At 41.8% G+C, this 105,797-nt stretch overlaps 4 protein-coding genes across 6 annotated transcripts in view; 3 read left to right on the forward strand and 1 right to left on the reverse strand.

Moving 5' to 3' along the window:
* The window catches only part of LOC311057535 (protein FAM168A-like), a 45,315-nt gene extending 43,739 nt beyond the window's left edge, over positions 1-1,576 (forward strand). For all 3 annotated transcript variants that reach the window (XM_084074508.1, XM_084074510.1, XM_084074509.1), the window contains one exon: positions 1-1,576. This exon is cut by the window's left edge and continues 3,103 nt beyond it. The gene's annotated coding sequence lies outside the window, so the exon portion shown is untranslated.
* Positions 1,577-4,667: 3,091 nt separating this feature from the next.
* On the forward strand, positions 4,668-62,378 carry LOC311057937 (F-BAR and double SH3 domains protein 2-like). The gene is made up of 21 exons (XM_084075147.1): positions 4,668-5,000; positions 9,648-9,745; positions 17,046-17,091; positions 28,895-28,977; positions 29,627-29,771; positions 30,629-30,762; positions 31,448-31,502; positions 31,590-31,718; positions 31,833-31,955; positions 32,796-32,891; positions 40,505-40,621; positions 42,283-42,381; positions 52,302-52,454; positions 53,226-53,360; positions 54,692-54,775; positions 56,164-56,350; positions 57,235-57,458; positions 57,914-58,139; positions 58,645-58,712; positions 59,871-60,143; positions 60,848-62,378. The coding sequence occupies exons 1-20, from the start codon at positions 4,980-4,982 to the stop codon at positions 59,952-59,954; spliced, it is 2,307 nt and encodes a 768-aa protein (XP_083931273.1). The 5' UTR covers positions 4,668-4,979; the 3' UTR covers positions 59,955-60,143; positions 60,848-62,378.
* A 1,638-nt stretch (positions 62,379-64,016) lies between these two features.
* Positions 64,017-84,457, forward strand: rsf1b.1 (remodeling and spacing factor 1b, tandem duplicate 1). The gene is made up of 16 exons (XM_084073425.1): positions 64,017-64,313; positions 67,137-67,228; positions 67,497-67,589; positions 67,954-68,159; positions 69,638-69,774; positions 69,974-74,019; positions 74,284-74,562; positions 74,658-74,762; positions 75,315-75,394; positions 76,677-76,731; positions 76,829-76,938; positions 77,046-77,113; positions 77,889-78,105; positions 78,500-78,708; positions 79,110-79,289; positions 80,655-84,457. Exons 1-16 carry the CDS (start codon positions 64,148-64,150, stop codon positions 81,230-81,232), a joined length of 6,621 nt encoding a protein of 2,206 aa, XP_083929551.1. The 5' UTR covers positions 64,017-64,147; the 3' UTR covers positions 81,233-84,457.
* Positions 84,458-89,149: 4,692 nt separating this feature from the next.
* LOC311058015 (aquaporin-11-like) lies at positions 89,150-93,088 on the reverse strand. Its single transcript, XM_084075276.1, has 3 exons — positions 92,366-93,088; positions 91,006-91,122; positions 89,150-90,922 (listed from the first exon to the last, which is right to left on the reverse strand). The coding sequence occupies exons 1-3, from the start codon at positions 92,961-92,963 to the stop codon at positions 90,819-90,821; spliced, it is 819 nt and encodes a 272-aa protein (XP_083931402.1). The 5' UTR covers positions 92,964-93,088; the 3' UTR covers positions 89,150-90,818.
* Positions 93,089-105,797: the final 12,709 nt, after the last annotated feature.

Here is a 105,797-nt window from a genome sequence, read left to right on the forward strand (position 1 = left end):
ACTATAGCGACCCCTACAGGATGGTCGGGGATCCTGTTAAGCAGGGAGCGGAACTGGGAGGGATAGTGTGTTCCTCCGTATGTGTTACGCCCTCCTAGTGAAACTCCTCACTGTCAGGTGAAAGGAAGCTGGCTGGAGACTTCATGTATCGGAGGAGATGTAATTGTCTACACACCCTCCCCAAGACCAACCAGTAGGGGTTGGCAATGACAGGGACTATACAGCAACAACAACAGTTCATCAAAAGAACTCAAATTAACAACATAATTATTGTGCTAAATATTGAGCTATAACAATGACTCCAGGCATTGTCACTTAAATTCAAACCATTATTATTTGTTTTGCTCCTTTCAGAAGTTGTAATGTAATGCAAGACCGAACAATGCATAAGACTCGTTGCACAGACCGGGGTCTATATTTGAATGCTATGCTGATTTGTGGATGTTAAAAACCTTGTTACAATTCAAACTCACCTGTTTGTATAGCCTTGTGTTTAAAGTGTAGGTTGAATTCATAAATAATGATCTTTTCTTCTCTGTGACATGTAATGCAAGTGTTATTTATAGTTGTACCGATCAGTTGACTGGGCTGAATTCTTTTTTTTTTTTTTTTTTCAAATGGAGGGCACGCGTCATGTTCAAACTGTGCTGTAGTTCCTTGCATCAGTGATTTCAGGGGAGTGCATTAGAAAGCAGGTATGCCAAATGATTGACGTCTGGGCGGGGTTAATTGCGTGACGTGGAGGTGTGGGGCGGGGGGTTTGGGGGTAATTTTCTTGCAAAGCATCAGCAACTGGTATGCATTTCCCCACTGTCTACTCTGTTCCTCTGCACACTTAAAACACTACATAACATAATCAATGTTTATTTATCACCTACACTACAATGACTGCAATGACTGAACAGAAGATGGTTGAAGCCTGATTCATCGTTTGTACTCCGTCACACGACAGTGTCCCCTGTCGAGAATAGCAGATCTACAAGCCATTTTCGCTACAGAGCGGCTGTTTTTGAAGAGCGACACCGTGGCGCGACAAAGTATAAATTAGGCTTAATTTAGTCGTGTGATGGAATATAAATTATGCTTAATGCTCTGAAGCATGGATTTATATTCTGTGCTTGCATTGGAGATAATGTATGTTATATGTTGTTCTAATGTATTGTTTTCAAGTTTCCTTTGATTATTCAACCTTGTTCAGTTCTAATTTAAATACTTGTTTTCAGAGGGAAAATATACGAATATAAGAAATGTCCCTTTCCCCACATTGAGTTAAAACTTAGCATCTTGAAATGATGAACTTCCCAACCCAAAGTTGTTGCAATGTTTTGTATTAAAAAACAAAGCAACAATGGTGATAGAATATTCTCTTAACACTGGGTCAGGACCACATTAACGCAGATACTGAGATTTTATTTGACATATAATTTGTGTTTCTGAAGTGTACATTTGTTTTTTCGTTTTAAGTATTGTACATGACTATCAGTTAGTGAAGCCGGTGACAGAAGTATGGCAAGTTTGTACCTGTATAATATTTACTGTACTATGTTGAAAATAAAATAAAAAAATATTAAAATCTTTCCACAAAAGGCGTTGTGTTTCCTTAGCAGCAATAATGTCAGTTTGTGTCAAAGGTCATTTTAAAACGCTAACAGCTTATGTATATTAAGTAGTTCTGTTTGACAATCCAGACTATAATGTCAGACCTCAAACAAATGATGAGATAATCTGTTGTGTAATTAATTGGTTTGCTTGTAGCATAACATCTGAATTTGGTACTGATGTGTCACGGTGCGGGGCATAGAGGTGTAGGACCCAAGCGCAGACTGTGAGCGGAGACAGAGCGATTCAGATACAGGGGGGTTTATTAACTAAACAGGGAATACAAGGCAACACTAGGTAACAGACAGAACACTGCAACAACATTAATGAACCAACACAGACTAGAAACAGAGGGGCATATAAATAGACAGGGACTAACTAGGCACAGGTGAGAACAAAGGACAATTAACACATGATTGGTTGGAACAGAACAGGACACAGGTGAACAATTGCAAAGACATACTGGTGAGACAAGACAGGAACCAACAACTAGGGCAGACAGGAAACACCCCGACAACACTACAAAATAACGGTACAAGGAGAACAGGGAACAATACAACAGAACGAGTGGCCAAAAGGGTCCAATACCATATAAGGTTAGACAAGGGCTAAATAATAAAGTCACAGTCCACGGTCCGAGGACACTGATGATTCTTGACAATAATTATTGGGTTTAACCTCTCTTAATAGCATTAGATGCATCAGGTCAATTCAGATTCAGTGTTAAGTAAACTGGCACCAGTGAAAATAGGCCTAATTTAGTTTACAGTCACTGTCCAATTGAAGTTATTGTACTGACTTCCTTTGCTAAACTTGTCCATCTGGGACATATGTATGCTGTCAGGCAGAAACCTCATAACTCCATATTTAAACTTTTGTATGTTTTTATGTGCTGCACAAAAGTAGTGAAAATAGCAGATCTACAAGCTCAAAATGCGTTGTGGTGCGATGTATTGTGAGCTTAGACTATTTTCTCTATTTAAAAAAATATGATTTAAAAAGAATAATAATAAAAAGTAACGTTCTTCTGGACATACAAGGTTTCCACCCGACAACAATGATATATAATGATTAATTGTGTGCTATTTGATGACTGGTTCAAATAAATCCTACAGCTGATTTAATATAAGATGAGTGAATATACACATATTGTCAATGATGGATATATTAAATTTATCATCATGTATCGTCTATGAATATATAGGCCTATGAATGGAAACATGTAGTCCATCACTAGTGAATGTGAGAATTACTATTCTGATTACTATATCTACAAGCTCTGGGGGGAGCTTGTAGATCTGCTATTTTTGGTGAAAGTTCTTCTCAGAATAGGGATGCTCGGGTTGAAATGGTTAATGTAAAACAAAAAATCATATAATCACTCAAAGATTTGGCCTAAGGGGTTCCGCACCCCACGTTGAAGACCCCTGGCCTACACAGTCTATCAACAGAACCATGCATTAATATAATGAAGCAGTCTCTCATCAGTTATCTGGTTCTGACCCCCCACCCTGACAAGCAGTTGTTTGACTTGGTTCCACAGATAAATATTGTGAAAATAGCAGATGGAAGCATCTTCGCTCTCTCCACAGGAGTCACTCCATCCGGTGTCGAAGGACCATTTGTAATGTAGGATAACTAATTTAACTGGTTGGGAAGTAGTGACCACTGTGGTGCATGGGTAAGAATGCAGAGGCTTCTTCTCATCTTTGAGGGTGTTTATTCCAAACTGGGTTACAGAAAGTATTGGAACGCAGTCCCATGTCGCAAACAATAAAAAAATAAGTATCTTGGGTGATATAGTCCAAACACAATCAAATAATATATCAAGCAGAGAAAAATAGATCTTCACACATTGCCTGCTGAAAAATACTGAGCTCCCAGCCTAAAGCCCCAACTGATTAAACACACCTGGCCCTGTACTCTAATTAGCTGCCAGTCTCTCTAGGCTGAACATAATCATCAATTAAGTGACACAATACACATAAGGTCAAAGTGACCCACCTAGCTAAAGAGACAGGGATCCGTCATCACAGTGAGCTTGTAGATCGGCTATTTTCACAATTTCTGCCTCTTTCTTATATTATTTGACAATTTGGATAATTTTTATAGTATAGTTTGTTGATTAGTTTTGATGCAGTAATGGTCATTTTTCTTTTCTTTCTTTCTTTTTTTTGTTTTAGGTATTAAAAAGGTCTTCAAAGTCCTTAAATTGTCACTTCACTGTCATCTGGGGACCCCCCCAAAATCATGTGGGCCTTGTGGTGATCCCCCTGGGAATCACGACCCACAGGTTGAGAACCACTGCTGTAGTGTAGGAAGCCTATCAGTCCATGTGTGTGCATGTTCGCCACAGTCAAGCAGGGGTCATTATTAATCCCAAAAGAGCATTGGTTGAACATGCCTGCATGGGCAGGATGGAAGGATATGGTTTGCTCCATTAGGATGTCATAATATGATATGGTATTATATAGTACGCCATCATTTACATTATCCAGGAGGAGAAGGAGATGATGATAATAATATCACATGCACACACACAGATGTGCAGGGTCAGGGTTTAATCCCCCCCATAATACACGTGTGGCCACTAGAAGCCGCTAGACTAGGGGCCCCGTCCATTCCATGGTTTCTATTCCCATGTATTTCTTGGACATAGCCGGGTAGAGGGCTGTGTCTGTTGTTCATTCCAGGGTTTTGAGCACCTCTATGGGTTTTTTTAGGCCTAATTTATGCTCAAGAAAATAGCAAATCTATCGCGACAATTGCAGGTCTGCTATTTTCGATTATTTTCGAATTTCAAGTATAAATCGTTTTTTAAAATGTATTATTCCCATTTGCATTTCCTCAATACGGCCGCTAGAGGGCTCCCCGTTGCTTTGCCAGGGGGAGGGTTTTTTCCTTTTTTTTCTCTTTTATTTCCCATGCATTTCCTCCGTGTGTCGCCATCATCCTCCTCCTCCTCCTCCTCCTCCTCATCATCATCCTCACCACCCCCCCCCCCCTCCAACGCCCCCCCCCCCACCGGAAACCCCGCTTCTCTTGCTGTGCTGAATGGTGAAGTTGGAGGCTGCTTAATTTCTGCGCCCCGGGGCCAGCCAGTGTGTAGAGTGTAGTGTTGTTATTACACAGGGACTGTATGGGACGCTCTGCTAGTGCTGCTGGTTAAAAAACCTCCTCCAACGGTCATGGCCGCTTGATCCAAAGGGCTGATCGCGTCCCGTTATCATCATCCTCCTCACCATCATCATCTATTCGAGGGAGAGAAAAAAAAACCTTCGCACGCACAAGTTTCCACCAACGGATTAAACTTTCTTTTTTTTTTTTTGCTGAGTTTTTTTTTTTTTTTTGTTCTTCTTATGTGGAAGAAATTATAGAAAATGCAACCCCCACCGAGGAAGGTAAGCTTCATGATCCCCCCTGATGTCTGTCTGTCTATAGTGTGTCTGGGATTGGATTCTGGAGGATATATAAAAGCCTGGTGCAAAAAAATGTCTCGACGATCAACAAACGCTGCTGCATTATTTAATTGTTGGGGAAAATGTTTTTGTTGCCGAGCAACTTAGTAAGAAAAACTACTTAGAAAAAACAACAATAATATGCAGGCTAAAATGCCCCTCAACCTAAGGTTGAGAGGCATTTTAGCCTGCATATTATTGTTGTTTTTTCTTTCTTTCTTTCTCCCCAGTCCCCCCCGACGATCCCGTGCATTTTCCTCTCACTGATCATAGCTTTGAAGTAAAGAACATTTTGAAGATCAAGTCCCATGTGTGTGTTATAAGTGCAGTTTTCTTTTTCGGGGGGACGGGGACAGGGACGGGGACGGGGGGGAGTAAAGGAAACTAACAGTGTAATAATGTTGATCAAAGTGTTTGCGTGGCTTCTTTTTGCCTGCAGAAAGGGGGAGAAAAAAAGTCCACTTTTAATGCGTCTAAAGTGGTTGGATCTAGAGATCTAGTATTATTGGTACGAAGATGTTTATATGGGATCATATTTCAAAAACACGGCTCACCATCGCTGCTGTGTTGTTGGCCGTCTGGACCTCAGTGTTAAAGTTGCTTTGTTGAAGGAGACAGACAGCCAGTGGTGGAAAAAGTACTCACTTTTTTTTTTTACTGAAGTTAAAGTATCAACACTGCAATGTAGAAATACTCTGTTACAAAGTAAAAGTCCGGAATTCAAAATGTGCTTGAGTAAAAGTACAAAAGTATTGGTATCAACATGTACTTAAAGTACCAAAAGTAAAAGTAATCATTGTGCAGAATTTCCCATTTCACAAGTTTTCAAATGTGTACAAATCTTTTGAAAATAGCAGATCTATACAAGCTCACAATGCATTGTGAGCTTGTAGATCGGCTATTTTCAAATGGCCAAAATGTATATAGGGCTGAAGTGGTTAATGTATGTTTTGTAATAATAATCAAAATCTACAAAGTAACCAATAACTAGACTTTTCAAATAATTGTAGTGTAGTAAAAGTAAAAAGGTTACCTTTGAGATGTAGTGGAATAGAAGTAAAAGTACTGAAAATTGGAAATACTCCAGTAAAGTAAAAAAATACCTATACTTACACTGGATATGTTTAATTTACATTGATGTTAAACATCTGCCCACTTGCGGGACTTAAAAAAAATAAAATGTGAGAGTATTTTACAAGAGTATGACTGTACATACTGTGAAGTATGATTGATTTAAATGCCAGGCCTCCCCTGCTCATTTTTTTCACAGCTGTAGTAGCCTACTGTGTTGTTATGCATTGTTTTGGATCTACAAATTGTATTAGGAAGATGTGTTTGATCACAACACACTTCATGAATGTGCTATTGGTAGAATTCAATAGTCTTACAACAAGTTGGTAAAGAAACTATTGATCCTATATTTGGCTGAAAATAATGTTTTTGTTATGGTAGCGGATATTACATAGCCAGCATGGACGCGTACTCACGAGAAAGTAATCTAAACTAATATAATCATAGGCCAGTCCAGACATTAGTGTGAGCTTGTACTTTAATAAGTAAATCATTCAGGTTCGTTATGGACAAAATGTATCATCTCAACAATCTAAAATGATTGAATGACTATAGTGAAGACTCTCAAACAATCCTTTAAGCTGAGCCTTTCCAACAAATAATCAAGTCTCTTCTGTATTGCAGAAAGATAGTTCCACAGCATTTAAGATGCAGAAATGAATGATGATCTGCTTTATATCCCCGTTAGTCACTAATCAGTACATTGTGCCTGCAGGGCATGGTTTGAATGGCTGGGAGCAGAGCATGTGAGCCAGATGGAAACTCCAAAATTGTGTAATGTTGGTGTCCTTTAATGAATATCAGATTAGTAGCAGAGTAACGTAAATATATTGCCTCGGTCCAGTCAATTTAAGCTGCTTTAACATGAGATTCAACAGCCTTACATAGAGGGGTTCCCTTTATGTGACACCGCTTGCTACAGGTACTGCATGAGGTATCCTTGTAATAGTGCTTCCAGTTCTACATTCACACATTGTGTTGAATTGAAGAATGCCACTTGCCAGCATTGCTATAACGTTGGCATTTTGGAGTCCAAATGCCCCTGTGCAAGCAGAATCATTTCATTTCAAAAAGGCCATTTTCTTTTAGCGCACCATACTAAATGTTTGCCCTTACAGTTTTCAGTTTACAGTTAGGCATTTAGCAGACACTCTTAATCCAGAGCGATTTACAGTGAGCAAGGACACAAGATAATACATCAATAATACATCAAATGCATAGACATAGTAATCTAATAATAAAGTAATACATAAGTAAACCAATAATCTAATGATAACTAATACATACGTAAACCAAGAACCTATCATCAGCCTACATTGAAACTATACACACTATAGGATGCCGGGTCAACAATGACCTGGCATCTGTCTACATAACATGCTATCTAAGTCATTGGTTCTCAAAGTGGGGTCCGGGGACCCCCAGGGGTCCTTGAGGGAGTTCCAGGGGGTCCCCAGCTAAATGATAGATAGTTAGGAACCAAATGGACCCTTATGTGTCTGTAACTCTGAGAGTTACATCAACATTGATTTTACAATATAAATTGGGGTCCCAGAGATAGAAATGCCATTAAATGGGGGTCCGTAGCCCTAATGCATGTCAAACTGGGGGGGTCCTTAAATTACAATGATTGAGAATCACTGCTAGAGCCGTAAAAATATTCTCTTATGAGGGTCCCTGGCTTATCTTTTCAAATGGGGGTCCGTGGGCTAATAAGTGTCTATTTGGGGGTCCTTGACATGAAAAAGTTTGAGAACCACTGATCTAAGTTACATTTTAGCCGTTGCATAATCCTGGAAGGTTGTCAAGGCTAGGGCAAGTGCTACAAGTGCTCTTGCATCTCTCAACTTAACCATATCTATAAACACATCTTGCATTGAAACACAAAGGTTGTTGTAAGACTAATTGGCGCTTTGGTGTCCCAATGTAATTTCCATACGCAGAATAATTTGTATCCTGGTATTGGTTTTTACAGCAAAACAATTAAAGCCACAGAAATGCAGCCACACTAAAGGCCCTCCCCCGTGTGTTGGTTGACACATTGAGACGTTCAGGTTTAGTGATGTCGGAAAGACGGAAACGGAAGGATTCCAGAAGTTGTTTGTCATTGTGATTCCCAATGTGTTATATGCCATTTAAAAAGTAATCCTACTCACTCGAGCAAGTGAATATATTTAGAAATAAATGCTTACATTTCACCTTGAACTTGGTTTTCCACTTGACCAAACTCCCAATTAGCAGTAGTGACACACTGGGATTCATCATGCAACTCTCCATAGCCAATTAGGAGTCAGTCCTCCAGAGCAGTGGTGTAAAGTAAAAAAGTACATTTACTCAAGTACTGCACTTTACTTCTACTCCACTGCATCTCAAAGGCAAATATTGTACTTTTACTTCACTACAATTATTTGAAAACTTTAATAACTAGTTACATTGTAGATTTTGACTATTATTACAAGACATACATTAACCACTTCAGCCTATATACATTTCTGGCCGATCTACAAGCTCACAATGCTATTTTCAAAAGATTTAAAAGTTGTGAAATGGGACATTCTGCATAATGAATACTTTCTACTTTTGGTGCTTTGAGTACATTTTGATACCAATACGTTTGTACTTTTACTCAAATACTCATTTTTTTTACTTAAAATTATTTCTATGTTGCAGATTTGATACTTTTACTTAAGTAAAACATTTGAGTACTTTTTCCACCACTGGTCCAGAGAGCTTGTTCCGCCTCTTGCACAGAGCCCCCCAGAGACCAGTGTTTTACCTGGGAAGGGCTGCTTGGCTCGCTAATGATTGGAACTGATTAGCTGAGCTGTTGCTTGTCATCAATGCTGCTAACCTCAGCTGAAACAACACACTGTAGTTTAGCAATTTTTTTTGATCATCTTCTTCACCAGTATCCATAGCATCACATACATCAACATAAACAAACTGTTGCATAGTTAAAGGTGATCAAAAAGGAATATGGCTGAAGCTAAAAGCTTATAAATGCCTATCCTACGACACATAACCTTATGTTTGGCAAAAACAAAAAAGTAGTTGCAATGAACGAAAGTCGACGGTAAACAAGCCAAACAAACAAAATAAATTCCAGATTTATATACATAAAACAAACAAAAAAAAACAACCCCACACCCATCAATAAGCATGTTATTATATAGATCTATAAGGATCCATCTATGCTATTATACACTACATAACCATTATTATGCATTATGATTATTATTATTGTTATAATTATTACCATTATCATCATTTTAATCACATTATATTAACATCATCATCCTCAACACCACAACCATTACCACCAGGCTCTTCCTAGGCTTCTAGAAACACTCAACTCAATCTCTTAAAGCTGGCATTTGAGGAAAAGTTTTTTTTCTGCTCGTGTGTGTGTGTGTGTGTGTGTTGTGTGGTTTGTTGACTGTATAAATGAAGGAAGATTGTTTTTTTTTTCTTCAACGTGCCTGTTTGAATTGTTTTCCTTGTCCTTTCCTCTCCGATCAGGTCCGAGTGACCCAGGAGTTGAAACACATTCACGCGGAGCAGTTGGGCAGGCTACACATCAAACACCAGACAGAATGTGATCTCTTGGAGGACCTCAGGTGAGAACCAATGTTGCGCAGGTTTTGCGAGAGAAACTATGAATACAAGCCCAAAAGAAGCGACTAGGTTACATGAGACCTTTAAACCTATATCACATCCACTATTTGAAAATAGCCAATCTACAAGCTCACAACGCGCTGTGAGCTTTTAAACAACACAAATCTTGTATTGGGGTCCCTGGCGTAAAATATTTTCATTTGGGGGTCCTTGACATGAATATGTTTGAGAAACACTGGTTTAAACAACATTAGGAAGCAAGCCCAAATAAGCAACTACACTTTAGAAACAAGCCCCAAAACCACTACCAATATTTACAAGCAACTTCACAGAAAAAACATCCCAAAGTCGCTTATAATAAGCGCACATGGCAACGCTGGTGAGAACCTATAGAGCAGCATTTCTTTTCCCAGAAGGCCATACTACTGACTTTGATAAAGTGAGTGAAGAGCCCTACGCATTAGACAATTGAATGGAAACTTGAAACACATTATAGCTTTATGTGTCACTCTGGTTTAATAGGTTACAATGAAGAGATTACTGCGTACATACAATTATCCATTCTAATGCTGTTACTGATCAACTTTTAAATCAGTCTAGTACTATGTCGCCAGTTGTCTGATATGCAGCACTTCAGATGTCACTGATGAAACACATGATTATGTTTTAAACATGGACACAGACAGACTGACTGTTTTACAATTATAAACATTTACCATTTACAGTAACTATTCATTTGGCAATAATTGGAATCATGTTCAATTCATTTGCCTCCAAGGCCATTAACATAATGCTGTCTTTTGATCATTTTGGGAGGGGGCGGTAATTCTTTCCTTTGAGGACGTTGTGGGCCGGATTCTGATAATGTCTGTGGGCCGGTTCTGGTCCTCGGGCTGTGTATTGCCCACCGGTGACAGTGGTTCTCAAACATGTTCATGTCGGACCCCCATCTGAAAATATTTTGTGTGAGAGATCCCCAGAAGAGAAGATTTTCAAAATATGTCAACAATATCAGATATATAAGCTCGCAACGCATTGCAGTGCGATGCATTGTGAGCTTGTAGATTGGCTATTTTCGAATAGCCAAAGTATGACATATAAGCATAAAGTGGTTAAACAGGTTTTCTTATGCTAAATTCACTGATTTGGCTGGGGACACCCTGGGACCCTTTCAAGGACCCCTGTGGGTCCCCGCCGGACACCACTTTGAGAATCACTGAGCTAGAGGGTCAGGGAATATCCACAGGGAGGGGTGGGATGTCATTGTGCTGAACTTTGAGAGGTCTAGGCATTACAATTTCAATTCACTTCAAAGGAGCTTTAGTGGCATGAGACAAAATGGGTTTGCATTGCCAAAGCAAGTGTCAAAACATAATGAAAACAATTTAAGAAAAAATTGGGAATGTACAGTTGGAGGGGGTACAGCATTGTTTTAAACGGAGCTATGTCACATTGCAACGTTATATGATACATGCTGGCGAGGGTTTAAAGCTTTTTGAAACAAATAGCAGCAATCTTTCGCAGTCACGTCTGGGACATTTTTCCCCAAACTATTTAAATAGTATACGAAAAAGCCTCAGTCAGAATTCAAATGTGTTTAAAAGTAGCAGCTCCGTTTATATGTGCAGTAGGTCTATGTCCGAGGTCCACTCGGTGAACACTATGGTTAGTAGTCCTTAGGGTGGCTGTATTCCAGTGGTGGAAAAATAACTCAAATGTTTTACTTAAGTATCAATACCTGAATGTAGAAGTACTCCGTTACAAGTAAAAGTCCGGAATTCAAAATTGACTTGAGTAAAAGTACAAAAGTGTTGGTATCAAAATGTACTTAAAGCAGCAAAAGTAAAATTACTAAAATGTTTGAAAATAGCAGATCTACAAGCTCACAACGCGTCGCGACGTGACGCATTGCGAACTTGTAGATCGGCTATTTTCAAATAGCCTATGATGTATAAAATAGGGCTGAAGTGGTTAATGTATGTTTTATAATGTAATAATTCTGCAAAGTAGCTAGTAAATAAAGTTTTCAAATAATTGTAGTGGAGTAAAAGTACAATAGTTGCCTCTGAGATGTAGTAAGTAAAAGCATTGGAAATTGGAAATACTCCAAAGTAAAGCACAGTACTTAAGTAATTGTACTTAGTAACTTTCCACCACTGGCTCGCACATTGTTGTATTTCTCCGGAGTTTTTCGTCGTTGGTCATGTTTTCAAACTCACTCTGGGTGTATGCAATCTGGGCATTACCTACCGTATGTATTCCGTAGGGCCTTTACCACCACAGCAGAAATGGACAGTGTGTGCAGACGCCAAAAAGGTAGACATTACCAGATGCTGTGGTGGTTGTGTTTTCAGCCGTAGTCTTTGGGTTAAGTTGACAGACCATTGGCTCCCAACTTCCTGTGTGTGGTTGGTGGCAATAGAGCTGTGATCTGGGCCCCCAAACAGCTGGAAGTGAGGAACACGGAGGGGCCTCCAGATGTCCTGTCCTGACTACCTTGAATTGTTCAACCGGGGGAGGCACTGTGTCATTAACCACTTAAAACCCTATACACTGTCAAGTCGCGAAAACAGCTCGATCTTCGAGCTTTTGTATAGATGTGCTGTTTTTGCCAAATGTTCACCTATTTTCACAGAACGTGTGCCTAATTGTGACATGCCCAGAATAGGGATGCTATAGGGCATTGGTTCTCAAAGTGGGGTCCGAGGACCCCCAGGGGTACTTGAGGGGGTTCCAGGGGGTCCCCAGCTGAATGATGGACAGGGACCAAATGGACCCTTATGGGTCTGTAACTCTGAGAGTGTACAAATGGAACCAAATGGACCCTAACGGGTCCATTTGGTTCCATTCCAACATTGATTTTACAATATGAATTGGGGTCCCAGAGACATACATGCCATTAAATGGGGGTCCGTAGCCTAATGCATGTCAAACTGGGGGTCCTTGAAATTAAAATGGTTGAAATCACTGCTAGAGAGCCGTAAAAATCTTCTATTATGGGGGTCCCTGGCTTATCTTTTCAAATGGGGGTCCGCGGTCTAATACGTGTCTATTTGGGGGTCCTTGGCACGAAAAAGTTTGAGAACCACTGCTATAGGGTTCATGTGGTTAACAAAAGAGGGGGAACAAAGTGAAACCCAAGCCAGAGGGGAGGGCTGCTTGCCGATCTGGTTGGAGAAAGGGTTCGTCAGAATTCAAAATGCTGTCAAATAGACAAGACAAGGAGGCATGTGATGAGCAGTGGTGGGAAAAAAACGTTCATTTCAGTGAACGAACGATTTCGTTCACGCTCAATGATTCGCTCAAATGATTCGTTCCAGTTCTCGTTCAGTTGCGCTGTTTTCTAGTGAAACACACCATCGCGGGAGCGTTATTATTACGTTGCGCGTACAGCCCGCCCTCCCGTCCTGTGTACGGGGGGGGAGGGGATGGGGGGCATGAACGATAGCGTGAACGTAACAGTTGCAGGACACGAACGAGCTCGTTCACGTTCACGGCAATGAACTAGTTCTTTTGAACAAATCGATCATGAACGACCCATCACTAGTAATGAGGTGTGGGCACCTCATTACTCCCAGGGGTCCTTTAGGGCAGGGGTCTTCAACGTTTTTCAGGCCAAGGACCCCCTAGCTGAGAGAGAGATGAAGCAGGGACCCCTACACATATTGTATAACATTGTGTTGTGTTTAAAAAAAAATAGATAGCTTCATAGACTTGACAGCGCTATCATCAGTGTATGTTGGAATCATGTTAATGTGTATTTTCAGATATTTAACCACTTAAACCACTTAACCACTCAATCCTTGGTAAACTTGACTTTTCACTCTGTACTTGGTCTTCTCTTTTTCCCCTCTACACCAAACCTCTTTGCCGAAAATAACTACGATCTACTACGAAGCGTAGTGGGCTTGTAGATCTGCTATTGTAGGCTAAAGTTCTCCTCAGAATAGGGATGCTAGGGTTCAAGCGGTTAATGTAAAAAATAATAATCCTATTACACAAAGATTTGCCGGCCCCCCTGTAGTAACTCTGAGGACCCCCTAGGGTCCCGGACCCCCTGTTGAAGACCTCTGCTTTAGGGGGTTTCAGTGGGTCCCCAGCAAAATGAGAAACACTTAAGCCCTATTAGACTTTTCGGCTATTCAAAAATAGCTGATCTACAAGGTCACAACGCTTCGTGATGCGACTTGTTCTGAGCTTGCAGATCTGCAATGTTATGGAAAACGTTGACAAATCTTGACACATTTTTACATTAAATCTTCTCTTATGGGGGTCCCTGCCCTGGCACGGAATCTCTTCAGATGGGGGTCCCCGTGGCCAAATTACATCTCAATTTGGGGGGTCCTTGACATGAAAATGTTTGAGAACCACTGATCTCTAGGGAATGCAGAGAGAAAGGGGGAAAAGGAGAGCGGGCTCAGAGACGAGAGGCAGACGGAATGCTAGAGCCAGTCCTGACATGATTTAATGACCTGAGACGAATCCCGCTGCACAGAGGTTTATCCTACTAGGTCACTGACCCGTCTTCGCTTGACTTGGATTATTCTATGTGCAGATGAATGAATCCCTCATGGTATATGGCCCTCGTCGAGTCGTGGTGTAAAGTAACTCAAGTACTGTACTTTTGAAGTACAATTTTGAGGTATTTTCTTTAACTTTACTCGAGTGTTTACACATTTCAGTCTTTTACTTCTACTCCACTACATCTCAGAGGCAAATATTGTACTTTTTACTCCACTACAATTATTTGAAAACTTAGTTACCGGTACTAGTTAGTTTGTAGATTTTGATTATTATTACGAAACATGCATGAATCACTTCAGCCCCTATTCAAACTTTGGCCATTTGAAAATAGCCAATCTACAAGCTCGCGATGTGACTCGTTGTGAGCTTGTAGATCTGCTATTTTCAAAAGCTTTGTAAACTTGTGAAATGGGACATTCTGCATAATAAGTACTTTTACTTTTTTATTTTGATACCAATACTTTTGTACTTTTACTCAAGTAAATTTGGAATTCCAGAGTATTTCTACATTGCAGTATTGATACTTCTACTTAAGCAAAACTATTTGAGTACTTTTCCCACGACTGCTCGTCACATCCCCACTGACCGTGAGGGGGTCCGTGTTTACACACCCAGAGTTAAAGCTGCAAGTGAATGAAATGTTATTTTAACCAATCTGCATGGTAGAGTTAGAGTATGTTAATACAATATAACTAACACGACTGCGGTGGTTGGACTCGGTCTGCCAACCTGGTCCTCTATCGAGCCATTTTAGATCCTGTGGTCGGGTAATAATAATAAACTTTATATATATAGCACCTTTCATGACATAAATGCAGCTCAGGTGCTTTACAGTGCAAAAATAAAACAATTGCAAAAAACAATGGCATAAAAATAATGGCTAAAACAAAAGGCAGTGAGTCAAGCAAAACAGTAAAGACATGAATAACAACAGAGATTTAGAAGAAAAATAAATCTGCAAAAGACTTGAGCTTTGCTTTAAAACTGTCTACAGAAGGTAGGACCACTACAGGTTGACGAGAGGTATTGCAAGAATCACTCGCCTTCGCAAACTTGCTCTCTGTTGTAGCTCAACGGTAGAAATGTTGACGCTTGCACGTTGGGGCCCGGGTTTCGAAAACCCGGGTAGAACATGAAAGTTACGGATTGCAGCTTTAAATGAACACTCTGGGACTTTTTACTCTGTAGCCACGAACAACAGGGAAGAAAAGTAAGACTAAACATCCTACTACTTTAATTGAAATGCCCACGCTGTGGTGTAACGTCCGGGGTTGGCCAGCACACTTATCTTTATTGATACCCGGTTTGTATGTTTTCACAAACGGGTACAACTAAAGATAACGTTTACAAAGACTGTTATTACAGTGCAGGGCTTTACTTTAGATTCAAAATATCCATATGTAGAGTGAGTGCCACAGGAAGAGGCAGGCCAAGCCTGGGAGAGTCTGGTGAGGAATGACAGAGAGAGAGAGAGAGAGAGAGAGAGAGAGAGAGAGATAGAGAGGGGGGAAAAAAATAACTCTTGTGAAAGAATTCTGGATATTTTTCTTGCTGGCAGGAAAAGATGTAGTTTCTCACAGAAGGACATACGGGTCGTTGATAGTTTAGTTTCAGGCCTAGAGTAGACCAGTCCAGACATCAAGAGCACGGTCTCTCCCATGGGGGAAAACATTTTTTGAAGGAAGATAACAGGATGAAGGGAAGGATGGGCGATTGCCGCGCTGCAACTGGTCCCTGTGTGATTAATTATATCAACGGGCAAACCTGCTGAGAGCCTGTGGTCTTTTAGGCTTTGTTACGGTCTGAACGTAAATCCGATTTATTTCTCAAATCTGATCTTTTGGAGGACTGACTGTCCACAGTCTCCGCACTGTTACTTGCAAGCGATAAGATCGGGGTTTGTGTATGTTCAGACATCGCTGACTTATCTACATCGGTTGCTGTGGTAATGACGCAGCAGCATAGGCACGGGGTCATCATGCTTATCTTATACTCTGTCGTGACGACTGTGTCACTCGCCGAAAACGGACGATATAGAAGCTCACAATGTGGCGCATAATTGTGGCGCGCTGTGAGCTTGTAGATCGACTATTGTCGGCAAGCCACGCCGCCGCATGAGGAAGTATATAGCCTACTGCAGAGGTCTTCAACGTTTTCAGGCCAAGGACCCCCTAGCTGAGAGGGAGATGAAGCAGGGACCCCCTCTATATTGTATAAAATTGTGTTTCAGATAAACCTTTGCTGCTTTTTTTTCCCTCTACACCTATAACTCTTTGCCAAAAATAGCCGATCTACAAGCTCACAACGCCTCGCGCTGCGAGGCGTTGTGAGCTTGTAGATCTGCTATTTTTTGGCTAAAGTTCTCTTCAGAAAAAAGAAAATCCTATCCCACAAAGATTTGGCGGACCCCCTGTAGTAACTCTGAGGACCCCCTAGGGGTCCCGGACCCGCTGTTGAAGACCCCTGGCCTACTGTATATCAGGCTTCAGGGTCCAAGTGTCCAGACTGAGACCAAAAAAAAGAAATAAATCAGATTTAAATTGCATTTCAAACCACAAAGAATGTGGTTCAAATCTGATCAGCAAAAATCCCTTTTCTTGTGATTTTTATTTTATACTGTTCAGACTTGATCAAACCAATCTGACTCCAATTTGGATGGGCCAAAAGTCGAATTTGGGTCCGTCAGTCTGAACATCGCCTTATTAGCCTGTTTTTAGTAGCAACAGATGTCTGGCCGAGCTGTCCATTCATACCTCACTGTGCTCTTCTTTTCTGTAGGACGTTTAGCCAAAAGAAGGCAGCGGTAGAGAGAGACTACGCTCAGGTGAGTAACGCTTCACTCTCTCTCTCTCTCTCTCTCTCTCTCTCTCTCTCTCTCTCTCTCTCTGTCTCTCTCTCTCTCCACTTTTCTCACAGTGCTTTTGACGCTAGTGGAGGCCGCTTGGTTCCTGCCTTGTCATTTGCGACTCCAAAAATAGACCCCGTGTTTCACAGTATTGCCCCACAAAGACGCCATATGAGATTCAAGTCTGGGTTAAGGCTATATGGCGTTGAGGTTGTGGTCCGTCCGTGGGACGATCATGGTTGGGCTTGTGGTCCGATAACTCATGGATGGTGACATGCCACAGGAAAACACCACATCAGAGGGACGTGCACGCATTAGTGATCCTCTCTGGCTCGGTTCCTCCTCGCTGTGTTGTTTTGCCCACAGCTTCCTGGGGATGTCAATTGGACTGTCTAGAAAATCCCCTCTCTTCTTGCTTGGCTCTGTTCCGGCTTTGCATCCCGGTGTGGAATGTCCGCCACCGCTGTGAGAAAGAGAGGGGGCCACATGGCACTGGACTTATCCAACCTGTAACCTTATACGCGCTTGTTTACACATGTGCGTCTGATCGCCGTCTAGGTTGACTTGAAAGGCACCGTAAAATACGCGGCTCTCTCTCTAGGTCGTCCTCAGCACATACAGTAATTGGGGGTGTCATCAAGAGCCACACATTGATAACCGTCATACTCATGGATGCGTATGTCGTAAAATAAGGTTTATTTTATCAGGCTGTACAAATAGCAACACCACACAGATAAAGGCAGAGAGTGACGTTTGCGCTTCCTGCCATATATCCCACCTGTTGGAAGAATGACCTGTGCAATCCTTAGTACTTGTCGGTTGTTCTTGTGGTCAGTGTCACCTTTCATTAAAGTCAGTACACTGCAGTTAAAATGGAGTTAAACCAAAAACCAAATTAAAAGATCTGGATGACTGTACTGCAGACGGAGCATACAGTGCTTTGCTTTGTCTGATATTAGAGGAAGCCATTAGACTCCGTTCATTTCTGTACGCTTTACGGTATGAAAACAACATGCAGAGACTTTAAACTTGCTTGAGACAGGTTGTCCTACACAGTGAACCTTATGGCACCTTTATTTTTGTCATATTACGTTGTCATTGCCTTTAAATGCATTATATAGTCTAAATTAAATAATACCTGCCGAAAAAGATTGTTTTACATGTTCAAAATGTGTCCATAATGACCTCTTCGCTGATGTTTAGTCAACATTGACTCGATTATTCTGGTAGGTTCTGTAATGTCTTAATTGGGAGGAGATGTAAACACAAACTCTAAAAAATAAATGCCATTAACAGCTGTGCTATTACTTTTTTGTTATTGTACTATAGTTATTAATCAAGGATGCAGTTGATACATTTCCTGTCATTTTTCACCACTACCTATAACTCTGAAAAGTGCTTACTATAAGGAATGCATCCGTATTCGCACACATTTCATGGCACCTACATTCTTGAATCACGGTCAGCCCATTTAAAATTATGAGCACATCTGTCAGCTGAATCAACTGTCCAGTTTTCAACTGCAAGTTGAATGTCCAAGGACTAAACTGGATTTTAATTGTCTCAAATCAATTAGTTTTGTATCGTCTTTCAATCTGCCTTAATCTCTCCATCACAGCTTTTAATAGATTTTAATTTGACACATTTTTAATTATTTATGATTCTTTAATATTCAAGCTATTTGGGGGGAATAAGTGAAAGAGCAGGGCAGGCCTACTGTATAGTAAATTCGTATTTCGTAGGGTAAGTGGAACATTTGAGTATATTCAAGTTATATGTTCTGGGATAATATATTCAGACATTATTTTTTACCTCATTGTCTTAAGATTTTGCAAGTGCACATGTATGTCACACCTACTTTGGTAATTTAATAGTGCTTTTTTTATAGAGCCAGACCGATACCACTTTTTTCGAAAGATTTTCAAATATTTGCAAAAACCTTTTGAACATTTTCTATAATGACTTGCCCGAAGCAGGGACACCAGGTTGAAAGTGTTTAATAATACGGACACATCAGCTGCATAATTGCGGATGCCTATGTCGTCATAATGGCCGATATATCAGCCAAACTGATATAACCGTCAGGCTGGTACTTTATTGGTCACCACTCACCATGATTCATCACTAGATTAAACTGAAACAGTGAAATGGCACCGCTTCAGCGGAGATTGCCTCAGTGGACCTGTATTTCTGTTGTATTGTTCGAGTTTGAATATTATTATTCTCACTGACTTTTTGGCATAAGTTGGAGTCCACGAAGTACCAATGAAAATGCAGTGGTGTAAAGTAACTAAGTACATTTACTTAAGTACTGTACTTAAGTACTGTGCAAATATTGTACTTTTACTCCGCTACAATTATTTGACAGCTTTAGTTACTTTGCAGATTTAGATTATTATCACAAAACATGCATTAACCACTACAGCCCTATATATATTCCGGCTATTTGAAAAAAGACGATCTTCAAGCTCACAACACACCGCAAAGCGACACATTGTGAGCTTGTAGATCTGCTAGTTTCAAAAGATTTTTAAACATTTGAAATTTTGAAATGAGACATTCTGCACAATGAGTACTTTTACTTGATACCAATGCTTTTGTACTTTTACCCATGTACATTTTGAATACCTTACTTTTACTTGTTAGAGAGTATTTCTACACTGCAGTGTTGATATTTTACTTAAGTAAAAAATGTGAGTACTTTTTCCACCACTGTGAAAATGTCTCTGTTCTGTTTACAAGTAAGAGACTATGCAGCTAACTCTCCATCGACAGATATTTGACCAGCCAAGGTTAGTTCAGTCACTGTCCAGCCTTCTGCTCTTCACAGCTGTGTGTTGGTATCCGTTAAGAGGGTAAAGGTCACCCCGCAGCCCAACTATTGTAATCCTGTGTGTGTGTGTGTGTGTGTGTGTGTGTGTGTGTGTGTGTGTGTGTGTGTGTGTGTGTGTGTGTGTGTGTGTGTGTGTGTGTGTGTGTGTGTGTGTGTGTGTGTGTGTGTGTGTATGTGCGTGTGTGAGAGATCAGCAATACACCAATAATGCCAGTCTGCAGTAAATTATTAATAGACTGGAAAGGTGCACTTGATGGAGCGCAAGTCTCTCACTCCTTTGCCTCCCTCCATTGCCGTGGGGGGGGGGGGGGGTTATGATCATTTAAAGGATGCTTATCATTAATGGCTGTTGATTATGTTTGTACAGGGCCAGAGTGGGAACACAAATCAGGCCGGGAATGTAAAAGACATCAATCCCCATCTCTGTCCAAATGTATATACAAATAATAAAGTAGTTGGATGTTGCGTTTGTGATATATGGTGTTTTTTGTAAAAAAAAAAAAAGAAAAAGAAAAGAAAAAGCCAGTTACAGCTAAATACATAGAATATCAGAAAGCAGTTTGACGCTAATTTTCCACATGACTCCCAAGATCACATGTACCGAATTTGGTGAAGATTGGTCTAAAGAGAAAAACAACAACAGTGGAAGTTTTCACATTTGTGGAATATGAGTCAACAAAAGTGAAATGGCTTTTGGCTCTGATTACAGCGACAAAAGAAACATATTTCGTAAAATAATTATATTAGTTTATTAGGGCACACAATATACTTGACATTAATAAACCATTTGAAAAGCATAGCGTTTGTAAGATTGTGGAATCATTTTCAGATTCCCCATTCCGGCTATCGTTGTTTTATCCAGGGACTGCTTTCGGTTAGACTTTTCGATTCAATCAGTGCTTTCAACTGCATTAAAAAGCGACAATAATGTAACTTTGACAAAAAAAAATATGCTGACAGAAATGTCCGTGTTGGATTACCCATCTCAAGCAAGTTTACAGTCTGCAAATTGATTTTCATACCATACTGAAATGAATGGAAGCAAATGGCTTTCTTGGAAGAGGAAAAAACAAAAGCAAAACTTGGTATGCTTTGGAAAACGGTCTGCAGTATTGCCAAGTATACCTTGAGTCATAGCCAGTGGGCTGCATGCCAGACCGCTGATATGGTTTAATTTGTTAAAAAGGCTTGCTGGACTAGGTCATGCAAGAGCATCATTGTAGATGGGTCGGCTCCATTTACAAATGTCAGTGATGTCACTGGGACATCTCCTGGCTGAAGATGAATGGGCTACATCACCGGCACAGTAGTTTAATGATCTTGGCATTACAAATGGAGTTATTTGAGGTGACCGGTTGTTCGGTACGTTTGACCACATGGGTCATACTGTCCCCGGTTGGATTCCGGCTGGAGGCTTGTATTGAAAGCCCCCCTATCCCCCGCCCTCTCTCTCTCTCTGCCCTCTGTTTCCTGTCTCCCGGCTATCCTATTTAAATAAAGCCATAAACCTGAATGGCAATCATTTCAGGAGGTAAGTTAGCCGTCTGGTCTGTCCCCTGTCGGGTTTTGGTGGACCAACGGACATAGTTTACCTTTTTTTAAATGGACTGAAAATTGTTTTTGAGAGAGTGGTATTGTGGTCTGGATTTTGTTATTCATTAGCTATTGCCAGAATAACAAATCTAAAAATGCTTTCCAGCCAAACATAATATCTATAAGTGAAAGCAGAACCAAAATAGTTAAAGTGTAACTTTAAAAGCAGTGACGATAGACGATACTTCCTCTGTACCAGTTTACCAGCCATCTCCCGGATTGGAAGCTATCTATGATTGTGGTGAAGTATTAGACTTTGTGTACTGTAAGAGCAGCAGATGCATCTCTTGCATGGCCACCGGTTGAATAGCAGTTTGTGTGTGTGTGGGCCATTATGTTGGGGGGCTGAGGCAACGTGAGTAAGGCTATAGCTCCGTAGCTGGAGATATGACCTGGACAATCTAGAGGTGGTGTGCGGAGGGGAGGATGAGTAGGAAGCTGAACGCTTTCCTGGGGAACCCCTCTCTTCATCTCTATGATGAGCTAGTGATGATGAGGAGCACATTTAGCCACAGACTCGTGCCTCCTCGACACACCACACAGTGACCTGGACAGCCCTTTGTGCCAGTAGCCATCAGGCTCCACAACCAAGCTTGAACCCATATGAAACTAGAACATGTGCTCCTCGGAGCACAGGTCTCCGCCAGTACTTTTCCTGATTAATCCTGTCTTACCTATTTATATTACATATTGTCACGTGTCACTTGACCAATGTTAGCTTGGCTGAGACGGACACACACACGGTGGGTAAAACTCTCCTGGCGGAGACAAAAAATCACACCCCATTCATATTTAGAAACAACAGTGGTCATCACAGTGATGGAAGCTCACTTCAAAAAATATAAAAGATTTTTTGAAGTGCGTGGTGCTATTTATTGGTTTTTATTTCATCATGCATCTCGCTAGCCAATCAAAGCATTGGTGACAACATATTGTCACGTGTCATGTGAAGCTTGACCAATGTTAGCTTGGCTGAGACGGACACACACACGGACGGACGGAGACGAAAACATACTCTCCACCATACTGGCGGAGACAAAAAAGACCCACACTGATTGACCATCAACTTTTGACTGCTGTCTCCTGCATGGACTCTGGTACACTTGCACATGGACTATTAGGATGTACATTGCAGAACCTTTGCCTGTTATGGATAACTGTTGAGAGACTGTACTTATTGCCATATTGATTCACTCATATATTCACTCAGATATTCACTGTTGATGGTCTACACAGTACGCACACGCACACGCACAGACAGACAGACAGACAGACAGACAGACAGACAGACAGACAGACAGACAGACAGACAGACAGACAGACAGACAGACAGGCAGGCAGACAGAGCCGATCTACCAGCTTACAACGCGTCACTTCAGACAGACAGACAGACACACACACACACACACACACACACACACACACACACACACACACACACACACACACACACACACACACACACACACACACACACACACACACACTCAGTCAGTGTTGATATCAATATAGTGTCATTCATTCATATTCACTGTATGATTACATGTATTGATAGACTCTATATGTCACTCATTCACTCATTCAGATACTGTACGTATCTAGGGTAAGCAGCTCAGTATGTTATTTTATCTTTATATCTTGATCTTGCCTGTACCTCTCCTGTTTTCCATTCTTGCTGCCATGTACCTGTGTCATGGCATGCAGGGATCAAAGGTTTATATAATCTTATATTATTATATAGTCCACTAGTCATGTATATAGTCCACTAATCAGAGTGCCGGCCATTGAACCAAAGTGGGTCAGACAGGCTCTGAAATGAATCACTTCTTTCACTTTGATCGCCCCCCCCCCCCCTCCCCCCCACTGCCCTCCAAAATCTACTTCTTCTTCTCCTGCCCTCTTTCTCTTACACCTGCAAGCCGCCATGGCCATTACCCGATTGATATTCAAATCACAGAAAGTGATAAAATGTCCCCCTCTGTGCGTCTCTTCCTCCACCGTCTCGCCCTCCCTCCACACCATTCAGGCATGTCCGCTCTGCTAGATCAGTTGGCCATTCTCTCTCTGACTCCCACAATGGCCGGGCTTGTGGTGGGCTTGGGCCTTTGGCACCCAAGCCCACCGAGACCAATGGGTTCAGAAGGGGAGGCCAAGAGTGCACCAGGACAGGATAAAGAAACGATAGATGAACTAATTTACTTCAGTTCAACTAAACCGCTGCCTTCACTCAACTTGCTGATGCCAGGAGGCAAATCCATTCTGTTGAAACTAAATAAAAAGGGGATTTTTTTAAATATAATTTAGGGCTGAAAGTTATTCCCCTCATTTTCCTGATTCAGTCAATTCTGCCCAAATGATGGCTTTAGCTCCACTAGTGACACAAGGGTCTATACCAGGGGTCTTCAACGTTTTCAGGCCAAGGACCCCCTAGCTGAGAGAGAGATGAAGCAGGGACCCCCTCTATATTGTATACAATTGTGTTTCAGGTTAAAAAAATAAAAATAAAACTCTTTGCAGAAAATAGCAGATCTACAAGCTCACAACGCCTTGCAGCGCGAGGCGTTGTGAGCTTGTAGATCTGCTATGTTTTTGGCTTAAGTTCTCCTCAGAATAGGAGGGTTCAAGTGGTTAATGTAAAAAAAATACGATTTTGTGGCCCCCTTGTAGTAACTCTAAGGACCCCCTAGGGGTCACGGACCCCCTGTTGAAGACCCCTGGTCTATACGGATGACAATGTTATTCCATCCTTCCATCCGCCACGCAGGTCCTGAACAACATACGTCGAATATGACTGGCTGGATTGATTAGAATTTGCTGTGCACCTTCATGTTCCCTGGAGCAGTGGTTCTCAAACTTTTTCATGTCAAGGACCCCCAAATTGACACTTATTAGCCCGCGGACCCCCATTTGAAAAGATATGCCAGGGACCCCCATAAGAGAAGATTTTTACGGCTCTATAGCAGTGATTCTCAACCATTTTAATTTCAAGGACCCCCAGTTTGACATGTATTAGGCTACGGACCCCCATTTAATGGCATTTCTATCTCTGGGACCCCAATTCATATTGTAAAATCAATGTTAATCTAACTTTGAGAGTGTACAAATGGAACCAAATGGACCCGTTAGTCCATTTGGTTCCATTTGTACACTCTCAGAGTTACAGACCCATAAGGGTCCATTTGGTTCCTGTCCATCATTTAGCTGGGTACCCCCTGGAACCCCCTCAAGTACCCCTGGGGGTCCTCGGACCCCACTTTGAGAACCAACGCCCTGGAGGTACATGTAAGGTGAGGTAATGTAACTCTTGTGGTTTTGGGTGGGAAATTAGCAGTGTGAACAAGATGACACTGGACTTCACTGTATTGTGTAATAATCAGTGGCTCAGGGGTAGAGTGGCCGGTAGAGCGTCCGGATGGAAGCCGTGAGGTTTCCAGGTCGATCCCGGGCTCCCCCAGAAGAGTTACTGACGAAGTGTCCTTCAGCAAGACACTAAACCCCAATTGCTCCCGGTGAGCAGGTTGGTGCCTTGCATGGTTTCCTCCGCCATCGGTGAATGGCGAATGTAATGCACAATCTATGTAAAGCGCCTTGGATAAAAGCGCTATATGAATGCACCATTTACCTTCATGAAGGCGTTGAAAATAGAGCTTATCTACTCCTCAGCTGGATCTCACCTTTGACCATAGTATTATATATGTTAAAGGTTAGGGAGTATTTTGAGCTCTGGTTTCATTTGGTATTATTTACATTACTTACCTCCTCCAGGGCATGTTGATATTATTCACTTTTCTCAGTTGGTATGGACCTGCTAGCTGCTGCTTCTGTGTTGAAATGGAGTTTACAGAGACCACTCCAAAAACACCATTAGCAAAAGATTCCACAGAAATGAAAACATTGCTGCATTAACCTTTTAGCATTATTAAATATTCACAGTCATATTGATTTTCATTTTCTATTTTATTTATGTATACTTCATCAAACAACCATTTCTGCACAACACAAATGATTACAAAATGTATTTGGCTTTAAGGTAGCTCTATCTTTTGACAATATAAATTATATAACTAGACTTTCAGGCCTGAAATCTAGTCCTGTATTGTGCATATCAGATCAATGGTCACAGAGTCATGGCCATTTCAAATGTTAAGTACTGCTGTAAACTGTGACTATTCTCAATGCAAGACCCCTGAACAGTGTTTGTGCCAAGTTTGGTGTGGATTGGAGCATCGGTGCACCTGTGGCCCCTCGGAGCCTCTGGGTGTGACTATTGCCATGGCAGAGCGCCGCTGAACACTGTTTGTGCCAAGTTTAGTGTAGATCGGAGTAATGTTGTGCCAACGCAATGGCCCCTGGTGTGGCTATTATCATGGCAGACCCCTGGACAGTGTTTGTGCCAGGTTTGCTGCGGATTCTTGGAGCAACCAAGTAGCCCTGTTGTGTTTATGACAGACCCCCTGTAGAGGTGTTTGTGCCAAGTTTGGTGCGGATCGGAGCAACAGCGTGCCTCGCGAGTCCGTGTGATGATAAGTTTGTGACGTACACGGTCCACTGTGAATTTAAAACAAATTGTAATCATTTTATTTAGGTTCTTTCCTCTAATAAGATAGGTATCATAGTTAGTTGGGTTGGTAGCTTTGAATATATCTCACAGTTGCATTAGCTCACCTGTGCAAATGATGCCAAGTTTTCTGTCAGTCTGTCACTTTATTTTTGTGAAAGCTGAATATCTCCTTGACATACCAAAGTATACACTGAAAAACGCCAGAAATATTTCTCCCCTCTTTTTTCTTCCTCTCTCCTGCTGTTTACTCTGCCCTTCTATTTCAGCTCCTCAAAGGCTAACCTCACTGTTGGCCTGGGAGGAGGAACCTAATATATCTCCGGGGGAGAATGTGGTCAAAATAAATTACATTTTTTTCTCCAAAAATGAGCCTACCTCAGCTTAAAAACCCAGCAAGCAAGCGGGCCAGTAAACTGTGCCCTTGCTAACAGGTGAATGAGTCCGTCGAGTGCTGAATCACATCCAAATCTAGATAACTGTAAAAGATATTGTGAGATAGTCTAGCACACAGGTTTTCAAAGTGGGGAACCACTTAAACCCCATATGGTTGAGTCCCTCAGGGCTCTATACTAGTGACTTTGTGGGGGAAACCTTTAGCTGAAAATAGCCGATCAACAAGCTCACAATGCGTCGCAACCATAGACTGTATAAATGAGATGGACAAACCCACTCCGCTGCTTTCTACAGACCGAAAATGAAGCCGATTGTTCCAAGACTGTAGGTCCGCCATCTTTCAAAACGCGTCAGAATGAGACCAGACCATTATTGGTTGGGTAGCTTGTCAATCAAGAGCGGGGGGCGGGGAATGAATGCTATTGGTTGTGTAGCTTGTCAATCAAATCATCCCGCCCCTCCTAGAGAATAGCCTACTTTATCGTCAATTTTATAATAAATAGGACCATAATTTAGCAAAACGCATATCCTGATGATTGAAAGGAGACTTTAAACAAGCTGGAAGCATATAGAATTTATGACAATTTTTATTACAGTAAGAAAATCTAGTCTAAAGTTTGTCAAAAAACCCATTCACTTGCGTTAAAATAAATTCTTTCTGACACCGCAGGTCGGCGCAGGGTAAAACAGCGCCACTCTGGCCATTTTGTCGGCCTCATCGTAAATATCTAAGACTTGCCCCTTGGTCGCAACACATTGTGAGCTTGTCGATATGCTATTTTCTGCAAAAGCTTTCCCCACAATACGAATGCTGGGGGTTAAGTGGTTAACCCCCCAGCCATGATGTATAATTAAGTACACCCCTGGACATGATGCCAGCAAAGCAAAGCAAAGCAAAGTTTGTTGTTTACCCAGGGTGTCGGACTAAGTACGAAACTTGTTTCCAGCCGGACCCTGCATGGAAGCCTTGCTCAAGGGCTATTCAGCGGTGATTCATGATTGATGTGATGAATTGGGGAATCGAACTAGGGACCTTCCGGTATCAAGGCCGCCCCTCTAACCACTAGGCCACCGCTGCCACAATGTTGCAGGGATTTAGCCCCCATGTAAACCTGTGCAGTAGGGAGGTATTGGTTCCCATTTGTGTTGTGTTTGGTATGACCCAGCGGGGGAATTGAACCCCAACCTCCCAATCTCAGGGCGGACACTCTAACCACAAGGTGGTTATATATCCATATCTTGCCTTAATGACTAGCTCATTCTCAGTTAATGTTTTTCTTTATGTAAACCACTAATTAAAACATGACAGAGAGTCCATGCGTCCCGTGTGTCCTTGTGTCGGAGCTCTATGACCACTGTTGTTAACTGTTGTCCATTGAGAGAAACTGATAAAGAAAGCCATTAAGAAATGGGTTCATGACATTCTTACAGGATGAGAGGTATTTGCAGATACCAGCTATAAAGTGTAGGCTACTACTAATTGAAATCTAGTTTTCTCTCCCCTTCTCTCTCCCTTCCTTTCTCCTCACCTCTTGCTCCGTGCAAAGAGACCCGGCGCTCACCCAATGCAATGCAATATATTAATAATCTGGCCCAGATCATTCATTATTTTTCCTTTATTAAAGTCCCTCAGAAATGTCATCTACCGTGATGGACAGGAGTGTTATTGTGTTGAATTCTTATGGATTTTGATTGAAACGGGTGGACCAGGTGGCCGTGCTGCTGGTCAGAATTCATGTCTTCTTCCTGCAGCCTAATATCTCCTCATGTCCATAAGACATCTGTGATATCTTGACAAATCAACATAATAATCACATGCTCATTCTCAGTCAATTTCAGCTATTTTTTAAACCACCTATTAAATCATGATGGACGGCTGCGTACTCCGTGCGTCAGTAGCCCTGAATATGATGATGACCTGTTCCTGTGTCTAAATAGTCAGGAAATATCATTCTACACCATCACCATCACCATTAGTGATGTTAAGTTGGAGCTTTTTTCCCCCTCTCTTCTCAATATAGCAATGCACCAGACCACAGCTCATTTTAAGACCATGGGCGCTCGATGGGCACAAAATAATTTAGTATCTAAACAACCTGGGCACTGGGTGTGAAAATTGCCACTGCATCGATGCCCCTTTGCACCGTCTTGCCCCGGGTGGAAGACGGGGCCCTTAATGTTTTTTTTCTAGAACAAACCATAGCATGTGTTTCCATGTGTTGTGATTTACCAGCTGTCCTGTGGTTCATAGGCCATGGCCGCCAGGTCACAGACTTCTAAGCAGTCTTATCTGAAGATGAGACACGGGACATAGGCCGTGGCCTCTAGAGGTCAAAGTTCACCCCTTCTCTTTCTCTGTTTTTTTTCCTGACACTTACTCCTGCCCCCCCTTCCCCCCACAGGCTCTTCAGAAGTTGGCCAATCAGTATCTAAAAAGGGAATGGCCAGACAGCCTATCAGAGGTAGAGGATCAAGCAGATCACAGGTAAGTTCACGTTTCAATATATTTATGGCGTCTTTTGTTCTAACATGACGTGAAACATGTAACATGGTAAAATGTAGTGCTGTGTGAGAGCGGCCTAATGTATACAGGATGTCACGTGACAAAAATATAGATCTACAAGCTAATAACATGTTCCACCGTGATACGTTGTTAGCTTGTAGATCTGTTCTTTTTGTCACGTGACACCTTCGCTCGAGTCTGTCTTGGGGCATTGATAGCACACATTTGTAAGAGCCTCATTATTGCACCTTATGAGATTACTATAGGCCTGGAAATGGGGTAAAATACTTGTGTGGGAACCCTGTCTAGTTGACATGAATTTCATGTCAAAACCTGTGACCCACTGTGTATGTTTATGGCGTATTTCATGACATGGCATATTTCATGTCCCTAGAGTGTTATATTAAAGCGGTCGTGAATTGACCATATCAAAGCTTCAGTCTGCAGTGTAATGTCTGAGGAAGAAATTGGTTGTTGGCCAGTGAGTGAAATAAACCTGTGTGTGTGTGTGTGTGTGTGTGTGTGTGTGTGTGTGTGTGTGTGTGTGTGTGTGTGTGTGTGTGTGTGTGTGTGTCTGTGCGCACGCATGTGTGTCGGTGTCGGTGTCGGTGTCCGTGTTGTGTTTGAACAGGAACATTTATTGCGTGTGGAGGGCCTACTTGGAGGGCACAGTCCAGGTGACTCAGTCCAGGATCAGTGCCTGTGACAACTACAAGACCCAGGTCGCAGACCCGGTCAAGACGGCCCGGCTTCAGAAGGAGCTGCAGCTACGGAAGGTATGGCCTGAGTTTATACAGTACATCGTTGCGTGCGGGCGTCGCGTACTGTAAATAGCCGAGCTTGTAGAATCGGCTCTTTTCGCGACACCGGTATGCAACTACGTATGAATATGGCATATGACGTTCAAACCCAAACTGTTCGCACGTTCATACAGCCGTACCCAAAGCAATGTAGAATCGTGCGGGAGCATCGGGGGTGCATGAGCTCCGTCTAAGGTCTGAAAGTGCATTGCCCGAAATGTTGAGTTGGGACCAGGGCATGTTCTCTGGTTACTTACAGCCACGTTCCACTGCATTCAGTGCCCACAATGTAGCTTTTGTCCCGTCCCCCCCTCTCACCTCTGGAAGCCACTGTCATCGTAGCTTTCAAGTCAGACATCCCGTAATGGAATTATTCTGATCTCACCTGATCTATAGCAGCTGTGTGGTTCATTTGTTTAGAGCTGCAATTTGGGACTTAATTTTATTTTATTTGTATAAACTTATGGGTCTATTTGGTTTTGACGTTTTTCTCTTCAGTGCAACTGATGATGCACAACACATTTTTACACTCTCAGTTAAATTAACACTAAGAATGTTACTGTGTAGAGGTACACAAAATAATCTTTAGTCAACGTTATACTTTATATTAACGTGATAAATAAAATAGGTGAAACACATCACAAAAAAAAAAAAAGAAGATAGAATAGAAATAGAATAGTAAAGAACGGTGTTCTACCTGACACCAGGGTCAACATTTCTCAATGGAAGAGTAGGGAGACCACTGAAGATAGTTACAGCATATTGTATAGTCAAATGCCTGCGTACCGGTATGTTTAATCTCTTTCCATGTGGTGCTTGTTATCTCCCTGCAGTGCATTGAGCAGCTGACAGTGGTCCAGGCAGAGCTGCAAGACTCTGTTAAGGAACTGAGCAAGAACAGGAAGAAGTACCAGGAGACAGAGACCATGGCCCAGGCCATACGAGAGAAGGCCGAGTTGGAGGCAAAGTATGAGCAGTTCCTTAACAGGTTGCCCTCACGCAACACTTGAACTGTGCAAAGCCATTTGATATAGCAGCATATATTTCCCTGAACAAGCTGTCGTTATTTCTAGCAACACAGTATCTGTGCATAATACAATTGGCATGCAAATACAGCGGATATTCAGCTGCCAAACCACATTTGTGAAGGAAGTGCCATTAAGCTGTCAGGCACTCTGAATGCCCTTCACCGATTCTTACCCGAAAATTAAAGGACCATATCACCACTAATACATGTGAATAGACATGTCGTTGTCTATTCACAGCTTCAGCGATGTATATATATCATGCATAAACATAGACCACTTTCATGTAAATTGCTTTTTTTCTTTTAGATTTGTAAAATTGTCTCAGTTAAAACATAATTGCATAATTATTGAGCTAACATAATAATTGAGTAACTATGTTAGCTAAACATCATTGTATGGCTAAGAAGTCATGGACACTTGAATTTTGTTTGTGAATCAATCTTTTATCCGTCGACTATTTTTGGTAGACTTTTAAAATCAATCCATGCTTTAAAATGCATTAAAACTCAACAATAACATAACTTTGACCGCAAGTAATGGTGCAATAAAGTGCACCGTGTTGGATTACCTATATCAAGCAAGTTTCAAGTCTCTGATTTGCACCCTGTCTTTCCCTCCCCTCAGGTCCAAGCTGAGTCTATTCCAGTCTCGATCTAGTCTGCAGAGAGCAAGTGTAAAAGTAAGTATAGCCATATATTTAAAACCCTACCTTGGGCAGTGGATATTTATAGTGGCCCAGACTGCAGTGGTACATTCTCTGTTGCAGCTGAAAGCCAAGAGGACTGAGTGCAACTCCAAAGCCACCCATGCCAGGAATGACTACCTGCTCACGCTGTGCGCCGCTAACGCCCACCAGCAGCGCTACTATGAGACAGATCTCATAGACTGCATCAAGGTGAGGATGTAGTAGATAGATGGCTGGATGGTGAAAGTTATTGATGGAGAGATGGTGATAGCTGAAGCTATAATAATACAAATTGTCAAACGAGTTTCCTTCTGTGCCCTCAAGGTGTTAGACGGTAAGGTCTATGAGCAGGTAAAGGACTACCTAGCATCCCTCTGTCGGACCGAGCTGGAGGCCTACCAGGCTGTCCACGACACCTTCAGCCACCTCCTAGAGAGCTCCAATGGGGTACGTCTTCAAAAGTGAATCCATGACCGCCGTTTGTCCCAGTGTCATTTTGAGCACAGGAGGAGGTGAACGCTAAGGCCAACCTTCATTAGTTTGAATGGCTTGAGTTACTCGGGTACCGCGGCACCTCCTAAGTTACCTGCTCCCGAACCACGCGGTGTCTTTCAAGTCCCATGTCGTGGAGGTCATCTTGCCTTTCTGAAACTGGAGTGGCGTTTTGTTTTCGTCCCAGGCCAGACTATGTGGAGTAGCGGTGGTGGACACGGCTCTGTTCTACAGCATGGCTCATATTTCGGCCCCATTGACACACATGGTTCCTGTTTCACCTCTCGTTAAAGGGGTTGTATAATCACGCTCTATATTTGTGCGTGCTAACACCGCTAGTTTATTTACTTAGTGTTCCCCCACACAACTGTGCATGTGCCCGTTCCAATCTCTGTTGCATCATCCTGCGACCTCTTGAGGTCGACCGTGACTGTACCCTAATGACCTCTCCACTTCCTCTGCTACTTGTCTCTTCGCAATGTTCCGTCCAGTCCCTATTGGTCTAATGGGAACAGCATGATGGCTCTCACATGGCCTTATAATTCCCTTTCAAAGCGTTGAATATAAAGACCGTACACTGTTAATAATGGAGGCTTGTTTTTAAAACCTTTTAATCTTATTGGCTTGATACATGTATCTGTCTCTGTCAGATGTGTTTCACAGTGTAGTTTTATTAGCTTAGATTTTCCAGTTGAGTCATGGATGTGATTGTCTTTTCAAGTTGTATTTTTATAATGGATGTATACTGTGTATGCTCACTGATTTGCATCTGTTCCCTCCACTATCTTGTTGTAGGTGTTGCAGGAATTCCACCAGCAGCTGTTTGTGCAGAAGAACCCCATGTTCCACAGAGTCCCGGACTTCCTTTTCCAGCCCAGTGACACTGACACGGTGAGACCTTGTACTCTGTTACACCCACTAAATGATTGCCACTTCTGTGGTGCTCCTTTTGAATATACTGAGGTGCTCCTAACATTGACTGGCTGCAGACCTTATGGTCTCATAATTGTGGTGAAGTCATGAGGGAATACTGGAATTAGCCACCCCCTGACATTCCTAGTTGCCTAGTATTTAGATGGCCTTTAGGACAGAGAGAGAAAGAGCCACAGCATTCAGAAAATGCTGTTGTTACATTTGACATGCGAGCTGTGCACCAGGCATATTTGGACATGAACCCTGTTTTTGGCACCACTACTGGCAATGTGCTTACATAAGAGGATGGCTACCTGAACCGGACCCGGCGGTACCTGATGGTTTTTGCTGTGGTTTCCGAAAGAAATCCTATCCTACGAATAGAATTGACGGCAAGGGCCATGCAGTGCCATCCAGCGTCGTGAGAGAGCTTTGTGCCGGGTCTCACAGCACACCAGTAATCCAACCGGGTCCACACTTTACAAAAATGGCTCAGTACTCTGGCAAGGACCTAAACTGCTTTCAACGCCTTCAATACACTTACATGTAGTACAATTTGTATGAAACACATTTTTGCCCGCTATGCCCGCCCTACTGCGCAAGCGCGACTTCTTCTGCTTCTTCTCTCTGCGTATGTTCCGTTCTATGACTCAGCCACCGTTGACTGAGTTGGCACAAAACCCTGTCTCAGAGTGCTGTCCAGCTCTTCCGCACTTATATCCTCCTAGCTGCGTCCTATACTACGTACTATTGTTTATAGGTAAAGGTAGACCTTTTGATCCTAAATGGGGGAAATTCACTTTCGGCTTCACCCAGCTGATGGTTGCTCAGATGGTCATGTTGAGCACACGGCGGGTTAAGTGTCTTCCTCAGGGACACTTAGGCACATAGAGTAGGCGGGGGGCGATCCAGTGACCTTCTGATTCCCAGGCGGCCTCTCCACCCACTCAGCCACTGCCACCCTAGATTGTATTGTGTATTGTGTTGCTGATTCTATACAAATAGCCATTGTGAGCCGGCAACTTTCCTGTAATGCTCTAGTCTACAGGAAGCTCTTATTAATCTTAAACTGGTACTTGAAGCTACACTCTGTAACATATGTAGTGAATGAAGTTGTATTGTGACCAATCTCTATGGTAGAGTGTACAACACACAACTATATCCTGTGGTCTGCTTTGACCACTACTGGTTGACAAGTGGTACTGCCTAAAGGTCAAAATATAGTTTCACCCACGAGCAAGCAAGCAGGCCCAACTTAGCTCAGTGGTAAAAAGTTCAGCACTTCATGGGGGATTGGGAGTTTGAATCCACAAATTCATGCTGTTTACTAACTAGAGCCAATAAATATTGATTAATATAGATCATATATCCACTGCAAATGGTTCTAACATTGAGAGAGTCACTGAATACTGTGGCATTTAAGTACTACTGTATATAGACAATCTTGTCAGCAACCGGCAACAAGAAAATTGGCTTATCTTACAGAAAGATAACCAGCTTCCCTGTGATTAGTAGGAGAAGGGTTGTTGAAGCGGTTTCCCTATCAGTTTTGGATTGAGGGGAAGTAATTTATAAAAATGCAGCTCTTAAACCCAAAGACACAGTCTGTCATTCTGCCCTTCAACGATGTACTCAGCATTGTGTCCTGTACAATTGTGGTTCCCAAACTAGAACCAGAACCAAAAGAGAAATAAGACGTTTGCCCGGGACCCAAACTAGTGAAAATAGCAGATCTACAAGCTCACAACGTGCTGCTTCGTGCCTCATTGTGAGCTTGTTGATCTGCTATTTTCAATATTCTTAAAAGTTGTTTTTTTCAAATTTATGGATTTTCTTTTCTAATTTATTTATGAAATTAGTTTGAAAAATGTTTTAATTTGTCATTAATTCCTGAAAAATGTTGCATTTTTAAGGGGAACATTTTTGAAAATCTTTTGAAATAATAATAATTAAAAACAAAATGTAGGAATCGAGAAATAAAGGGATGTTTACTCGCGACCGTCCACGACCCAAAGATGGGTCCCCGACCGACTGTTTGGGAAACAGTGCTGTCGAATACGGTGGGTTGGTCTTCTCTGGCAAAGAGGTGTAATAAACATTGGTATCTGTTTAACTATAAGGCCAATGTTCAATAGTTTCCACCTTGTATATGTAGCAATGATCCTGGAACTTTGAACCCTATCTAACTCGCTCAAATGCGTGTCTTATTCGTAACTTATGGTCAACCAAGCATGGTCTGAATTGAAGCTTTTATTTTAGTGCCCCAACTTCTTGGAATGATGTTCAACACAACCAATAAATACTTTTCTAAAAGCTATGAACAATTTAAAACCATGATAACAAAGGCCCCTGCCTCAAGTTTCCATCCTCCATGTATTCCTGAGAATTCATTAAAGGTTGAATGAATGAATAAACATTACAGTCCAGTGTCCTGAAGAGCTAGAGTTGTGTGGATGAGTGAGGTTGATGAACAACAGAAGTGTGTCCAATATGTCCTAATGCTGCACACAATACTGGCTGTGTCGGTATTGGTGATAACACTTCTCCAAGTATACAATTGTATACTTGATTGTATTCAACATCAGAACTCAATGCAGTGAGTTTTCACTGAATTTGATGATCTTGCAGTGTTTCCAGTATAACACTCTTCAATTATTGTTTTCTATTCTTTTTTAATACCATTTTATCAAAATGTTGTGCATTGTTCATGTTACATGAAATTCTATATGATCTCTCATGTGCCTAGTTTTATACAGTTGGTATGGCAACTGTGAGAAATGGACTTTGCAGACTTGCTCAGTTTCTTTCCTCCCATCATCCGGTGATTATTTGGAATTATTTGGAGGTATTCAGAATTTGATTGCAGACATTGACACTTGTCATTCAAATGCACAGAATCTCTGTGTGAGTGTGTGTCCGTGTGTCCCCCGCATATCTCGAGAACCGTCCGACCGATCGACTTTAAAACATGCCCTGTGCATCGCCAAGCACCCGAGGGAGTGCAGTACCAAGTCGGTGGTTGTCCAGAAATATCTATAAATACACACATCTCTGTATCTGTCTGTCTGTGTCCCTTTTATGCCCACATATGGTGATCACTGTTGCCATCAATATGACATCATACTGTAATAATGGGTACGGCAGTCAGTACTCTGACAAAGGGCATTACATAACCGGAGGGGCATGCGGTGTGTGGTCATCACAACATGACTCACTTTAAAAAAAGGAGTTTTTTTAAAGTCCATACTGCTATTCATAGGGCTGCACATGTGTCATGTGTTTCGCTAGCCAATCACAGTCCTGAATTTGCAAAGTCAGCCAATCACATTACAGTTAGTGGTGATGACACTAGCTGTAATGTGATTGGCTGACTTTGCAAAAGTATCGATTTGCATTAACAATGGAAGGGTTAGGGGGTATACACATTTTTTGGTCGGTGTCCAAAACTCACTTATAGGGGGTGGCTACACCGCACCAAAAATCACAATTGAGGGTCCACAGCCAGAGCTATATGGCTATTTGGGGGTCCTTGGCATGGAAAAGTTCGGGAACCCCTGACCTGGCCCGGCCCATGCCAGTCATGACAGCCATGCCTGACTTTGCCCGCCGTCGCCCCTTCTCTCCTCCCTCCCTCCATCCATCCGCCCCTCTGCTCCTCTGGACTACACTGGACAATTTGTTCAAACTGCAAGCGGCTCTTGTTGTTTTCATTGGACGTCAAACAAGCAGCAGCCTGTTCCTAAAGAAAACATTAGTGGTGGAGTGCCCCCCACCCCTCCCCTCCCCTCCCCTCCCCGCACCAACACCACCACCACCCTTTGCACTAGACAGAGGGATCCGGTAAAAGAGTAGTACTGAAAGAAGGAGGGAGGGGCCAGGAGGTAGGCACTAGGCAGAGTGCTGTGGACTGCCCATCTGTGAAAAGCGGGCATTGTGAGAGGGCTTCATCAGAGTGCGCTCAAGCCCCCTCTGCTCTCCCTCTTACCCACACACACATACACACACACGTTTGTATTACTATACTTGTGAGGGCATCTACATTTTAGGACGGGCGATTTTTATTAATGCCATTTACTGTAAACAAAAACATGCCGAAAACAGCAGAGCCCATTAGATCAGCTATGTTTTGACACCGACACGCAACTTGGTATAAATCAGGCATGACTCCAAGCCTAACCCTAACTAGCCCCAACCTGAATCTTTTTAAGCCTAACTAGAAAAAATAAATGTCTACCCTAAACCAACCATTTCTCTTGTGATGAAAATTGTCCTTGCAATGTCTCAAATTCTACTAAAAATAATTGTGGGGACCTCACAAATATAGTAACACACACACACACACACACACACACACACGCACGAACCTACATGCACAGGCACACGCACACGCACACACACACTCAGATACATGCATAGAGGGACTCAACGCAGCTTACAGTGCTTCTCAGTCAGAAATGCTCGGTACTCTCCCTCCCTCCCCTCTTACATAACATAACACGACTCCACCTGGAGCTGGGAGGCCTCAGGACACACGAGCGGAACGCGTTCACGGTTTCTTAGACGACAGGCCTCTCGCTATGAGATGACGTTAGCAGAAGGAATGATGATAAGCACGCCCGTTTCGCTCGGCACTGCCCCCAGTGCGGTGTTGCCAGATTTTTGCGAGAGAGACAAGCTGCTTGGTCTGTGAAAACGAGCCCAAACAGAAAAGCGGCTAGACCGCATGATCACACATGGTTAACTTGGCATCAAAATCAGTTTCACCTCTTGAACCCTTTATACGTTGGCTATTTGAAAATAGCCGATCTACAAGCTCACAAGATCAGATATTTTCAAAGAATCTTGAAAAAAAAAAATATATTTGGAATATATTTGAACATTGTAACTACACAAATCTTGTATAGGGGGTCCCTGGCACAAAATATTTTCACATAGGGGTCCGCGGACAAATACATTTTAATTTGAGGGGTCCTTGACATGGAAATGTTTGAGAGCCACTGGTTTAAACAACATTGGGAAGAAAGCCCAAATAAGCAAGTACACTTTAGAAAACATGCAACCTGCAACTTCAAATATTTACAAGCCACTTTACTGGAAGACAAGCCCAAAGTTTCTTATAATAAGCCGACATGGCAACATTGCCCCAGTGCTGTGCCAGTTACAGGCCTGGTGGTGATGTTGGGCTACGATGATTTCATCGCTATCGGGCAGAACACGTGTATGTCCAAACACGTTACTTTTCAGGAAATGGAAATATAGAACCTGTGTTTATGGATCCAATTTTATTATTCAGTCACAAGCTCCTGTTGATACTTCTCATTGATAAAATATTTTTAAAACCCAAAGACAGACTTAACAACTGTAAACCTGGTGTCCCTGTCTTGGGCATGTCACAGGCGAACATTTTTGAAAATGTATGTAAAAAATATCTACAAGCTCACAATGTGTTGCGGCACTTTGTGAAATTGCAGATCAGCTATTTTAGCTACTTATGCACTTCATACAACAGAGTATAAAATGGGGGATTCATTTATGAAAGAAAACAACCGTAAAAACATGAAATAGCACTCTGGAATTCCCTGTGAAGATACTTCAGTGACAATATGTTCGGTAACCTTTTATTTATTTATTTAAATAATCTTAGAAAAAATACAGATGGGAACAAACAGAGTTCCCATCTTTTAAAGTTTATTTACTTCATAGTACTTTATACTTTATTACCTGGAAGTAAGACTAGCCTAACTATTAAACAGTGGGTTAGGTAGTGTTGCTCAATGACCACTAAACGTTATTCATTAAATAGGACCGTTACGCGTGCCATTACAAATAGAGAAGTGGTGCTTTTTAAAACCTCTGGCCCTGCCACACCAACCAGAAGAGAGACCAGGCCTAGCTAGCCTCATTCCCAGGCGTTTCCATAGATATACTGTATACACACGTATCTATTGGCTGCTGCTGTTCATTGGAGCGATGCGTCAACGGGGGGGGGGGCGCCATATTGATTATGGCAAGCCATACCTTCTAATGCATGCATGTCCTATGGAAGCAGAAGGTCTCTCCACAATTTAAATCATAACATCATAACTCACTGAATTCCCTGATTTACAAGCGGTTTGGTTTGTTATAAATATTAAATACAGGATATTTGTTTAATTAAAGATGGGGTAAAGACTGTCTGCCGTGCATGTTTATGGTAAAGACACACAGGTGCGCTCCTCTTCCCAGCGCCCAAGCATCACGCTTCAGCGCTCTCGACGCCCAGCGTTTTTTGGGCGCAGAGCCCTGGGCGCTTCAAGCAAGACGCGGTTCGACTTTTGGAGAGGAGTGCAGATCATTTGATCCTGTGACAACCCGGTAATTTACGACCCAACGGTGAAACGTTACCACAACCATGAAAAGTCCACTATGTGTGCTAATGACACAGACGACAGGACATTCGAGCACAGCAATGGTTGAACGTTGCGGGTGTCAATAGACGCTGCGTGTGAGTGCTATGGACATGATATCCAAAGCGCTCCACAGCGCATAAAAAGCAAGCTGCCCTGCTTAATATGGGGGTGGCATTGATGTGCAGCCCAGTGGCCAATGAGGCGTCTACGTATGTACAGTATACAGTATATGTCTATGGGCGTTCCTACAAGGAAAGGAAAAGGCTGTGAACAAAGTCCAACATTCCTGTGTCAAAAGAGAGGGAACATACAGCATACTCTGACTGGTCTGTTGTGTTGTCAATCGAACGTGTCAACAGGAAGTGCAAATACGATACCACTTTAGTTTTGCTAGTTTGGTCTATTGATTCATTGAATGTTGCCTCTGATACAATGTCCTCTTGTCTGTTGATTTTGTCTCCTCTACGTTTCCCTGGGGAATGTAAACACGAGAGTGTGAGGAGGGAACGGAAATCCCTCAATGCCACCAGAAAGAACACTTCTTAAACTAGTTTTCACTTTTCCAAGAAAGTCTGGGACCTTGGTCAAGCCTGGACTAGGCCAAAGGCAGAGCTGCTCTCATTGGTCATGCTGTTCCACTATCTTAAACATTAGGCCTCAGCTCGTAATTGAAGTCAAAAAGACATCCGAACCGCTATGCAACAAGTTTGATGTTATGGATTTCATAGTTCTACACTCGTAACCTCACATACAAGGATTAGGTTGTTTGTTCCACTGCTGTGGACATCTACAGGAAGGGCTCTCCCATTGGCTGTCTTTGTTTAGATAAACAACTGTTTTGTATACTGAAAAGCCAGCTTGCTCAGTTACACAAGTTCCATCCACGCTTGCACCATCAGGATTTGTATTTGTCTAAATCTAATAGGTCAGTATTAACCACATGAACCCTAGCATCCCTCCCTATTCTGGGTATGTCATAAAATAGGGCAACATTTGGCAAAAGGGGTGAAGGATCTACAACATCTGTGTGTGTATACAGTATATAGCTATTTGACATACAGTACAACAAAGCATTGGGTTTAAGTGGTTAAACCATTAGCTCAAAGTCTCTCCTGGTAATGTCTTCCTGAGAGAACTTTGGAATTATTGGTAGATCTTGATTGCGGTATGTCACATTCTTGCCATTTCCTGTCCCACTTGTAGGTCGCGCAGCTGCAGAAGGAGAACGGCACGTCAGAGGAGCACAGCCTGGACAAGGAAGCACGGAAGTGGGCGAGCCGAGTGGCACGGGAATACAAGTGCATCATCCACACGCAGCGGGTGAGAACACAAATGGACTCCCGAGATAGGAGAGAGCATTGCGTGCTCAGAGATAAGAGACGATTTTATACCTGTATGTACTCTGACTGATCAGTTGATAAGTTGCCCACTAGAATGGGCAAAATCAGTGATCCGAGTGATTTTCTGAGCACGGCGTGATTGATGGCGCCAGGCACGCTGGTTACCGGTATCTCAGAAACTGAGGTTTTTTGGGGGGGTTTACTGAGAATGGTCCTAAACAGCTTTAAACATCCTGTCAGTCGCATGGGAAACAGCTCATTCATGCGCAAAAAAAAATAATCCTAAGCAGTGGACCACACACAGGTAAAAATAACATGTGTTTACACAACCACGTAGAAAGCACAATCTCTATATGAACTAAGTGAACATCCTTGCTCAAGGACACTCACCCAGGGGGAGCTGGGGATCGAACCGGGAACCTTCCTATTCTCAAACGGCCGCTCTACCTCCTCCTGCTCTACTGCCTCTGTGCGTAGACTCACTTATCTGATTCATTAGCCACCGAGTCGAGTAAATTCTATAATTTTTGCTAATGGCCTAACAGTGAAATGTTTGGGAAATACATCTGTGGGGTGAATCACGGATATCTTTCTGTCCAAAAATATTGCTCGGCTTCACACTTGAAATAGCTTTAGGCTGGCCTGGGCCGTGGCGTCGCGGTCCAGGCACCCTGGTTGAAATCCCTTAACAGACAGCGTGCCGCGGGTTCGCGTCCCGTTCCCGACGGCCTTTGCTGCGTGTCTTCCCCCATCTCTCTCCCCATTTCCTGTCAGCCTACTTTCACTATCCCTCTCCCAATAAAGCTATAAAATGCAACAACAAAAAAAAAGAAAAGAAAAAAAAGAAATAGCTTCAGGCGATATGGACAAAATCAAATAGCACAATAGTTTTTACCAAATGCCCCAATATTGATATCGGAGGTATATTTTGTTTTGTTTTTACCGTTTTGGTTTGTTTTTTTCTTTCAAAACTTTTTTACTTTCAAAAATAGCGAAAATAGTTCTGAGCTTGTAGATTGATATCCCAAATACCAGACAATATCTAGTCTCATATTACATGCTGTCAAAAGTAATTATTTGGCCGTGAGAGTGTAACGTTTGAAATGGAAAATGTGTACAGTAGGACCTCAGTCTTTGTTGCACTGCATTTGAATATGAGGAGTAAAGGCCTCGAAGCAGAGAATAGAACAGAGTCTGTAACCAGGAAATCATATAATCTACTAATGAATGCCATGTGTCACAAGGAAATGATAATGTGTTATGGTAAGAATGTATGACGTGACGTAACATCAAGACTTGACTATTATTACCCTCCTGGCCCAGTTGTGAAACTTAAGTAGTGAAGATAACGGTTCTTGCCAGCCTCTATCATTTTCCAGTAAACAAGACTGAAAACATCTGCCCCACGTTCCGGGAAATGACTGGTGTGTGTGTGTGTTTTTCTCCCCTCTGATGTTGCGCGCTAAAATATTTTATTGTTTGTGCTCTTCTTCAAAACTCATTGTGTCATTCTTAGAACGTTCCTCATTCTCACAGCTTTGTTGATTTTACAATTTCCTTTTTTGTTCTCTCTTCGTTGTGCAATTATTAATCTGACGCCAGTCATTGTAAGGTTATTCTTTGTCATGTGACTGCCTTTAGGCTATGGAGGAGTTTGGGACACAGGAGGCTTCAGAACAGAACCACGGTGATCTGGAAATCAAGATGGAAGCGGCCAAACAAAATCTTCGCAGGGCAGAGGTAATGTGTGTGCGTGAGTGTGTGTGTGTGTGTGTGTGTGTGTGTGTGTGTGTGTGTGTGTGTGTGTGTGTGTGCGTGTGCGTGTGCGTGTGCGCGTGCACGTGCGTGTGTGTGCATGTTTGTGTTTTGGGTTTGAAACGGCTCAGTTTTCTGCTAGGGGTCCAAGCCTCAGCCTCAAGCCACATGCGCCCCCTAGTGGCTCAGAAAAAGATGAGGTTTACTTTTTTTCCCCACATGCCAGAGCCTGTCATGGCCCTACTACAACACTATGGCCCATTATCAATATCCTTTTGGTTTTCCGTTGTATTACTGAAGGTGGTTGGTCCTATTTTACGTAGATGGGGGGGATAATGGCCCGGTTGCTCACAGAACCTTTTTGAAGTGGGCCACACCACAGCCACATGTTTGTATATCTTACCACATCATTTCTGATACCTTCACTGAACATAACTGAGAACAGAGCCTAGGGGGGCTATTCCATTACTGAAGACATCTACCCTCAGCCAGTGGTGTAAAGTAACTAAGTACTTTTACTCAAGAACTGTACTTATATAGTACAATATATGTTTTTTTTACTCCACTACAATTATTTGAAAACTGTAGTTACTCCTAGTTACTGTTAATAATTAATAAAATTATTCTTCATTCATCAATATCTTTCGAAATTAGCTAAAGTTTAAAATAGGGTTCAAGTGGTTAATGATCAATAACTATAGTCCAATACCATGATGTACTGTACGTATATGGTCTGAAATGGTTATTCTGCATAATAAGTACTTTTACTTTTGCTACTATATATAAGTATATCTAGCTGGTAATACTTTTGTACTTTGACTTAAGTAAAGACTTTTACTTGTAACAAAATGTTTTTTACACAGTGGTAAGTCCTCCAAACTCTGAATACTTCCTTCCAATACTGCCCTCAGCATTAATTTATTTTTTAGTAGCAATAGCACACAGCAGAAACACTGTTACAAGTAAAAGTTCTGCATTCAGAATTTTACTTCAGTTAAAGTACAAAAGTGTTGGCATCAAAATATACTTACAGACTGCACCAAACTAAACGTGAAAGTACTCATTATGCAGAATAGCCCATTTCACAATCATATTATTGGATTGTAGTTAGTAATGCATTAATGTGTTCACTTTTAAATTTGGTGTAAGTGATATAGTTTTGTTAAAATTAGCGTTAACTAGCTATATATTCTCGATTTCTCGTAGTAATCATTGCTATATAGAGTGTAACAATTTCTCCAGATCTTTAGTAAGCAGAAAATACATTTTGAGGTCGGGATACCAATTTTAAACTCATACAGGAGGAGGATACAGGATAAACAGATGAAATTGGAAGTGATGAAACAAAAAATATGAGCAGAACAAATATTATATTGAAGCTGATACAATATTGTTCTCGCTCCTCATTTGACAGAATTGATATACTGACCTAAACATGTACATCTACCTGTATTCTGTTCACTAGAGCGATGTGGAGATCGGTTTATAGAGCCTTAACCCATTAAGACCTGGAACTGTGTCATTTTTAGATTTGAGCTAAAAAGCATTATTTTACACTTTGGCTATTCAAAAATAGCAGATATACAAGCTCATAGCGCGGCACCGAGTGCCGCGCTACGAGCTTGTAGGTCTGCTATTTTTGAAAAATCGTGAAAATGTGTGCAAATATTTGAATATATATTATTTTAAAGTGAACATTTTTTTTTTTTTTTTTTAAACTTTGTTTATTGGGTTTTTCCATAGCAGATTTCAGCATTAAAGGCATATATAGCAAGGTACAGAAAAGCTTTTTAAAGCAACCAATAAAATAAAAAAAAGATCAATACGGATTACATTATCACCCCAAGACATGAAAACATAAAATTAAAGACACAAAATTAATACAACATATATATACATATAAAAGGATATATAAACAAACACAGACCGAACAAGACAAAAACAAAAACAAACACAAACAGAACTAGAACAAAAACACCAGTCAAACAATACATATCCATATCACATCCAAAATCCGCTTTACAGCACCACACCCCCGCCACAGCAAACCCGACATAAATGCTCCACCAGACCTCATATATCCGTATCTCTGATCAAAGATGGATTCAAATTCCGGACAAATTGAAAGAATGGACCCCATACTTTCTCAAACCTACTGGAGGAGCCATTCAATGAGAGTCTTATTTTTTCCAGTTTTAGACAATACAAGATGTCTCTCAACCAATGAGTGTGAGAGGGGGAAGTAGGTGATTTCCAATTAATTAGAATGAGTCTCCGAGCCAATAAAGTAACAAAGGCCAGAGCATCCTTCTCCAATTTAGAGAGGGAGGGCAGTGAGGGGAAAACCCCAAACAGCGCACCTAAAGGAGTAGGCTCCACCGTTCTCCCCACTATCCCAGATAAGGACTGGAAGACCTCTGTCCAATACTTGTGTATAGATGGGCAAAGCCAGAACATATGGATGAGGTCTGCCGGAGATTGATGACATCTATCACAATCAGGAGAAACAGTATTATAGATCCTTGACAATCGGTCTTTGGTATAATAGACACGGTGTAAAAGCTTACATTGAATGAGAGCATGTCTCGCACAAATAGAAGACCCATGTACTCGTAGCAGAATCGCATCCCAAACCTCATCTGTTATTTCCTCCCCCAGGTCCCCCTCCCAACGAGCTTTTATAGAGTTCAAGTTTTCAGGCCGTAGACAACAAATGTCATCATAAATACATGAGATTGCACCCTTCAAAGATGGTAACGGAGTTAAAAAAATGTCTAAAACAGAGTCAGCAGGTAGATTGGGAAATGTGGGAAATGTTCTTTGCACAAAGCTACGGACCTGCAAATATCTGAAAAAATGTTGTCTGGGGATTGAATATTTGTCCAGAAGTTGCTGGAAGGATGCAAAAACATTATCAACATATAAGTCTTTGAAAGCACGAATGCCCAAGCCTGACCACATTGAGAAAGCACCGTCCACCAGAGAGGGATGAAAAACATGGTTTGCTGCCACTGGGGAACGAGTAGAGAAAGACTGTAGACCAAAGTGGCGTCTAAATTGGAGCCAAATTTTTAAAGATTTTTTAACAATAACACTCTTAGTGTATGGAGAGGTAGAGGAAAGAATAGGGGAATGTGCTAAAGCACACAATGTTACGGGTCCAGCCGAGTTTGACTCCATGACCAGCCACGTTGGGGGGGGATCAAAGGCTTCATATTGGATCCAATATTTGAGAATTCGGATATTGGCAGACCAATAATACACCCCGAAATTGGGTAGAGCCATTCCTCCAAGATACTTGGGTCTTTGTAGGTATTGTTTACGCAACCTCGGCACTTTCTTATCCCAGATAAACTCGGAGATCATGCCATCCAATTTACTGAAGAAGGTCTGGGGGAGAAAAAGGGGAATACATTGAAACAGATAGGAGAACCGAGGGAGAATATTCATCTTAACCGAATTGATCCGTGCCGCAAGAGATAGATTAAGTAAGGACCACCGATCGAAGTCCGCTTTGACTCTTGTCAGTAAGGGAGCAAAATTTGTCTTATGGAGATCCTCATATTCCCGCGAGACATGGATTCCAAGATAGGTAAACCCATCCTGAGCAATTCTAAAGGGAAAGTCATGTAGTGAGTAGTTCCTAGCCTCATTATTGATGGGAAATATTTCACTTTTGTCCAGGTTCAATTTGTACCCTGATATTTGACCAAAAGATTTAAGAGTAGCCAGGGCAGCAGGGACCGAAACGGGTAAGTTAGAAATATACAAGAGGAGATCATCAGCATAAAGTGAAACCTTCAACTCGCAACCATATCTAACTATACCAGTGATGAGCGGGTTAGCCCTAAGTGCTATCGAAAGTGGTTCGATGGCGATTGCGAATAACAACGGACTCAGGGGACAGCCCTGTCTGGTGGAGCGGTGAAGACGGAAATACTCAGATTGAACATTGTTTGTCCTAACCGAAGCCAGCGGAGATGAATAAAGCAACTTAACCCAGGAGATAAAACGTTCACCAAAACCAAACTGCCCCAGGGTATGAAATAGATAGTTCCACTCCACCCTATCAAATGCCTTCTCTGCGTCCAATGATATCAAAGCCTCTTGAGTGTTGGGGGGGGAGGGGTTATATATGGTGTTAAACAACTGCCTGAGGTTAGAGAATGAATGCCTGTTACGAATAAACCCCGTTTGATCTGGAGAAATAATTGATGGGAGAATAGATTCCAGGCGCGATGCCAGCAATTTTGATAGTAATTTAAAGTCCACATTCAATAAGCTTATTGGGCGATAGGAGGTACACTCAAGAGGGTCTTTGCCTTTCTTTAAAAGAAGGGAAATGGAGGCCTGGCTAAGAGTCTGGGGAAGACATCCAAGCTCAAGTGCTTCATTGAACATGTCCAGCAGTAACGGGCCTAACTTATGAAAGAACTTCTTATAAAAGTCAGATGGGAAGCCATCCGGACCCGGACATTTCCCGCTCTGTAGGCTCGACGCGGCTACACTAAGTTCTGTCAAAGTGATTGGTTTCTCCATTTCCTCAATTACAGGTGGCTCAATGGTGGGAATGTCTAGATTATCAAAAAAGCCAAAGGCAGTGTCAGAAACCTGGTCTGAAGAATACAAAGTGGAGTAGAACTCCTTAAAAACGTTGTTGATTTCTAATGGTTTGGTGGTAATGCCTGAATTGGACCGAATTTGGGGGATCAGGTTGGAGGTCGAAATTTGACGTAATTGATGCGCCAACAGTTTACTAGCCTTATCCCCCTGTTCGAAAAACCTGGATCTTGTTTGAATCAAAAGTTCAGTGGTACGATTTGTAGTGAGAACATTGTATTCTGCCTGTACAATAAGGCGCTCCTTATAAAGCTCTGGAGAAGGGGAGACAGCATAAACAGCATCAATTTGAGATATACGTTGAGACAAATGAACCAATTTATCCTTTCGGCATTTCTCCTCAAACCTAGCGTACGAGATTATCTCCCCCCGAATATATGCCTTCAAACTCTCCCATAACAAAGAGGCTGAAACATCAGGTGTTTTGTTGAAACTTAGAAAAAAATCTATTTGTTTGGAAACAAAATCGACAAAACCCTCGCTAGTGAGCAGCCGAGTATTAAGACGCCAAGGCGCTCTTGTAGTTGTAAAGTTCTTGAAATATACGTTCATGGAGACAGGCGCATGATCAGATATAACGATGGCATCATATTTACACGCAGAAACATCTGAGAGTAACCTATCATCCACCAAAAAGAAGTCTATATGGGTAAAAGTGTGATGAACATGTGAGAAAAAAGAGTATTCTCTTTTAAAAGGGTTGAATAAGCGCCAGGCATCGGACACCGCAAACTCAGACATGAAGGACTGTATTACTCTAGAGGACTTTGAGGGCGCGCGGACCTTGGTAGACGAACGGTCCAGACGAGGGCAAAGCCAGCAGTTGAAATCACCCCCTAAAATCAAATGGTGTGAGGACATATCAGGCAGCTTGGAGAAAAGGCGTGTAAAAAAGGCATCATCATCACAGTTGGGAGCATAAACATTAGCCAAGGCCACACGAGTATTATGAATCTGTCCAGTAATGATCACAAATCTGCCATTAGGATCAGACGTAATATTTGAAAGCTGAAAAGGAACAGACTTATGTAGCAAAATAGCTGCACCTCTTGCTTTGCCTGAGAAAGAAGAATGATAAATCTGCCCAACCCAACTCTTCTTAAGTTTCGAATGATCAGAGATCTTAAGGTGGGTCTCCTGTAAAAAAATGACATGTGCTCCCAACTGATTAACATGATGCAATACCTTACTGCGCTTTATAGGATTGTTAAGCCCCTTACAATTAAAGCTAGTGAACCGAATTTCACCCCCACCAGATTTTGCCACGAAATTAGATTGGGCCATAGTTAAACCAGAGGGATGCTATGTATATCAGGGGCACAGCACTGCAACGGATCACAAGACCAATGTTAGACTGATGAAAAAAAACAAAAACCAAAAACACATATACCCCACCCCCACCCACAACCCACCCCACACACACGGCAGAAGCAACCCCCCGAAAGAGATGCGCGCCCCCCACCCCTAACACTACTAATACCCTGTTACGCAACATAGTAGTTCACCTTACCTAAACTACTCAAGCGTAGACTCCAAGGGAATGTGACAATAAGTGAAAAGTATAAAAAAATACAAATGCACATTAGTGTAGTAACCTTTACAACCAAACCAAATATTGGATGTATCAAAAATAAAGATAAAAAAGAAATGGTACTTAGTGCAAAAATGAGCCAAAAAAAGACCATCAAAGGGTACACATGAGTGGCACCATTAGACCACTGTCCACCGTAAAAGCTCAACTCACAAAGGTGCAAATAAAAAACACTACACAGATGGCCCATACCCAGTAACCACAGAGAGAGAAAAAAGACAAGAAAAAATAATAATTTTGAAAATTTTGACTTTTTGAAATTTTTTGAAAATTTTGACTTTTTGAAAATTTTGATTTTTTTTTTTTTTTTTTTTGAAATTTTTTGACTTTTTGAAAATTTTGACTTTTTGAAAATTTTGATTTTTTTGAAAAAATTAAAAATAAAATAAAATAAATAAAAATAAAAAATAAAATATATATATATTTTTTTTTGACTTTTGAACATTTTGAAAAAAATAATTTTTTAACTTTTGAAAATTTTTGAAAAAATAAAAATATGAAATATCAATTGTTATTATTTAATCAACAACAATGACGAGATCCAAACTATTGTAACCGCAATCGAGAAGGAAACAAGAAAAAATATATAATACCCCCCCCCCCTTAATATCAACCTAAAATAAATACATCAGTCCTTAAAACAGTTAACCTGCATGTATTAGTTCAAGAAAGAACAAAACCATAATGAGACCAAAAAACAAAACAAAAACGGGGGGAGACAAGAAAGCATAGGAGAGAAGTCAAGCCTCCTCACAACCATCCAACTGCAGTCAAGGCAACTCACGTGATGAACAAAGGATATAATCCAGGCGTCAAAGCCACTGCATCCGAGGCACATGGGAAACGTAGTCATTGTGAATATGTAGTCCGTCCTGTTGTGGCACCCGAGGCGCCAGGTAAATGTAGTCTTTTTGGCGAATGAAAGTTGTAGTCCGGTATTCGCGGCTCCAACGCCCGAGGCGTCTGGGCAATGTAGTTTCCATGACCAATGTTTTTCCGGTTGAACCGGAAGTAGTTCTTAAGAGTCAACCTCGACTATCTGAATGGGAATTGTAGTCCTTCTCGAAACGGCCAGTTAGCGGCTAACTAGCCAGTTAGCCTAGCCAGTTAGCCTAGCCAAACAGCTAACCAGCCGGCTAGCTTATACAACTTCGTCAGGAACGACAACTTTTTTAAGAGTTGTTACAACAAAGTCCATTGCCTGATCCGCATCTTCAAATCTGCGCGTCTGGCCGTCGGTAAGAGTAATGCGCAAAACTGCGGGAAACATTAACCCAAACTTCACACCAGGGCATGAGTGTAATTCTTTTTTCACGGCCGCAAATAGGGCCCTCTTCTTGAGCACAGCCTGGGTGAAATCGGGGAAGATCGACAACTTCTTACCGTTGTATGAGAGAGGAGAGCACTCCCCAGCCCGGCGCAGAATCAGGTTACGGATCTGAAACATATTCACCCTCATGATGAGAGGGCGAGGATTTTCGCCATCTTTAGGTTTGGCCCGTAGGCTGCGATGACATCGGTCCAAAACGGGTAGGTCGTCCAGAGCCAGCAGATCTTTCAGGATTTTCGCCACAGTTTCAGTGGGACGGGAGCCTTCTTCCCCTTCGGCTAGGCCTACTAGCCTCACGTTCTGCCAACGACTGCGCCCCTCCAATTGTTCGCATTTATCGGAGAGAGATTTGACCAGCTCGGTTAGCATGGTAACAGTAGCTTGTAAATGAGCCACCGTACCGTCCTGGTCCGTCGCCGAGCGCTCCAGTTCCATAATAGATTGACTTTGTTGGTCTATTTTATTCTCCATGGGCTGCAGAGCTCCACTCAACTCTCTCTTGACAGTATCCGCGATGATGGAGTCAAATTTAGAAATAATGTCCGACCGTAGTTCGTCCATCATTGTCTTGATGCTCTGCAGCATAGCTTCGTTAGCTTGTTGCTCCACCATCGCGCTAGCTTCCCCGCTCTCTGTCGTCTGAACTTTAGCCCGGTCGGTGCGCTGCTTACGCGCATTCTTATCGGCCATTGCTCGTTTTTAAATGAAAAATAATGTGTCAAAAGAAAAAAAAGGTACTAACGATGGTTTATATTGGTCAAAAAAAAAGTTAGATAGTGCAAAAAGAAAGTTTAAGTCACATTCAGACGGAGCCGCTGAGAAACACGTCCTACATGCTTCCTATCCAACAGCGCCCCCCTCTTAAAGTGAACATTTTTAACTCAAAACTTTGCTTCTGGGGGGTCCCTGGAACAAAATATTTTGATGGGGGTCCGCGGCCAAATACATATCATTTTGGGGGTCCTTGACATGAAAAAGATTGAGCACCACTGATATAGAAACATACGTTTTTCAGAATACCGTTGGGATTAGGAAACATGTAGAATCGGCTTCAGGTCTCAATGGGTTAAAGGACGACTTCACCCACGTTCAACCTATCTTCATATAATTGGTCCTCACTAATGCTCATGATAAAACGGTGCCATTTTTTTTCTACTCGGTCTGTGTCTCAGAGGAGGGCTGTGGACACTTCAGAAACCCGCCTACCAGTGACATCATCATTAGGGCAGGTTTCTTTTTTCAAAAAGGATTTTTTTTTTACGCGAGAACAATGGCTTCCATTATAGCATGCTACATTTCCAGGAAGAGAAAGCATGGTTTCTATTAGCTTGGATTCCCCATCAATGATCAACCAATATTTACTAGCGACTTTACCGGGAAACAAGCCCAACGTCGCCTATAATAAGCAGACATGGCAACACTTACAGTGTCCTGTTAAACGTGCTCGAACACCACATTCCAAGTATCGTGTTTCTTTGCCTCTCTACTTCTCATCTCAATTCATATCACAGTGATTCTCAACCTTTTGAATTTCAAGGACCCCAAGTTTATCATGCATTAGACCAAGGACCCCCATGTGATACTTTTTTTTTAAAGTAATCTCTGGGACCCCCAAACTACACTGTAAAACCATCAGTGTTTATTCAAAGATATAGTGTGCTCATTTTCTTTGTGTCATCACTACCAATTGCATTTGTTTATCCTGTATCCTGTATGAGTTCTCTCTCCTGATTGGATAAAATTGGTCAACTGAAAATGTATTTTCTGTTTACTAAAGATCTGGAGTGATTCGGTCGACCCCTGAAGAACCACTCTAGTCTATAGCAATGATTATTATCAGAATGTAGAGAACACTTATTTTAACAAAGGAATATGACTTCCTGCACCTTTAACTTTAAAAGTGTACAAATGAAACCCATTAAAGGAGTAGTTCACCCAAAAAATGACTTATTTTCTATCAATTACACACCCCATGAAGCATTTAATTCATGAGTTATTGTCACGTTCCTAAGCCAATAATTTGATTACAGGCGGAAAGATGCTAATCTTTGATGCTAATCTTGGTGCTAATCCGGTAGGAGACTCAAAGTAGACTCTTTGAATCTCTTACCAGAGAGACCGCCGGTCATCAAATTATTGGCTTAGGAATGCGACAAAAGCAAAACAAATCCACAAATTCAAGGCTTCATGGGGTGTGTAATTGATAAATAAGTAATTTTTTGGGTGAACTACTCCTTTAAGTTTGGTTCCATTTGTACAATCTCAGGACCCGACTTTGAGAACCAGTATATCAGTCATCTCAGATTGTCTCTGCCATGTTATTTACGGTTGTCTCCTGTTGATGATGTCACTGTGGCGTCACAGACGGTGAAAGTGAAGGCGGAGGCACGCCTCGACCTCCTGCGACAGGCTGGCGTTGCCGTGGAGACGTGGCTGAAGAGCGCCATGAACCAGGTGATGGAGGAGCTGGAGAACGAGCGCTGGGCCAACCTCAACGCCACAGACCCCTCGCTGTCCGTAAGTTCACGCATCACTGCACTCGTTCTAACATATCGCCGATGACGATGTCAAAACAATTAAAATAGTGAAAATAGCGGATCAAGCGACACGTTGTGAGCTTGTAGATCGCTTATTTTCACTACATTTGTGTTACACTTGTGTATGATGAAGTTGGGCATTCATTTCCAAAAAAACATAACAATTCTCAGACAGCGAAGATATGCGGTAAGGGTGGGACAGGTAATCGAACTAATCAATTTAATCGAAATTCAAATAAGGGACATCCAGCCGAGTGTCCCTTATTCTCAAGAAAAATAAGGCACGCCCAGCTAAAGATGAAATCTCTCTTTGTATATGTACAGCTTTAGAACATTACCTTTACCACTTGAACCCCAGCATCCATATTGTGGGGGAATCATTAGCCAAAAATAGCAAATCTACAAGCTCACAAAACGTCACAATTGGCTATTGGCAAAGAGATTTGGTGTTGACAGAAAAAAGTGGTTCAAGTACAGACACAACTCAGGACCAGTTTACTAAGTCTAAAGGGTATATGTGGTTAACAACCTGCATTATAGTATATGATATGTACATATGATGATATGTATATGATATGTATATGAGCTGTTTAAAAAAAATGTGTGTCATTGATTAACTCCCAAAAACAACGAACAAAGTTTGTCCCTTTATCAGTTCAATAAGTCTTTTAGTTTCCAAACAAGGGACGATTCCATATTTCAAGGGACGGTTGGCAACCCTAGACTCACATCTGCCGCTTTGTTCCCCAAGGGCACAGCGGATTTAGAGCGAGAGGACGAAGAGGAGACGGAAGACAGCGGAGAAGTGTTGGACGACAGCAGCTCCAGTCCGTCCAGCACACTGAGGAACTACCCTCTCACCTGCAAAGTTCTCTACTCCTACAAGGTAGAATCACTGTTCGCATGCATTTGTGACTGAACCCTGACTTATCCCATTCAATCCGGGAACGCATCTCTGTCATTTTAGATTTCTTTGGCTATTCAAAAATAGCAGATATGCAAGCTCATAGCGCGGCACCGAGTGCCGCGCTATGAGCTTGTAGATCTGCTATTTTTTTTAATTCGTGAAAATGGGTGCAAATCTTTGAATATATATATATTTTTAAGTGAACATTTGTACAATATTTTGGGACCCCTAGAAACAAAGATTTGCGGTACAAATGTTCGCTTAAACACATATATATATTCAAAGATTTGCATTTTCACGATTTTTCAAAAAATAGCAGATCTACAAGCTCATATGAGATTGTAGATCTGCTATCTTTTGAATAGCCAGAGAAATCTTAAAATGACACAGATGCTTTCCTGGTCTGAATGGATTAAACTTGGCTGTGCAGTATGTCTCGCACCAAAAAGATAGCCGGCCGACAAGCTCAAGCCCAGCTTGTCGATCGGGCTATTTTCCGTGCAAGACAACCAGCACGCAGCCAAAGACAATGGGAAACCAAGACTAGCCATCTTCGATTGATTTCCTGTATCCGTGTGACGTGGTGGGTGCCTGCCCCTTTAAGAGACTGGGAGCATTAACAGATACTATTGGCTTGAGCCCAAGACGAAAAAAAGAAAAGAAAGGCATACCATCTCTGGTTTACTTCCAGTATCTGCGTGAAGTAGGTGGACGCCCTTTTAGGAGACCGAAAGCAGGTTTGGAGTCTGTTATTTCCAATGGAAGAGTGAACGTGAACGCAGCTTCTGAACCATTCTTTAGCCCCATGGTTACTGAATTAAAATGGCTTTTTTCAGAGAGACAAATCAGGAGAAAATCGACTTTATTATCTCTGTCCCAGCAACACTCTCGCAGGATCTAGCACCATGAACATAGGACGTTCGCGAGATTAGACAGCGCCCACTTAGGAGATCATTTGTGTGATTTGTGTACCATTTTGCCTCTAGTGGGATGGCGTATCTTTAATAATAATCTTTGCTTGAGCTCACCAAATGGGATGGGGAGTTGAGGGGCTAATAAGTAACGAATAAGTATTCCATTTTATGTTTTATTGTACTCTGTGTGACGATTTGAGGGTTCCTTTATTTGATGTAATGCAAAAACAAAAACCTGAGCTATTCTGGGAAGATGGCGGCCAGAGGTTGGAGTGGTTGTTTAATTATGAGGTATTTAAGAAGGCACATTTTGTTTCTAGTTGGGGATTGCTGCTCTAGCCATTAAAGTTAACGTTTATTACATGAAGCCTTGTTTGTTTCCTTGTGCCTTTACAGTCATCTCAGCCAGACGAGCTGACCATTGAGGAGCAGGAGGTTCTGGAGGTCATCGATGACGGAGACATGGAGGATTGGGTCAAGGTACACTACACCTCTGTACAGGGTTGGATTAGCTGGGTGGGGATGGAGGGGAATCCATGCTTCTGCTTTTATCCCCCCGTGGTCATTCATTTTTATGGCTAGTGGCGATGTGTGTTATCCCTGCTTCTGGTTAGACTGAATTAAATGCATGCATAATGATGATATCACAATTGAATTTAAAATGTATATTTAATTAGTTAACCCTGGCATCCCTACTTTGGCCAACATAAAAAAAAGGAGAGCAAAAACATTCACACACTGACGACAGGGGAATACATGCAAGGCACCATTCTGCTCATCGGTGGCAGTTAGGGGTTCAGTGTTGGGCTCAAGGGCTCACTTCGACACTAACCCAGGGGGAGCCAGGAATCAAACCGGGAACCTTCCAATTCCCAAACAGACCTCCTGAGACACTTGTCTTATCTAAATAAAGCAATCATTTCCTAAAAGAAATACAAGGTTCTTAATTTGGAAGAATCTGCTCAAGGATACATTAACACCAGCAAAGTCCAGGGGAATGTATATTATTTTCAGTGTAAAATGTGTGAGGTAAAAAAAAAAGAAAAAAAGGAGGGGAACAAGTACAGACTCCTGGGGGACCCTGTTCAACAAAGTAGGATTTAACCCATTAAGACTTGAAGCCGATTCTACAAATGTCTTCTAAATCCCAACAGTATTCTGAAAAACGTATGTTTCTACATCAGTGGTGCTCAAACTCTTTCATGTCAAGGACCCCCAAAATGATGGCCGCCGAACCCCCATCTCAAAATGTTTTGTTCCAGGGACCCCCCAGACGCAAAGATTTGAGTTTTAAAAAATTGCTTTAAAATAATATACTGTATATATTCAAAGATTTGCACACATTTTCACGTTTTCTCGAAAATAGCAGATCTACAAGCTCTACAGGCACTCGGTGCACGCTATGAGCTTGTATATCTGCTGTTTTTGAATAGCCAAAGTGTAAAATAATTAGGGATGTCCGATATTATCGGCCTCCCGATATTATCGGCCGATATTAGCATAAAAATTGATATCGGGAAAATATCGGTATCGGTTTTTGAAAAAAAACATTTTTTATTTTTTTTTGCTTTATAAATGAGTTACAGGAGTTCTTACTGTATATGGTGTGTGTGATATGAAATTTGAGCTTACCCTAATCACAATAATCCCCGCATATATCGGTATCGGTTGATATCGGTATCGGTAATTAAGAGTTGGACAATATCGGTATATCGGTTATCGGTAAAAAAGCCAATATCGGACAACCCTAAAAATAATGCTTTTAGCTCAAATCAAGAAATGACACAGATGCGTTCCAGGTCTTAATGGGTTAAGTGGTTAATATTAATAAATGCACATGCTATACTATGCATTTCCCACTTTTCTAGGCCAGAAATCGTAGTGGGCAGGTAGGCTATGTTCCAGAGAAGTACCTGCAGCTGCCCTCGTCCAACAGCCTTCTCAGCATGCTCCAGTCCCTGGCTGCCCTGGATGCACGTTCACACTCCTCCAGCAACTCCACAGAGCCAGAGACAGAGCTCCCCACCAGCCCCTCTGTCAATGGAGACTCTAATGGTGAGCCTTAAGTCCAATTCATACTTCATCAGACTGTGAAGACAAATATCCCTTTGGGGACAATAAAGCAGTGTTGATTTTGACAGCAAATTTTTATTTAGCTTTAGTCATAGTCTTTTGAATAAAATTTCATTCGTTTTAGTCATATTTTAGTCATCTGAAATGTTTAGGTTTTGTCTAGTTTTTGTCGACTAAATATGAAATTATAGTCGACTAAATCTACAGTTGATTTAGTCGACTAAAATGTATTTTGGCGGTGCCTTGATGGCGTCGTAATGGATAATTTTACACTTGGTTGCATGCCGAAAATAGCCGATCTACAAGCTCAAACGCTGTGAGCTTGTAGATCTGCTAATTTCAGAGTGCAACACCTGAGTGCAACCAAACATAAAATGACTTGTCTTTTAGTTCTACTGGATCTCTTCTCCACTAGTCCCTCACTAACATTTACTTTTTATTTGTTGACGAAATTGTCAATATATTTAGTCTCAGTTTCGTCAGTGAAAAAAGGTAGTCGACGAACATTTTTCGTCATAGTTTTAGTCGACGAAATCAACACTGCAATAAAGACAATTATTATTATCATCGAACAACGGTGTCGTGCACAAATATAGCCGAGCTATAAGCTCACAACGAGTCATGGATGCAATGCTTTGTGAGCTTGTTGGTGTGACAGTGTCATATGACAGAGCATAAATTGGCATTAGTACATTATTTTGAGTTAGTTCATGCTAGGTGGCGTTAAAAAAAGTCTTAAATGTAACTTCTTGACACCTGCAGACACTGTGTTTATACTGACTTCTTAGTCTTCATATAGTTTTATTTTGTAAGCATGTGACAACAAAACCCTTGAACATTGGGGTCTCTCTCTCTTGGTGTTGCAGTGTCGTTCGCCAAGGCCTTGTATGACTATGCGGCGCAGACGGACGACGAGCTGTCCTTCCCGGAGGGCGCCATCATTCGCATCCTGAGCAGGGAGACCCACGAGGACGACGGCTTCTGGGAGGGCGAGTTTAACGGCGTCGTCGGCGTGTTCCCCGCCGTTCTCGTGGAGGAACTGAACTGTGCTGGTGAGAACGGAGACAACCGGAGAGATGGAAGTGCACAGGTACGGACGCGCGCGCACACACACACACACACACACACACACACACACACACACACACACACACACACCACATTGATGTGAAAGTATATACCCCCCAATGTTCATGTTGATTAATCATCCACAAAATGAGTGATATTAATTTGTTGGCTCTTTGCGCCTACAAAGGGTAACCCAGGACCTTACATAACCATTTATTTCCAGAACCTGTGAGGTTCTGTGATGTTTTTTTGTTAAAAGCCCTCTACAAAGCAAACATAGCTCAAACAAAGCTCACAACACGGCGCAATGTGACGCGTTGTAAGCTTGTAGGTTTGCTATCGTTGTAGTATAATTTCTGAGTTCTGGGTTCCCAGTACTCAGGGTTAGTACCACCTCCTGAGCAGGGCCCAATTTAGGTTCTGAGAACCTTCTTGGTGAGATTGAGCTAAACTTTATTGCATGTCGTTACGTTCCAGGCTTCTCCTTCCACGTCGGTTCTGTCGGACCGTTCCCCTCGTAGCCCCTTCCAGGCGGGACCCTTCCACAGCAGCCCCTGTCAGGGCAGCCCACTCCAGACGCCTACCTTAGGTTCCCCGCAGTCCAGCCCTTCCAGCGCCACAGCCTCTCCTATAGGCCGACCACCTGCCTATATAAATGGACACCACAGGCCACCACCGGCACCAGCGAAAAGCCCCTATCAGAGTAAGGTTCCCAAACCTTTTCAGATCGAGACCCAACAGAGATGTCTGGTGTGTCCCCCGGGACCCAAAAGCTCTTTATATTACTTATTTGTTTGAAAATAGCAGAGCTACAAGCTCACAGCACGTCACGATGTGATGCATGGCAAGCGTGTAGATCTGCTATTTACAAAATGTTCCCCCTGAATTTTTTTTAAAATGTTTTTTAGAAGAAAGAAAGTATGGATTTATTTAAAATGTTTTAAGAAAGGTTAAAACCTCTATATTTACTTGCATATTTACAGTATCCGTGACCGTGGTCGCAGCCTTATGCTTGAGAAACACTGGAGTAATATACCAGGGGAAGTGAGGCAATGAAAGAGATTTGAGATTTGAATGAAAATTTTATGAAAACACTGATGAACAAATTTGAGTTGGAGGAATGAACTCATTTGTACATGGGTAAGAAAAAAAGCCCATTTGATAAATATTGCATTTACTGATAATAATGACTGTGTCTTACTCCTCAGGTCCAGTCCAAGGCTCCTCTCAGCCTCCCAAATACCCAGGTGAAGGAGGCTCTGGAACCATTCGCCCTGTAAGTAATTATTATGTATTATTTTAGAATTACCCAAATTAACTTGTTTTAAACATAGCCTTCTGCTCTGAGGAAGTATGAGGAAGAGCCTTAGTGGGCAAAAGGTCACTTATTACTATAATAAATCTTTGCAAACGGTAGCTATCTTGTGTGCAGACATTTTCTTTTTTATTCTGTTACTTACATACCTGTAGTTGGACCTTCAGAAAAGCTACAGAATGAGCTGTCGGCTGGAACAGGGAGCTGTTGGGGTACTACAAAATAACTCTAAAAAGGCCATTTTAGGCTCCACGTGGGAGTTGGGAATAAACAGAAAAGTGGCAAAATGCATTAAACACTGATTTCATGAGTCAACTCCACCACACGTTTACTAACGCATAACAACAGAACTAACTTTATCCACCTCAGCACACACTGCTGTGGATTGAAAGCATAGTGTAAGTGCGCCACTGTAGGAGTAGGTCAGATTGTAAACATTAGCACATGGAGCCAGGCCGAGTTTGGGATAAGTGTAGAGAAGAAATGGTGGCGTGCTGCTGCTTTCCAGGCTAGGTAAAGACGTGTCAGCTGACAGCTGACTCTGGATCTAATATTCTCTGCAGGTCCAAGTACTATAGGCATGCAAGAGACAAATTATGGGCTGGTGGCGGTGTCAGGCAATATATATATTTTTTTGATAATAAATCGGTAAAATCAGGCAAAAATAAGAATTAAATAACCTAACCCTAACCCTAAAACCGAAATAAAGTAACCAAAACACAAAAAAAAACTAACAAAATCCGCCCGAAAAACGCAACATTTTGAAAATACAGAATTTGTTTACATTTGACTGTTACAAATGTTTTTCACGCTTTTTCAAAAATAGCAGATCTACAAGCTCGTAGTGCGGCACTCGGTGCCGCGCTATGAGCTTGTAGATCTGCTATTTTTGAATAGCCATAGTGTAAAGTAAGGGGTATAGTCCACCGAAAGTCCATCCCCCCCACCTTCTGAGAGCCCGTGACGTCCCTGGTGTCAGGTGCCTTGGGCAGGATACCTGCATGTCTTACCAGCACACAAGCCAGCTAATCATCGGAGCACAATAAAGATGTTGTAACATGCCAGATGATCACTGTACATTGAGTTTTAAGACATAGTCTTTTCCACGTGTGTTGCTAGGTTCGTGCTGCCCCGCCACCACCTAAGCAGCATCCCCGTGGGCAGGTGAAAAGGAGAGAGGAGGTGGAGATCACACTGGTGTAGGAGTGTCACCCCGGTGGTGGCAGCAACCTTCAGTCCAAACCTGACGGGAGCCTGGTGGATCTAGGCTCCCGGTAAACGTGAGGAAACCCCCAACCCCCTGCGACGGGACCATCCCCACTCCACAGCAGCAAGGCGGAGAGGCCCTTTCGGATGTTGCCTTCTCCCTTTTCCATTTCCCCACAAGACAGTGTACCAGCTAGCTAGCCTGGTTAAAGCCCCTCCCTCCGGAAAATCTCATTTCCATTTGATTTCAGGAAGGAGTCTGGCCTGAAGGCTTGTCTGGGCGTTTCTAGCCCGTTCACCAAATGGACGAGCCTATCAGCGTCGTCGCTCATCGTTCTGTGATTGACAGCGAAAGTTGGCCAATCAGGTGGCGAGTTCGAGTGAGCCCGAATGGAACCGAGTGCAGCCTGAGTGCAGCCGACCAAAAACGAACGGCAGACATCTTTTTTGACCGCAGTGTTTTCTACTCTGTTTTAAACTTCCAAACGCTCTCAAACTTCTATTTTGAGGCACGGAATTTACTTTTAAGATATCGTTTGGATAGAATTTAGTTGTCTAACTTCATATATGTGGTCAATTAATCATGACAGAGCCTATTTAAAAATACAAATTCAGAGAACCGGCAGGGGCGGGCAGTGACACGCATGTATCCGAATAAGGCAACCTATTTTGGGCATGGCCGTCTCAAAAGTCCTGTTGCGTCACATTAGTCTGGAGGTGGTAAAAATGCACTGGCTGAAGGGGAACACTGCTGATTGGCTGAAGGGGTTGTCAGTCAACGGTACTACTCCCGCCCAACTCCAGCCCACAGCCAAATTGCCGAATGGGCGTTGCCAGACTCACTCCAGAAATAAATTACAAATGAGATTTCCGGAGGGAGGGTTTACCAGGCTACCAGCTAGCAGTGTGGTGGAATAAACTCATGTGCCTTTCTGTCTCTAATTCGTCTTTCTCTGTCATGTCCTCTCTTGCTCCGTTTGTATTTTTCATTGTTTGCTCCTTCTCTTTGCTGTACAACCGTCTGCAGCGTCTCGGTTTCTGTGCCTATTTGTTAACACTATTCTTGAAAGTTGGGCTCTGAGCTGTGAGAGTCCCGCCTTGGTTGGGAAATTATTACAATTGGATTACTATGCAACAACGTTATGCTGGGAATGGAGGTGCATACATATTATATACAGTAATTGTTTTCAAAATGTAGCTTCAGGCCAAACCAAATGTCTGGTTGTCTCCATATACAAATTCAGTGTAGAAGAGGCTGGTCCTCTCCTTTTTTGAGTAAAATACAAGCAACTAGTCTAAAAGTTACATTAACAAAGGGAAAAGTGGCAATTTTAGCAAGAGGTTTGTTATTTCAGTAGGGAGAATCTCCTGATGGGGAAACGTAAAATAGAAAACTATTTCCCCTTCATTTATGTTGAATTTTTAAACATCTTGGGGATAAACGTAGTACCTACAGTATGAAACCACATACTCCGTGTTTGCTATTGTGTTGTAAAATAAGTATTTAGCTACTTCATTATCAATAGTAATCTAGGCCTAACCTGGCCAACATTGGCCGTCGATGAGGAAATTCAGTCAGAAATAAAGGAAAGGGTTGCCTTTTGTGGCAGAGGATTTAAAAGCAGCATATTATGGTGTGGAGAGGTCAGACATGCCTTTATCTTCAAGGAAGAAAACACCTTGAGCTGCTATAGCTACCCAGTGGAAATGTATACTGACTGAAATACTGAAGCACTTTTTAAGGTCTTTTTATTCCTTTTCAGTATTGTTGGTTGGTCTCTTTTGTGGATGCTTGTTCAATTCAATGTTTGTTACATTTTCTTGTTTGACATTTTGTTGACCAACTATATTGGTATGAATAATTTTCTCTTTTAACTGCTCTTGTTTTATTTAGCCTTAAATAGCTGTTGTAGTGTCTTTGGTTGAGAGTGAGGTATGATCATTGATCATATTCTTTTTTGAAATATCAATAGTTTACAGAGCTTGGAGCGGATGGATGTCTGTGCAAATAATAGGACGTAAATTTTAGAATTAGGATAAAGCCTATTGAAATGTTGTTTAATTTGATCACAGGAAAAGAGATGTCTGTCAGCCTCGTTGCTGTGTTCTCATTGATCTCCTTGAGATCTGAATGTCATCAAACTTATTTTTGAAGTTTATGTTTACCCTGTTCTGTTGAAAAAAGATAGTTGTCAGACTCAATTCTCTTTTCCCAATAGAGAAGTTGATTTTTAGTCTACTACTGGTCCTGGTTCCATTTGCATTATATTGGGCCCTCTTTATCTGAAACTGAAATTCAGTTACAAACTGCCCGCGTTTCCACCATGTACGTTCTACAGAGGTTATTGAGCATCACAGTTATATACCAGTGGATATTAAACAGTATTTATTGTGTACAAATAAATGTGAAATAAAATTAGTTGAAATAAAACACCAGTGTGTTGTGTTGTATTAATGGAATCATATTAAACACATATATATATATATATATATATATATATATATATATATATATATATATATATATATATATATATATATATATATATATATAGTGTGTGCGTGTGTGTGCGCGCGCGCGCGTGCGTGTGTGTGTGTGTGTGTGTGTGTGTGTACCTTCTTTTTATACAGTCTATGGTGTGTACGCGTGTGTCTACCACTCCACATACGTATGCGCCAAAGTAAGAAAGTATCATGGTGGTGACACCACCTATAATTGTCAGAAATCAACATTGCATACATTGCTGACCGTTTCCAAATAATTGAGATTTTTTTTGTATTCTATATTTGCATTAATTGTTTTACATTTTGTAAAACAATTGCCAATTTAGCATTGAGGTACCCGCAGGTGCGCACTTGACCCAGTGTAGTCTACCTACTGTATACTTATTTTCAGCAAGCTGACACCGTTGTACGGATGCAGCATAATTACGCTCACTGATGATGCAGTCGCGCGCGTGCTCGTTTTTGTTTACATTCGTGCGTGCGTCGTTTGACTTTTTTTCTCCTTCTTTTTTCAACCACAAAGCCCTCTGGGAAACAACGCGGGGTGGGGGCATGGGTGGGGGCGGCAACCATCGCACGACGGTGCATTGTGGGATTGTAGTTCTATCTCTCCACACAGAATACAGTTTGCTGTATGTTGATGATGATTATGACTGACTGAGCTGAGCTCCTCCTGCTATATACAATGCTGCACTTATTTTCGAGTTGTACTCACAGTACACTAACACGTTTTGAAAGGATGTATCACGGTATATTGTTGATAACGTTGACTTTGACTTTTGTCTTTACTGGCAAAATGTACTGTTTGGCTTCAATAATGATATTAACCCTTGCATTGTGTTAGAAAACTGCATCCACTTGTGGTGTTAGCGGGTCAAATTTGACCCGTGATTTAAATCAGCCCCAAATACTCAAAAAATAAGTATTTTCATTATTTTTTTTCTCCCACCTCATAGCTGACGTATAATGCATTCATATCCATGTAAACACTTTTTAAAATATTGTGTTGGGTTAGGGCTAGGGTTTCATCTTTCAAAATATCTCGTTTTCTATAATAAAAATGTTAAAATTCACTCATTACATTTCCTATAATGAAGGCAATGGATAATGATGTTATCTAATCTAGCTATAATAGAATAATTAAGAATAATAATTAGAACACACTTCCAAAAAAATAAATACAAAAATACTTGTTTTGGTCTTTTAACTTTAAAATGTTTTAAAATTATTAAAAATAGTGACACTAGTGGTGTTAGGGTCCGAAATGATGTTGTAAAACAGCACAGTTACATTTAAAAATCAATACAAAAAAACTGCAAAAAATAACACTATGTACAACAAAAAAATAAAAAAGGGGGGGGGGGGATATGTACAAGAACAGGGGGGGGTCGGCGGCTGTCTAACGGGAAAATGGTACTACCTCCTCTTTTGGTATTAATAACTTCTGTGTTTGTTGTTTGTGTTGTATTGTATGTCATGATTGTTAAAATGATGATAAATAAAGATTAGTGAGGAGAAAAAAAAGAGTCTGCTCTATCTACTGTCTATGCTGCGGTGCATTGTGGGATTGTAGTTCCATCCCCGCACCACGGCATACAGTCTGCTGTATGTTGATGATGAGCTGAGCAGCTCCGGTCCTCTGCTCTGCTGCCGCTCCGCTGCTGCCTGCCTGCCTGGTGGAAAAGATGGCTGCTGCTCCTCCTCCGGCGGCGGCAACGGCCGCTTCTTCCCCCGGTCTGTGTCCGAGTTACGCCGTCGTTTGCTCCTTCCTGGAGCGCTACGGAGCCCTGCTGGACCTGCCGGAGCTCACCTTCCCCCAGCTGGAGCGGTACCTCCAGGACACCGCCTCAGGTGAGGCTACCAAACCCCAGAGAAGAGAGAGAGAGAGAGAACCTACCGTTCTGGTTCACGTTAAGAAGGGGGGGGGGTGTTATTGTACTTCGCCGTACTTCGTCGAAAATAGCAGACCTACAAGCTCACAGCGCGTCGATTCCTCGACGCGCTGTGAGCTTGTAGGTCGGCTATATTCCTCGCCTGCGCGACACCGCTAAAGTACAAATCCGTAGTAGCTCGTAGGAGCTGTCGTTAGCATGCTAGCCCTAGTAGCTACTGGTGTGTTATTGTGTGTGCGTGTTTTTTTTTTCTTCTTCTTTCCGTTCTTGTTTGTATTTATGGGTTTTGTAAACATTTACGAGGCCATCATTCGAAGTGGCGCTCGTGCATAATTATTGTGTCGTGCTGTTTGTTGTTGTATTGACAGAACGGTGTTTGGTTTTCTCGCAGTTTGTTTGGAGCTTCTTTTTTTTCTTTTTTTAATTGAGCTTAAAAAAAATCCCCCTTCTTCTCAGCAGCCTTTATCTGCTGTTGGACTGGTTGTTGCACACACATACACACACAACACTCACACATGTTGTGTATTAAACTGATACATTGTAGTCACTATGATGGAAGTGGTTATCAGTTAAACATGCGTGCGTGATTACGGGGCTTTTGTGTTTTTTAAGTGCCACATTGTGTACTTTATTTACAGTTACATTTCTGCATACAGTGGTGGTCCGCTGCCTGGGATGTGCGCACGCGCAGTGCAATGACTCCGCTATGCAGTGTTGCCAGGTGTTGAGGGAGAAACAAGCAACCAGGTCGAGGAAAACAAGCCCAAAAAGAACCGACTAGGCCACATGAGCAAATAATAATAAATATGCTGTGGCTATTTGAAAATAGCCGAGCAATCTACAAGCTTGTAGATCTGCTTTTTTTTTTTTTTAAAAGCTTGAAATTAAATGTGGAATATTTGGGAAGATTTTTTGAATGTTCTAAACACATCTGTTAGGGGGGCTCTCTGGCACAACATTTTCATATATGGGGGGGGGGGGGGGGGGGGGCTAGGGAGGGACAAAATAAAGCATAATAATTTAGGGGTCCATGTCATGACATGAAAATAATTTAGAACCACTGGTTTAAAATAATAATTAAAAACATTTTGAAGCAAGCCCAAAAAGCCCCCCAAAAAAACGCACCCACCAATATTTACAAGCTACTTTACAAAAGCCATAGTGCTTTCTTGGGTTTTAACCACTTTAGCAGACCTTGTATAGAACTGTACTTTCTGTGCTTTTTTTTTTACAAACTGTTAAAAGTATTCAATCAATCCGAAAAGGAAGGCCAAATCGCTTATAGTAAGCGGACATGGCAACCACGCTCCTCTGTGTTCTTCCCACAGACTTCCTGAACGTGTGTTGTTGTGTAATTACGGTGGTGCAGACGATGCACGTTCAAATTAAAGGGCGGAATGAACGTGTCGTTCACCCTTCACGTGCCCCCCCCCACCGATCGTTTTGTTGTTGCCATTGTTTTGTTTTTTTGTTTTGATCCAATGTGTTGTTCTTATTTTATTCGATAAAAAGGCTGCTTTCGGTGGCCATCTTGTAGAGAAAGGGGATGGAGGGGCAATGAGACTACAGTGATAATCAACTCTCTTATTATTTTTTCAAGGAGCACAGTTTTATATGATTTTTTTTTTTTAAATCTCTGGGAATCCAGTCTATTCTACACTGTAAATCCCTCAGTGTTAATTTAACACTGAGTGTGTGTACATTTTTATTCCATTTGTACACTGAGTTATACAGACCTGTAAGGGCCATTTGGTACCTACTTATCTATCTTTTATCTGGGGACCCCATGTTGGGAACCACTGATCTACTACACAGTAGATCCTGTGTTAATTTAGCTATGAGAGTGTATAATGTATACCCTCTCTCAGACTTACAAATGGGTAAATTAATACTGATTTACTGACTGTGTAGATAAAGAACTTAGTGCTTCATCTCTTTATGAGACACCGACTTGAAAAATGATCAAATAGTACAAATAAAATGAGACCCAGTATGTGGTAAATGTCGTTTGTACTTTGTAAGATACGTCGCAAGATACGTTTGGGTGACAGCATTATGTTATATTGAAATATTGATTATCCAACTTAATGTAATACATCTTCTCAAAATATGTTGGGTTTAAATTGGGACCCTTCAGCTTTTCATTTTACTAAGCTCGTTTTGCAATTGATGACTTTGGCACTGCAGCATATATTTTAATAATGGAGTATTGGATCTAATGTTACTTTTGTTGTCACCAGAATCTGTATATCTGCTGACAAAGTTGCTTGTAATCTATTTTAACTCGCATCTCACCCAAATAGAATTGAAAGCTTTCTGAAATGTTCACACAATAGCAGCAAAGTGGCTTGCAAATGTACCTTAGCTGTGAAACCAGTGAGCCAAAGGAGATATATATATATATATATATATATATATATATATATATAGATATAGATATAGATATAGATATATTTTATTATTATTATTATTATTATTATTATTATTGTTGTATCAACTTATCTGTTAATGCTATAGCCATCAAGTAACATACCTTTTCCCCACCCAACACTATTTACAACTGTGTAATATGTTCAGTGATCCATTTATTTTCTGTCCAATGGGATTACAATTGAACATGAACCCTAGGGCATCACAATTCTGGGCATTTCATAATAAGCGAACAGTCGAGAAAATAGCAGATCTGCAATTTCAAACGCTGTGCACTGCAACATGAATGACTTTGTATACCGGTAAAGTATATGGTGTTGGCGTTTACTGAGTGATTGTATATCTTCCTCAGTCCCAAAGCTCTTGGTGGACCTTCATGTGAAGTTGCTGAGGAAGATTGGCAAGTCAGTGTCTGCAGATAGATGGGAGAAACATATTATAAAGGTATGTTGTTTTTGCATAGTAATTACACATTAGTAAGACAAGTACTAATTTTCTCTGTAAACAGGCTATGAAATGCCATTCATGAATTAAGTTTTGCAGAACAAAGTGGTATTAAAAACAATATATTGTCATTAACATACTTGAGCCAACAACATGGCATGTAGAGTAAAAAAAAGAAGAAAAAAAGGATGGGACCAAGTACAGATCCCAGGCAATTAAGTATGTAGTGTTTAAGTGGATATGTGCTGATACCAAATATTCTTAACAGATATGCTCAGAATTCAACACTACTTGGGCATGGGAGCTGGAACAGAAAGGATACAAGGACATGGCGGTGGAGTGCAAGATAGGAATCCTTAAAGTAAGTCACACTCTTTTCTGAGCATATTATTTGCTGTTATGTGATAGCAGTCAGTGTGAACTGAAGGCCATGCATCTAGATTAATTTCACAATGTTTGCCCAAATGGACATATCACCTATAGTGAAGCAAAATTAGCTTTAAATCCATCAAATTCACTGTAACATCAGAATAATACTGGCAGGATTGCTAATCACACTATTCGCTGTTTGCTTTTACAAAAGTAAATAAGGAGCCTGAATCTAAAAACACCCGAGAAGGTTCTCCACGTCCCAGCCACAAAAGTGGTGCAGTGTGTCCTTTATTCACGGTATCAGTATTGTTGTATTAATGGTTTATTTTTTTCTTTTGTTTGTCTATATACAGTATCTATGTGAGTGTCAGTTCGATGACAATGTTAAGTTCAAGAACACGATCAATGAGGACGATCCAGATAAGAGCAGACAGCAGCCCATTGGCCGGGACAAAGATGGCCAGATGTACTGGTTTCAACTGGACCAAGACAACAATGTGCGGGTCTATGTGGAGGAACAGGATGACTTGTCTGGGTTGTCTTGGAAGTGTATTGTCAGGTAGGCCTGCAACATTTGGGATTGTTTTGTGTGTGCATTTATTTTGACTGGAAGATGGGCTGTGCTTAGGGCTGTCAATGCTACAAATTCTAAGTTGACGATTAATTGTCACACAAATATTTGTGATTAATTAATTTTGTTTTTGGCATTTAACATTGGAATATATGGATACAATATTTTTTTCTGTTAAAAAATTGCACAGGGAAGATATGACGAATAACTGAAATATGCAAACATTTAATCATTTTAACTTTCAAAACATTTCAAAATAGTGGTTCTAAGTTTGTAGATCAGCTATTTCTCAAATACTTGTGATTAGATGATTACGTAATAATTGTGACAGGCCTAGCTGTGCTGTCAACCTTAAATGCTGACTGTCTAAGTTAGTAACCAATCGATAAATGACAGGATTCTCTATATATCTGTGTGACCTTCCTTTGAATATGTTGAGAACCTTTCATCGGATCAACACACTTGGTGGTTGTACTGCCAAAGATCCAAGGGATTGTTGTTGTCAAGTGTGAAGTCGATCAGACCAGATGAGCACGCTTACCTTGAACCTCTCATCCGATCAACTTCACACTTGGAGGGTGCATCGCTGTAGTGTTAACCCATTAAGACCTGGAATTGTGTCATTTTTAGATTTGAGCTAAAAAGCATTATTTTACACTTTGGGCTATTCAAAAATAGCAGATCTACAAGCTCATAGCGCGGCACCGAGTGCCGCGCTACGAGCTTGTAGATCTGCTATTTTTGAAAAATCGTGAAAATGTGTGCAAATCTTTGAATATATATATTTTTAAAGCGAACATTTTTAACTCAAATCTTTGCTTCTGGGGGGTCCCTGGAACAAACTATTTTGATGGGGGTCCGCGGCCAAATACATATCATGTTGGGGGTCCTTGACATGAAAAAGATTGAGCACCACTGATATAGAAACATACGTTTTTCAGAATACTGTTGGGATTTAGGAGACATGTAGAATCGGCTTCAGGTCTCAATGGGTTAAGTATGAATTCAATCGGATGAGCAGTTCACCATAACCAGCCTGCTCCAAATTACCCTGCATTCTGACTAGAGGCCCTAATTATTATTACACTAGTAATAATTATTATTATTTCAAGAATGACTATTTATAGAGCACTTATAAAAACTGGGCTTACAAAAGTGAGGAAATACAATCAGAAACGTAATTAAAAATATAATGTGTAGGGAGAAGTAAAACATTTAGAGAATCTTAACAAAATGGCTGAAATTATGCAAAGTCATTCGGATAAAAGTATATTTTAAGAAGTGAATGAAAAGAAAACTGAGATTTATTAAGCCTAAACTCCTCAGGCAGGTCGTTCCAGAGTCAAGGAACCCTGATGGCAAATGCCTGTCATCCTTTGTCTTCAGCCTCAACTCAGGAAGCCAAATAGACTGGTATCATGGAAAGAGCAATCACATTTCCACTATCTGTCCTTTTCTCCATGCAGAGACAGAAATGACTTGGCAGAGATTTTGGCACTGCTGAAGACTCAAATTGACCCTGCAATGTTTGCAAAGAAGGAGAAAGAAGAAGGATCCAGCCCCAAGTCTGAAGATGCTGAAAATATAAAGAATGGGGAAGAAGGTAACAATGACAAATGGAATGTGCTGTGTAATTATCGATTTCCATGTTGTTATTTCATTATAATAGTTTATGGTAATGCATGTTCACTTTTTTCTGTTAGTTATATTGTATATGTACTATGCGCTTAGCTTACCAAATGGACCTTTCATGGTAACTTCTATTACATATTAAATGCTTAACTGATCCTTATTTTTTTCAGTTGTTGTAAAAAAGACAGAGACCGATGAAGAAGGTACATCTTCCAAAGATACTGCTTGCCCAGTCTCACCAAAAACGGAGAGCAATGAAAACCTGCCCCCAAAAGACGAAGTAAGATCAGATTTGATTGAGGCTAAGTCACCAGTGAATGGCATCAAAGACGAAAAAGATGAATTGGATCCCGGTGTCCAATCAGAAAAGCCTCCTGTGGATAACGATGGCGTTTCGATTGTCCAGACCATCAAAGAGGAGCCTATGGAGTTGTCAGAAAGTACGGCAAGTACTGCAAAAATTGAAGCCCTGCCAAACTCAGAAAAGTCTTGTGCATCACTGAAAACGGATCAAGCTGAGGATGCCAAGAAAAACGCTGCAGAGGAACTTCAACGGGCGATGAATGACCAGCAGGCCAAAATACCCTTGAAAAAAAGAGGGATGAAGCTTAGTGAGGGCTTTGACACAAGTGGCGGGAGTCGCATTATTGTGCAAAATCCATCTGTCTCTCAAGTGAGGGAACCACCTAAGATTGAACAGAGGACAGAAGAAAAAAAGAGTGAGCACAACGTTGCTGATTATATCAATGGAGATGACCAGCATGCAACAGAGAAAGGTGTCCCACGCACAAATTTGTTTGGGTCAAATACAGATAGCGAAAAACATAGAAACTCTGCTGATGGCAAACGGCAACCAGCTAAAATCATCTCGGATGAAAGTAAAGCTGCTGAAACTAGTCAAAAGGAGATTCCTGCCACCGGCAATGAAGGGATTCAAAATCAGACAATACAGGGAGGTCGCAACACACACAAGTCTATGGAGTCAGAAACATCTCATGAAGCAGAGAAAAAAGTTCTTGCAAAAAAGGTAGAAAGGGAAAACACAGTGGTTTCAGGTGGGAAAGAATCTTCTATAAAATCTGCAGAGTCTCCCTCGCATGTTGTAGCAGCAGAGCCACAAACACCGTCCAAGGATGCTACGAATGCACTTTTGGCATCCAATCATAAAGAGGCTGAAAAGAAGAACAAATCTAAAACCACTGACACAACAGTGGCTTGTACAGCAGATGGGCCACCAGCAGTAAAAGAAATGAACAAATCAAAGTCTGATTCCTCAGACAACATTGTTTCTAATCAAGAAATGGATTCATCAGTTGCATCGAAACAGGCAAAATTGAAGAGTTATGAAAAATCTGCAAATAAAGTTGCCCCTGCTGAAATGGCCATATTGGAGAAGAATAAGCCCGGAAAACCAAACATAAGTGAGATTTCAGAAAATGTTGCTGATCCTAAAGAAATGTCAAAACGGGAGATGGGTCCAAAGAAGCCAGATAGTCCTGCACTTACAGTGATGTCAGGAGTAATTAAAAAGACAGACACACTGCCCTCCGACAGGGACAACACACATACGTCCAATGATCCCAAAGAGATGGTAGGACACCCTTCTGTCATTAAAAAGACAGAAGTAATAAAACGCAGTAATGATACAGGTAGCCTGGTCAGCCCCATAGACACAAAAGAATCATCAGTCATTAGAAAGGAAGATAAGCATTCAGAGAGACTGGAAAACACTCAACAAATGGAGGGGTCCTCCGTTATTAAAAAGGCAGAAAAAGCAGATGCACCCAAACAGGCAGAAAAAACACATGCCCGTAAACAGGCAGAAAAAGCAGATGCACCCAAGCAGGCTGAAAAAGCAGATGCACCCAAACGGGCAGAAAAAACGGATGCACCCAAACAGGCAGAAAAAGCAGACACACCTAAACGGGCAGAAAAAACGGATGCACCCAAACGGGCAGAAAAAGCAGATGCTCCTAAACAGGCAGAAAAAACAGATGTGCCCAAACGGGCAGAAAAAACACAAGCCTGTAAGCAGACAGAAAAAACGGATGCACCCAAACAGGCAGAAAAAATGGATACTCCTAAACAGGCAGTAAAAACGGATGCACCCAAACAGGCAGAAAAAACACATGCCCGTAAGCAAACAGAAAAAACAGATGCACCCAAACAGGCAGATAAAACAGATGCACCCAAACAGGCAGAAAAAGTAGACACACCTAAACGGGCAGAAAAAACGGATGCACCCAAACATGCCGAAAAAGCAGACGCTCCTAAACAGGCAGAAAAAACGGATGCACCCAAACGGGCAGAAAAAACAGATGCACCCAAACAGACAGGAAAAACAGATGCACCCAAACAAGCAGAAAAAACGGATCCACCCAAACAAGCAGAAAAAACGGATGCACCCAAACAGGCAGAAAAAACAGATGCACCCAAACAAACAGAAAAATCTGATGCTCCCAAACAGGCAGAAAAAACACATGCCCGTAAGCAAACAGAAAAAACAGATGCACCCAAACAGGCAGAAAAAACAGATGCACCCAAACAGGCAGAAAAAACAGATGCACCCAAACAGGCAGAAAAAACACTTGCCCGTAAGCAGACAGACAAAACGGATGCACCCAAACAGGCAGAAAAAACAGATGCACCCAAACAGGCAGAAAAAACACTTGCCCGTAAGCAGACAGACAAAACGGATGCACCCAAACAGGCAGAAAAAACAGATGCACCCAAACAGGCAGAAAAAACACTTGCCCGTAAGCAGACAGACAAAACGGATGCACCCAAACAGGCAGAAAAAACGGATGCACCTAAACAGGTAGAAAAAGCAGACACACCTAAACGGGCAGAAAAAACGGATGCACCCAAACAGGCAGAAAAAGCAGATGCACCAAAACGGGTTGAAAAAACAGATGCACCCAAACAGGCAGAAAAAGCAGAAGCTCCTAAACGGGCAGAAAAAACAGATGCACCCAAACAGGCAGAAAAAGCAGACGCTCCTAAGCGGGCAGAAAAAACGGATGCATCCAAACAGACAGACAAAAGTGATGCAGACAAAATTAATGCACCTAAACAGACCAGAAAAATGGATGCACCTAAACGGACAGAAAATAATGATGCACATAAACAGGCAGAGAAGAGTGACAGCCTCCAAGATGTTGCAATGTCTGAACCCAAGGAGGAAAAAACTGTGGCAGCTGATACGGCCTCTGAGATGATCCGAACTGAAGAGAAGGAAAGGCTTTTACAAAACAAAGAACCCATTACTGTCCACTCCCAAGACAAGGAGATTGCTAAGATGTCCATGGAGGTGGAAGTAAGGAAAGAGGATCAGTCTGAGCCTAAGTGTGACAAGGTCAAAGCAAAAACTACTACCGTTAAGAAGGTTGAGGAACCAGCTGAAGAGAAAGGCAAAACATCTTGTTCTGTAGAAACAAAACACGTTTCTAAAAAAACTGTTGAGAAATCGGATGGCAGAAAAGAAGACAAAGAACAAGTATCTGAAAACCATCCCGCCAACAAGGAGCCAGAGACCTCATCTGCTTTACCCAAGGAAGATGGAGAAGACGAACACAATGAAAATGTCAAAGGCTCAGACAAAGAATCCCCTAAGAATAAAAGCAAAAACCATCCATGTAAAGACAAAGAAAGTGAAAGGGATTCCAAGACAAAGGATCATACCAATATGGATGATGAAAAGGAAACCCAAGAAAATAACGATGACAAGACATCAAATGAAATAGAGAAACCAGAATCCTGTACAAAAGCAAGCAAAGAACCTGTTGATGAGGAGCTGAAAGATAAGGAGGGAGAAGACGAGAGTGAAGAAGAGTCTTCTGGAGCAGAAAAGAAGGAAAGGGTCTCTCGTGTTTCATCTAAATTTCGGAAGGAAGGTGTCTGTCCTAAAAGCAAGGTCTCAACCAGCCGGACGAAAGCCGAACTGCTGCGGGAGGAGAGACAAGAGGACTCAGAGTCTGACACAAATGTGGGGAGATCTCTTAGACGGTCTGCAAGGATCTCTAGGCCAAGTATAAAGGCGGTGGAGATCCAGGACCGGAGGCTGGAGAAATTACAGGCGACGCCACCAACTGAGAAGCATGACGAGGACGTGGGTGACAAAGACAGCGAAGAAGAGGATAAGGATGATGGCGTGAAAGCTGTGCAGAAGAAACAGAGGGAAAGAAATGTCGACCCGGAGTCTCAGTCTAGATCTAAGGTAAGCTCCTTTCCAACCTCTTAACCACTTAAATCCCATGCACTTAGTTGACTGGGGTTCCCCAGGGCTCTATACTTGTCTGCTCCTTTTTTACACCAAATCTCTTTGCTTCACGTCCCTAAATATTTGGGCATGTTTTGTCCAAGGCAATCTCAGTGGGCTTATTGTTCAGTAGGAAATGACTCCTGTAAGCATGTAAAGAGCCAACTGTCGTCATCATCAGTGCCCCGAGAATATCAGTTAACACGATCCCTTTTTCTTCAGGGGAGAAAGCGGCGGAAGGTACGGTGGACCAGGGCGCGACGCAAAAAGAAAGGCTCTGGGGATGACGATGACGACGACAGTGGTGACTTTTCCAGCGAAGATTGGGAGACGGAAGAAGAGGACGACAGCGACGAAAGCTTCAAGGTTGAGAGAAGCAGGAGGAGAAGAAACCAGAACAGAGAACGGCGCAGCGACGCCTCTGAAACATCTTCTGAGGATGACCTACCTCCAAACGATGACCCCTGCAAACATTGTGGACTCCCCAATCACCCCGAGCTGGTGGGTCTCTCCACTCAGTCCATTTTTTTCAAGTATCAACGAATCCATATGTTTTAATGGGTCAAATGCCACCAACTCTCTTGTTTCCTTCCCAGATCCTCCTCTGTGATTCATGTGACAGTGGTTACCACACAGCCTGCTTGAGACCTCCTCTCATGATCATCCCCGATGGCGAATGGTTCTGTCAGCTGTGTCAACACGTATGTAACGTTCTTTAAAATCTGAAATCTATTGAGATGATTGAAAACAAAAAAACATATTTTTTTTGACGTGCATAAAAGAAAAAAAAATCAAGATGGTCACTTTTATTATTTATTATTTATTATTAAATTATTGACACATTCCTTGCTATTCATAATAATACAAACATAGAATAAGTCATTCCTTTTAATAATAATAACCTATACAAGTAGTGTTGATTTTCACTGTATGGCACTGGGTTGTCACACCAGCAATGGAATACGGCTGAGTGATCATGTGTAGTTAGATACAAAAATAGCTTTACTATTTTATAATTACTAAAACATCATCATTTGACTTATTATTGTGTTAATTGTTTAGGAGTCGCTAGTGTGGGGGGTTCCTTTAATGTCCCATAATGTTTCACAAATGACACACTAGGACTTGGTCATACAAACATTTTCAGTTGTGAGATTACATTTTTGCTTTAATCCATGCATCTGAAAACAATCGTTTGAACAGTATGCAATGTTGTTAATGCTTCTTCCCCATGGGACCCCTTTCCCTTGTAGAAGCAGCTCTGTGACAAACTAGAAGAGCAGCTCCAGAACCTCGACGCGGCGCTGAAAAAGAAGGAACGTGCAGACAGAAGGTGAGCTGTTTATGAAAGAACTTGCAGGATCAATGGAAATTATACAACAGGTAGTCTATAACTAAGCAATCTGATTGGTTGGAATAGGCTCTCCAGCCGTGCTCAAATGAGCATGACAGCACACATATTAGCCAATCTCGAATGTTCTTTTAACATCACTGTACCACTGTACTTTTTGCAAACTATTAATCAAGTATTCAATCAATCAAAACAATTGGAAATGGCCTAATCACAGTATAAATATTACTCCGCTGCTGTTCAGCCTTGTTGAACAGTAAAATCCTCAGTGGATTTGACTGTGCGCAAGAAGCTCCTCCCACTCTGACATTGTCATCAGCTGTGCTGGTCAGACGGTGTCAGTGAGTTTTGTGTCAGTGACAGCTAGTTTTGCATGGGAAGTTCGCAGATGTAGATACATCTGTCAATTTGCTTTTTTTTATGCTCTTAACAGTGAAGTTTTGATTTTCAAATCTATGTGTGGTATTGATTCAGTTTAGGAAAGGTTAGCTGACACACAGCCATCTCTATGGGTCTGGAGTGGACTGGCTTAGTAAATGGGGACTAGTTCTCTCTCACAGACCTCATGTATTTCCAGGATAACAGAGATAACACTTGCAAAAAGGTTATTTTGAGAGTGAATGCCCCCACAATATAAATACATTTTAATGTTTTATTTTGATGGTAGCTGTTGTATAGTCGCAATATTACACAAGAGGGTGGCACTCCAACGATGCTTGCGGGAACTCTGTGCAGGCACCTCGTTCCTGACTGCATCACTGTCGTGCCAGTGATGATGGTAAAGCACACCCTCATGTATAATATTGCTTAATTACACAACTGCAGTGCGGTCTAGCCAACACCAGCTTGGGACTCCTGAAAAGCTGCCCTCCACACTCTCCTATCTTAACATCAGGGTCTTGAGCTCTACAGTGTTGTTAGCTAAGCTGTCGCGCCGCAGTGCATCTACGTAGGTGGTGCGCTTACCTGGCTTTGACCAGTATGCAATGTTGTTAATGCTTCTTCCCCATGGGACCTATTTACCTTGTAGAAGCAGCGGAGCTTAAATGTAATCACCAGAAGTAAAAAAGCTTACGTTACGCTATGAACGAACTACAGCATGGTCGAAAATTGTGAATTTTGTTATTTTTTGTAAAATTCAGATCTGCAAGCTGACAACGCATGCTGAGCTTGTGTATTTTAGCTGCGTAACACCATCGTATGATGAAGTATAACATAGGGCTCAAGTGATTCAATCAAATGAAGTTTCTTCTCTCTCCCCCAGGAAAGAGCGTCTAGTCTATGTTGGAATCAGTGTTGAAAACATCATTACACCTTCTGTAAGTATGCTGTGGTTCTCGATATTCATGAAGTAATGGCAGCAACACATTATCATGGGCTCAGGTGCTGATTTACTCTCCCATATCTTACCACCAGGTGGAGGTAGAGGATGAAAAAGAGAAAGTAATCGTAAAGAAGAAAGAGATCAAGCGGACCAAAAGCTGGGGTCGAAGATCTACCAGGGTGAAAAAGAACATCAGCTACAGGTACATCCACAGAGAGAACAGCCATGGTGATGCAAGCCATGGTGACACAACCTGCCTTTATAATCAACATGGAATTTAACCTTTTTATTGTATCTATTGCCCCCCAGATTTGATGAATTTGATGAGGCTATAGAGGAGGCTATTGAAGAGGACATCAAAGAAGCAGAGGGTGGAGGTATATACCGTATTTTCCTGTAATACTGGCCTTCAATTAAAAGGAGATTAGTCTAATAATGGCTGGGTGTGTTGTCGACGCAAACAATTAAAGGCCGGGCGAAAACACTGGTGGTTTGTATGAACATACAAGTGTCACAAGGGGGATATTTTTTACCAAGGGCGCCGATACTGTGGGTGCCTTGGGGCTAAAGCAAGCCCCCGGAGAAATGACGAGCACCATTTTTTGAACCAAATGAACCAAATTAACTGCATTAAAGTAACAAAACAGCGCCTGATAACATGGGGAATAACACCTTTTCATTTTTGTAGATGTTAAATGCACACGTAACAGCTTTGTCATCTACATGTGATCATTGTTCTAATAGTAATAGGGATTACGCATGGCAATTTATCCTTTTACAGCTGAATTGTATTGGCTATGGCTAATAATGCGATGTTATAGGTGGGTGTAGATGTACCCTGTATATTGTACTGGGTTTAAACTGACACAAAATCTGGATTAATTCATTCTGATGAAATGTGGTGGAAAGCTAGCTGAACTTTCTAACCACCTGCCCGCTCTGTTTAAACATTACTGTATTCCCTTTAATTTGACATACACTGCTCAGTTTTTGTTTGACACATTTTCTCATGCCAATAAAACTCATTTAATTTAATTTGAAAAAGAAGACCGCAGGGTGACCATGGTCAACTTTGTATACAGGGTTTAAGTGTTTAAGTTTGATCAAATCTCAAAGCACATTGTCACCAACAAAGTACCATCACTGTTACAGGAGCTGGTCGGGGGAAAGACATGGCCAACATCACAGGCCACAACAGGGGAAAGGACATAAACGTCATCCTGAATGCGGAGGAGGGGAAGGAAAATGGCGGGCCGCCAAAACCCGCCGCTGGCCCGCGCAGGAAAAAGCGCCGGCGACTCAACGACCTAGACAGTGACAGCACTGCGGATGAGGACGAAAGTGAGGACGAGTTCCGCCTCACTGAGAGGTAGGACTATATTGTCATACAATAATGGTGATATAACTATTTTAATTGTCCCTTTCGGCATTGGACATTAGAGCAAATGAATGAAAATTACATTTCTGTTTACCTTTTTTAGGTTTGTGAACAAACAATTGCACGGGGCAGATATGACAAATAACTAATAATAATAATAGCGGAAATAGGCGATCTATAAGCTCACGAGTCACATTGCGAGCTTGTAGATCTGCTATTTTTGGGAAATGTTTGCTAATGAGCAAAGAACTGGGAGACCCATGTTACAAAACAAACACTATAGCAATGATTACTATTGGAATATAGAGCTTCAACTTTTTAACAAATTATGCCATTCTGAAGGCGTAGCGTGATAAAGCATTCATTTGTTAATGTTTGCATACAGCTCTGACGAGGACGAATTTGTGGCGTCGGACAATGCTGAGAGCGCGTCAGATGGCTCTAATGATAGTGGAAGTGCCGGCAGTGGTGGACGTCGCAGATCGTCACGTGCCAAGAGGCAACCCAAACGCCGGAAAAGTGCTCGACGACGACGCAGAGGCTACTCGGACGACGAAGAGGAAGAGACAGATGAAGATGACGAAGAAGAATTGGGTACGCAGACACTTGATATTTCCTTTCATGTTTTCCCTATTAATCCTTCACTGTGATTTTATGAGCCCATGTCCATGTGGTTTGGGAATATAGATATCAGAGCGTTGTCAGTATTGATGATGTGCCAGTGTTTATTCAGTGTGCTGTTGATTCCCTTACCCAGTGGAAAGAGTAGGTCAGGAAGCACTTAGGTGACGGTCACCTCTGATGCATAACTTTGCCTGTGTGTGTTTTTTTTGTCATGTGTATTTAGTATTTAGGCAGCAAATGGATATGCCCTTTTTTGGGATCAATAAAGTTGAATCTCTCTTGTTGCCCAGTCAGACCCTACCACCCAGTTGCATGACAATCACTTCAGCTAATTGTATAACCCCATTACTTTGTTGCATGTCTATGTGTAGTTACAGAAGGCTCAAGTGAGTTCAGCGATAGTGACCTGGACATGAGTCGGCGGCGGTCTCGCCGGAGTCTGAAGAAGCAGGTCAACTACTGCGAGACGTCAGAGTCCGAGGGCTCCAGGGGTGGCACCAACCGTAACAAGTTCAAACCAAGACGACGCCCGGGCAGCTCAGAGAGTGAAGGTCAGTTCAGTCCTTTCTCTTCACTTTAACGGACGGTTAGGGATGGGTATCGACAAACGTATCCAAATTGTCTAATTCATTGGAATGGTTAATCATCTGAACAGTCTATTTGATTTGATTACTGAGAGTGTTTGTGTGTGAATCAGTCTATGGAAAGTCTTAACTAGTATTAAATGAAACTGACAACGCACAAACACAAATCACGACGTTTAACAAAGCCCAAAATCAATGATTTCCTGCGATAACAAAAATATATTTGAAAACAAATTAAAGGCATAAACACACTCATAATGAATGTACTCCTCAATAGATAAATAAAATGACAAATACTACTGCGTGACAGCAGGTGGACGGAGCAACACTATCTGTCCGTACAACTCGCCCCATCTCTCTCCACAGTCTGCCATGTCAACTAGAGTATCAGAAAGTGCTCTCTCATGCAGCATTTTCAATTTGTTGTTACATCAATAAGGACACAGCGTCATAGATGCAGAGCATGGTGCTCCGCCAGCGTTTGTGTTTATGGTGTCTGTTGACCATGGGCACAGAAAGCCTAAAGGTTGTTACACACCGGGGCGATTTTTTCGTGCGAATAATGCGGGTTTTTTTAAAACCTTATAAAGTCAATGGCTCCGTACATGGAGCGAAAAAGCGAAAAAGCGAAGCGAAAAAGCATCTTTTAATTATTCGGAACGAGTCCGAATTTTGCGTATATTCGCTATTTTCGCCGGTGTCGCCCGGTGTGTAAGGACCTTTACTGATTCCATAGAGCTAAAGGTAGCGCATCTGGACCATGTTTTTAGCTAACCAGCAACCCAGAATAGTAAGCTCACACATTCCGAAATGTCTTTCGTAATTTGGTTTGTTAAATCTGATCCATAACCTTTCCAGAACGGGCACTGCACTAGTTTCAATAAACCCACACAAGTCTAAATGACAAAGTGTTAGTGCATTATCCCCTGCCTGCTTACCTGCTTGCCTGTTTTTCCAGGGCAGCTTCACTGACATTTCACCTGCCAATGCTAACTGCATAACACAATTTTGCGACAATCAAATATTTTCTTTGCGAGTTATTTTTTCTTATAATTAAAATGTATATCAATAAATCAGCGTGAAAACATTCTAATAGATTTTGGGGGTTTTGATTAACCACTTAAGCACTATTTTATACTTTGTCGGACAACGATATTGTGCAAAATTAGCGATCTACAAGCTCACAGTGCGTTGCGAGCTTATAGTTTATAGCTTAGAGTTTTTCTATACTTTGAAAATCTTATTTCATAAAAATAGATTTAAAACTTTTTCATCAATTAGTTCCATTAACTGTTGCACCCGTACAATTTAGTTTTCTTATTTTTCCCTCAGCAAGTTCCTCTAAAGACTCAGAGGACGAGCCGAGGGAGCCGAGGACGAAGAGGAGGAGATTGGACTCGTCAGAGGAGGAGACCCGGCAGCGCCGCATGCGCGCCTCTCTAAAGCGCCGGAGAGCCTCGGAGGAGGAGGATGACAGCTCCTCCTCGGACGAATCCTCGGGGGAGGAGGATCGACCCGTCCGTAAACGCGTGAACCGCATCGATTCGGACGATGACGACGAAGAGGAGGAAGAGGAGAAAGGGAAGAAAGGCGCCGTGGAAAAAGACGAGGAGGAAGGCGCCGTGCTGGGGAAAGGTACAAGCCCATTGGACTATAATCTGGGGGAGCTGCCCCCCACCAACGGACAGAGCCCCATAAAGAGCCTGGAGGGCTTCATTAACCGGCCAGGGGCGGGCGCTTCGGGTCTCATTACCAACCTCGAGCCCAAAAACGCCAGTGCCACACCAGCTGCTGCCATAGCACCCAATGGCCTCGTCTCCCAGGAGATGGCGCCACAGGACGATGATGAGGACGACCTGTTAGGGGTCACAGACCTAGTGGCATTCGTCTGCAGTAATGAACAGTTGTAAAGAAAACATGGTGTACGTTTCTTTTTTTTTTGTGGTATTGTATTTTTGTATTGTTTAACTTTATTATTACCTGCCACCCACCGACGATGTTCATCGCCAGCACTCCTGTCCTTTATAATTGTCATCGGGAGCTCCTCGGCCCTCATCGGCCCACCTCACTAAAGTATGACCCGGATCCCTGTGAAGGTTACCCAGTCTATCCTCTCCTGCTCTTCCTCTGGGGTTGTACAAATCAAATGTTTTTGACTGTCGAGTCCGACTGGAGAACGCTCCTCACTATCGCTGCAATATCTCAATGGTAGATCGTAACAGTGAACTAATCCCTGAATCATTAAGCATAGCTGCCAAACCACTCATGATTTTCCTACTAGAGACATTCACAGTCACATTCATGTTCCTAGTCCCGTTATTATTATTTTTATGCTCAAGAAAATTGTCCCAAACCCATTTCTGAATCCTGCCACAAGGCTGTGATGTCATGTCTGCTTTGCTGGAAAACTGGTGTTGACATGTACCACTTTCTAGGATATCATTTTGTTTTATCTTAATACAAAATCACATTGTTTTCAATTTCTTTAGTTTTTATTAACGACAAATATGGCAGGGGTTAAATTTAAATGCATTCCGTGATTGACCTGAAGTTCTGTGGATCAATTGTTGAAATTGAATCTGTTCTCAGTCCTTACATTACAAGGTTTTTAATATCTACGATAGCTATGAAGACACTATTTATTCATTTTCTGATTTGGTTCAATCCTGTCACATCCGACTCCAAATGGTTCAAAATCTTTGGCTAATGCACTAACTAAAGTAGTTGGTGAGATGTGGAAGTTTGCCCCATCAATTTTACATGTGCCGGTGCCAGTTGGGGGAGGAAGATCAAATTTCAGATTGTAACTTTTGTCATAGGCCTTTTAGTGGTTTCTACCCCAAGTGTTCGATTGTTGTGCTGTCTTGCATATACATATTCAATTCCTCCAAGCATAGGAAGGTTTGAATGTATATATGTGACCCAAGTAGAATAGAGTAATCCTTATTCTCACTTGTTCTATTTGAGCATGCACCCCTATTTTAGACATGTTAGTTTAGCTTTTGTATATTATTGTATACACATATATAATAATTATTTTAAATTTGTGTACTGCCATAAATATCAGTGGTGATATCCCCATTTTAAGATGCTAATGCTAACCTGTAATGGGATTAGCAAGACAAAATAAATCAAATTACAGTACGTATGGCTATTCTGCATTGGTAAACCCTCTGAACTTTATGTCCCTCCCAATTTTGAGATTTAGATTAGACATGTGTATTATAATGATTATTTTGTTTGTGATTTCCTTTTCTTTTTTGTAATGTATTTTTTTTATACTCAACCCTCTTTGTTGTCTGTTGCTCACTTTAAAGTGGCTTAATTCTTATGTACATTGTCTGCTGTTGTAGGTTAAAAACCTTTTTTATTCCAAACCGTTTTATTCACTAAACAACATGAATACCCGCACAACAACTCCCCTTTTTGTTTTTGTTCATCTCTACAGGGTGATTTATACTTAGTTGTGCGCCGAAAATCGCCGCTCTACAAGCTCTTAACACATTGCGAGGCTTGTAGATCGTCTGTTTCCTGTGCAAAACCCTAGTATAACTACTGTATCCCTCTGCTATAAGTATGACATACTGATCATAGAGGATACTACACCAAATTTAATTCACATCGCATCTTGCTGCGTACATCCACAATCTTTACAAAGCCTTTGTGTTCTCATAGTGTTTTATCATTTGAGGTTGCTTCAAGTCAGGTACAATCACTGACTTAAGACCTCAAATCATACATAGTGATACATTAATAAATGAGACAGTGGAATCATTTTGTTTTTTTGGAACCATATAGCAAGATTCAAGCTGGATTAGTGATGTGGACAAAAAGCGGCGCAATTACTCTACAGACTTATAACCAGTCTGTATATTTGTAGTTTTTGCTGTAGTATATTTATAGACACTTTTTTTTTAAATCATGGGGAAATATATTTGGCAATTCTTTGGGATTGCATGAGTTTCTAATAGTTTTATTTTGTAGGGATATAATCTAGACACAACTGTTTTTTTTTTGTAGTCTAATCTGAGAACAGGCATGTTTGATCGGTATTTATCTCACTGTTAAATTACCGGGTAAAGATTTGTCAGGTAAACACAACAGATTATGCGCAGTGAAACTCGTATAAGTCATATATAACATGCCAGGGAGGGATGTGAAGTCATCATGGGATGTGCAGGAAACGGTTGTCTGTAGAGAATTGGAGTGGGGGTGCTGAAGCCTACGGCATTTGTAAAATATGTTTGTAAATTGGTCTTGGCATGGTCTTCACAAAGGATGAACCACTGTCTTGTATCATGTTTTGATATTTGCTGTGGCCAAATTATTTCCGAAGCAAAATGACATCCTTGTGCTGACGGTGCGCACAAAGTGGTATAGACCTGCACTACACGACATTTACCGTTTTTTAACCACATGAACCTTGGTGTCGCTATTCTGGCCATCTCATAATAGGCGAACATTTGGTGAGAACAGGCAAACTTTGGCTGGTAATAGTAGAGCTATAAACTGCTATTTCTTATAGATGTGCTATTTCCAGCAGTTCTATAAGCCACAAAGCGACACATTGTGATCTTGTTGATAGGCTATTTTAGGTGAAGAGCTTTGTGTAGAGGAAAGAAAGGAGACGACCAAGTATTAGACCCCTGGGGGACCCCAGTCAACAAAGTATATATAGGGTTTAAGTGACATGGGACAGAATACCGCATATCCAATCATGGAACTACAGAGAATTCAACTAGGACCCCCCCCCCCCCCTCCCCACCCAAATTGTGCACATTCAGTATCTAACTATTTTCTATATTCTCAAAGTATTAATTTTTAGATCTTGGTTATGAAATAACCAGTAGCGAGACCTGCATAGGGAAGGATAGATATTTGAGCGAGGCAGTGGTTATATAAATGAAGAACAGGGGGTGGGATGGGAGGGGAGTTGGTGCCAATGACTGAAATGTTAGTCGCCCATTACCTCATATTACGAATCTGGGAGAAAAGACAGCTTGTCTGGTGTGAATAGAACCTTGTAGATTGGTCTTCTGTGTTTTGTCTGGTCCTTATGTTTTTGTTAACTTTACTGTTATTTCTTATGAATCTGATCTTGTACATTTGTCATAATAAAATGGGGTTAAACCTGATTCTGACCTGGACTTTTTTCTTTCTTTCTTATTTTTTTATACATTGTTTTAGGAAGACATCATATTTGCCCTCGATATGGACATCCAGGCCACTGGCGTCTGGCATTTTGTTTTTAAATATTTTCTTTGGTCATGGGTGGTATGGCCGACTTTGAAGGATTCTTTCAACCTGGCATCCCTATTTTGAAAAAAACATTTATAACTGTCATTGTAAACAAAGCAACACAACTCAATCATCTGATTCTGTGAAGATTCAGAGAATAGAACATCTATAACCGTATACTCCAGAGTGTGTATCTGATTTAAAATAGTTGGACCGGAAACCAGAAAACACAATGTGTCACATGTGACATTGGCATGCAGGGACCTTTTATGGCAAAGGGCCTCTTCTTATGTTGTGAAAATGATACAATATAGGTGTGCTGATCTTTCTTCTACCGACCTTTCCTCTTCCTAACTCCTCTTGCAGGGGTGCAACCTGCCATCGATGGAAAAGCGAGGTGCAGTGCCCTTATAATCTCATTTCCTGTCCCCTTGTCACTCTGCCTAAATGCCTAAACTGTTAATTCTAATGTTTTGTGGTTACAGCTAGTCTAGAAATGTTTGCAATGTTTGCAGAGGTGACAGTTATCTGCAGGATTCGTGGATGTCTAATCTGGTCATCTGACCGCCTTCCTTCTTCGAGAGGGGCCACATGCACCAGTGGTGGAAAGCCTGTTGATATTGCTCAACTTCGGGTCCCTGTGGGTCACAGCACAGCTTTACCTCAGCACATCTGACGGTCACTCCGGACGCAGCAAAGAAGCCCAGCCGATGTCCCCGCTTATCTCACCTGATGAACTTTTGCACTTCACTCCACTTACACACATATACTTACTTACTTTTACTTAGGCCCATCGCTCCCAGTGGAGCATAGGCCATCTACGACTCTTCTCCATCCAACACGGCTTTGGGCTGTCCTTTCTGCCTCCCCCCAGCTGGTTCCTTGTCTCTTGAGCTCCGCCTCAGTGTCCCGCCTCCAGGTGTTCTTAGGCCGCCCTCTCTTCCGCTTCCCCTGGGGATTCCAAGTCAGGGCCTGGCGTGTAGTGCTGGTTGTCGGTTTCCTCAAGGTGTGACCTATCCACCCCCACTTTCGTCTCAGGATCTGCTTCTCTACTGGTTCCTGTCTTCCTCTCAGCCATAGTTCCTCATTCTTAATTTTGTTTGGCCACCTGATCCCAAAGATGCGTTTCAGACAGCTGTTTATAAAAGTCTGTATCTTAACTTACACACATATAGGCATAATCTATTATCTGTGTAATAGCTACACCCATACGAGACCGCCTCGGTGGGCTGTCCAATACTCAAATTATGCGACTGGCTGTCTTTCAATAAATTAGAACAGGGGTAGACTTGGACACTTGTTTGAGACTCAATGTGTTCCCATCTTAACAGACTTTGTAAGACTTATAGAATAACAATCGTTACATCTTAGAATGCATTTTATAAGAAAACTGAAACCTGCAATATATTGTGGGTACATACAGTAGGCTATATTAAGTTAAACCTCCAAATCATCTTGACTGAACCTCCTCAGTCTGCAGAGGAAGACAATCTCCCCACTGCACAGCAGTCCTGTTGATGTGAATGGGGGCGAGTGCTCCATGCAGCCTCCTGTAGTCCACGATCATCTCCTTCCTCCTCCTCCTGTTTTGCTGACATTGAGATGGAGGTTGTTCTCCTGACACTATGATGTCAGGCCTCTCACTTCCTCAGGATCCAGTTGCACAGGGTGGTGTTGAGTCCTATATCATAAATTGCATAAATTAACAATTTAAAACCTCAATACTTAGTAAACTAATACTTACTCTGTACTTGGTCCCCTCACACCAAATCACACCAAATCTCCTCACCGGGAATAGCCAATCTACAAACTCATAATATGCCATGTTGCGAGCTTGTAGATTAGCTAGGCTTCAATTGGTTAAATAGATATTTTCACCTTCTTCACTAAACTCTCCAGCATGTTACGGCTTCTTTGGAATATTGACCTGCATGCAATCAGCAAAACCTAAACCAAGCAGCCGTGACAGAACAGCCTGAGACAAATTCACCAGCAGCCCTTGCAGCAGATATGTTGTCACATGTGTGTGCTAAGACTGCCATATGGATTCCATTCCATTTCTAGCATGTGTGAACTGAGAATGCCACTGTGTGGGCCTTGTCATGTACTTGCCATGACTGAGACTGAACGTTTGAGAGAGCTCTCCTTTCATTGCATTACAGGTCAATTTTTACACTGAGAGTTAAAGTAACACTCCAGGTTTTTACTGTGTGTAGAGCTACTTTGGTGCATAAATTGCATTTATTCTAAGGTCCAAAGAAACATTGCTATTCTTTGATAAAGCTGGCCTTGAAGGTCTTGTTTGTTTTCAGATAATATATTGAAAACAAATGAATATTGTAATATACAGTATCTTGTCAGATTATAGATTGTTTGGGAAATCACTCGGTAATGATCCCTTGGGTGTCCCCGTCTACAAATAAGTGTGTGCTAACTGTTATGTCATAGGTATTAGTATTATCCAATGGGCACATCATAACACAGAGGTTTAAAGGACTGTCACAGCTAGGCCTATACTCGATCAGACAGTGTAAGCTTCTTCATCAGGGAAGTTGAGTCCACCAAAGGGAATTGTCTTCTCAGCTGAGTACATGCCTTTGTTATTTGATGTAAGTCCTCACCAGAGTCCTTGACATCCTGAGTAACCTGGTAGTAGATGTTGTTGCTCCACAAACTCCTGTTGTTGCTGCTCCCACAGGATTGTGGTTTCAGGCCTAACCGTTGCAGTGATTGATATATGATGTTATTAAAACGGACATACAGTAAATTACAGTCTGGCTTGCATGAATGAACAGCAGGGGCTCTCAATAATGCCTAATGTATGTTCATGTCATGTGATGAAGTAAATCAGGCTTCGTTCATTAATAACCAGGTGAGAAAAGTGAGATCAGACATACATCACACCAAAATATCCCTCAGATATCTGACAAAAAGGTCGTCAGATTTTGTGACCCGGCCTAGATGATGATGTGGGTGACAGCTAGTGCCCTAGCTGACAGACTGTAATTAATGACTGATTCCAGAATGGTACAGCCTGTGTTTGGCCGTCCTTGTCCATGTTTTGGATAGACCCGTAATCTTGCCATGCGAGATCTAACAAATCTCATGTTGCATATTGAACTGGGAAGCTAATGTTTCTCTTAGCTGTGTCTAATTTGGACAGAGAGGGGAGGGGAGGGGATAAAGGTCAGGTTGAGCAACAGATGCCATGTAGGCCTGTGCTGGCTCCTTAAGCATTCACCACCAATATCCACTCTTTTTCTGTTTCTCAACCACAGAATACAGAATAATGAGCACTTTGATGTGCTTTCACATTAGAATCCTGTTAATTTTACACTGGGGTATGTTTATTCTTTGTATGTATATATACATTTCTAGCCATGATAAATAACCTGTACCTTTGTACAAACATGTGGGAAAATGAATATGTACTGAGAGGAAAAATGTTACGAGGACAGGCATTAAAACAGTACAGATTTGTTTTCCTGATTAATGGTGGGGTCCAGGGACCCCCAGGGGTTCTTGAGCGGGTTCTGGTGGGACCCCAGCCAATTGAGCGTAATTTAATGTCACTATTATTATTTTCTCTTCATATTATTACAATAAAGAATTTGACCACACTTACTATTTGATATTACCACTGTTAATCTAGGCTATTTTGTCTATCTTGAAAGTAATGGTAAGACAATTTGGGGGTTTGGGGTGACATGAGTAGGCTTACGTATGGAAACCCCTCATCTAGCCCCATGCGTTGTGGATAACCATTTAAGCCCTTTATACTCAATCTACAACGAATAGCGAAAATAGCCGATCTACAAGCTCACAATGTGTCACAATGTGTCGTGAACTCAAACATTGGCTATTTTAGCTATTTTTGAAAAATGTTTACATTTTTTGAGAATTGTTGCCTATGACATGTCCAAAATGGGGATGCCAGATTTAAAGTGGATAGGTTACAGCAACATCTCTTCCAATAAGTCTTTGTACAGTGCCATGCACAGGGTCCTTAGCAACAAGCATGTTGCCAGTCTCAGACTCAAATCACCATTTACGAATCATACGTTTTTCACCAACTGGCAGCCTTTCTGACATGTCATTGTGTGCCGTGCTGTACACCCTGGTTTACCAGTCAGTCACGTTATCCCTTCCTTGTTGTCACAGAAAGGCCTTTGTGTCTCACAGAAGGAAGATAATTTATTCCAGTGACACGGGCAGCTGCACTGCTAAAACATCAGTCCCTTGATCGCTATTTGCAGTTGTTCTTGTCCCACACTCTGAGACAAGAGCGACCATGGTTGAGTCTCAGGAGACAACGATACAGAAGAAATATTTACAATGGATCAATGAGTCAGGAGATGGAGATGCATAGGTGGTCCATGCTGCTTACAACTTATTATCTATCAACTCCCCTTATTAACCCACTGCTTTTTGCTTGTCTCAGTTGGCGTGGAGTGTGGTTGAATGTGGCACCAGCAGGCCTTGGAGTCTGGACTATGCCCCCATGAAGGGATCAAATAAATAAGTGACTGGCAGCCTATCAGAGTTGACAATAGCCTGACAAGTGTGCTCATATTTAAATTTAACTTAGCTGGGTTAAACCCAGTTTTATTCCATAAAGACAATTTTGGAAATAATAAATTGAGCTTTTGATATAAATAATAATCAGGCATACATACATTTCATTATGCAATTACATAGTGAGGCATGTTTAGTTATGTAACCTTTGAGGTAATACAAAATCCAGTGTCTACATTTCGATCGAGTCCTTTGGCACACAGAAGATGCACTCAACCTCTAACATCAAAATGTGACAAAGTATCTTCTGAGGTAATGCTAACTACAAGGCATTTAGCATAAGCTCTTATCCAGAGTGACTTACAGAGTAAAGCATGAACCCTAGTCAACAAACATCATGGTGACTGAATCAAGATGAAGAGCAGAGGGCATCCTCTGATTGGCTCCCCATGGCTATGGATGCTCAGGTACAGTCAAAACTTTATAGAAAAACTAAACAAAAAAAAACCTCGAACACCAGATGAGTGGAAATAACAGCACACTAAAAGAGGGAATTCCTCCTTGGCCGGGGGAAATGGCTTTTGAACTCTGTTACATTCACCCCCTTTGATCTCTCCCCCACCAGGAAACCCGATCCGGGGTCACGACACCAGTAACACCCGAGATTCGAACCCGGAAATAACACCTGAGATTTGAACCTAGGTCTCCTGCGTGGGACACCAAACATTTGAACACGCTTGACATATATGTCAAATGTGTGTATCATGTGTTGCATATGGGGGCTGTTGTGTCACAAGACAAATGTACGTGAAAACTAATAATAAAGTAATATCATATTGTATCGTATCAACTGCTCGTACAAGAGGGAATCCCCTTGGCCAGTGGAGATATTAGGCATTTAGGCTAGTTCAGGCTGAGCAACTCTGCTACACGGAGATTATACAATTATCTAATCTTTCTCTATGAAGAATCTCATCTGTTTTTACGTCTGGAGACGAGACTCCCGTCCAGAACAGGCTTCAGACGCGGCTCCAGCTTGAGACTTGGCTCAGATCTGAACCAATTCGATTTGGTGTTAGGGACGCGTTGCAACCACGTGCCCTTGCTGACGTAGACCCCGAGTAGGGTTCAAACCCACGACCTTCTGCATGAAAGGCATATGCTCTAACCGCTACACTAGGGCTTTCTCTATGAAGAATATTTTCTATATTTATGATGCTCTGATAACGGCAGTAGCCATGTCGGCAGCCTGGAGTATCACAATAACAAATGTGAAGCTGAGCTAAAGGTCTTGCATATTACTTTTTGGAGTTCCACCATTTCCAATCACCTGGTGTTTTTGCAAAGTAATTGTAACTGACATTTGAATAATCTGTTCATAGTATTGTGCTAACATTGACTGTCCTTGTGGGAATCCCTGTCCGATAAAAGTAGTAATGAATTAGTTATTATCCTCACATTGAATAATAATACAAAAATGTTTTAAAAGAAAACAAAAAAAATCAACATCAGCACCTAATTACCACCTCATCCATCAGCTAGTGTGAAAGTCCAACATTAAGATGAGTGTAAAGTCAACAAAGGCATTGTGCTGTTCAGGTTGTGTTTGGAATTGAGTGAATAGAACATCTGAACATTTAAGACGTGCACGTATTCATCCTTAGGATGAATAGACTAAATGCAACCTATCCACCCAGAGAAGCTACAGTATGGTCCACATGGTCATGGATGAATGTGGTTTTGCTACTGAAGTTTCTTTTTCTCGACAGATGCATCCAGTCCACCAGTACTTTTTCCAGAGAGGAACGGGATGATTTTCTCAAATAGAAGTATGCAGCTTGCCACGCCTAGGGATAGATAAGAAAGAGGATGTTAGTTTTGTTCAGTATTTGGGACCACACAAGGCCTCAAAAAATAGTTTTTTGTTTACCTAAAACCGGTCCAAGCCAATAGACAAAACTGTATTCCAGGAACGTGTTGCCACTGCATGGAAACTGGATGGAGAACGCCAAGATTGGGTTGAAAATGGCACCTGAAATACTACCTCCTGCACACAAGAAAAAAAATACAAAACATTAAAAACATAACAAACATATCAACTACTAGCTTCACCATGTCTAGCACAGCTCCATTTTGGGTGAATGTAGCAGAGTAGCTGAGCCTGAAGCCCATAAGCCTAACATCTCCCCCCTGGCCAAAGGGGATTCCCTCTTGTCCGAGCGGTAGATGTTTCCCTTCATGGGGAGACCCAGGTTCGAATTTCAGATGTTACAGTACACCTACCTAAGCAAATGCCTGAGCACATACCTAAGCAACATTTTACTTAAGGTCACCTTCTCCCTCTATTATAGTCTAAAAATATAAGCTGGGTACTACTCCTGTTTAAGACTAACAAAGCAAATTCATCCAATTCACCCTTAAGACCGGAAAACACCTGTCATTTTAGATTTTAACCCCTTTAACCATTATTCTATACTTTGGCTATTCAAAAATAGCAGATACAAGCTCATAGGGCGGCACTTGAGCACCACTGATATAGAAAGAATACTGTATTCAGAATACTGTTGGAATGTAGAAGACATTCGTAGAATCTGCCTCAGGTCTTAATGGGTTAACAGCAGATCAAGATGAATAAGCCAACCAGTGCAGCCCACGTTCCTATGAATGTCTACTTATTAGCATGCATGTTCAAAATCTACATAACAGTGCAACTTTTCTCACATTTAGAAAATGACCCTTGACATTAAGCCATCATCATAATTTGATGGCTAAAACTTAACATGCCAGAGTAAACTGAATGGCACCCCAATATACAGTGGTGTAAAGTAACTAAGTATGTACTCAAGTACTGTACTTAAGTCAAATTTTTAGATATTTTTTCTTTACTGGAGTATTTTAAATGTTCAATACTTTTACTTCTACTCCACTACCTCTCAGAGACACATATTGTACTTTTTACTCCACTACAATTATTTGAAAACTTGAATTACTAGTTACTTTGTAGATTTTGATTATTATAACACATACATTAACCACTTCAGCCCTATCTACAGTGACACATTGTGTGCTTGTGGATCTGCCATTTTCAAAATATTTGTTTTGTATACATTTGAATACTTGTGAAATTGGACATTCTGCATAATGAGTACTTTCAACTTTTGGTACTTTAAGTACATTTTGACACAGGCCTTTTGCCTGTAACAGAGTATTTTTATATCGTGGTAGTATTGCTACTTTTAACTCAAGTAAAATATCTGAGTGCTTCTTCCTTCTTATACTCTACGACGAACCTAAGTAGACCAGAGAGGTGATCGCAGCAGCCACCGCGTGGACCCTCAACTTCTCGTGCAGCTTGTGGAGGTGCAGCACCGCAGCCTGCAGTGCGAAGGAGCAGGCCAGCTCCACGGCCAGGGCCTCCATCACACTGCCCCCGATGGGGTTGAAGCACTTGAACCCGAAGCGTTCGTGTTTAACGTGCAGGTCGGACATCCCCAGGGTCCAGACGGCGGCGGCGAAGAGCTGCGCCGCGATCGCCCCTACAAACTCACATAATATAAGGAGAAACGCGCGTTGGACGCTGGATCGCCCGCGGTAAGCGAGTTCCAGAGCTCCGATGGGATTGCACAATGCATCTTGGAAAGTTAGTATGTGAATCACCGTAATTACGTAAGTTAAAGTCAACCCGATGTGAGGCTCGATCCTGGCAACTTCGCCCAGGATCTTGAGCTCGTGGGTGCACGCACACAGTTGGAAGGTTGACGCTATTTCCAGCAAGTAAATCCAGTAATCCTGCTTCTGAGACACGAGTCTGGCTGCTATCCTACGTGTCGCCTCGCTGAGGAGCACGATCGCAGCCAGCAGAGCTATGGAAATGCCCAAGTCTGTCATTGTTGTCCCGTCTAGAGAGAGCCGAGGACCTTCTCCCCTGGTTCACTGTCTCGGTGTGCTTTCTCTGATGCTTCAGCCTGAGTTCACTTTGGTCCCTTTAAAGTCCAACGGCAGTTAGAGTTCCTCACTCACTCACTGCACAAACTATACTGACTGCACTGCACTGCAGGCGGAAGCTGCTGGAATCTTTAGAATGTAACAGTAGATGGCGCTATACTCACAAACTGAAGTAATGTTTTAGAGCACTGGTTTCCAAACTTTTTAGCTCGAGACTCAAAAGAGAAATGTGATGTCTCCCCATGAACCAAACTAATGAAAATAATTCATGGAATTTCTTTGATTTCATTTATATTTTTTATGATTATCATTTTTTTAATCATTGAATTTGTACCAATCCATAAAACATTTTGAAATAATAATTCAAAACAAAGTGTAGGAAACCAAAAAAATCAAGGGATATTTACCCATAAAAATGGGTCCCGACCCAGTGTTTGGGAACCAGTGTTTTAGAGGTTGGCCTGGCAACGTTAGTTAGTGTGATATAAATATGCAAGCAAGTTTGTGACTTTATGAGGATCATGTGCGCATTATATAGACTATCCAGACCATGCATTATAAAGTAAACTATCCAAGGAAAATTCCAATCTAGCCATGTTTCTCAAATGTAAAAACACAGGCTAAAAAGGAAAGTGATTTTCACTCACAGTCAGTTCCAGGGTGAATATGAACAACAATGTGAAATTAACCAAATACACTGGACAAAATATTGAGAAGATACGTTAATCATGCATGTCAAATATGCCTAGTCCAGTGTCCACACACATCAACCAGACTATGTCTTTAAAACCCATGCATGTACATCTTCAAGCTAGCATTCACCATTTAACTTCCTTTACTCCATATGCCTTTACTTTTGTACTTTTTATTTTGTCCCTTTTAGATGTACCTGTACTTATAAAGCACTATGTGAAGCCTCTTTGAGTAGGCTATGCTTAGAAAAGCACTACAGTATATATAGCCTAAGTAATTTATTATAATGATTAGGCTATTTATTATAACCCCATATTAAGCAGAAAACATTGTAACTATCACGGAACGGTCATGATACTACACAATAAACAATCTTCATTTTTTTGAGTGGCAGGAGTTAGATATAATTAGGTTCAGAGACTTGTATGTTCAGAGCCTGTATGAGAGACTGATTCCCTCATCTTGGTAAATTGTAACATTTTGATAGCCCATAACCAAGAATTTGCCAGCCTGCAAGATCATTAAAGTGGCTTTCTGAAGTTTAAGCACCCTAATGAAGGTTGACTCTTGATGTTCTCTGGCTCCACCTTGTGGAGTTGTCCAACTGCTACCAGTTACTACTTCTATACTTGTGCTTGGTAGATAAAGAATAGGCTGTATTTATCAAGAGGGAATAAATGTTTTCTAACCCTAACCCTATCAGGTTATAGAATGGCTTACTCATACTTGTAAAGTATTTCAGCATTGCGTGGACCTAGGGCTCACTCCCTCACACATGAATCCTTTACACAAGAGATATGCTTGGCTAGCAACTCCCCACAGCTGGACTGAATATTCAGCACCACTTCAACAATGTGTTCTGTGGGGACCTTTACAGCAACTAATTCAAATGTTTGTTTTTATCCTCCTGATTGTCATACCAGTCTAAATAAAATAACCTAAACTAACCCTAAAAACATAACAAATTACATAAGTATCATACAAATTCAATGTATCGGTCCAGTAAACAACACCTTGTCTTGCAAAAGTTGCATAATTTCAACAACATTCGAGTTCAGAGGAAGTTATATGGACAAGCCAATTCATAACACCTTTGCACAGGGTTTAATTCAACGTTAGTTCACCTTTAGATCCATGTGTAACCATATGGAGGAGCTAAGGCCTCTTATACGACTAATGACTACGCCACTCTCAATTACAGGGTGAGAGACTCGAGTTGTTAATATTTAGTTAAAGTTTCCCAAAGGTAAGCATTCAGTTTGAGGGAAAAGACTAAACAGGTTGGCTTTAACTACAAAATGACAATTTATTAACAGTTCACAGCAAAATACAAAAAATCAAAAGCCAAGTGCACTTGGCATTAAAGATCACTGCACATACACACTCAAAGCTAAAAGCCATGAACACCACACCTTTAAGGGGCAGCAATCAATTAAGTGCAAATCTGCAGTATAACCATTAACCAATATATTTCTGTCTCAGGCTATAGCCTAATTAAACCTCTTGGTTTGGACAGGTTTTGATTTTCTTTTAAAGCCCCATAGGCTATAGTACTGCATCTAATACAGCACAAAGACGAATAAAAACATAGCAGCATAAACTATAAAAACAAAATCTATAAAGAACAGTGGTTCGACAGTAAGGCACAATCCTATTAACAGGTGATCAGGGAATGCCCGCTACCTGCACCGGTTCCCAGTCCCACGGATTACACATGCAATGTGTATCAAGAATAAGGCTGTTTGAAGCTCTATGGTTTGAAGTGAAGCAGTCCTTCCTGGCGTCTGTTGTCATGGCTGACAGTGAGGTGAGGTGGGTGCACCCCAGTCGCTCAGGGTGCAGTCTCTCTTGTGTTGACGCCATCTTCCGCTTTCGGTCCTGGCTGCTTTCTGCTGCATCAGACTAGTTCAGTTTGACTATTTTTGGGAGCTGTGACCCTCTGTATCCGGCAGACGCTCATCCTGTCAAAAAAGACCTCACGCTGAAAAGCCAAAATGAATGAACGAATGAATTACTTGATTAATCAACCGCATAACCAATTTCATATCCAGACACTTCGGCACAGGCACCAAAAGACTACTAAACACACTTACAAGGAGCTGTGGTGCAGTCTATCCATTAGTTAGTTTCAAGACAACCTTGAGAAAAGTCCTCATCCAAGGGCTAAATTATGAATATGAATGTAAAGCTAGGGAGCATAAATTGTACACCCTGGTCTCTTCTGGACTGGACCATTGCCACCACCGGTGTCTAAAAAAAAATATTTGAATTATGTTTTATATCACATTTACAGTAAGACTGTATTTTAAGAATATAGTATGAGCACAGTACCTTACCTTTAACCTCCAGAGACCCATCCATCCATCCATCTTCAACCGCTTATCCCAACGTAGTGGCACTCAACCGGAGGCTCGTGAGTATCCTCACACCCGCCTGAGACACACCCTGAGCAACTAAATAAAACCACAACAAATGCATGCAAACTATGCAGTGAATAATAATAATAATAATAAGGCACCAATCTGGCAGTGCACCCAATCGCGGGTAGTGGGCCCACGTGGCGGTGAAGATATGCACACGTAACTTCTTCGGGCTATGCCCGGCCAGGCTCTGTGGTTAGCCCGGCCACCAGGCGTTCGCTGTCGAGCCCTTCCGCCAGGCCTGGCAACAGAGGAGGGCCCCAGGCTTCCTTCAGACCGGGTCGCATTTCTTCTTTGCAAGTCCATGGGGTGTTGTCTTTGTTTGGCCCCTCCCCCTGAACCAATTTGCAATGGGAGAGCAGGGAGACCCTACCAGGTGCACTAGGCTCCACAACACAGCTCCCAGGTTCATTGGGGCACACAAACCTCTCCATCACGATAGTTGATGGTTCCTTGGAGAGTCTTGTCAAATACAAGTGGGTCTTGGATGAAGCACAGCGTAGGGTTCTGGTGGCAGTCCAGGAGTCTGTGATAAATCTCATCTAGAAACAACACAATGTCAAGTCATTCATAAGGTTTAATCCATGAACTTTCAAATTACATTTGCATAGGAAAGCTCAATAAAATGAATTATACAGAGTAGAATTATTAACCACTTAAACCCTATATACACTTTGTTGTACATCAAGGTTCAAGGAGTTATATTGTCATTCCAAGTATAGAACAAAATGTGTTACTCAGGTCCTGGTCATGGCAGAATAAATGAAAAAGAATACAACTGCATTACATCACAACCTCTAAATAATACCAAACACTGTAGTGCAAATAAAAGCAAGTGCACTTACCCACTAACATAGCAAATTATCAAATAATTAGGGATGTCCGATATTATCGGCCTCCCGATATTATCGGCCGATATTAGCATAAAAATTGATATCGGGAAAATATCGGTATCGGTTTTTGAAAAAAAAATTTTTTTTTTTTTTGCTTTATAAATAAGTTACAGGAGTTCTTACTGTATATGGTGTGTGTGATATGAAATTTGAGCTTACCCTAATCACAATAATCCCCGCATATATCGGTATCGGTTGATATCGGTATCGGTAATTAAGAGTTGGACAATATCGGTATATCGGTTATCGGTAAAAAAGCCAATATCGGACAACCCTACAAATAATGAAAATAACCAAGCTCTACTATTTTCGCCAAATTTCGCTGAATTGCAGAATATTTATCTATTATGACATTTAAAGAAAGGGAGACTATGGTTCATGTGGTTAACTCCAGTTGTGAGTTTATGTTTCTGTACTTACCATGTTTTGTATTCACACCATCCAGGATACAGTGCAGTGCCAAGAAAGAGTTCTGCAGCTACACATCCCAGAGACCACATGTCAATGGCCTCAGTGAAGGAGAGCCCCAAAATGACCTCTGGAGACCTGAGAGAAGAGGAACACATCACACATGAAATATCTAATCTGAAGTCTGTCAATGATCCTAATGCATGTTATTAACCACTTAAACCCTATAAACTTCATTGACCGGGTTCCCCTTTTTTCCCTTTCTACACAAAATCACTTCTCACAATGTGTTGAGTTGCAATGTGTTGTGAGCTTGTAGATCTGCCATCTTTGCTGAATAGTAACCTCCTATAACCTAGGAGTGACAGGATCAGAAATGACTACATTTATTAGAAGATCAGCCCAAGTGGAGATACAACAAGAGAGGCGAGGTTGAGATGGTTTAACTTTGGACATGTCCAGAGGAGAGATGAGGGGGCACATTGGGAAAAGGATGCTGAATATGGAGCTGCCAGGTAAGAGGAGAAGAGTAAGGCCAAAGGAGGTGAGAGAGGACATGCAGGTGGCTGGAGTGACAGGAAGACACAGAGAACAGAAGCAGATGGAAACGGATGATCCCGTGGCAACCCAGATGGGAATGGGAAGTAGCCGAAAGAAGAAGTTTGGCTATAACATGCCGAGAATAGGGATGCAAGCCGGATGTGGTAGCAATATTTATAGTCAAATGTATCTATTATTGTGGAGTTGTCTGCCTCCCATTCAAGCTCAGTCAACGCTAGTCAGACACTTTTCACATAAATGTGCTAATTCTTACTAGACTACGGAACAGCTGTCCAGCTTAACAGGTGACATCCCCCACAGACTGCTACTCCTATCCCTGTCAGCATAATCTGTCTATAGTACATGCCCTATATGGAAGACTTCTGCAACTATTTGTGTCTTCTTTCTTTAGCACATATTCTTGTAAGACCGTAAGAATAGCATCTCTGGTAGAGTGAACATTAGATTGGTGCTCAAGAGGCTTGTCCCCAAGGGGCTGCAGAACAGGCCAGGAGGCCTGCTCCTTATGATCTCTGTAATGCTGTTGCTCTGCTGAATCATCCTAATAAATGGTCAACATTTCACTCTGACTGGATATTCATATTTTCCATTATAGGATTCATGTGGTTAATAATAAACATGTATGCAGCATCTTTAAAAAAAAAAAAAAGAGTTTACAAAAAGCTGAACGGGGAAATATGATACAATACTGCGATAAAATGAAACATTCACTCACCTGTACCAGCATGTCTACATATTAGGTGCCACACTTGACTTCAGAGGTGCTACACGCACAGCACAAGACAATGACCTTCACCCTGAAGGGCTAACAATGGTCCACCAACATGATGTTGTCAGGCTTCAGGTCTGTATGGATGATTGCAGCTCTCTTAATGTTTCCATCTTTGGTAACAGTTTAATAAAAGCAATAACGCCATATGGCCATATGATACACCAATATCGCAGCCAAAAGCTTGATTTATGTAGCCATCACCACGAAGGGCGTTTCTCAGTGGTAAAAGTAAAAGCATCAATACTGCAATATAGAAATAATGTTACAAGTAAAAGTCTGGAATTCAAAATTGACTTCAGTAAAAGTACAAAAGTTAGTACAATAGTAGAGTAAAAAGTGGAATATTTGGCTCCGAGATGTAGTGGAGTAGAAGCAAAAGTACAAATACTCCAGTAAAGTAAAAACACTTCAAAATTGTAGGCCTACATATAAGTACAGTACCTGTACTTACGTTACTTTACACCACTGGTGTTTCAGTGGTGGCTCACACAGCTGTAGTGCATGCCCTGTGAGTCACAGGGATAGGAGTTTGAATTCAACGTCGCAACTTCAGCAACTTCAGCAAGTCTCGCAAGGCTCTTCCTTCACCTGCCTAGCCTAACCAATACAAAAACTAAACCATCAATTTGTCTTTACAGCCACATATCTGCACAAACAAACATAAAACAAAGAGACGAACACTACTGGATTATATAGCTGACTGTTGTTAAGGAATGATAATGACATTCAGCTGACTAACTAACTAGTAGCAAATCTTGTAATTTGGGCTGGGATAGGCTGAGTAGCCTCTTGCCAATCAGCTGTTCTTAACTGATTTCAGCTGGCCCTTTTTCACACTAGAATATATGTAGGCAGTGGTGGAAGAAGTAGCCTACTCAGATATTTTATTTAGAAGTCTGGAATTCCAAATTTACTAGAGTAAAAGACAATAAGTAGCCTACAAAAGTATTGGTAACAAAATGTACTTAAAGTACCAAAAGTAGAAAGTACTCAGCTACTTTACACCACTGGTAATGTTTGTTGACAGTGTGCTGCAATTTGTTGACAGTGTGGCGCGCTTGCCGATTGTTGAGAGTAACGTGCTTTCCGTTTGTTGACAGTGTGACATACCAAGTTCAAGTTCAATGCCATTGGTTACTAGGAAGTGACGTATGTTGATGAGTTGCGTCTCAATCACGTGACGTCAGAGTGCATCATCAGTGCATACAGTATAAAAGCAGCGGGATTTTCAAATGCCAGCAGAAGTTCTCACAGCAGCTGAACGTCAAACTCGGAGCAGAGCAGAGGTTTAATATTAAGCCGTTATTAATAATAATAATATCGCTTCACATAGTGGAACTATTTAGTTAAAAATGTGTGGTTTTTCTGAACGTGACGGTGCCTGGCTAGCTGTGCAGCAGCTCAGCGCAACCTATGGCATTAAAATCAACTGGAAGGAAAGCAAATGGACCAAAAAGTCAACATCTACCAACAACAAGGTGAGTCTGTGGATATTAAACAAATCCGGCTAGCACGCATTATTATTTATATTGGAATGTGTTATTTTGTCATGAAAAATGATGATCAGACAAATCAACAAATCAGAATGGTTTATGGCACTGGTTCTAAAACTTTTTAGTTTCAAGGACCCCCCAGTTTGATATGCATTAGGCCACGGACCCCCATTTGATACAACTTTCTATTTCTTGGACCACAATCTATACTACCAGTAAGACTCCCTAATCGGGAGATAAGCGACCGTAGGTCACATGTATACAGAAGAGGGCTGTAACGGCAAAGGTGTGCAGGCAAGAGCTGTTGGTGTGTGTGTGTGTGGTGTGGGAGAGAGAGTGTGTTTATAGGGGAAAGGAGGGATTGTTTGTGGGGGGCAAGCCCCCGAGTTACGGCATTTTATGTGAGCTGCAGTGGCAGGGGGTCCTCCACTGGGGGCGCCACCACTTTTGCATCCGTTCTGGAGCACCAGGAGTGGGTGGTCCCCGGGAATGCCCCGTGAGCAGCCCCGTTGGGGTGGTCATTTGGTAATTTGTCCACATGTGCTCATTTTTTACACTTGGGGGTCCCCGAGGCAGCTGGGGGTCCCTGGAGCTCCGGGGGTCCTTGGAGGGTGTAGTTTGGCAGGTAAGGAGTGTGTGTGCAAAATGTGGCATGGATCGGGGCAATGGGTGCGGAGATATGAGCAGGGCAAAAGTGTGACGTGTGTGACGGAGTGACGGACTGACGGAGTGACGGACGGACACCTGGAGCAGCTTTCTGTAGTAAGTGCGACCTACGGTCGCAATAAAATCCTAACTCTGAGAGTGTATGAAATGGAACCAAATGGACCCGTGAGGGTCCATTTGGTTCCATTCGTAAACTCTCATAGTTTCTGTCCCGTAACTCCCCAAGGACCCCTGGGGGTCCCCGAACTCCAGTTTGAGAACCAGTTTATTGAATTCATCTTTTTGAGTTGCTCGGAAACAGCTGTGGAAGCTGTGGATTGTGATGCAATAGTTAAATTTCGATGCAATAGTCAAATTAACCGCAAGCAACTTGGATGTCATTTGTCTTATGAAATCTGAAATGCAATGCATTTTTTCCTCCCCCAGGTGAAGGTTTTTGGAGTACCACTGGAGAGCGTACCTCAGTGTAATACTAAACATGGGGATGTACCAAAGTAAGTAGAGAAAGCTTGTTTAAAAAGCCAGCAAATAATGTCAGTTAATGTTCCTGTTCAAACAGGTTTTTTTGGGGGCTAAATTTCATTTCATGTGTCTGCTTTTTCAGGTTTCTTGTTGATGCATGTACTATGCTAATGGAGCATGTAGACACAACGGGTCTGTTCAGAATTGCAGGTTCCATTGCTTGTCAGAAAGCACTTAGGGTGAGTGACGGCTTTATTGGCTTATAACGGCCTTGCTTTCATTTGAATACCTTGACCCCAGGAGAGGTCTAAAGGCAAACATTGTTTCAGTTCAAAACATGCATTTCTGTGGATTGACACTTAGGCCTATCACCTAATCGCAAATTATTGAGATGATCACAACTAAGTTATTAAATAGTTATTTGTCATATCTGCCCTGTGGATTGGGCCTGTGGATTGGCCTAAAAGCCAAACAGAAATGTAACGTTTTATTTATATGATCCAATCTTCAAAGCCAAAAACACAATTATTTGCATCAAATTAATCGGCAAGTAAAATGTCATTATCGTGAGAGCGCTAGTGACACTGTGGAAGTATAAATGAAGTCTTAACACAACTTGTTTGCATTGTTCCATCAGGCCAAGCTGGATGCGGGCGAGGAGGAGTGTCTGTCCATGGCGGATCCCTTTGACGTGGCCGACCTGGTGAGGCAGTTCTTCAGGGAGCTGCCGAAACCCGTGCTGCCCACAGTGATGCATGAGGCCTTGCTCCAGGCCCAGCAGCTGACCAGCGAGGCGGACCGCACCGCCGCCACATTGCTGGTGTCCTGCGTACTGCCTGACAGAAACCTCAGCGTACTGCGCTACCTTTTTGACTTCCTCCACCAAGTGTCCAAGAGGTAAGTGTGTTCCGACAGCTTTTTTTTTTAAATGAATGCGCAAAGAGCCAAAAAAAAGACCCAATTGCCAGAGTTGCATATATTGACTTTTTGTTATACCTTACTATTCTTCCAGATTTTGCAACGTTTTTCTTTTATGTGAGATCAATACACCAAGTCAAATTCCCTGGCCAATAAATGGATTCCGATTTTAATTGTACTCTGTGATTGCTGTTTGTATCTACCCTAGGAGTGCAGAGAATAGGATGGACAGCAGAAACCTGTCTGTGGTCTTGACTCCTAACCTCCTTCCCTCTGGAGAGGGAACTAAGAAGATGAACCTGGCATTCATAGTGGAACGCCTCAAGCTGCAGACAGCAGTCATCCAGTGCTTCATAGAGAATGCTCAGGACTTTGGTACTTTCATGTTTACATGATACATCCCTAACACATTTGATTACTAAAATGTAGTTTGATGTGTTGTGTCAACTAATCAATTGACTTTTTGTACTTGCTTTGTGTGATAGGTGTGTCACCCCAGAGAGAGGAGAGAACCCTAGGGCAGCGAAAGAAGAGGCTTGAGAGACTTGGAAGTTGGATTCAAACTCAGATCCGTGTGATTCACAGGGCAAGCCAGGGCATGCACTCGCTGTGTGAGCCACCAGGTACTAACTTAAAAAAATCTCAGAATTAACATGCTATTGCTCTTGTTTAACATCTGCAGGGCTCTTTTGAACTAACTAGCAAATGTGTATTTTCTGGATCTAATGATTCCTTCATCTCGATCTTTCATTTCTATGCCACTCAGGAGAGCACCACCAGTTTCTGCGCCTAAGACTTCAGCTAGGCTTTCCTGCGTAAGGGAAGCGAATCCAAGAGTGAGTATCCATAAAGAACTCAGTCGGCTTTGATAGAATTAGGCTAGTGGTTCAACATAATGCTGCAAACGATCCTAGACTGATGCTACTGTCCTACTCATCTCTGTAGGCTCACAGTACTTCAGGACATCTGAAGAGAACCTGCTGATGCACCAGTGTGACATAAGCGCCCTCCTCCGGACCTCATGGAGCGGCGAGACGCCCGACGGAGCCCAGGAGTTCAACAATAGGGGATCCTCCAGAGCAGCTACTCTTCTGAGCCTGCGATCATGGCACCCAAGCCTCCGCTGGGGGTCAGCCTTCCCAAAAAGCTGTGCTCTGCCTCCAGTGCCTGCAGAGCGAGGCCTCCATCACTGAAGTGTACACCCAGAATGGTCCCGCTCTGCTGAAGATCAAGACGGCCTTGAAAGAACCCGGCAGTGACCTGCGAACTGTCACACAGGACCACAACGGCACCGTGGGGGGAAACGTACCGAACCCTCTGAGAAGGTATCAATGCAACCGCCAGAGACGAGTTCAGACACGGAGACATCCGGAATGGCGCCAATTTGTAGTTATGTACTCCCTTTCACCTCCCTTTCCGAAGAAGGAAGGAGTATGTATTGTGCTTAGGCCTCATTTACAGTATGCTTAGTTGGGGTGCATTTAACTGATTAAATTGGAGCCATTGATTAGTAACAATATAACAGTCAAATGGATTTGATAACCAGTTATTGGAATGTAATTACCTCTTATGACCAAATAGATTTATTAAAATACTACTTAAAAGCTACATTTGGAACTTATTGGTTAATTACTGCTAATTAACAGTGTTATCAAACCTCTAACATGTAGATCTGTTATAAATTGTAATACATTGTATTAAATATATTTGAAAATACTTATGGGCTCTCTGCAAATATATTTCAGACTCAAAATATATTTTCTCCCATCTAATTTTCCCAAATCTATAATTTTTGGCCGTTTTTGTTTACTAGAGGCTCGGACATCTAGAGTTCAGGCTGCTACGCGGCCCTCACACCTACGTTGCACCACCAATCCGACTGATATGCCCATATATGGAGATCTCTGTGTATATCAGTCCTTGTCCCCTTTATGCCAATATATGGAGATATCTGTATCTGTCACTCCATGTCCCTTTTATGCCCATATATGGAGGTCCCTGATGTCATCGGTATATGCCCATATATGGGCATGCCCCCTTTTGTGCCCATATATGGAGCTGACTGATTTGTTTGCTCTGATGCCATGACGACACATTGATGTTAGACAACACACTCCATATTTGGGTGTAACCTTATATGGTGACATGAGCGTGACATCAGAGGTCCATCCACCCGCCGGCCAGCCGGCCCGTTGGCCCACCGGTCCTCCCTTAAGCCAATTTTGATATAGGATACATTTCATCTCCTTATCTCCCCTCCTTGGTCAAGGGCAATAGTCCTTGACCAAAACAGAGCTGACGTTTTGGTGATGACCAACGACAATTACAACTCAACCTTATCCCTCTTTCGCGTAGCTGTTCAAAGATAGCCTTCGTTATGAGAAGTTTGTTTATTTATCTGTATTATTATTCCAGACTGATGACAATACTAATAACATAACTGCTGGACCACAACACAGTTTTGAGTCAATATAAAGTCATATTGTTTTCTTTCATTCCATTTCCTTCAAAAAGAAGAAGAAAAAAAAAGTATAGATGATCAAGTAAATCAAGTACTCCAAAATAGGGTTGAACGATTGGGGGAAAATATCTAATTATGAAAACGTTTTGATCTTGCTTTTTAAGTAAGTAAGTACAAGAAACGGGATATGAAATCTTTATCTACGTTTGTGGACACACCGACTTATTTGTGTATCCCAAAGGTCAAATTAGCGTTTGTGATTTTGGGGGATAAACAATTACCTCAAGAACAGATATACAATTAGTGTCATATCACTTATATGCCGATATCTCATTTGGCTGACCAGTTGAGACACTTTTAAACCCATTCATCAGTAGTTGTTTTTTTCATAGTCACTGCACTTTGGCTTTGTAGGGCAGTAGGCGTAGCCTATTTACTGTACCAAAGGTAAGATGTGATTATCTCACAGACACTCTCAGCACCAAAAACAGAGGATGTGCGTTTTTCAGACAAATATTCTGATTGTGATTCAATTCATGATTTAATCTTTAAAGTTGAGCTTTTGTTTACTGTTACAATTTAGGTATTTAGCAGATGCTCTTACAATAAGCAAGGTAAATACATGCATCAAATGCAGAGAGACAGTGTAGTGCCTCAGTAAACTAGCATCACAGGTAAACCAAGAACCTAGCATCAGTCTAAATTATTTTTAGCGGTGCCAACCGCTCTACATTTGACTCTGTCCGTGCGTCCGTCCGTCCGTCCGTCCGTCCGTATGTTATGTCCGTCCGTATGCTTGAACACGGCAAAACACATGCGCCACTTCAACCCACACACACACACACACACACACACACACACACACACACACACACGCCAATACTGCACACATGCGCACACAGGAACACACGCACACACGCACACACACACACACACACACACACACACACACTTGACGTCCGTATGTCCGTCCGTATGTTATGTCCGTTTGAGCACGGCATTTAACCAGCAATAACTTCAGTTCGCAGCA

This window comes from Gymnoscopelus microlampas (genome assembly GCF_963454915.1).
Source record: "Gymnoscopelus microlampas genome assembly, chromosome: 12".
Lineage (NCBI taxonomy): Eukaryota > Metazoa > Chordata > Actinopteri > Myctophiformes > Myctophidae > Gymnoscopelus > Gymnoscopelus microlampas.

Coding starts and splice junctions, on each gene's coding strand:
- LOC311057937 (XM_084075147.1), top strand. CDS start 4,980: ATGCAACCCCCACCGAGGAAG. Junction 31,719..31,832: donor ATCTCATAGACTGCATCAAG/GTGAGGATGTAG, acceptor TGTGCCCTCAAG/GTGTTAGACGGTAAGGTCTA. Junction 32,892..40,504: donor AGCCCAGTGACACTGACACG/GTGAGACCTTGT, acceptor TCCCACTTGTAG/GTCGCGCAGCTGCAGAAGGA.
- rsf1b.1 (XM_084073425.1), top strand. CDS start 64,148: ATGGCTGCTGCTCCTCCTCCGGCGGCGGCAACGGCCGCTTCTTCCCCC. Junction 68,160..69,637: donor TCTTGGAAGTGTATTGTCAG/GTAGGCCTGCAA, acceptor TTCTCCATGCAG/AGACAGAAATGACTTGGCAG. Junction 77,114..77,888: donor CAAAGAAGCAGAGGGTGGAG/GTATATACCGTA, acceptor TCACTGTTACAG/GAGCTGGTCGGGGGAAAGAC.
- LOC311058015 (XM_084075276.1), bottom strand. CDS start 92,963: ATGACAGACTTGGGCATTTCCATAGCTCTGCTGGCTGCGATCGTGCTC. Junction 91,123..92,365: donor CACCTCTCTGGTCTACTTAG/GTTCGTCGTAGA, acceptor TCTTGTGTGCAG/GAGGTAGTATTTCAGGTGCC. Junction 90,923..91,005: donor TTGGCTTGGACCGGTTTTAG/GTAAACAAAAAA, acceptor ATCTATCCCTAG/GCGTGGCAAGCTGCATACTT.